We start from the raw sequence: 143371 nt of genomic DNA, 5'->3' as shown, positions 1-143371 counted from the left end.
GGCTTGTACCAGACCTTCGTAGTCCATCCTAGAGGAGGGATCGGCTCATCCTCTTGAACGATGTCCTCCTCCTCATCATCAGATAATGCAACAACCTCCACTTCTTCGGGTTCTTCTTCTTCAGGCTCTTTCTGGAATGGCTCAGGCGTAGGTACAGGTGTTGGCGAATCAACTTCTTGTTTCTGGGGTTCCTCCTCCTCATGTGGCTCCATGGACAAGCCATAGGGTGGGTAGTAGCCTCCGGTGCTGATGCGAGTGGTCTTATTGGCACGAGGCATCTACAAAATTAGATTTAGTCATATTGGAAGCAATAATTTTCATAACAGAGTAAGGCAAAAGAAGCATAAAATTTATCAAATAACAAGGGTGAGATAGAAAGCATGAAGTAAGTGAAGCAAAAGAAGCTAAAACGACCATTGCTAACTAGGCTTGTGTCCTACAGTCAACACGGCTCTGATACCAATATGTTACACCCGATTTTAAAGATAAAATGAGATGCATAATCTTATGTGCGCCCAGAGATTAGTCACACATATAAGCCGACAAATTATAAATAGTATCATCACAAGTGTTTATTACATCATGAATAATAAGACATAGTCTTTATATAAATATAGTGGAAGTATAAAGAAAAATTCTCTCACAGAAGCTTCATATCATAGGGACATCAACTGGTTGACCACAAGTCTAGTAATCCTCAGGAAAGTCGTCATTACCATAGCCATCTGTTACCCATCCAGGATTTTTATCCAAATAATGAAAATAAACAAGCGTAAGTACATGTCATACTTAGCAAGTGTAACATGGGGTTCATGAGGCTCAAAAGGCTCGACACAGGTTTAACAGCGTTCAGCTTTTAGTTCTCACAATTTTAGCATAAGAGTAGCAATAAGTTGTTTCGATCCCAAAGTAAAACACATGATCAAAGTAAACATGAATAATGAATAACATAAACAGATAATTCTTAGTGATCGTCTACTCCATAAGGGTTCCAAAGCCGCTCGTGACCGTGAGCATGGCTGATATACCAGTTTTACACTCTGCAGAAGTTGTACACTTTCACTGTGAGTCGTGATACCCATATGCTTGGGTCAATTACTCACAAAACACTTCCAAGGTGAGCAGGTAGAGGTCACTATGAAGCCTTTCAAAGGTTCATCTAATAAGTTAGGGCCATTAGATTCACTCGGCAAATAGATATAGGAACCACCTATCGAATGGCACAATTCCATCATGGATATACACATAAGAGTAGAGGCTGTCCTATACCTGATTCGTCAAGCCATTCTTATGCCAATAAAGGTAACCTCTAACAAGCTAGAAAAGGTCCTCATACTGAGCTAAAGCCAGAGCCATGTAGCCCTCATACCTGTACTATAAGTCCCGGATGATCACTAATAAATAAGTCCTTAGGGAGAGGAATCTAGAGCATTTAGAAAGTAGCCAAACACTCCAGCCACATGTTTCCAAGTTGCTAAAACATCATCTTTTAACGTTTATTGCATATACCATTAGTCAAGTTACAAGATCATGGTTTAATTGAGCACTAGCAAAGCTACCTAATGCATATCCCATAGGAGACAAGGTATAAGTTTAATTCTAGGGAATCCCTATCAAGGTGACATATGCAACATGAATTAAATGTATTAAAGTTGATAGGAAACAAGGATAATCCCATGCTATACTTGCCTTGAACAAAGTGTTCCTGCTGTCCTTGCTCGTCAAAGTAGTACTCTTGTTCACCCGCGAATTGCTCACCGTCTATACTCGATAATCACAGCAACATACAAGTATCCAGAAGCAATCATGCATAGAAAACAAAAGCTATAGATTAGAACAGTACACCAATCAGCATAAAATCAACATAGAAAGTTTGTAAAATAAATCTACGTCTCACTACGAACACACAGACGCGAATATCACAAAAATCGGAGCTAAAACGAAGAAATTATGAATTAAACAAGATTTACTTTAGTAAAATAATAGATTAAATCTAACATCGAATTTTAAAAGTTGAAAACATACTTAACAGTAGTATGAACATGTAGATTATGGAATTATAAACCTAACGCAAGTTGAACGGACCAAATCGGAGTTAAAATAAAGATTTTATGGCCTATAGAAGGTAGTGGCAATTCTGTAAATAAAGGAAACTTGGTTTTCGAAGTTAAAATAATCTAAATCTGATTTAAAACCGAACCAGGAACTACGGCCACAATTTGAAGAAAAAAGACAGGGGCTCTTTAACAAAAGTTTAGGGATGGCGGGTTAAGATCTAATTAATTGTAAGGGCCTTTTTGCAAATTTCACACGAAGGGGTATCTTAAGATCTAGACCGTCGGATCGGAATCGGACGGCTCAGAACAAATCTGGAAGGGATGTGAGATGCCGACAAGGTCTACGGTGAGCTCCACGGCGATACCATGGCCAGAGATAGGTGGCGCTCTGGGATTACAGTCTATAACCAAGAAATAACAAACCAAGAACACCGGAAGCTAGAGGTGAGCAAGGCGAACTCGTCTAGGTAGCTTACCAAGGCGCGGAGCGGACGAGAGTAGCGCGGTGCTCGGCGAGGCAGTAGAGATGATGATGGTGCTAGGGTTAGCGTGGCTCGGCATGATGCGAGGGCAGCTGCGGCTCCAAAGCTCAAGATAGGCGCGGCACGATGTGGGCATCCAATTCTTATAGCCAAAAGCGGCTTGAAGCGCAATGCAAGGAGAGCGGTAGGGGCGACACGGACTCCCAGCGATAGCAGTGTCCGACATGGACACAATTGCGAGGAAGACAATGACAAGTGGGACCGGTTGGTCAACGACTCAGCATAGCAAAAATAGATCGGCATGGGCGCGCTGCTGGGCCGAGCAAAGCGAGGCCACGGGGAAGAGGAGAGCAGGCCACGCGGGCAAAGGGGGCAGGGCTACGCTGACTGTGGAACTGGGCCGGTGCCTGGCCAACGGTTCGGAAGCAAGGGAGGGGAAATGAAATCCTTTTCCTTTTTCTAAACTAATTTCTAACCAAGTTTTGAATGCATATTCCAATCAATTTCAAATCTGACTTCAAACCACACAATACAAAATAATATGCAGCAGCATGAATGCATATACATGTATGTAGACCTATATTTGATTCTAATTTTAACAACGTTATTATTTTCCTAAATTTAAATGCTCACAAAATGCATAATTAAATCATTTTCTCCTATTTTAAAATCATGCAAATTTTAGGGTGTTACAACATCCACTAAATTATTGTTTTTAATCAAAGGCAAAGTCAAAACCAAAAGATCAACACAAAAGATCCAAAATCCAAAAAGAGAAAAACTCTCCCCCTTTCTAATCTCACAAAATCACCCATGTGAATATGCAATGTGTAAAACTCTCTCCCCTTTGAAAATGGATTCATCAAGAACACAAAATAGAGAAAAAAGTTGTTCTTTTTTAGTTTATCATTTTTTATAATGAGCATCATAAATAATTCACATATGAGTATAATATCATCCAAGCCATTCTAGAAAATAGTTGCACCTCATATCCATACATATACAATGTAGTTCAAGCACAACCAGAAATCAAATGCTATTAAAAATTTATTACATGGCATGATCTCCCTTCCTTTAGCTACCTCAATACTTGAAAACATTGAACTTATTTCTGCACTTCATTGGTGCTTGAAAATTTGATTTATTCATGATTGCAACAAAATATAAATTGCAAGGAATTATATGCACCATCAGCCTTATTTTTCAACCAAGTCAAGCCTATGTCACTTTTGGACAATCACAAGCTTAAGAACAAGATTTCGGTCATACACAACTTCTTCCAAGTTCATATCAAAGTGCAATGATAAGCAGTCTCATGAAGAAGTGCGACAATGCATATTTCTTTGATCTTTCACATATTTCTTTTTTTGCATTTACCATCGATACTCATTTAGCAATTTTTAAAGCAAAATCAAAGTAACTAAGAAAGTTCAACCATGACAAGATTTAATTCAAGTTTTCATTCCATTTAAATAGTCATGATAAAAAACTACACCACACATGCAAGATATGGAGTTGCAATTATCTTGTAGCATAAACATGGCCTCAAATATCATATATGTATCATGTATAATGCTCATTACTTTTCAAAGTTTTCTGATTTTTTTCCTTGTAACAAAGAACCGCACAAAAGAAAACAAAGAAAAGTGTTTTTAAGAACACAAGCTCCCCCACAAAATGACTATTGTCCCAAAGAGCGAAGAAAATCCTCCCATAAGAAAAGAAAGGAAATTTTCACCAAAAATACATATCCTCCCCCCTCAAGTGAATAACCAATGAAATCAAGAGAGACATGATGAGATACATATGTGTTTGAGTTATCATGGCATATTCAATTAAGCACAAGCATGGATCATGACCAAGGCATATAAAGCATGATATATGATATAACATGATCAAACATGATAGGCGATACATATGAGCATACATGAAAAAGCATCTCAACTCATACCACAAATAGATATATATGTAATTGTAAAGGACATCACTCTTATGGATACTAAGTAGTTGATAACTAAAGCATACTAAGTAGTTGATAAGGACATCACTCTTATGGATGCACATGAAACTCCTTTCGTGGTTATGCAAGGGACACTTACTAGGGCCTGGGCATGATAACTAAATCTCTAGATGACCTCATTCCTAAACAATCCTTTTCATAAATTTGAGAATAGATTACTACCTAATGATTACTATACTTAGAAACATTGGAGATGATCAAGAAATGCTCAGAGAGAAATGAGGTGGAGAAGGTTAGCATGGATGGGCGTCCAATCCAAGATGGATGCCCATTCCATATCAAGTTTGAATCCATCTTGAACTTCAAGAGCAACAACCCACACTAAAATCGTCACCCAAATCACATGCATACTTTGTTTTTGACATTCTATATGTGACGAAAGGTAAAGAGATAAGATTTCCAATGGCACTAGTTCCACCTTAAAATTCATTCAGAGTCAACAGAAATCATCAAAACAAGTGGACAAACAGAATTTGTCATAGTGCTACATCACTGTATTTTAGGTCGTTAGGCCTTGTATCATGTCAGAGTCAATTAGGGACGGGTCTAGGGGTCCTTGGCCGCCCTAATAGTAGTGCTCAAGTTAGGATTTAGGTTTTGCTTAGATTTATCTGTCTTGAACAGTTTTTTTCGTATATTGGTTTGTGAGACCCCGATCGTGAGCTTATTCAGATTAGTAGTATTTTTTAGATTATGTCTTTCTTAATATTGCTTATGTTCATGATTCACATATAGGGATTTGACCATGTGGTGAGATCAACTGAGTAGTACATGGTTCATAACTAGAGGAGATGTAATGTTGCTATTGCATGGTTCATGTCTTTGTAATTGGAAACCAAATCATGAGTGTCAAGTCTCCACTAAATTCAGAGTTAGCTTGACCTAACAGAATATTGGGCATCCCTTGTTCCTATGGTAGTCTAATCTAGAATGAGAGTAAGGATTCATTTATAACCATGATAGCTGAAAGCATATAAGGAGGCATATGGGTCGCAAGATGAATTAGAAAACATGGTGAACATAACTCTCTCAAGTATCAAGTATGTGTTACATCGTCGCTACCGAGTACATACCACTGCTGCCTCCTAGCCACCGTGCTCGACCACTGTAGGCCTGCCACCTCCTAGCTACTATGTCCCAGGCATAGCGGATCTATGGCGCCACCAGCGCACCACCCCCCAACCACGGTCGTTGGCCCATCGCCTCCGTTGTGCCCTCACTGCAAAGGTTCGGCACTCGCTCACTTGTGATACAGATGGGGTTAGCTCAGGGAAGAAAGAAAAATGGGAGAATAACTCTATTGGTGGGGCCCAAATGTCAGTCTCTAAGGGATATGTTGGGTATCAAAGTTTAATGGACCAAACTATCTTTGTGTGGGTCCAGATTTGTCAGTGACACAACTATAACTGGGAACAGACGGAATGGCAGTGAGGGAAACAAAAAATTCATTTGATGGCAGTGAAGGGAAAAGTAAAATTTGGATGCCTTTTAGGGAAGTCCTATAATTTTTAGTGGCATTAAGAGAATTGGCTCATCAAAGATCCAACGTCCCTCATGTCTCTTCCTCCTCCAAGCAATTGTTCATCTTCCTCCTTACATTCCAATGTTTCTTCTTAGTTTCTTCTCCCACGCCCCCACCTACCACCCACCTCCTCTAGGCCTAGTGGTGTCCCCACCACTGGGTCTGCGAGCCACTATCCCCCACCACGCTAATCACCATCCCCCACTAATCAAGTGGCCACTTGAAAGCTCTAGTTTGGTTTTGGTGAATTGATGAAACCCTAAGTGCTAACCTAGTTTATCAAAGTGATTATAAGATAGGTAGCACTACTCCAAGTGATTAAGCATGTGAAGATCATGACATGATAATGGTGATGGCATGGTGATGATCAAATGCTTGGACTTGAAAAAGGAGAAAGAAAAACAAAAAGCTCAAGGCAAAGGTGAAATTGATAGGAGCTTTTTGGTTTAGTGATCGAGACACTTAGAGAGTATGATCACATTTAGGATCTATAGTCGTACTATTAAGACAGGTGAAACTCATATCGAAATACAGTTATCAAAGTGCCACTAGATGCTCTAACTCATTGCATATGCATTTAGGATCTAGTGGAAAGCTAACACCCTTGAAAATGGTTGTGAAAATATGCTAACACACGTGCACAAGGTAATACACTTGGTGGTTAGCACATTTAAACAAGGGTGGAGAAGTTGGTGAATCGAAGGAGGAGTCTTTCACTGTCAAACAGTGACCAGACGCTGGTCACGTGGTGACTAGACTCTGGGGAGCAGCGTTCGGTCAATTATAAAAGAAGATGATACTCTCGACCTATGACCAGATGCAGGCGATCGGACTCTGGCTGAACAGTGTTCAGCGTTCGGTCATGCTGATGTAGCGGTGCATAGAGAAGACCGTAAGTGACCAGACGCTGGGTGAGTTCGGTTGGGCGTGACCAAACACGTCTGGTCGTGACTGGAACCTTACTAAAACTAACCGAACGTTGGAGTCCTGTGTCCGGTCCTACACTATAGAACGTTCGGTCACAACTTAAGTGTACTGATGACCATTGAGATCGGGTGATCAATGTTTGAAGTAGAGGCCATGTGGAGTGCATCGTGCGACCGAACGTTGGGGTCCTGCGTCCGATCGATCTGACCGGTGCGTCTGGTCACCCTGACTTTTTAGAGAACAAAGAGCCAACGGCTCTATTCATGGGGGCTCTCTATTTAAGCCCCATGGCTGGCTCAAGCTCACCCTCTTGGCCATTTGCATTGACATTGTAACCTTGTGAGCTTAGCCAAAGCCCTGCCACTCATCTCCATCATTGATTCATCATCTTTGTGAGATTGGGAGAGAATCCAAGTGTATTGCTTGAGTGATTGCATCTAGAGGCACTTGGTGTTCGTGTTTCACTGCTAGATTCACTTGTTGCTCTTGGTGGTTGCCACCACCTAGATGGCTTGGTGCAGTAGAGGAGGATTGGCATGAGTTGGTGATTATTCATGGCCATCTCTGGTGATTATGAGGGGACTTGTGCCTTCCCCAGTGGAGCACCGAAAGGTAACCCTAGTGGATTGCTTGTGTCATTGAGTTACCTCACTTGTGGGTAGGTTCTTGTAGTGTCCAATAGTATGGACGAGGTTCGTGCAACACCTCTTAGCCACTGAACCACCAAGTGTTGGTCGACACAATGGGGACGTAGCATGTTGGCAAGCATGTGAACCTCGGAAGAAAATTGGTTGTCTCTTGCCCTTCGGTATTCTCCTGGTGATCGAGTTAGTATTCATCTTGTGATTGGTTTACTCCTCTACACAGCGGTAAATCACCTTACTTACTCATTTACATACCCACAAACTAGTTGTAGCAAGCTCTTTAGTATAGCAAGTGTGAGAGCCCTTAGTGAGTAGTGACTTAGTAAATTGTGTGTCTAGTGATCATAGTAACTAGAATTGTTGAATAGGTGACTTACAACCCTTGTAGAGCTAGAGCAAGTTTGCTTTTCGCTATTTGTCATACTAATCAAATTGCTCTAGTTGGTTTGTAGATTTTAAATAATCTATTCACCCCCCCTCTAGCCATATTAGGACCTTTCAAGTGGTATCGGAGCTGTGGTCACTGTTTGATTGAAGGCTTAACTACCTCGGTGTCAAATTATGGCTCAAGTTGTGTTCAACCATGTGGGAGGCAAACCACCATTCTTTGATGGCACATGCTATGATTATTGGAAGAAAAAGATGAAGATGTATCTTGGTTCAATCAATGATCAAGTATGAGATGTGACCGAGAATGACTATGCTATCATTGATCCCAACAATCTCACCAACCAAGACAAGACCAACAAGCAATGCAATATAATGTCTCTCAACACCATATACAATGCCATTGATTCCAAGGTGTTCGAGCAAATCAAGTATTGTGAGAGAGCTAATGAGGTGTGGAAGAGATTGGAGGAAACATATGAGGGCACACCGACGGTGAAGAGTGCCAAGTTGTATATTCTCAAGGACAAGTTGACAAGCTTCAAGATGAAGGAAGATGAGAGCATTCTGGAGATGTTCCATCGATTACAAGTGATTGTCAATCACTTGAAGGCTTTGGGAGAGAAGATCAATGAATATGATGTCTCTTAATGGTTCTTGATGTGTTTACCTCCAAGATTTGAGATGTTGAGATGGCTTATCATAAGAGGAGGATTGAAGGAGATGACCCCTAACCAAGTACTAGGTGATGTCATGACACAAGAGACATACCATGTGGAAAGGAAAGGGGTTGACAAGGATGACAAGAAGGAAGACGAAGACAAGAAGAAGAAGAGTGTAGCATTCAAGGCTAGCTCATCATCCAAGAACAAGGGCAAGTCCAAGAAAGAATCAAGTGATGATGAGGATCTTAGTGATATTGATGATGAGGCCATGGCTCTATTTGTGCGCAAGATGGGAAAATTCTTAAAGAAAAAGGGCTATGGTGTAAGAAAGAGAAGAGATCACATCAAAAGCAAAGAATATATGAGAAGATGTTATAATTGCAAGAGCCCCAATCATGTTGTAGTGGATTATCCCTATAATAGTGACAATGATGAGGATAAGAAGAAGACGCACAAGAAGGAGAAGAAGATGACTTTCCAAAAGAAGAAGAAGAAGGGTGGAGGCCATGTGATCACTTGGGATAGTGATGGCTCTTTAGATAGTGATGACTCTAGTGATGATGTTAAGAAATCTATCAAGAAAGCACTAGCAAGCATCGCCATCAATAACAAGCCCTCCATCTTTGACACTCCATCGACATGTCTCATGGCAAAGCCTACCAAGGTAAAATATAATGTGAGAGATAATGATGAATGTGAAAGTGATGCTTGTAGGAGTGATGATAATGATGAGGAGTACACTAAGGAGGAGCTCATGGACATGTGTGAGCAAGTGCACACTTGCTTTGAGATGAAGAGAAAGGAGTGCAAAGAATTGAACAAGAAAGTCAAATTTCTTGAGCAATCCAATGATGAGCTAAGTGCCACTCATGAGAGGCTAATAGAAGCCCATGAGAAGCTTGTCAAAGCTCGTGCTAAGCTTGAAAAGGCTCACTCCTCTCTCATTGAGCATGTCAAAATGGAGGAAGCCAAGAAGGAGCAAGTAATTGTGACTTGTGATGTAGGACTAACATGTGATATTATTGATAAATCTTTTTATAAGCCCATTGTAGTTGCTCCCACTAACCCTTCTTGTATCAGTTCTACTTCAACTTCACCTTTGAGTGATGGTTTCACTTGTGATGCCTCACTAATGGTAGAAAATGAGACCCTCAAGAAGGAGGTGAATGAGCTCACTCGTGCCTTAGGCAATGCCTATGGTGGAGATGTCTGCTTACTAAAGTGCTTGGGTAGCCAAAGGTTTTCTCTCAACAAAGAGGAATTAGGCTATACCCCTAAGAAAGGTAAGGCAGCCTTTGTCACTCCTAAAGTTAGCTTTGTGAAGGGCAATGGTCGGTTTTGCAATAGATGCAAGCAAGTTGGGCATATAGAGTAATATTGCAAGACTAACAAGAATAAGCAACCTAATGTATCCTCAATTAGATTTGATTCTTATTATATGCTTGTTAAGGGTGCCAATGGTGTGAAGGCTAAGTTCATTGGTACACCAATTGTGGGCCCAAAGAAGAAGGCCATTTGGGTACCAAAGATCTTGGTAACTAACCTTCAAGGGCCCAAGCAAGTTTGGGTACCTAAAAAGAATTGATCTTTTTTTATAGGTTAATTATAAAGCCAGAGGAAGGCATTGGGTGCTTGATAGTGGATACACACAACACATGACCGGTAATCCAAGAATGTTCAATTCAATCAATGAAAATAAGAGCAATAGGATTGATAGTATCACATTTAGTGACAATGGCAAAGGCAAGGTCAAAGGTCTTGGTAAGTTTGCTATATCCAATGACTTAAGCATTTCCAATGTGATACTAGTAGAGAGCTTGAACTTCAACCTATTATCGGTAGCTCAATTATGTGATCTTAGTTTTAAGTGCATATTTGGTGTGGATGATGTAGAGATCATAAGTGTAGATGGCTCTAACTTGATATTCAAAGGATTTAGATATGAAAATCTATACTTGGTTGATTTCAATGCTAGAGAAGCTCAATTGTCAATATATTTGCTCACTAAGTCTAGCATGGGTTGATTATGGCATAAAAGGCTTGGTCATGTTGGAATGAAACAATTGAACAAGTTGATCAAGCATGACTTAGTTAGAGGCTTGAAAGATGTCATATTTGAGAAGGATAAGCTATGTAGTGCATGTCAAGCTAGAAAACAAATTGGTAACAAACATCCTAACACTACAAGATTTTCGGTCTACTGCAACGCCGAAGAATTGCAACGTAGAAAATTTGGTTGCCAGAGATTGTTGTATTACAACCATTCTAAAAAATGGTAGCGATACATGCCTTTAATACAACGGTTTTCAAGATGTTGCAAAGCTCTGTTGCATTTGGTGGACGATATTGCAATGGTGAAAAATGGTTGCAGTAGACTTGATTTTGGTTGCAATTGTGTGGTAGTACTGCAACTACATTTACGTTAGTTGCATTTGGTTTTGACTATTGCTACGGTTTTTTTGTGTTGCATAAAATTTGACAAGCGTTGCAAATGCTAGATACTTAATGCAACGAGAACTCTTGGAGGCGAAGCAAAAGTGGGGGTCAATTGCAACCTTTTTTGGCAGTTGCAATATACTTTGATATTGTTGCAAGTGCTAAATTTTATTGCAACGAAATCTATGGGGTCGAAGCGAAAATTGTGTTCAAGTGCAATGCTTATTTTTGGTTGCAATATACTTTGATAATTGCAACGAATTTAAAACTTAAAAAAAAGTATGGAAAGAAAAGAATTGGGGACGCATATATTAAAATTAAAAAGTGCTCCCCACAGGATTCGAACCATGGAGCTCTGGTTCAGATAAAACCTTCTACACCACTGCGCTATGTAGGTGTGTTCGTTGTAACTCAGGTTTTAATTTATTTGATATGATTGAAGACCTTATGAGTTATAAAACGCCCCAACCCTGGCCCCATCTTGGCATCTCCGTCCTTATGCCTGGTTTCTGAAACTTTCTGTTAAGTAGTAGTTGCTGTTAAGTACTTGATGTTAAGTATGCGTGGATGTTAATTAGTACTTGAAGTTGTACCGGGGTGGTTGGTCACTTTGTTAGCGATAGTAAATGCCTGACCGTGCACCATCGGTCACATGGTGACCACGCTAATGAACCTTTCCTTGTCCAAACATTTGCCGACCGGTGATTACTCTTGGGCAATCGTGATTTTTATTTCAAAACTTTCCACTTACCTCTTTATTTCAAATACTTAAAACATTTATCTCAAGAGGTATTCATTAGCATAACGAACATTAAGGTTCCATGCAACGGTTCAAACTTAACCATGTCATTAGTTCAAAAGAAAAAATAATAAAGTGCGACATATGCATATGAAGGACAATTGACCCTTCCCACCAAACAGTGCAACAAAAAAATTGTCTTCAAGCAAAGAAATCATCTTCTATATTTTCTTCCATGACTGGTGCAATAACCCCATCATCAATGTAGGTGTCATCGTCGTCAGAATCATCATCACCAATATAGTCATCAACAGGTTCGGGAATTGCTTCGCTACGCACTTGATTAATAATGGCGGCAGAACCAGTTGTGCCTGCCCTATCTTGTCTTGACCAGTTTAAGAATTCCTGACCTTGGCCTGATTCATTCATTTCTTGGATTCCCACATCAAGTGCATCGGCGTCATTTCCTGTGTCTGGCATGGAAAACAAATTTCTTGGTCTCACCAAAACAACAGTAGACCATCTCGGCTTGTTCACGATAGGGACATAAAACACCGGTTCAGCGTTTGAAGCAAGAATGTAAGGTTCATCTGAATATCTGAACATGGAAGTAGCAATGTCGATAATACCAAATTTGTCCCTAGTGTACCCTCTGCTTCTGCTGGTACTGGTAGCCGGCACATCATACCAATCACACTGAAATAATATAACTTCTTTTTCTTGTGGGAATTCCAGTGAGATTATATTTCTAATGACTCCATACCAGGTCATGTTGCCTGTACTATCGTCACCCTTCACAAGGACACCAGAATTTTGTGTCACGAGACTTTTCTCTATGGCAGCTGTCCGAAATAGCCAATTATTGATGTGCACTCTATTCAACACACGAGCTCGAGGGTCAGGTCCTTGAGAAAGGGCATGCATCAGTTTACTTGCTTCCCCTTTCTCATATAGTTTTGCTATCTGCAATTTAAAAATCAAGTTAGACATCTACCGGTTAATTACTACGTCGGTCTGACCATAAAGTTGAATTTAAAAATATAAAATAATACTACATACCTCGATTTCAAACCATCTTACAAAATGCTCCTTGTGTCGTTTTTTAATGTTAATTGAACTATCCCTTGTTAGTTGTGTCTTATGCTCCCTACATCAGAGTGCACCAAATTATTAGTTGATGCCACAAACAAGCAGATAAAAGATAAATTTAGTGGTAAAAATTGCGACTTACTCTACCCATTTCCTGGCTTCATCACAATTAGTAATTATGTAGTGCCTCATCTTTTGAAGTTCAACTTTCTCCAAATTCTTAAGCTTATTTCCTCTCCTCTTGTAATCAATTTCACTAAATATGCTTAGACCACTTGGAGGCTCATTCACAACTGTATTTTCATGACGATCAGCTCGACTCAGCTTGGTGTCGACGTCGAAGAATCGAGAGCAAAATGTAAGACACTCCTCAGCTATGTATGCCTCGGCTATTGATCCTTCTGGTTGTGCCTTGTTCCTGACATATCCTTTAGCAGTACGTAGATACCTCTCTACTGGATACATCCATCTATAACACACGGGCCCTCCTAGTTTAGCCTCTTCAACTAGATGGACCGGTAAATGAATCATTATGTCAAAAAACGCAGGCGGGAAAACCATCTCAAGCTGACAAAGAGTCTCTTTAATTGAACTGTCTAGTTTGTCAAGATCTGCTGGCACCAACTCATTTGAACAAAGTGCACTGAAGAACCTACTGAGCTCAATCAATGGCCTGGCAACATCTTCTGGCAAAATCCTTCTAATGACTAAGGGCAATAGTTTTTGTAGAATAATATGGTAGTCATGAGTTTTGAGTCCAGACACCTTACATGTTTTATCGTCAACACATCTCTTTAAATTGGAGCAGAACCCATCAGGCATCTTCACTCCTTGAAGAAATTGGCATAAAATCCTCTTGTCATCCTTGTCTAGAGAGTACAACACTGCTGGCAAGGTGTACGTGTCATCATCAATCACAGGATGCTGATCTTGCCTGATCCCAAGATGTTCCATGTCAAGGCGGGCATTCTCGCTGTCCTTACATTTCCCTTCAATTTCAAGCAAAGTCCCTAATATGCTCTCGCATATGTTTTTCTCAATATGCATCACGTCCAAATTATGCCTTATGAGCAAAGAAGACCAGTAGGGGAGCTCAAAAAAAATACTCTTCTTCCTCCAATTGTGCCATCTTGCGTCTTCATCACGCTTCCTCTTTTTTGATATGTCCTTTCCAAATCCCGTTGGATGAAAAGTTGCATATTGGTCTAATACATCTTGACCAGACAGTGGAACTGGAGCCTCTCTGGTTTCCTCTTCATTGTTGAAGCTCATCTTGTTCATGCGCCATGGATGGTCTAAGGGCAAAAACCGACGATGTCCCATGTAGCAGAACTTCTTCCCATGTTTCAACCACAAATAATCTGTATCCTTGTGACAGTAAGGACATGCAAATTTTCCTTTTGTGCTCCAACCAGAAAGCATCGCATATGCAGGGAAGTCATTGATTGTCCAAAGTAGCATAGCACGGAGTGTAAAGTTTTCCTTTGCCTTTACATCCCTACAATTAACACCAGTATTCCACAGCGCCTTCAACTCATCAATGAGGGGCCTCAAGTAAACATCAATATTCATTCCAGGAGTTTTCTTGCCAGGTATCAACATCGACATGATCCAATAAGATTGTTTCTCATACAACCAAGGAGGCAAATTGTAAGGTATTAGGATAACAGGCCAACAACTGTAAGTAACATTTTGCATACCAAATGGGTTGAAGCCATCAGAAGCAAGACCCAGTCGAACGTTACGAGCTTCTTTAAATCGTGGAAACATATTGTCCACGTGCTTCCATGCCCTGGAGTCAGCAGGATGACGTAGTTTGCCATCATCTATTCTTCCTTCCTCATGCCAATGCATTTCTGATGACGTGCTCTCTGACATGTACAATCTGCGTAGCCGAGGTGTGAGAGGGAAGTACCGAAGGATTTTGACTGGGACACGACGACGTTTCTTATCATGACCATCGTTCACATGGCCATCACCACGGTCATCTGTTTTCCACCTAGATGCTTTACATTTGGGGCATATATCCAGCTTCTCATATTCCTTCCAAAATAACACACAATGATTCTCACATGCATCTATCTTGATATAGTCCAAGCCTAGATCGCGAACCACCCTTTGCACTTTCTCCATTGTGTTTGGGACACAATGACCTTTAGGGAGAAACTTTGAGATCAGAAAGAGTACCCCCTCCAATGCTTTGTTACTTATCCCATACATGCACTTAACCTGGAAAAGTTCCACAATAAAAGATATCTTTGTACCATCTTCGCAACCTGGATATAATTCCTTTTTTGCCTCCTGTAGTAACTTGAAGAAGACCTTGGCTTGCTCGTTCGGCTCATCTTCATCACCGATCTCTCCTCGTATTTCACCTCTGATTAGGGATTTAATCAAATTACTGGCCTCATCATCTTCACTCAGTGCGCCGCCTTCTTCATTGTCTACTCCAGAATCATGTGGTGCACCTTCATCATCGTTCTGTACTTGTACATCTGCTGCTGCTGGGTCGTCATTGTGTACTTGTACATCACTAGGTCCTGCATCTTCATTGTGAAAAACCACATCAGCTGAACCTTCCCCTTCCATTATAAAACTTTCAGCAAACCCTGTTGAAAGGACATGAATCTGAAGCACAGCCCGTGTTCTGTGTGACATGCATAGACATTTACGGCACGGACATGCTGCAGTTCCACCCCTTGAAGTGCCACTATATGTCCTGTCCAAAAACTGCATGAATTTGTTCTGCCACTCGGTTGAAGAACGAGGCAAGCGCATCCAACTCCTATCATCGCCTGACATCTGCGTGATGAAGATGAACGATGATCACCAATTTAGCCAGCGTATTTACATACATAATTGAACTATATATGTGCAGCCCATAGTGATCTCGTACCTTTCGCCGCGAGGACGGCTTGTCTGATTGATCGATCGACGTGGAAATCAGGGCAGAAATCAGCTATACTCTACCTAAATTAATCACATTACAGCACAATTAGCGAGCTATATGGTAATACAAATTAGACATCGGAGGCTGCGAGCTTTTGATTCTCATACCTTCAAAACTGATTCTGTGATCCACGGGTTGCACCTCTATGGAGGTCCGAAGGGCAGTGGAGCGGAGGTCGGAAGAGTCCAGATGCCGAGCAGTGGCGGCGGTCGCCCTCACCCCCGTGCGCAGCGCCCCCTGAGGATCGCGACTCGCAGCGCCCCCTGAATCACCCTCGTGCGCAGCGCCCCCTGAGGATCCCCTGAAGAAGCGAGTCAGGCAGGGACGGACGGGGTGGGCTGTGGGCAAGCGGCCATGCCATGCGTCCGAGCCGCACGTATACCTGAAGTATTCTCCTATGTACTGCGGACCGTCCGTGGAGTTCAGAGGACCGTCCGCTACAAGTGGCGGACCGTCCAGATCGTTTGGCGGACCATCCGGTGGGTTGGTAGGCAGCGCATCAGAAAATGACAGAATTAACGGCGGACCGTCCACGACCTGTGGAGGACCGTCCGCGCGTGTCGGGCGGAAGTGGACCCGCCCGGGACCGAGCCTTATCTGGATGGAGTCAACATCCCTCCCTCCCTTCCAACCACGTGATATTTTTGCATTTTGGTCCCTTTTTAAAACATCTTTTAGAAAAAGACCCTGACCAAAACTTTTGCTGAAAATAGTCCGTTTTTAGGCGTCTTAGAACATGACACCGAGCTCTTGGCACCATCCGAGAGGTCGGCGTGCGATCAGATGACGCCGAGGCTCGGCGCGGCCCAACTCAACGCCGAGGTTCGGTCAGAACCCCACCACACGCATCACGATTCATGAGATCGGAGAAGCATGCATGCAGCTCGATCGGCATAAGATGGATATATAAAATTTTAAATTTGTCAATGCCCAAGTCATGGTAAAATTCTAGTCTCTAAGTCATAGCAAAAATTCAGACTTAGCCATTTTTGCATATGTCTGTCCCACGGTAAAAATCAAATTTGACAATATCCAAGCCATGGTAAAAATCCAGGCTTAACAAATTTTAGCATGTCCATCTCATGGTAAATTTAGGGACTTAGCCAAAATTTTATATATATATATCCATCTCACGGTAAATTTTTATATATACTATCACTTATTTGTAATGAAGTCAAATGTGGGTGCAACTTAACTTCATCATGCCACTCAATATGCTACACTTTATGGGTTTATCTACCAATTTATCAATGCATATCGTTTATACTCAATTCCATGCCCTACATATATACCATTCACGTGGTTCACTTATGCAGAAATCCTTCCCACACTTGGCATGAGTGAGAATTAGGGAGAACAAAAGAAACTTATATTACTTTGGAAGTTTGAGTCATCTGGGACTGAGTGGCACCAAGAAAGCAATGTTGGCTTCCAGCAGCGTTTCATAGAAGTTTGGGTGTCTACTCTTGGCGGACGGTCCGTGACGAAAAACTCTCGCGCCCTTTTATTTCGTGACTTCCTCATCTACCACGTCGCCGCCTTTTATTTCGCGACTTCCCGTTTCCTCCCCCCACGCCGCCCCCTTTTATTTCGCGACTTCCTCATCTACCACGTCGCCGCCTCCACACGGTTAGGGTTTTTGGATTCCACCAAAGAGAAGTCGAACATGACGACAACTCCAACGAGTGGAACACCTCCGTCCTCGACGTCGATGCGCACACCTGCAGGAGCGGGGATGCCAACAACTCCAGCGGCGGCGGCGGCGGCGGCGGCGACGCCGGCAAGTTCATCCAGACCCAACGCCACCATGTCCCTTTTTGGGGCAACACGTTCGTCCGGGATGCCAACAACTCCGGCAGCGGCGCCGGCAAGTTCATACAGACCCAACGCCACCATGTCCCTTTTTGGGGCAACACGTTCATCCGGGTCGACAGCAGCACTTGGTGATCAACAAGAGAGCTCCCTGCCAATCAATGAGACCAATGATAGGTAACACATATTTTTGGATTCAACATCTCGGGTTTAGAGTTTTAGATATATAATCTTGAAAATGTTCTGGGAAAAATGTAGCCTAAGAGCATCGACGCTGCAGGGACATGCAGGAAGCAGTGCGCCATGGGGATAATGTAGATCGAATGCCTGGGATTAATGATATGTAGGGATTAATGAGTTTGGTCTCTGTCCATACACATAGTATACATATTTCTAATTTAGAATGGGACTGTAAGCATTTCCTATCAATTAAGCTAAGAAGAACAAGTGTGCAATATTTAGTGTTTCCTAGTATAAATATTTTTTTGGTTTACTTTAATTTCAGTCATGGGGGTGCACATATAGTTCAAATAAGTGGCACTAAGTTTTAATTACTTTCTCTGTCTGTACACATACTATATGTACACTGGTTTCCTTTTAAGTATATTGTTGTATCATCACTAGTGCTTAAGTTTGATACTATTGTAATATTTGGCAGCTCGGATCAAACATGGACTCTCTATTTCACTTGCGAGGGATTGCCGGGGGGGCAAGAGTCTTCTACTATTAGAATCACTAGGGCTGATCTCACCCTGAGTAACTTGCTTGCAATGAAATTACAATTGGGGTATAGAGTAAGGGACTATTTGTACTACAAGAGGAGATGTGGTAATGCAGCAACATTACACGAAATCGAAGAAGAAGTCAATGCAGATGCTATGATAGCATGTAATGAGGAGGAAAGACAGGTCAGACTATTGCTGTCCAACGAACAAAAAATAGACCAGAATGTGAACATAACACCCTTGAAAGTACCTGGAAGGAGACCCATTAGGGAAGAGAATATAGATGAAGATGAGGAGTCAATTGATGCTTACAAGGAATGGTTGCACGTCATGCATAAGGAAAACCGATTCACGGGTAAGTGTTATGTTGGACTCCTATATATTTCAAAATTGTTGTATTATTTTATATTGGAGAAGCCTTTGTACTAATATTAGCTTGGCTGACCCAGATTTGAAAGATATCGACAGGGATGACACCACCAAAACTTACAAAGAATGGTTAAGGGTGCAAGGACAACTGAATGATATTAGTAATATAACATCTGTCCCTACATGTCTATTGTTAATATTCCTTCACAAACATATCATATCTTACACAAGTGACCAATATTTTCTGCAGTGGCATATGTGGACAGTAATCATCATACAGATGTAGTACTTTCAAGTGAAGATAGCAACCCCACACCGCCAGTAAACAGACCATCTCATGCTCGGCGTTTCATTCCACAGGGAGAGGGAACTAGTAAGTAATGAATATTTTCAATTTATTGTGAGGTTCAGTTAATTTTAAACTATGTCAATAGTTTTTTAAGTGTTTTGCTTTGTATATAATTGTTTTTCATGGACAAGACTCCAAAAAGAGGAAGCCAAGAGGTAACTTGAAAGGATGGACAGCAACAAACAAGAGAACCAGGGAGGCGTCTCAGAAGCTTAGCATCCAGTTCTCTAGGCTTGGAGGACCTGTAGGTTCAAACAAACGAATATTTGTTGATGAAATAACACTGTTCACGAGGAAAAGAGCACCTCTCATCGGAGTAAGAACATGGAGAGATATCCATGTGGATGTCAAAATTGCAATAGCAAACGATGTGCTGGTAAGCTTCTGTTATCCATGTGGATGTCAAAATTTCAATACCAAATTATTGTTTAAGAAGTAATTTATTTAGGCTTTACCTTGAGCAGGCTAAGTGGGACCTTGAGGATAACGAGGCGAACAGAATCAAGATATGGACGGTGGCTAATGACCGTTACAAAGGATGGCGATCTACATTTAGTGCTACCTACAAGGCGTACACCACCTATGAAGAGAGAATGAGACATAGGCCAGAAGAATTAGACATTGTTGAGTGGCACTATCTGGTGTCGTATTTTGGCACCGAAGAATTCCAGGTTTGTTCCCAATTTTTAAAAAAACTTGCCAATTCCACTTCTGACGTCAAGGTTTATGTTTTGCGCACTGCTGATTTTATAAAAATCAAATCATTGCTGGTTCTGTGTAGAGGATTAGCAATAAGAATTCTCAGAATCGGCACAATCGACAGATACACCATGTTACAGGATCAAAGGGTTTTTCTCAATTGAGCTATGAGAAGGTAAAAAATTCTGTCACAAGGTTTTCCTTCAGGCATTTTTTTATGGTTTGTGCTTCTGCCTCCGAATGACAATGACATGATATTGTTATAACCTATATAGTCTTTGTATTTGATAGAGATATTTAGCCCACTGCCCACTACAAAAAAATATATTTTGCATCCTTGTATACAGAAAGCTGAAAAGTACTAAAACTAATGTGTGCCAACAAAAAGAAGAACTTGGATTCCTGTTCTTTTTCAATAGCAATAAATATTTCTGTTATCTTCTGTTTTTAAATTCGTGGTGGATATCTTCCTGATCTTTACAGTTTATAAAAGCTTCTACATTTCACTAGATTATGAAATATGGCTAATTTTTTTACATTCTTGCCTAATTAGAGGGACCAACTAACTGGTGAAGAGCCAAATGATATGGAGCTTTTTATGATGACCCACCAACAAAATGGACAATGGACAAGCGAGGAATCTAGGGAAGTCTATGTGAGTATTAAACAGTTTTTACAACCCTTATTAAGTGATGCAACTGTCCTCGCTTAGAATTAAAGTTTTAATTAACTAAATGTCTTTGCTTTGTTAGGACAATGCAACCAGGAAGATTATGGAGCTGGAGTCAAGGCCTGACGCAAATGTCGTCTCAGACTTGGAGCAGAACCAGATTTTCCAATCAACCTACAAGGAAACGAGAAAAATCAAATCAAACAAGATGCATGCTAATGGTTACCTTGCAAGGTACCCAACTAGAAAGGAGCTACTATCGGAGGACTACCAGCGCAAACTGCAACAGGAGGAAGCCCTCATTGAATCGTTTGGACGGCTGCAAGATAGACTAGAAGCTCAAGAAGTTGAAAGGGAAGCCGAGAGGCAAGAACATAGGCGTCAGCTTGAACAGATGAACAAGGAAAGGGAGGCTGATAGAGAAGCACTTAGGCAAGCTATGTTAATGTTGCAAGCAGCCCAACAACAAGCTTCAGTACAAAAGGTAATATTAACAACATCTATGTTCTCATAGTTTATTGAACTGAAAATCATGATCTTGAACCCAATTCGAAATGCAGGCTAGCACAATTGTGGAGCCAACTGAAAATGTTGCTGCTGCTGCAACAATTGAGGGGACACAAAATGTAACAACTACAATGGGAGAACACATGATGCATAGTCAGCAGGTAGTTTGATGATAATTGAAGAATGTTTAATTGTAACATGCATGTCATATTCTTGTCAAGGGGTGTAATTTTTACCACCAACCATTTATTTTCAGGTTACCCAAGAAACCAGCCAGCCAGAACAACAACCCCCTTCTTCCGCAGCTGAAGAACGTCTCACTAGAGGGCGCATGACTAGAAGTAATTTGGCAGCGAATTCGGGTGCTGTTTATACTACAGCAAAGCAACTGAAGGAAACTGCGGCTAGGAAAAGATCTGCATTGTCCAAAAAGAATACACAGGTACTATGTGAAACCTTTTATCTCTCTTTGCATTAAAAAGGAACATATAGTCCTTTTGGAGAAGTACATAGCTATTCTTTTGTTCTGCTCCTAAATATGGTCCAGGCTTAGTTTCCTCTTGCTGATTAGAAATATATATGGATGTGTTTGTGCTCATAAAATGTCTTGGGAGGCAGCTGCATGTATGTTTATATTTGCTTTACGCTTCAAAGTTCATGGTTGATAGTACTGCAGCTCACAGAACTCTAGTACTGCAGCTCGTGTTTTGCTTCAGTGTTCAATTAGCTTTGCCACCACTAGTCTCAGTTTAACTAATGCATGTCAATGATTTTTTCAGGAGGAATCTTGAGTTTGAGAAGGAGCATGCGAATGGTGGGATGATGGCCAACATACATATCAAGGGAACCTTCGCTGCTACAGTAGACATTAGTCTTTTGATTCGAATGAGTTCAAACAGTTGTCTGTGCTTAACATATTATTATGTGTTAAGCTATCTACTTGTGTTCTCATTTAGTTTGACACTCGGTGTGTTTTGTTAAAGATTTTGTATGAATAAATTATATTTCGTTTTAATGGATGTCGATGCTTCCTTCATTATGTATTTGTCGTTTTGCGATTATTAATTTAAGCTACCAAACAAAGTGTCGCAACATGAATTATTAATATATTAATCTGGCGTTGCAATATATGATGGCACATATAACAATCACATTTAGTCGTGGCAATAGGTACGATAATCGTGGCAATAGAGAAACTATCTCTTGCAACTACAAAAAGATGACGGTGGCAATAGAGGAATCTACCTATAGCAACCAGATAGTTAGTAACGTGGCAATAGATGACCTGTCTGTAGCAACCAACCTAAGTAACGTGGCAATAGCCTATGCCATCTATAGCAACCATTCAGAAACATGACCTCTCTATAGCAACCAACCTGAAGAGATGTTGCAATAACCTAAGCCACCTATAGCAACCATTTAGGCGACGTGGCAATAGAGAACCTCTATTGCAATGCTTTCTCTGCGTAGCAACAACCACGATTGCAACACCTGTGTTGCGTTGCGCTTGCATTGTGTTGCTACACGACCAGCGTGTCGCAATACGTATCGCTAGCAACGCCTAGTTCGTTGCAATTGATACTATTACCACACCCATAGTGGTTGCAATTGCTTTTGTTACAACACTCACCAGGTGTTGCAAAAGCGTCAAAAGTGTTGCAATAGAGGGGCTGTGTGTCGCAACTAAAATGTAACCCATTGCATTATGCTATTGCTACCCTTACAAGTGCAACGACATTTAACCAAAAAAAATTGGTAGCAAAATTACTATGGCTACCATTTTTGGGTCTTTTGCTACACTTTTTTGGCGTTGCAGTAGACCGAAAATCTTGTAGTGTAAGAAGAGCATAATGAGCACATCTAAGGCATTTGGGTTAGTGCACATGGACTTGTTTGGACTAACCACATATACTAGCATTAGTGGAAACAAATACAGATTTGTGATTGTGGATGATTTCACTAGATACATATGAGTGTTCTTTCTTGTTAACAAGAGTGATGTGTTTGCAACCTTCAAGACATTCATCAAGAGAATTCATAATGAGTTTGAAACAACCATCATGAAAGTGAGAAGTGACAATGGAAGTGAGTTCAAGAACACAAGAGTGGATGATTTGTGTGATAAATTTGGAATTAGGCATCAATTTTTGGCCAAGTATACTCCACAATCAAATGACCTAGTTGAAAGAAAGAATAGAACTTTGATTGACATGGCAAGATCAATGTTGAGTGAGTACAATGTGAGTCATTTATTTTGGGCCGAAGCAATCAACACGGCTTGCTACTATAGCAACCGACTTTATTGTCACCCCATAATGGAGAAGACTCCTTATGAGCTATTGAATGGAAGAAAGTCCAACATAGCATACTTTCGGGTTTTTGGTTGTAAATGCTACATATTGAAGAAAGGCACTAGATTGAGCAAGTTTGAAAAGAAATGTGATAAAGGTTTCTTGCTTGGTTACTCCACTACTAGCAAGGCATATATAGTTTGGAATTTGGCTAGTGGTACTCTTGAGGAGGTTCATGATGTGAAATTTGATGAAATAAATGGTTTCCAAGAGGAAGATGAGAATCTAGATAATGTGAGAGGCACTCAATTAGTCAATGCAATGAAGAACATGGACATTGGTGATATAAGACCTAGAGAGGTGATTGATGTTGAAGATGACAAGAATCAAGTGCTCTCTAATTCAAATGTACAAGCTAGTGATTCTCAAGATCAAAGTCAAGCAAGTGCTAGTGTTGACAAAGTGCAAGATCAACAATAAGTGGCTAGTTCATCATCTCAACCAAATGATTGCAAGCAATCAAGTGCAAGTGCTCCAACCAACCAATGTTGCAAGAGATTATCCATTGGACACTATAATTGGTGATATTTTTAGAGGTGTACAAACAAGATCTAAATTGGCATCATTTTGTGAACATTTCTCATTTGTATCATCCATTGAACCTAAGAAGATAGATGAAGCTTTGAAGGATGTTGATTAGGTCAATGCTATGCATGAAGAGCTAAACAACTTCAAGAGAAATCAAGTATATGAGTTAGTTGAGAGGCCTATGGATCATAATATAATTGAAACCAAGTGGGTCTTTTAGAACAAGCAAGATCAAGATGGGATAGTAATAAGGAACAAAGTAAGACTAGTGGCTCAATGTTACACTCAAGTTAAAGGTCTTGACTTTGGAGAAACATATGCTCCGATTGCTAGATTGGAAGCAATTAAGATCTTGTTAGCCTATGCTTGTGCCCACAACATCAAATTATACTAAATGGATGTGAAGAGTGCATTTCTCAATGGGTACATTAATGAGCTTGTGTATGTTGAGCAACCTCCCGGTTTTGAAGATGACAAGAAGCCCAACCATGTGTACAAGTTGAGAAAGGCTTTGTATGGATTGAAACAAGCACCAAGAGCATGGTATAAGAGATTAAGGGATTTCCTACTCTCTAAGGGATTCAAGATGGGAAAGGTTGACACCACATTCTTCACCAAGAAGCTTGGAAATGACTTGTTTGTATTACAAATCTATGTTGACGATATCATATTTGGGTCAACAAATCAATATTTTTGTGAGGATTTTGGCAAGATGATGGCAAGTGAATTTGATATGTCCATGATTGGAAAGCTTAGTTACTTCCTTGGTCTTCAAATCAAGCAAATAAAGAATGGCATATTTGTGAGTCAATGCAAGTACATCAAAGACATGCTCAATAAGTTTGACATGAGTGATAGCAAAGCCATTAGCACACCAATTGGGACAAATGGCAATTTGGATAGTGATGCAAGTGGCAATATGGTGGATCAAAAATTGTATCGGTCTATAATTGGAAGCCTACTCTATGTGACCGCATCAAGGCCGGATGTGATGTTTAATGTATGAACATGTGCTAGATTTCAAGCCTCACCAAAAGAAAGTCATTTGAAGGCAATAAAGAGAATATTGAGGTACTTGAAGCATACACAAAATATTGGATTATGGTATCCCAAAGGAGCAAAGTTTGAGCTAGTTAGTTACTCCGACTCAGATTATGCGTGATGCAAGGTTGAAAGGAAGAGCACCTCAGGCACATATCAATTGTTGGGAAGATCACTTGTATCATGGTCATCAAAGAAGCAAAATAGTGTTGCATTATCAACCGCCGAAGCCGAATACATATCCGCCGGTAGTTGTTGTGCACAAATACTTTGGATGAAGGCCACTTTGAGTGACTTTAGAATCAAGTTCAAGAAAGTGCCAATGCTATGTGCTAATGAGAGTGCAATCAAGTTAACCAACAATCTGGTTCAATATGCAAGAACAAAGCACATTGATGTCCGCCACCATTTCATAAGGGATCACCAATAAAAAGGGGACATTTGCATTGAGAGTATAGGCACCAAAGATCAACTTGTCAATATCTTCACCAAGCCACTTGATGAGAAGAGGTTTTGCAAGCTAAGGAATGAATTGAACATATTGGACTTCTCAAATATGTGTTGATGCACCCCCATTATATGACACACCTCTCCTTCTAGCAATCCAAGGTAAAAGTTGATTGGCATGGCATACATCCTTGCTAAGGACATGTTTAGTACATCTAGTCATTCCTATCATGTTCTAGGCTCATTCATGAAAATCAAATGAATTTGATGCTTGTATGGTACCACTAATGCTTCTATGCTTAATTTGGTCTAGTGGTAGCATATGACATGTTTGTGGACTTGTAAACCTAGTGTTTGATCTAGAAAATGTGCTCTAAGTGTTTAACTCAACATGGTACAAGATAACCCTTATTTGGAGGTGTGAAGAAGCTTGTCCTTGGATCAAACCGAGTTAAATATCTTTTTGCAAATGATCTAGATTGAACCAAATTGAGAAAATGATCCTCACTTCACATGGTTTCACTCCAACCTATCTAAAATTTGAGCTCGCCTTTTGTGCTAATTGTTGACAAAGAGGGAGAGAAATTCACAAAGATAGTAAGATAGGGGGAGCAAACAAATGAAATGACATTGTAAGGGGATCAATCAAAATTGTACACAAGTTGGGGGAGCAAGCTCATAAACTTGTATGTTGCATTTGAATGTGCATTTCATATATTTGCTTGGATAGCATAAGTTTTAAATTTCAATATCTATGCTTGTGTGGTGTATGCTAGTTGTAGGTTTGAATGATGAAATGAAAAACTAGCATGCATAGGTTAAGTAACTAGACTTATGTGTATTTTATGAAAACTAGACCCTTGCTTCTAATGTTGATCTCATGGGGTATTCTAGTTTTTGTGTATGTCTAGTTACTAATGGTGCTAAGGATGGTATATTGGTGCACTCCGATTGGTATCACGCTTCAAAGGTCCATCTCTTATACCTTAGCATCATTTGGTAGATGTTGTCTCCTATATTTCCTATCTAAGCATATGTGCAAGCTACAATCCAAACCCTTAGCACATATGTAGGGGGAGCAATTGCTATCATTTGAAGCTCATGAAACTTGTCCATATCCTTTTACACATGGTAAATATGCTTTGGCAAGCAACATGGATTTAATTAAATTTCAATTCATATCTTTGTGAAAGGGTTGTCATCAATTACTAAAAAAGGAGAGATTGAAAGCTCTAGTTTGGTTTTAGTGAATTGATGAAATCCTAAGTGCTAACCTAGTTTATCAAAGTGATTATGAGATAGGTAGCACTACTCCAAGTGATTAAGCATGTGAAGATCATGACATGATGATGGTGATGGCATGGTGATGATCAAATGCTTGGACTTGAAAAAGGAGAAAGAAAAACAAAAAGTTCAAGGCAAAGGTGAAATTGATAGGAGCTTTTTGGTTTAGTGATCGAGACACTTAGAGAGTGTGATCACATTTAGGATCGATAGCCATACTATTAAGAGGGGTAAAACTCATATCGAAATACGATTATCAAAGTGCCACTAGATGCTCTAACTCATTGCATATGCATTTAGGATCTAGTGGAAAGCTAACACCCTTGAAAATATTTGTGAAAATATGCTAACACATGTGCACAAGGTGATACACTTGGTGGTTAGCACATTTGAGTAAGGGTGGAGAAGTTGGTGAATCGAAGGAGGTGTTTTTCACTGTCAAACAGTGACTAGACGTTGGTCACGTGGTGACCGGACTCTAGGGAGCAGCGTCCGGTCAATTATAAAAGAAGATGGTACTCTCGACCTATGATCAGACGCAGGTGACCGGACTCTAGATGAACATTGTTCAACATCCGGTCGTGCTGACATGGCGGCGCACAGAGAAGACCGTGAGTGACCGGATGTTGGGTGAGTCCGGTCGGGCGTGACCGGACGCGTCCGGTCGTGACTGGAACCTTACTAGAACTGACCAAACACTAGAGTCCTGTGTCTGGTCCTACACTATAGAGCATCCGGTCACAACTTAAGTGTACTGATGACCATTGAGATCGGGCGATCAGCGTTTGAAGTTGGGGCCATGTGGCGTGCATCACGCGACCGAACGCTGGGGTTCTGTGTCCGGTCGATCTGACCAGTGCGTCCGGTCACCCTGACTTTTCAGAGAACAGAGAGCCAACGGCTCTATTCGTGGGGGCTCTCTATTTAAGCCCCATGGCTGGCTCAAGCTCACTCTCTTGGCCATTTGCATTAACATAGTAATCTTGTGAGCTTAGCCAAAGCCCTCCCACTCATCTCCATCATTGATTCATCATCTTTGTGAGATTGGGAGAGAATCCAAGTGCAGTGCTTGAGTGATTGCATTTAGAGGCACTTGGTGTTCGTGTTTCGCTACCGGATTTGCTTGTTGCTCTTGGTGGTTGCCACCACCTAGACGGCTTGGTGCAGCGGAGGAGGATTGGCACGAGTTGGTGATTGTTCATGGCCATCTCCAATGATTGTGAGGGGACTTGTGCCTTCTCCGGCGGAGCGCCGAAAGGTAACCCTAGTGGATTGCTCGTGTCATTAAGTTACCTCACTTGTGGGTAGGTTCTTGTGGTGTCCAATAGTGTGGACGAGGTTCGTGCAACACCTCTTAGCCGCTGAACCACCAAGTGTTGGTCGACACAAGGGGGACGTAGTGTGTTGGCAAGCACGTGAACCTCGGGAGAAAATTGGTTGTCTCTTGCCTTTTGGTATCCTTCCAGTGATCGAGTTAGTATTTATCTTGTGATTGGTTCACTCCTCTACGCGGTAGTATAATCACCTTACTTACTCATTTACATACCCACAAACTAGTTGTAGCAAGCTCTTTAGTGTAGCTAGAATTGAGAGCTTGCTTTGTAGCTTAAGTCCATCTAGTGGAGCTCTTTAGTGTAGCAAGTGTGAGAGCTCTTAGTGAGTAGTGACTTAGTAAATTGTGTGTCTAGTGATTATAGTAACTAGAATTGTTGGATAGGTGGCTTGCAACCCTTGTAGAGCTAGAGCAAGTTTGCTTTTCGCTATTTGTCATACTAATCAAATTGCTCTAGTTGGTTTGTAGATTTTAAATAAGCTATTCACCCCCTCTCTAGCCATATTAGGACCTTTCACCACTGTTGCCCCCGCCCTGACCCTTCCCATCCAAATGTCCTCCACCACCCATAGCCGATGGCTCTCGCCGCCTCACCGCCCCACCCTTGAGCCACCGCCACCGCCAAACCTGTCTACCACCCCCAGTCCGTTTCTAAGCCCATAGACATGAAGCCCCCTTCCCTAGCAACATCCTCCCCTAAGTCCGGCCAATTAGTGCTGCAAGTGTTGGCACGTCGCCTGACATTGGTGCTAATTTCAGGTATCTGAACTACAGGAGATGTGTGGTAGAAAAGGCATATGATGGTTGGCTTGATCTTCATGTAGGTCGATGATAGTGTCAAAGTTGTCTTACTCATATCCTCATACATTTGCGACTTTGCGTCTAATCCTCTAGTTTAGGAACTAACTCTCACGGGGCACATATATAATCCAAGAAACACTAGCCTCGGAGCCTCGGACTGATAAACATGGACCACATTAGAGCAAGGTCTACAATAGAGCCAGGTGCTTGGCTATAAGTTAAAGTTATAAGTGTCAAGTTATACAATAATTGTCTGCTATTTGTCTATAAAAAAGTTTCTCTTTCCTATTGCTCCTAACAACACTTGCTATTTAGGCCCACTATTACCTATGATTCCATGTGCAGCTTGATGCTTGCATGAGAGTCGAGCTCTCTTCTCTCTTCTCTCTTCTCTCATCCACATCAGCATTAGCTTGGCTATAAGACCATTATTGTACTTGCTCTTAGGCTCATTGGCATGCTTGATTTGGGCCTCAAACTCTGGCAATGTTCAAATGAAAGTCGTAGATATTTTTGAGCTCAACGGTTTAGACACCAAACTCACCCCAATCAAATTAAGTCCAGATGAAAATTTATGACCTCCGAAAGGTCCGCTGCTCCTGTTGGACTCTAGCCCAAGTTGATATGGGCTGCTCAAGCTTGTCTTCTTCAACCTTGCTTCTAGCATCATCTTTTTGTGGCCTATGTTCATGTCGATCAGGTCAATTTGCCTACAATTCTCTCAGGTTTGATTTTCGTAATGGGCCTTGCACCAATCTCCAAACTTTCTGCCATTTTCCTGCTAATAATGTACAAATAGTCAAAAAATGAAACCAAAGCGGAAAACAATATGATTGTTGCATATAATCAATAACATTAGTATGAAATTTGCTCAATTATTTAAAGAATTAGGGGTATAAATGTGTGCATAGAGAAAATTTTCTCTTTCTCCCGGAGTGAAAAGAATCTTCCCTTGCGCTTGAGCCATATCATGCCTGCATCCATGGATATGAAATTATAAGCATAGAACAAACCAATTAAGCCATCTATAGCATCAATGCCTCATCCAGAGATGGTGCACAACCTGATCCTGGAGGTCACGGAGTGTTTGGAGATTCACAGTCTGCATCAGCAATAAACGAGTTCAGCCGAAAGATGAGAAAGAAAATATGAGCGGCTATTACACACTCGCCAACAACGGCAGAGTCACGGGGTCGTGGCCATCAGAAGTTCAGAACCACCATCCAGAAGCTGAGAATCGCGAGAGTCTCAAAGCCAACGTTTTTGTATATGCGTACAGGGCAACGTTTGTTCAAGTTTCCACTGCAGCACTGTTATAGCTACAGCTACAGACTTGCGGTTATTTATTTATTTCTATATATGCAGCATATTTTTTTAGAGAACAGATAGAAAGAGATTAACGAACCTATATAATAAGAAAGAGTCAACGAGATTGTTAATTTTGATCGTGACCGTTGGTGAGTTTGGTCAATGGTGACCTAGTTTGTGTTGACAGTTTCATGTTCAATTGTCAATATTATTCATTTGTCGGAGGAAGAAGACGTAAAGAACTGATTGGTCAATGGTCATATCATTTTATTTTTCTAGCAGCAAACGGTCATCGTCTAGACCAATCCACGACGTGCTGCCATGGTCAATGTTGTGGACTTGTTTGCGTCCTTCGATAAAGATAGCTGCATGCTGTTAAATCGTCATTGATCATCATCAACCAATGATTCATAATCCAAGCAAGTCATCTGATCCGGCCTTCCTCTTTTTCATGCATCTCGTCAATGTGATGCAGTACTTGTTTTGGTGACGTTCGACTGGCTCTATTATTGACTTGTTGTGAAGATGTAAGGAAATTCTATTGGGGAGTACTACCTTCTCCCGTTTTCGCCGATGGGGAATATGGTCATTTTGTTTTGTCCTCAATCAATCTCCATCGTTTCCAACGGTCTAACCTGCCGAGCATCATTGAAAACCACTACTCCCTCCATCCAAAAAAAGATACACATCTCGTTTACTGAGGAGTCAAACTCTTTTAGGTTTGACCAAATATATACACAAAAATACTAATATTCAAGATGTGTAACAAGTATTAATATATAGATCGTAGAATGTACTTTTATAATAGACTTGTTTGAAGATACAAATATTAATATCATTTTCTATATAGATAGTCAAACTTAAAAGAGTTTGACTCTCGAGAAGCGGTATGTGTGTTTATTTTTGGACGGAGGGAGTACATGCTATGTATATGCAACTGAAAAGTAAAAAACATCTTGTGATCCTAACATTTTTTCTTTCCAAATAATTTTTTTGTTATAGAGCATTTTTTATGATGGAAGTATGTCACAAGTTTTTTTCACTTTGAAATATTTTTTCTTCGGATGTTCCATCGGAGAAACCAATTTATTCCATTGAAAACGAAATTGTTCTATAGCGGGGACAACAAAATTCCTCTATGAAGAGAGAAAAGTTCCACAGTCATTGGAATAATGGGATGTGACGTACATGACTAGTTCCCATTGTATAAGCAACATATAATAGTGGCCCTAGCACGACCACCTTGTCAAGAAAATATGTGGCTACATGTTTGTTGGGAAATTAAATGTGTGAGCCTATGGTTTCATTTGCATTAAATATTATATGACACATCAGCAAATTTGATGACTTGACAGGTTAATTATGAAGAGAGAGAGATAGAGTTTTATCTAGATGGAACCTATTGTCACAGTTATCAACACAAAAGGTGATATGACAGTCTTGGTAACAACGCCATGAAACTCACCACTGGACTGACCTATAGCAATAGGTATATTTTTACAATACTTACTCGCTGGTGTATCTTCGGAACAATATGTTTGAAGCTAGAACTATTCACATTACCTAAAAATGTGCTCCTTCTGTTGAGAAGTTCATCAATAATTTGTCATGGGAAGTTCAATGTCTTTGTTAAGAAGTGTTCGAATCAATCAGTTCAAAGTTTGAGTTGAAATTTTAAATTTTCAACATTAATTGAATTCTTCCATGTCATTGCAAATTGTGTTCTGGTGCATGGCTATTTGAGCTTGTTTTTTTCATAAGGGAAGTTTGGGGAATTTATAAATAGATCTAATTTTGTTTGGAATGACCAGTGGATAATTTGTTTCGCGCTTTTTCTTCAATTAGAGTGGTAATTTCTAGACCTTATATTGTTGAGCTATGTTTTATTGGCGAGATGGGCAAGGGCTGATGGTCATGGTGATTACGCGCCATACACACTTATGTGTTAGTAGTAGACTGTTTGAGGAACTAGGAAGGTATGGTGTGAAATTATCAAGAGCCAGTATATAGATGTAATTCGTCAGAGACTGAGAGCACATATAACACTGCCTACATTGGAAAATACACCAAAGACTGGTTCAACTGCTGTTGCGTCTAGTTTCATTTCATATGGATGTGCTATTTTGTCAATTCTCTGAAAACAGAATGTTTTACAATAATCGATCAGTAACACAGAACGTCTCTCACCCACTTTATTTGTTGGTCCTCCAAGCAGCACTCGTGTTCATCTTCTCCACCTCGTCTATTCCCTTTTTCTCTGCTGATCTCCCGCGGCAATATAGCACTGAGTCATCACTACTACCATCCTTTGTTTCGATCACCATCAGCAAATACCAAATAGTCAGCAACAAGTTGAAAGAAGGTTTAGGAGATTTTGCTAACTTCTGTGGGATGTTGTTCCGACTTCCCAGGGGTAACACACATATTATATTATTTCACTACTTTATTTAAAAAGCAATACGCAAAGACATCTTTCTTGGCTTTTTAAACAGCCCACGAAAGCCAGGTTTTGGAAGGCAAAACTTCAGCACTTTTTTTTTGAACCAGTGTTTTTATTGATATAGTATAAAATACAAGCAGGGGAAGCATTTTCATATAACAGACCCGGAGAAAATCCATGGCCTTATCCTAGCCACAAACTCAAACTCACCTTTGCTCAGAAACATGCAAAAGAGCAAAGAACTGAAACACATGTTGGACGAGCATTTATTAACAGAAACAGACACCAAAACGGGATGTAATTATAACGACTAAGGCTTTGTTTGGATGCCATGTATTTACCTCAACCCACGTGGTTTTGTGTGAAATTTAAACTAAATTCCACAACAAGCCACTCCAACACATATAGATTGAGGTGAATATATGGGTATCCAAACAAGATCTAAGTTGATATGGTTCCTCTGTCTCTCTCTCACACCCTTTCCTTATCTTTGCGGGGGAGGACAACCACCTCCTGGTGGTTTGCTCGGAGGGTTAGGTGATTCACAATCTGCAATAGCATGGAAAAAATCAATCATAAAACTGAAACAAAAGAAGAAGAAAACGGCTAAGTTGCATGCTAGTTGGAAGCGTTGGGAACTGTGAGGCTCTCACAGGCAGAAACGGCTCTGGCGACGGTGACTGCGCCGATGGCCATTAAAGCAGCCAGCCAGAAACAGAGACGGGTGACAAATTGAGCTGCTTCGGTCCTCGGTGTCATGGTTTGGGACGTGCTTCACTTCCCTCTTGCTCACAAACAGAGACCTTGCTTCAGTGTTGAATTGGTGTAGTTGCAGCTTTGGTGCTATTTATAGCTAGTAGTATAAGAGAAGGGAACAAATTATGAGCCAACAAGAATTTATTTTAAACTTGATGCTGATCAAGTTCAAGCAAAGTGTTTACCTTTTACTGCTCACGGTCAAACTAATGTATGTGCAGTGGTTTGTGCCTTTGTGGTGTACTGTTTTTTTCTCTGCGACGAAAGAAGAATTATATTAGATAATAGCATGGTACACCAACACCTTACAAGCACTCTGGAATACACTACATATATCCTGATTTTCATCTAAATTGTCTCTACGCCGTGAAAAACTTCAGATCTCAAAACCAAACATATTTGACGCTTCGCATGGATGACCATACATGCAAACACTCGGCAACAAGCCTGAGAACATATGCCCAATGAACGGCAGCCAACATCCCTGCAGGCGGAGTTGAGAAACTTATTCTTTCTTGTGTCTTCCATGTTCTTTTTTCTGCCACAGAAGAATGAGGAAGACTGATCTGAAACTTATTCTCTCTAGTCATTCATCGTGGCTAGATCTAACCACAACAAAACGGAGAAGAGACCGAAGAAAAATATTCCATGGCAGCGACATCATCTCCGCCTTGATGTCGCCGTTCGGAAAGAAAAATCTCCATGTCATCATGCCGAGGAAGATGTTGACGCCGTTGTTGTCGCCCTCATCTTCAACAGAGCCGCTATGGAGAAAACAAATCCACCCTAGCTCATCGGCATCGCTGGAGAGGAGAAGGAGAAGATAAATCCACAATACCAAGAAACTAAACATGGAGAGACCCTAACTTTAACGACTCGATTTACTTAAAAAACTTATTAAAAACGATGGATTTTTAGTCCCTCCGGCCTTCAGTGGTATGCCTTATGGAGAAGAGAGGGGACCAGCATGATGGAAGCGGGCGAGTCGCGTGACTTGCCCAGCGGTGCCTTTGTGGTGTACTAGTTGCCTAGTGTATTACAGTACCGGCCTGGTTGACTGCTCCACTTCTGGTAAAGAATGGGGATCTTTCCTCGCCGTGCTGCCTTGCTCGCTGCACAATATACAGTAGTAATACACACCTAGCAATTTTTCAAACCGGAGGATCTCACAGTCATAGGTTGGGCCAATATGGATTTTGGAGTATAGGCTTCTTGAACAAATGCATTGTTTACATTTTGATAAGAAAATTATAAAAAGCATACATATAGAATCATATTATTGCTAGAGTACCGTTAAATCCTTCACCATCAAATAGGAACTGCTCATAGAGCAGGCGGTTAAGCCCCAAGGGTGGGAGCTGGCCAGCCAGGGTTCGATCCCTAGTTCATACAATCGCCTCCAAAGAAGGCCGGACCAAGTAGCCCTTTTCCAAAAAAAGAAAAAGATCCCCCACGATCAAATGCTTTCATGTTACTTGCACTAACAAATGAGATAAAGATGTCCTTTAGCTGCCTACCCTGGGTATGCAGGATACTTCTAACACAACTAGGACAACTGCAGGTAACTACTTGGCTGCTGGTGCTTGTCGGACCTACAATACTCTTAGGATGATGATGATGTTAAGATGTTGTGACCATTTAGGCTCATTATAGGATACACTTAGGACAATAACTTTTGTTCATCTTAGTCTCAGTCATGCACATAATTCAATTGTAATATTCATTCATCTTCCCACCTGTACGGTCATAATGGTATGAACTATATTTTTCGATTTCACATCAAAACTTGATTATATCCTAATTGTTCATACTTCATAAAGACTCATGTAGTAGTGATGACTGGCTATACAAACGAAATGTTGCAAACATCACACTTTTAAGTTTTTTTTGTAACAGTACAACACAGTGGTACCCGTTGCAATGCACGGGCACAATCCCTAGTTATTTAAATAAAACAGAAGCAAACACCAAAATAATGAATAAGCTTGGTTCGGTTCCTCTGTCTCCTTCACTCGCACATGTAGAGAGAAGTAAGCCTGGCCTTTCCTTATCTTTGTGGTGGAGGACAAGTTCCTTTTGGTGTTGTCCCCGGACGATTTGGCGATTCACAATCTGCAATAGCAGACACAAATTCAGTCCTAGTAAACCTGAAACAGAAGAGAAAATGGAAAAATTGCATGCTTGTTGAAAGCATAGGGATTTGTGAGGCTCTCACAGCTGGAATCAGCTCTGGCGACGGTGATGGCCATCAAAGCAGCCAGCCAGAAGCAGAGAAGGGTGAGGAAGCGAGCTACTCCGGTTCTCAGCGTCATGGTTTGGCGCGTGCTTCCCTCTTTGCTCACAAGCAGAGACCTTGCTTTGCTTCAGTGTTGAATTGAATTGGTGTAGTTGCAGCTTTGGTGCTATTTGTAGCTGTAATTAAGAGAAGGGAAGAAATTATGAGCCATGCAACTTTTCAAACCGGAGGATTTGACTTGTTTTATTCATCGGTTTATTCAGGACCTCATAGGTTGGGCCCATATGAATTTTGGAGTATAAGTTTCTTGGATAAATGTATTGTTTATTTTTTGGTAAGAAAAATAAAAACATGCAGAGATAGAATTATATGATACATGATGAGGGCTATAATACAATCTTTTATGCACATATTAAGTTGAAATTCTTGTGCTTAATATACACTTTATTCAAAACCCTTTTAGTAAAAATAAGGATTGGTAGGTTGTTTGAACTTCTTGTCGTTTGCTTGATGTTGGAGAAAATTCATGCGCTTATCGTATAAGATAAGATTTGGACAAACCTTAATTAACAAGTAGAAACATCAATAATTATTACATTAGTTTTCTTATAACATACATTATTCAGCTTAGAAATGTATAAGTTATTTCTCATCCCAGATGTGGGGAGAAGTTAAAGAAAATTATGGAATTGACTAATGGGACAAAGAGCAATATTGTCAATTTTGACAAACATAAAATGGTCATGATGTCATCAATGACATCAGGCAAGTCAGTTTATCAAATATCTCAGCTTATGAAAGCATGCCACTCAGCCACTCCACATACACGTCAAATGAAAGTGTACAATGAACTGTACTCTTAAAATCCTCGAAGAAAAACCTGTACTTCTAATTCTAACGTACATAAAACAGAATACATATTCATATTTGAATCATACAAAGGGCCGAAAAGTTGGGGTGCCACCCACACATTCCATCGCTCACACATTCACAGAAGATATCATCTCCGCGTGGGAGGGCACCATCCTCCAAAAGGACGTCCTGGTGGGTTTGGGGACTCGCAGTCTGCAACAGTGACAAAAAAAATGTATAAAATGAGAACACAAATATCTCGGAATCATAACCATAGGGATTAGAATTAGGGAGGTCAAGAGGCCTCTCACACGCAGCAACAGCAACAGAGCCGATGGCCATCAGAAAAGCCATAGAGATGCAGAGGACGGTAAAAAAGTGAAGGGTTCCGGACATAATGCTCATGGTTTGAACTGTATTCCTGCTTAAAACTTAAAAGGCAACCTTTATTCAGTGCCAAACTGGTAACTCACCTAATTTATAGATGTTTTTTTTCCCTAAAGATAAACGTTGATGTAGGTTGTTGAACATATGACTGATCAACAAGCCATCTCAACTTGATGGTGATATATGGTATGCTGGTGCTGACTATTTAGCACTCGCTGGATCGGTGGTCAAGCTTGTGGACTGGTTCTGTGCGAGAATTCAGAGAGAGACCTGGTCTTTGTAGAACCTATGCGTGCACGTTTTAGCCATACTTTCTATTGATCTTTGTAGCACTAGGTGCAACTGTGTGATCTGATCTGGATTTTGAAAATAACACCATGATGTGCATGTCAATTTAATCCTCATTTTCTACTTCATCTAAAAGGTAATGTTTACGTTGATGGAATAATCAGAAAGTATCACATAATGCAAGATTAATTCACTAATTTCTTTGCCCATTCAGTAATAGTATGATTGAATTTTTAAGTTAATAAAAAAATCCAGTCCCACATAAACATTTGTGACAACATTCTATATATGCATTTATCTACAGAAGGTTTATAAAGGGTCACTATTTACACCACCTATAACATGATTTGCATTGACAAGCCTTGAACTTCTAGAGTCCAGAAGCTATCCATGTTTACGAGCACAAATTTATGATACCTCCTTGCTGCTCCCCTTCTCTCTGAGCTTTGAGGAAATGGCAAGGTGTGGAAGAGGGTATTAATAACGAGAGATAAGCAGTGACAGTGAGGTATACAGACAATTTAGATCTCTTCTTCAGAACGTGTATTTTTCCCCATAAGGTTATAAATAACTTGTAAAGAATAACTTCGTATGTTCTTACAATCAAAATTCTATTTGTCACAGAGAAAATCACTGCAGCCGCTGAGAACCAGGCATGATGCTGCCTGACTTGCAGGATCTGCAATGTTTGTAACATCAAAATCCAACGGTACAACTTATGTTTGCACAAGACAAGGATGTACAGTCCCTTATTGGGATCTATTTTCTTTATTTTTTTCTCGAACATCTATTTTCTTTACTTATAAACCATTATGTTATATAAACCACAAAAGATTGATATTAACTCAATCTGCGATTCGTGCTATTGAACGAAAACAACTGTCTACACAAACTAATTTGTGCTGTATATATATTGGTTCCTACATACTAATATGCAGGTTGGTTGATCAGTAAATTAAAAGTTTAAAACTGAGAACTCCTGCACAATCTACAGATCAAGATATCATCCCGTGAATTACTTTTTGCCTTAGTGTTCAAGGGAATAAAACACCCCCAGCAGCAGCTTGGATCTACCAGTGCAGATCATGTGCAGACTACAACAAACCTTATGTGGTCTGTGGGTAATAGAGGCAGTTCTAGGTACAACAAATTTTGTCTGGCATTAAACACAAAGTATTGAGAGAAGAAAAAACAAAAAAAAGAGCTCAGTGTACTAATGTCTAGTACACGCCACCACGGGGGAGATACAATTCGCGCCCTATTTCACTGAGCGTTTTTATTTATTTATTTTTATTTTTTTACGGCTGTGCATCTCACTCTCGGAGAAGATCTTTTCACTGCATATTTGTTCGTCCGTGCACGCAGGGTCAACGGCTGGGCTCGGTGGCCTCTTTTTTGTGTGCACTGAGGCATCTTTCGCAGCTGACAGCCGTGTATCTGCCCGTGGAGGCGATAGAGCGGGACGGATTTCGCTTAATAAACTCGTCTGTTTCTAATTAATTCGCCCGTATGGTACTAATCAAACGTACCAGGGGCGGAACCAGCAATTAGGTTAGGGTTTGGGAGCTCGGTTTCGCACAGCATGCAAGGGAAGAGGAGGAGTGGGAATACCTGGTGCTCGTCGCCGGCGAAGAGACCGACGAAGGGCCTCGGCAACTGGCGTAGGGCGGCGGCCGCGGCCGCGGCGGGCGGCGAGCGCCGAGCGGCGCAGAGAGAGAGAGAGAGAGAGCGCACGCGTCGTGAAGGGTTTTTCTTTTTTGTCTTTTTTTTATTTGAGAAACGCACGCGTCGTGAAGGGAAAGGATGCGGCGGGCGGCTGTAGCCCAGTCCGGACTTGTTCGGCCCAAGGGAGCGCACCCGCACGGGCCTTCTGGCCCGTTCGTCGTTCATTTCTGTTGCAATTTCCTTTTTGTTCTTATTTTTTATTTTTTCTTTTCTATTTTTTATTCTTCTTGATTTTATATTTATCTTCCCAAGGGAGACTAGGCTGGTGGAAACATTGTTCATGTGTTTTTTTATAACAACATTGTTCATGTGTTGCAGTGCTGTGTACAACTTGGGTGGCTATCCGGAGCTCCTTCGGTCTACTTTATAAGTATGTGTTTGGTTCTAAGACCAGATGGGATGGGTTCGACCCAACCCTGTTTCTATGGATAGGTTGGACCTATTTTTTTTTGTTTGGTTAGGTGGTCAGGTGCATCCTAGATTTTTTGTTTGGTTGAAGTACTGGGTTGAGAATGATTGAGCATCTGACAAGCAAGTCCTGCTTGTAATGATTGACCATCTGACAAGCAAGGCCCACTTGGCATTCTCTGGTACTTTCTTCTTCCTTCCCCTCTTCTCTCTCCTCTAGTTTCCGCAGCGGCAGGCGACACGGCGAACCAGCGTGCTGGTCAGCAGCCGTACAGGGAGTAGGCAGCATAGTGACCACGCGTCCGTCACTGTTGGTGATGTAAGTTCCCTAGAATGACATGTCGCGGGCACGGGTCGTGTTGAGATGTGCCCGCTCCCTGCACAATGCCAGAAGTTTGATCTTGGGTTGTACTTTCTGGCCCGTAGTGGTTGGCGGCGATATGGGCTTCCGTTAGGAGCCGCGCCTGAGGGGTCGGGCGAGACGGAGCCCCCGACCCAGAGGCCGGGTGAGGCGGAGCCCCCAACCCAGAGGTCGGGCGAGGCGGAGCCCGCCCCCAGCGTTCGGGCAATTCGGAGCCCGCAGCCTCGGAGTCGGGCGAGGCGAAGCCCGTGGCCTCGGGGCCAGGCGAGGCGAAGCCCACGGCCTCGGGATCGGGCGAGACAGAGCCCGCCCCCAGGGGTCGGGCGAGGCGGAGCCTGCGCACCTGGAGGTCGGTTGGAGTTGTAGTCGCGCTCTTGACTGCTCGGATGAATCGATGTTGATGGCCATTAGCTCCTCCTCTTCTGGTACCCTAGTATTGGTCCCCGACATGCAGCAACGGCGATAGAGCCAATGGCCATCAGAAACACCATAGAGAAGCACAGGACAGTGAGAAAGTGAAGGGTTTCTGACCTAATGCTCATGATATTCAGTGCCGAACTGGTAGCTTGCCTAATTTATACAGATGTTTTTTTCCTTCTTGAGATAATCGTTGATGTAGGTTGGTGAACATATGACTGATCAACAAGGCAGCTAAACTTGATGGGGATATATGGTATGCTGGTGCTGACTATTTAGTACTCGCTTGATCGGTGATCAAGCTTGGCGTGCTTCCATGGACACTGCACCGCGCAGTCGAGCAAGCATTCAAGCTTGTGGGCTAGTTCTGTGCAAGAATTCAGATAGAGACCTGGTCTTTTTAGAACCTATATGCATGCACATTTTAGCCATATTTTTTATTGATCTTTGTAGAACTAGGTGCAATTGTGTGATCTGATCTGAATTTAGATAATAATACCATGATGTGCATGTAAATTTAATCCACATTTTCTACTTCATCTAAAAGGTTAATATTTACGTTGATAGAATACTCAGAAAGTTATCACGTAATGCAAGATTAATTCACTAATTTCTTTGCTCAATTCAGTACCAGTCTGACTGAAATTTTCAGTTAAAAAAATCCAGTCCCACATAAACATTTGTTACAGCATTCTATATATGCGTTTATATGCAGCAGATTTATAAAGGCTCATCATTTACACCACCTATAGCATGCTTTGCATCGACAAGCCTTTAACTTCAAGAGTGCTTTGACAATCTATTTCAGAACCTATCCATGTTTACGAGCACAAATTTATGATACCTCCTTGGTGCTCCCCATCTCCCTGAGCTATGAGGAAATGGCAAGGTGTGGGAAGAGGTATTAATAACGAGAGAGGGCATGGACCCAGTTCAGACTATAGAGAAATAAGCAGTGAGGTATATAAACAATTTAAATCTCTTCTTCAGACTTTGTATTTTCCCCTCATGAGATTATAAATAACTTGTAAAGAATAACTTTTTCAATTCTTACAATCTAAATTCTATTTGGTCACAGAGAAAAACACTGCAGCCACTGAGAACCAGGCATGGTGCTACCTAACTTGCGGGGTCTGCAACGTTTGTAACATCAAAGTCCAGCGGTACAACCAATGTTTGCACAAGACAAGGATGTATTCATTTTCTTTATTTATAAACGACTATGTTATATATACCACAAAAGATTAATACTAACTCAATCTGCGATTCACGATATTGGACGAAAACAACTGTCTACATGAACTAACTTCTGCTGTATATATATTGGTTCCTACATACTAATATACAGGTTGGTTGATCAGCAGCTCTACAGTAAACTAAAATTGAGAGCTCCTGCACAATCTACGGATCAAGATATCATCCCATTAATTATCATTTTTCCTTAGTGTTCTAGGGATAAAACATCCCTAGACCCTGAGGGGTCTAAAGCACTTTACAGTGCAGCATCATAATCACTACATGTTCTTCACCCAAAAAAAGTTCATATTTATCTCTTCCAGAAAGCAACAAAGAATCATAGCTCCTCAGCTGATCACTACTACTGACTCTAGCCATGGCAATTAAGTAGACACAGTTCACCCCACCAGCAGCAGCTTGGAGCTAACAGTGCTCTTCTTCAGGTACCCAGCTACAGATGCATCTCAGACATCAGGACGCACCATTCCTCAAGCCAAGCTTCAGTGGGTGGTCCTATCAGATGATTTTCTTCTACTGAGAGTCTGAGATGGTCTGCGCTCATATGCATATGTATAGTCGCCCAAAAATAGGCTACATAACTAGGGCACACCGCATCGGTATATATCTCGTGTCTAGGGGACTGCGCTGTACCAATGGGAAAGGATGCCAGCCTCCTGCACACCCATGACTAGATAGCTCCCGCCCATCTACCGTACCGACGTGATAAGCTGGTGCGTCTGTTTTTCTAGTATTGTTGGAGAAAGCATATCGGCAATAGTCATCTTTAATAATAAAAAAAACTAAAAATCCCTTGCAGCGCATACCGCATTCAAAACTTATAGCATGAAGTTTTTTTTTAAAAAAAACAATTAGTTAGTAAATCACAATAATACTCAAACTAATTCAAATGTTTGTGGTAAACTAATTGTTCCATAATCTATCTCACATTCTCATCAATAAGATGGATCTGGACACAAAATTATGATTCATACGAGGTAAATAAAGTGAAAGATAGATTTTTTTTTTTGTTCTTCCACACTTACCCTTTACTGAAGTTCTGTTTTCCCTGGAAGCCACATCACCAGCTCTTCCAGAAAAGAAAAACAGAGAACACAAATGAATCGACGATCATGTTTTTCCTCAATGATTAAAAGGGAATGGATAGCGGACGGCTACTATAGTATTTCCAGTACTGCAGATTGCAGGACGACTTTAGTGACCAGTTTGGCAGCCCCTGCACCAAAGCTGGCTAGAATTTTTTGCAGACAAGACAATCAGCAATGCAATGCAATGCAATGATATGGGTGCAGCTGACTGAAGTGGTATTTTTCATTGTTATCAATTGTAATAGATTTTGAAAAAGATCGATGAACATACAGAAAGCTAAATGTACAGAACTACATTATGGCAAAAATGCAGATCATGTGCAGACTACAACAACCTTTATGTGGTATGTAGGTAACAGAGGCAGTTCTAGGTGCATCTTGGATTTTAAATATCGCATTTGAATAAACACAAAAGTATTGAGAAAAAGCAAAAAAAAAAAAAAAAGCTCGGTGTGCCAATGCCTAGCACACGCCACCACGGGGAGATACAATCGCGCCCTATTTCACTGGGCGCTTATTTTATTTTATTTATATTTCTTTTACGGCTGTGCATCTCACTCTCTGAGAAGATCTTTTTCACTGCATATTGTTCGTCCGTGCCCGCACACACATTCGTTGTGGTGCAAGGGGTCAACGGCTGGGCTCGGTGGCCTCTTTTATTTTGTGCACTGAGGCATCTTTCGCAGCTGACAGCCGTGTATCTGCCCGCGGAGGCAATGGAGCGGGCCGGATTTCGCTTAATAAACTCGTCTATTCCTAATTAATTCGCCCGTATGGTACTAATCAAACGCACCAGCGGTGGAACCGTGGAACCAGCAATTTGGTTAGAGTTTGGGAGGTCGGTTTCGCGGAAGGGAAGAGAAGGAGTGCGAATACCTGGTCCTCGTCGCCGGCGAAGAGACCAACGAAGGGCCCCGGCAACTGGCGTAGGGCAGCGGCGGCGGCGGGGACGGGTGGCGGGCGATGGGCGGCGCAGAGAAAGAAGGGAGAGAGGGCGCACGCGTCGTGAGGTGAAAGGATGCGACGGGCGGCTGTAGCCCAGTCCGGACTTGTTCGGCCCAAGGGAGCGCACCCGCACGGGCCTTCTGGGCCGTTCGTCGCTCATTTCTGTTGCAATTTCCTTTTTTCCTCATTTCTTTTTTTCTCTTTCTTTATTTATTGTTTATTATTCTTCTTGATTTTATAGTTATCCTCCCCACGGGAGAGTAGGCTAGTGGAACATTAGTTTTTGTCCCCGAAGTGAAAGGGACTATATTAAAACTTGACACAGTACCTCCCCATATTACATACGAAAAAATCTAAAATTAAAAGGGTACAATAGTCTATCCGGATTTTTCCTTCCCTAATGGTTTTTTCGATGAGCACAGCCTCGTTGAACACTAAAGCCAGAGTGCAATTCTTATGTCGAATCCAATGATCACCCCAAAACATTGAACATGCCGCAAGATCCAACGTTCTGTAACCAATCCAAAACGTATCTGAATCAATGAAAGAACATCGACAGTTGCATTGTTGGGTATAGCATAGGATGCAGAATCATTATCTTCAAACTTTGATTTCCTCTCCGCGGCTATCGATGATGAGATCGATGACCTGGAGTAATTTTTCATGTTGAGAGTGCCCAGGAACACCCCTTCCCTTGCTGATAATAGCCACAAATTGGTCGTCTGTTGATGAAATCGACGCCTGTAATGGCGATCTCGTCGTGACAATCACCGAAGTCATCACGATAACAAGATCCCGACCGAAAATCATCTGATCTAAAATCCCGACCGAAGTCATCACGCTAGTAAATTTATTTGGACTAAATCCTGAGCAAACTAGATATGAAAACTACGAAAAAAAGAGATGGGTCCCCCTTCTTATCACTGGTGGATCACCTGATAGGAAGAAGGAGAGGGACCCTAGGCGAAGGCAACAGTGGAACAATAGTTTTAAACTAGCAAATATATAACCAGTTGGGTCATTATCTAAAAACTGCTTATGCACCTCCGATCCAGTTTATAAAAAGTAGCTCTCTTAAATTTCACTTTAATTATTTATTTATGTTATATTATATTATTTATAATTATTAACTTATAATTATTGAATAATGAATTTGATTATAAATCTTAAAAATATCAAATTTGTATTATAATAGTTAAAAATGTTAGCCTAATTATTGGAATCATGATATGTGTACACACCTTATAAACTAGATCGGAGTGAGTATAATGAGTGCAAGGTGCTAATAAGGATTAATCGTGTATGAACAATTGGTTGGAGAATAGCTCACCTTAAATATGTAATTATTATGTGGTTAAAAAAGGTGAAAGACGAGCGATATGTAGTGACAGCACACGGCCTCGGACAATCAGGCCATAGCATGAGTAGGCCAACCACAAGGTCCTAGGGGCGCCAGATTAACCTAGGGCAGTCCATTGCTATTGCACCGGTAATACCTCTGCACTCCATGCAGTCAATATTTAGAACCAATATTCTCGCCAAGGGCGTTAACTTTGAAGGAGGGTGTTAGCCCTAAAGCAGAAGACAATGTAATATCCTGGCCTGTTAGTATTCTGGTTTCAACCTGTCGTGGCCCATGTGTCGTGTTTTTGTAGAATGAATCTCATTTGGGTTGTTTAAATAGTTTCAGGCTAATTTATAATCCATTTCATTTCAATGTAGTACTTTTAAGTTAACCATTTTACATTAGGTGACAAGAAAAGTACAAGAGAGGTGCTATGCGTATGTCACCCTATGGTTACGTGAGATGGATCATAAGCAATTTTACAGCACTTTTGGAGTTTGGACGCATTGGTGTTTAGAGTTCTCATTAGCCCTCGGATTGTCTTGCGATTTGTGCTTTCAATGAGACTTCCCTTATGACATGTGTGAAGTAGGGTTTTGGGATTTAGTCTAAAATAACTGGATTTTGGTGAAATTCATCTTTCTCAATAAAACCTCAAACAACATCATAACGATCTAAAATTTCGGCCCAATTCAAATTTTTAGGCTAGTCAAGTCTAGACTTCAAATAAACCCATAAGTTCTTCCTTGTATTAAAAAAATATAATTCATTTGGTTCCTCTTGTGTCTTTTCATCAAATTTTGATAAAAAAAATCAGCTAAATATTAGCTAAATTCGAACAACATCACATAGATGGTAGTCCCTTTGTGTTCCAAATTATAAGTTATTATGACTTTTCTAGATACATCATTTTTACTATGTATCTAGAAACGATAATGCTTCAACGCGGATGTCCGTCCATCAAGATGTTGCGCGCCACACTCCGCCTCGCCGCTTTCCGCCTGCGCTGCTCGCTCCCGCCTACGACGCGTGCCTTGCCCACGACACTTGCTCCCTCCCGTCACTTGCCCCGCCCGTCACGCGCCCGGCCAGCGCAGATTCGACCCGCGCGTCACGTGGCCTGGCCGCCGCGGCCATCCCTTGCCGTGCCCCTATCTTGCATGCGCTGCCTCTACTCTCCCCATCTCTCGCTCTCTATCTCGTGTCCGCTGACAACAGAGCGTCTCCCCGGCCACTTCCCCAACCCCCAAAGTCACTGGGATGCCTCGCCACAGCCGCCCCTGCCGAGCCAAGGGCACCAACGAGCGCGGCGGGATGCTAGTGGTGCTCACGCGCCGCCACTCGCCGCCGGCTCCCACCTTGACGGTCGAAATCAACCGGCCCAGGCCTCTCCCTCCCCTATGTTGCAAATGTATAGGTATGTTGTAATTGTTTCATAAGGATGTTGCAAAAGTAGATCGAGAATGTTGCACATATTACATATGTTGCAAGTGTTTTAGAGGCATGTTGCAAGCATTTGTCCAAAATATTTTATCTGTTCTAGACGTATGTTACAAGCGTTTTGATGTGGATGTTGCAAATGTTTTATACATATGTTACAATAGCATGTTCCAAATATTTAATCTATTTCAATCTTATGTTGCAGCAAGTTTTTTATGTTGCAAGTTGCAAGTGTTTTATCTGGATGTTGTATATGTTTCACATATATGTTGCAAGTGTATGTTCCAGATGTTTCACCTGTTTCAGACGTATGTCGCATTCAAGTGTTTCATGTTGTTCGGAGAGTCAGGTGGCGCAGGGAACAATGGTGGGTCGAATTGAGGCAGACGGGGTGGACTGTGCGTGCGAGGCGAGTAGTCCGGACACGCGGGCATAGCGACGGGGGCGGGATGCGCACGGGGCGGGGCCAATTAGCAGACGGGGGCAGGCTGCGCAGGCGTCCGAACGCGTACGTCCTGTCCGGATGTCCAAACACTAGCCATATCGATCTAGAAAAGCTAAAACGACTTACAAGTTAGAATAGATGAAACAGTACAAGATACGGTTAATATTATCACAGGATACATATAGTCGATTGAATGTTTCCAATCTAAAAAAGTCCAAATACTACCTCTATCTACAGCCTACACGGAGGATACGTCACTCGCTGGCAACTTTGATGAAGGTATCTTCCAGCGTTGCATCAGATAGGCCCCAGGCAGCGATGTTCAGCCAGCTCTTGGCATTCTCCATGGCCTCAAACACCTCACTAATCCTCAGCCCCTGCTTCGGCATCTCAAACTTCTGCGTCCCAGAGATGCGGTGCACTCTGTTCGCCACAGGGCACAGGGACCGGACGAGCTGCTCCACCGCCTCCTCTTCGCCCGCCGCAGTTGTTATGGTGAGCACATATGTGCCTCCATACTTGGCTTTCAGCTGGAAGAATGTCATGAAGTGGTGGACATCTTTTAGCAAGTTGGTAGTAGATCAGTACAGAACTACAGACTTGTTACATGGATAAGACCTACCTCTTTGGAGTTTCCAATGCACTGCAGGCTCCCGTTTACCATGATTCCTATCCTGTCGCATAGAGCTTCAGCCTCTTCCATCGAATGCGCTGAAAGTTGAAGGCACAATCATGTTGTCAAAGTTCAAGATGGCAGCTAATTAAAAAAATACTATCATTAGGGAAGCTGAGAATGGAGTGGTGTCTGAAAATACAGGTGGAATATAGTACTTGTCAGAATTATGGCCCTGTTCTCTTTGGCAGACATCACAGCATTCCACAGTGCTCTCCTTGACGCTGGGTCCAATCCGGAACTTGGTTCGTCCATGTAAACAACCTACAAAATGCACTCCACATTGATTTTTACATGGGCGAACTGTACAAGAAAGACACATCACAGCATTCCACATTGATTTGCCGCAAACACAACTCTTTCTGATAATTGTACAAGAAATGAACTCTATTCCAGAATTATGGTCAGGTATGTAAATACAAGCAAGCACCTTAGGATCACCAATTAGAGATATAGCAACACTGAGACGACGCTTCATGCCACCACTGTATTTTGCCACACGCTTATCAGAAATACCGTCATCAAATAGCCTTACACTTTTCAGAGAATGTTCCACAGCCTGGAGGAGAGAAACAGTACTTTGATTTAATTGACACACAGCACATAATGGTCAATGTGATTGATGTTATTGAAACAAGAATACAAAATAAGATAGGTGACTCTTAAGTTTTGGAAAGGTCTTTTAAAGGTCCAGGGTGATTTCTGCAATGTTTTTTTTCCTCAAAAAAGATTTTCTGCAATGTAGGAGTTTCAAAATAAGAGATAGCTCACAAACTAGATTATGGGAAAAATACTTGGATAGGCTATACACACCTAAAAGAGAATTTTTCTAGCATGTATAATATTGTTTATTACCTACATGCTAATGTTGGGAATGTATTGAATTCAATGCCTCTTACTATCTCTTTTCGAAGAGATTTAATTGGTGAAAAATTATTGACTGGCATAATCTAGTATCTAGAATAGGCATTACTCAACTTTTTGACGTGAGGGATATTTTTAACTGGGGCCTACATAATCATGGTCAATTTTTAGTACGTCGATGTACCAATTTCTGATAAATCACAGCACTCCCTCTACCAACAAATTCATTTGAAAAGATCTTCTTTTGGTACTTTTAGTGATGTGTAATTTTAACACGATAACTTAGCCAACAGGAATTGAACTGGTAGCCAAAGGTGTTGTTTCTGGAATTGCAATAAAACAATTAAACACCTAGTTTTTACTGTCAGTATGTGTATGTTAAAACAATTTGGAACATTGTTCATATAGCTATTACGTACTGGTGCGGGTCAGCAACAAAGCAATCGTAAATATACAGGTCACATAGAATTTAGGGAGTTAGGGTGGCAAATGGAACTTATCAGTTTCATGGAAAGAATGCCAAAAATAAACCAGTAAAAGTTAACTTGTGGCCAGACATTACCACATCTAATGCTCCACCCCTCAAATTCTTAAGTCTGCCATAAAACATCAAATGCTCTTGACCTGTCAGTGTTTCCCATAGCAAGCTGCATGGAGATTATCAACGAAAAAGGGTAGCGATCACAAGCAAACAAATTGCCCACCTTAAACTTTGCAAGAAAATTGGTTCAGAATTATAGAGTCACTTTTTTTGTAACAGAAGCTTAGTGAGAAACAGGAAGTTAACTGTCGGTGCAGAATGTGACCAACTTAATAAATATATTTGTAGTTTTGCTGTACGTTGTGATCGGAGGTAGCCTAGCACTCAATGACACGGGATTTATACTGGTTCAGGTAACGTACCCTACGTCCAGTGTGGGTCGATCGGTGACTTTATTTCTGAGCCCAGGTGCTCGAAGTCTGTAGTGGGGTAACAAACGAGAAGGAGAAAGGAAGAGGTGTACAAGAGGTTCGATTGGCTTCGACCGGAAGGGTTGCGGTCGGAACTAGGTGGTCCTGCAGTTCGGAGTGTTGATGTCGATCTAGTGAGTCTGAGCTTGAAGAAGTCGATCTCCCCTCGTTGGAGGGAGCGCATCCCCTTTTATAGATGAAGGGGATGGCTTTACAGGTGAGAGGGAGAGAGTACGGATGTTTCTAAGCCTTGCTGCCTATGGTGATGGAAACTGGATAATGGTTGACGCCCCCCAATACTCTTGATGTCGCTGTAGGATGTCAGATGTGCACGGGAGGTCGAGCTATCTTCTTCAGGAAGGATGACGCCGGTACCTGCAAAATACTTCTTGATGCCTAGTGGCATGTGAGGAGCCGCGCTATATTCACCCGGTATGGAATATCCTGGAGCTCATACTGCGATCGATGTCCAGAGACACGTGGGGGGCTTACCATATGGGAGTTTCTAGCGGCCCCTACAATACTTTGTGGCTGCAGAGCACTGTCTCGCAGGGTATGGTCCCTGGTGCCGTGGTTTGACTTGCGAGCCCCGTCTTGCCTTCCTTCGTACGCCTTCTGGTTCTTTCCGAGCGGGCGTCCCGGTCGGATGGTCCCCAGTCGGTTCCGGCGCGCCAGTCGAAGAATAGCGATGAGCAGGGCTTTCTATGAACCCTGGTCGGAGACACGGGATCGAAGTTGGAGGTGGTCCTCAGGCCAGGCTTTCCGAGTGGAGGCCGTGTGAAGGCGGCCGGGGCCTGACGCTAGCGCTCCGATCGGAGAGGCCATTCGGAGTTGGCCTGAGCCTAAGCTAGTGCTCCGGTCGAAAAGATGGGCCGAAGGCGGCCAGGGCCTGAAGCGAGTGCTCCGGTCTGTTGAGTTCAGACTCTTGGGCCGGTCCAGAAGAAGAAAAGGCCGTCCTTCTGGGCCGAACCTTGGCATGGAAGCCGGTCCCCGAGGGACCCCGGGTTTATGAACCCGACAGGAGCCCCCGAGCCCCCGGGCGATTCGGACAGAATCGTCTGGGGGGTTTTTGTCTTGCCGGTGAGTGCGTGCGAGCGCACCCACGGGTGTAGCCCCCGAGCCCTAGACGGTTCGGGCCGAACCGGCTGGGGGTGTTGTCTCAGCAGGTGTGTATGCGTGTGTTTAGTTTGAGATGGAATTTTGTTTAACCATGGCGTCGTTGTGCAGCCGAGGTGTTTTTAAGCGCGGGGATTGGATTGAGACAGAACTTAATGATCCTGGCGTCGGTGCGTGCCGGGGATCGGGCGAGGAAGTTTTTAGTTTTGAAACAAGCCCTGGCGTCGGTGCACGTCGTGAACGGAAATAACTTGGCTTTGGATGCAACAGAGTTCGATCTTTAGCGTCGGTGCGCGCCGTGGGATCGGGTAAGGCGGAGTTGCGAGTAGTCCTAGGCATCGGTGCTCGCCGTGGACTGAGAGAGTTAGTTTAGTTAGTTCAGGAAGCCGTTACGTGAGTTTAGTAGTCGCGGTCCCAGGAGCCATAGCCGGATGTCGCCAATCCTATCGACGCGAGTTTAGGAGTCACGGTCCCAGGAGCCGTAGCCGGATGTCGTCGATCCTGTCGACGCGAGTTTAGGAGTCGCGGTCCCAAGAGCCGTAGCCGGATGTCGCCGATCCTGTCGATGCGAGTTCGGGGTCGCGGTCCCAGGGTTTCTTTGGAGCGCAGTGAAGCCGTCTGAAGCCATTACGAAGACATTATTAGTTTAGTTAAAGATCGGACGAGGCGGTGCTCGCGGGTCCAGGCGTCGGTGCGCGCCGGGAACCGAGCGAGTCGTAGTCGTGGATCTAGCGAGTTCGAGGTCGCCGTCCTTGGCATTTTTCTTGAGCCCCCGAGCCCTGTCGGACCTTCATAGGGGTCGATGTGAGTTTATGTGCGTTTACCCCATCCTCAGTTCCTCACAACCAGAGGGGCTGAGTTTCATCTCCTGTCCCGATCGCTCGGGCTCGAAAGACTAGCTCAGTGAGTTGTTAACGGGTGTGATCGAGTGGAATTCGGGTCCATCGTTCGTGACGGGGTCGGCATAGCCCTCTTGTGACATTCCACTACTCCTTTACCTGCAACCCGACAGATGCCTAGGTCGTTCCGGAGACCGAGCCTGGGTGGCCTTTCGGCCTCCCCTCGATGGAGATTATGTGGGCTTGGCGAGAGGTTCAGGATCGAACGAGAAGGTTGAGATGACCCAGTCTGCCAAACCGGACGAGGGCCGCACGGGGCTCATCTGTGGTTTTCTCTCCTGGCTCCGTTTCGGTTGCTCATATCGAATGACACAACCGCCGCTTCGTGACGCAATCACGGAACCTTTTGATGCATTTCGCTGCATGTGCGATGCTTAGTTCCCGAGCCCCCAGGCGGTTCATGCCCTAACCGTCCGGGGGGTTTAGGCGTATGGTATGAAATGCGCGTATGGATGTATGAAATGATTATAAAGAAATAGAGGGGTTTTTACAGTGTTTACCTTTGATAGTTTTGAGTGACAGGGCTTGGAGAGCTTCAGTCGGAAATGTCCGACTAGGACCCACGCTCGTCGTTCGTGACAGAGTCGGCGTGGCCCACATGGGGCGTCCCTTCGCTTCCTACCTGTGTCCCGGTGCTTATCCTGAGTGAATCAATTGACTTAGGAGGCCGGTTGATCTCTCTTGATGGAGATCTCGCTGTTGGATCTCTCCAGGTCTGGCCATGGCGACTGGAGTGACGAGGTTTGAAGAGCTCCAGTCGGAGACGTCCATCCGAGACCTGCGCTTGTCAATCGTGGGTTAGCCTTTGTGTGAACTGTTTTCCGTATTAACGAACACATGCTTACCTTGGCGACCTGAGAGACAGGGTTCAGAGAGCTCCAGTCATCCGACCGGAACCTTTATCTCAGGTGCTTATCCTGGGTGAATCAATCGACTCAGGAAGCCAGTTGATTTATCCCGGCGGAGATTTCACTGTTGGGTCTCTCTAGGTCTGGCCTGGGGAGACGAGGAGTTGTCCGCATGCGGTGGCGCTTCGGTTTTTGTGCCTGACGTGCGGTAGTGGTTGGTCGTGCGGTAGTGGTGGGCCATGTCCTGGTCACGTCCCGCCTGATCAGGAGCCGCTTCGTCACACTGGACACGTCCCGTCGGTCAGGGGGCGTCCCATCTGCATTAAATGGAAAAAAAGAGAGAAACTCTCGCTCTATCGTTCTACCTTCCCCGATTGGCGCGCCCTTCCCTAACCGTTGTCCCTTTCCTTTTAAGTAGGAGCAGGGAGAGGTTTTTGCTCCGTTCTTTTGCCTGTTCTTCTTCTTCTGTCGCCCTCTAGCTATTCTTGCCGTGAGCGTCCCTGAGAGTCACGGTGGTCTCTAGGAAAGAGAAGGCAGAGGGTGAGAGCGGAAGAGAAGAACTTACTGATTCTTTTTGCAATCCGGGGTGAGGATGTCGGACTGGAAGTCATCCACCGTGAGGAAGTCAGTGCTGGAGGCCTTCGTCTAGAAGGGGTTTCTACCACCGCAGGAGGTGGCGCACTGGAGGGTCCCCGGAAAGGAGGAGTCCCGCAACCTCTTCCCGATGAGGTGGTTTCATTCCTTACCTTCCATGAGCGTGGTTTGGGATACCCCGCGCACTGGTTCCTGCACGGGCTTCTCAACGAGTGGGGCCTAGAGCTGTAGCATCTCAATCCGATGGTGGTGCTACACCTCGCTGGTTACGTTACTGTCTGCAAGGCTTTTCTTGGGATGGAGCCACACATGGATTTCTTCCGGCAGCTCTTCTCCCTGAGAGCCTTGACGGCGGGGGACTCGGCTGAGATCGTGCTGGTGGGAGGATTCGCCCTGCTGAGGAAGCTAGGCATGGGAGACTCGTATCCTGGGTACCTCCCCTACGACTCCAATCGATGGTGGCATGGGGAGTGGTTCTACATCAGGAATCCGGTGGCGGTGCCATTCCTGGTGTTCACCGGCAGGAGGCCGGAGAAAAAAAAAAGTTAGTCGTGGGGCTGCACCAAGAAGGAGAAGCACAAGGTGGGAGTCATCGAGGTGGAGCTCTGGAAGCTCATGAAGAGCGGTCTCAATGGGGTGTGGGTGTTTCACTCCCTGTACCGCCGCCAGGTCATGCCATTGGCAGAGAGGGTGCGGCCGATGTGGATGTACGATGGCCTTTTGGACCCGGACCATACATCGTCGGAGGATCTACCGGACGATGAGGTCTGGAGTCGCATTGGCTGGGTGCTGCAGTTGAGGCCGAAGGAGAGGGTCGAAGGGAGGCCCATACCTTTCAACTCTTCGATCGTGTCCTGCCTGGTTCGTTCCCTTCTCTAATCTGCGCATTTTTCTCTACTTTTCTCATTTCTTGATTGGGGGTCGTATATTCTGTAGGGGCTCGGAAAGTACAAGTCCTAGCCACACCTTCCCAAGGGACCAGAGGGCTAGGCCTAGCAAGCCGCTCAGAAGGAGGCGGCAGACACCCAGAAGAAGAAAAGAATTGAGGAGGTTCGACGGAAGGAAGAGAAGAAGAAGGAGGTCGCCCGGCGCATAAGGGCCGGGGAACATAGGAGCGACGTCGAGTCGGAACTCGCGTCGGAGGATCCTCCTATGGATTTGGATGACATGGTCTTCTCCGACGAGGAGGAGAGTCAGGAGGTCGTAGTGACCTCGGTGGATCGTTGCGGCCCTGCGGCGACGTCCGCTGGTGGTGAGCAGGAGGCCATGCGGCGTGCGGCGGTTCCTACGTCGAGGAAGCGCGCAGCGAGTGCGGACGTTGTTGGTGAGCGAGCGGTGAAGCGGCCGCGGTCACCGCGCCCTTTGGCAGCGTCGCCGGTTCCGTCGTCATCTGTGGCGGGCGCGGCTGAGCGAGCCGAGCGGTCCGAGGAGCGGACGGGAGCTCATGCGGTGACGGAACCGGTGCCAACGACAGACTTGCAGCCGAAAGAGGCCTTGCCTGTCACGGCTATAGTCGAGCAGTCCGGGCGGTCTAAGGGGCATACTAACGCCCGGTCGATACGCGACTTGTAGTCGGAGGACGCCCCGTCCGCTGCTCTAGTCGGGGAGTCCTGTGCCGGAGGTCGCAGCGACTCGTAGGGCGGGCAGGAGCCGGTCGAGATGACTCCGACTCCATTCGAAGCGAGGGGGCGTGGGTCACAGCCTAGGAGCGGTCCTCGGCCCGTAGGTCCATGGTCGCCGGAGCCTGCCTTCCGGGTCATGCCACTCGCCACCCGGTATGTTTCCTTTAGTTGCTTCTTTGATTCTTGCTGGTCGAGTCTTTTTGGAGTGTGGCTTACCCGCGATTTTTGTTAGTGGACGGGGGATGTCGGGGTTGAGCATCGCCCTGACCCCCATGCAGGAGGTTTGGAGGTCCACACTGCAGCGTGTGGCGACGAGCGAAGGTGGCAGCGGGGTGGTGGCAACAAGGCCTTCCTTCCTGGGGGCGTTGCCCCACGGGGGGGCTGCTGATAAGGCAGCAGCGGCGGTGGCGGTGTTGGCGGCGATCCCGGTGCCGATGGCGGAGGTGACACTCGCGGCCCCTTCTTCGGCGGTCGCGGTGGAGGAGACAAGGGAGAGCGAACTCCCTATCTCGCCGGGTGGAGGGCTGCACGACCTATCCTTGCCGTCGGAGCTGAAGGCGCCAGAGGGAAGTGTGGCCGGGATGGAGTTGGGACGCCCAGCGGCGTCCCATGCGAACGTGGTGGTGGAAATCCCATCTGACGACGAGGCAGATACCGTGGCGGAACCGGTGGTGTCGCCGCGGGAGCTGGTGGTGGTCCGGTCGGAGGCTGGGCCCTCCGGCGGTTCATCGGAGGGTGACCTGGAGTGGCCCTTCCCCAAGGACCCGTCGAAGGCAAGGTTCATCCTTCGAGATTCCCGGGAGCGCCAGCTCTGGGACATTCTCGGGGGGCAAGGGCATGCCGCGGTGTTCGAACTCACCAAGCTATCTGCGAAGCTTGATAGTACTCGGAAGCAGGCTCAGTTTGCCTGGTAGCTGGTTGAGGTCGACCTACAGCTCGCCACGGAGGTGAGTTTCTGGTACTTATCCTTGCCCTTTGAATCTTTTCATCGGTTGTTTTTAGCATTCTTGTTCTTCATAGGAAATAAGGAAGGTGTCGTCCCGCAAGTCATACTTCCTCCGGACGGAAGACGCCCGGACGGCCGAGCTAGAGTACCGGGCGGAGTCCGCTTGCCATGAGTCCCAAGTTCGGACGGCCGAGGTGGCCGCGGCGCGAGCGGAGGGGCAGCGTGCGGCGGAGCGGGCGACTGCTACCGAGTAAGGGCTCGAGGCGGTGAAGGCCCACCATGAGGAGATCGAGGCGGGGTTGCGGATGTCCCTGGCCAATACTGAGGCGGCGCTTCAAGAGGCCTTGGCAGCCCTTGAGCCAGAGTGGGCCACCCTGGAGAGGGCATAGAAGGCCCTAGAGGCGGAGCAGAGGGTCTGGTCAGAGGCGGATCAGGAAGTGCTCGCGCTCCGGAGCCAGGTGATGGGGATGGAAGACGCGGGTGCCCGGCTGCGTGAGCAGGTGGCCCAGCAGGCAGAGAATTTCTTCACCCTTGAGGCCTCTCGCATCGGTGCGTACCCTTTTGTTTTCTCGCGGCGTTGATTTTTCCCTCAGCCTGTTTGTGAGTTTGTCGCCCTTCCTCCAGAGCTAGGTGAAAGGGTGAAGGCGCTGGAGCGAGACCTAGAGACGTCCAAGGCGAGCCTCAGCCGGAACGCCGAGGAGCTGGCCAAGTCCCATGAAGAGCGACGTGCTCTCGAAGGGGATCTCGACCAGATCCACAACGTTGCCCGGCTCATCGTCTCGAAAATCTTCGGGTCGGCGCCAAGTACCAGAGCGCATGCGGTCCAGCTGGCGGAGGTCCCGGACACGGTCAAGGGCCTCATCAGGAGCGGGCTGTTTTATGGAGCATCGGGGGTGCTGACCTCGGTGGCGACGCACCACCCGAACCTAGACTTCGACGCTATCTGCAATGGGTATGCTGAAGGTCTGAGCATGGAGGATATCCAATCCATCGGGGTGAGCTTGCTGCCGCACACGCGGTCAGTGTCAAAGCAAGTCTCCACTGAGTGGGTGATGGACGTCCGTCGTCAAGACATGGCCCGAAGCATGCGTGGAGAGAATGCTTCCGAGCCTACGGATAGCCTGGAGCCTGGTTTGGGGGGAAATGTTGCCTCGGCCTCGGTCGAGCCGAACGTCGTGTCGCCAGGGGGTGAGCAGCCTACGCCTTCGTCGGTCGCGCCGCCAGCAGATGCCGCCGGATCGGTTTAATAGCTTGCAAAATATAATTTAGTTAGTAAACATAAAAAGTTTTAAGTTCATGGGGGAGCCCCCATGTAAGACGTTCGTGGTGTGTTTTAATGACTGCAATCGGTTTTTGTTCTTATGATGGAGTTGCTCCGTTCGGGGAAGCTTGTTCCCTTTCGTTCCTTAGTTTTCCCTTAGCATAATTTTGTTTTAAATTTCTTTCTCTCTCGTACCTACCCGTTTGTTCTATAGGCTGCAACTTTGCGAGCCCGGGACATGGCCCGCGAGGCTTGGCCGGTCGTAACCATAGGAAAAGGTGGGGTGCAATCAGTCGGAATGTTTCAAAGCAAAGCTACGTAAGGTAAAACAAATGAACGAACTGCCCTTTTATTTAGGTAGGAAGGAGTTTCTCCATACGAAAGTAAAAGAGTACTTAAGGTAAAAACAAAAACAGAGGGGTAGTAGAGCCCCCTAGTGGAGCCCCCAAGCGCCCCGAGCCGAAAAGTTTTCGGGTCGGGGTGCTCTTATAGGAGCGTTCGCTAAGTAAAGGTAAGACTGAAACTTAGGAAAAGAGAAAAAAGACATAGCTGTTCCAAGGTCGTCGGAGAGAGCGTCGTCGTTGTCGTCCTTCAGTTGGTAGGCTTCCGGTCGGATCACTTCAGTCGTCTGGATCCTTGTCCGCTGCGCCCCCTTCTTCGGTCACCGCCTCCTCGCCTTTTTCCTCCTTTGGCCTGCCAGCCTACCTCAGCAGGCGCTTGAGGAGCTGGCAGTCCTTGTAGAGATGGTTGATGGGATAGTTGTGGTTGGTGCACGGGCTCTCCATGAGCTCGTGAAAGTGGCCCGAAGGGTCCTGCTGGGGCTGAGTGCCCGCGTAATCTGCCGCGGTGGCCAACGTGGAGTTGGCCGATCAGCGGTGATCTTTTCTGTTCTTCTTTCCTCTCTAGTCGAGGGGCCCTCATCTTGATCCTGGCGCTTGGCCTTACCTTTGTCGCGGCCCCCGTCGAAGCGCGGCGGAAAAGGCGCTTGCTGGGGGTGTTGGACAAAGGTCCGTGGTTCCAGGCTATCAGGGCTGGGACTTCGGCCAACACTGCGCGCGTCTTGGTTTGGCCCGAGCCGCGCGTAGATAGGCGGTCGGCACGGGGTGGTCATCAAGTCAAGACGAGGTGCGGTTGCGGCTTCTTGTGCCGCAATCGGTGGTTGTGGCAATGACAGGGTGTAGTGCCCCATCTATTGCGTCCCTGTTCCCCAGACGGGGAGCGAGGTCGTGAGTCGGTGTCGCGATACGGAGCACTCCACTTGTTGAACGGTGGCGGTCTCCAATAGTGCCTGGAGGTTCTGGTGGATTGCTCGTCCACGAGGGTCGTTCGGCTCAGGCAGGTCACGTAGGAGCATTGCCACGGCGGCAACATTCTGACAGGCCTGAGCGAACTGTGGGGGGTCGGTCCCCCGAACTGAAGTGTTGTGCTAGGGCTGACGGGCGTGACCCTGAGCGCCGCTCGCCGGTCTATGCGCACGGGGCGCAGTGTGGTGCGCCGAGCGCATTGGTGCAGTTGGTGGCTCATGCGGCCACTGTCATCGTAGATCCTCCCCATGCTCACGTGTGAGCTCGAGGGTCTCCACGTGGGGGCCCGGCGGGACGTAGGTCCGGAAGGACTCCGTTACCCCTTGCGGCTGTTCCGGGGCATCCGCCGCAGCGTACTCCCGGGACCGACGGTGGCTAGGCGCCACATCGCCGATGCTGGAGCCGTCATTCCCGACGTCGTCATCCATGATGTTGAGGAAACGGGTGGGAGCATAGCTCGCCATCCCCACGAACTCAGACATGAGAGGGTGTGGCGCTAGCACCTTTTGGAGTCCCCTGGCATATGCATCCGCGGAAGACGCGAGGCCATAGGGGAACCAGCCGTATGGCGGCTGCGACGGGGACAACGGTAACCCACCGGGTATTTGGCGGAAGATAGAGCGTAGTGAGTAAATAACATCATGTATATTACTCACAGCGGGGTTTGAGCAGAGAGTTTGCTCGAAATGAAGTGCAGATGCCGCGCCGTCGAAGTCGCGCATCCCGGAGTCGATGGAGGACGTCCCTCCGACTGGTGCTAGGTCGCGAGCCTCCTCGCGGAGGTGGAGTACGCCGAGCCGGTCGGCGACGAAGTTCAGGCTCCCGAAGCGAAAGGCCTGGGATGGCTCGAAGACGGGTGGAACCCGCATCCCGGCGGGCGAGAGTGCGGGGCACTCCAGCGAGCCGAAATGAATCGTATCGCCCAAACCCGCCACGGCGGGGATGGCGGAGAAATGGGCCATCCAATTACCAAAAAAGTGTTGAACATACAGCGTCCTCCCCACGGACGGTGCCAACTGTCGGTGCAGAATGTGACCAACTTAGTAAATATTTGTAGTTTTGCTGTACGTTGTGATTGGAGGTGGCCTAGCACTCAATGACACGAGATTTATACTGGTTCAGACAACGTGCCCAACATCCAGTGTGGGTCGTTTGGTGACTTTATTCCCAAGCCCAGGTGCTCGAAGTCTGTAGTGGGGTTACAAATGAGAAGGAGAAAGGAAGGGGTGTACAAGAGGTTCGGTTGGCTCTGACCGGAAGGGTTGCGGTTGGAACTAGGTGGTCCTGCAGTTGGGAGTGTTGATGTCGATCTAGTGAGTCTGAGCTTGAAGAAGTTGATCTCCCCTCGTTGAAGGGAGCGCATCCCCTTTTATAGATGAAGGGGATGGCTTTACAGGTGAGAGGGAGAGAGTACGGATGTTTCTAAGCCTTGTTGCCTACGGTGATGGAAACTGGATAATGGTTGACGCCCCCTAATACTATTGATGTCGTTGTAGGATATCAGATATGCACGGGAGGTCGAGCTATCTTCTTCAGGAAGGATGACACCGGTACCTGCAAAATACTTCTTGATGCCTAGTGGCATGTGAGGAGCCGCGTTATGTTCACCTAGTATGGCAAATCCTGGAGCCCATACTATGATCGATGTCTAGAGACACGTGGGGGGGCTTACCATATGGGAGTTTCTAGCGGCCCCTACAATACTTTGTGGCTGCAGAGCACTGTCTCGCAGGGTATGGTCCCTGGTGCCGTGGTTTGACTTGCGAGCCCCGTCTTGCCTTCCTTCGTACGCCTTCTGGTTCTTTTCGAGCAGGCGTCCCCGGTCGGATGGTCCCTAGTCGGTTCTGGCGCGCCAGTCGGAGAATAGCGATGAGCAGGGTTTTCTATGAACCCTGGTCGAAGACACGGGGTCGAAGTCAGAGGTGGTCCTCGGGCCAGGCTTTCCGATTGGAGGCCATGTGAAGGCAGCCAGGGCCTGACGCTAGCGCTCCGATCAGAGAGGCCGTTCGGAGTTGGCCTGAGCCTGAGCTAGTGCTCCGGTCGGAAAGATGGGCCGAAGGCGGCCAGGGCCTGAAGCGAGTGCTCCGGTCTGTTGAGTTCAGACTCTTGGGTCGGTCCAGAAGAAGAAAAGGTCGTCCTTCTGGGCCGAGCCTTGGCATGGAAGCCGGTCCCCAAGGGACCCCGGGTTTATGAACCCGACATTAACATTACTCAAATTGTGGACAAACACCAATTACTGTATAGATTTTGTTCATGTCCAATCGTATGTCCATTCCATCAATCTAAGCTGTGCCAGATGTAGGTTTAGTAAATCCTGTCAGCTGTTGTCAGATTAAGAGTTAATCAAATTTGATAGTGTGATGTAGCAATGAAAAATAAATTATATATGTTGATCGATGAACTATTGAACAATAGCTAGTCTTCCGGAATAAAGAGGAAATCAGGAACTTCTAAACATGATGTTTCCTGATTTAAACAATTGGGTATAGCAACACTCCTAAATTGGTGACATTTCCTGGGAAAGAGAAACCACAGTGTGAAATATCCTGTATACATTACTGATTTATGCATCTAAGACTGTTTATATTTACCATGCTAATGAGAGAGGTTTTTCCAGTGGGAAAAAGTCCATTTTGGCCCTTCAACTATGGCTGCAGTTTGTTTCTAGCCCTCTAACTCAAAAACTAGACACGCGCAGTCCCTTAACTCTCAAAACCATTTAAAATTGGCCCTCGCACCCATTCGACCGTGGTTTCGGCCTAGTCAAACCCGCCACGACCACGGTTTCGGCCCAGTCCTCATCCCTTCGTGACTGCCGCGCGGTCAACGAGCGAGAGCAGAGAGGGAAGGAGAGAGAGAGAGCACGCGTAGGGCAGAGCGGAGGGGGCAGAGGGCACTGGGGTGCCGCCGATGGTCCTGGGGCCTCGACGGAGCAGGCTCCGGTGTGAGCTGGGCGGCAACGGCGCTCGGCATGGAGGCGGCGGCTCACAGCGGCCCAAGGCGGCGTCCGTCTTGGCGCGACGACGGCTTCAGTCGCTGCGGCGCAGCAAGCGAGGGCGGCTACGAGCGGGCACGGCATCCCTACGGCCTCGTCGCGTAGGGCTCCGTGGCCCGTGCGGCTCGGCAAAGCAGAGCGGAGTCGGGTGAGCGGCCTCCTGCAGTGCTCAACTCCAATGCGATGGCGAGCAGTGGCTAGCCTGTTCTACGACGGCTGTGGCGAGCGCGGCTCCGACGGCTTCTTCGAAGGGTCGTGGACCAAGGTGGCCTTTGGGTCCGGCAGTGCTCAGCCGATTCGGGCTGGCGGGAGGTCGGTGGCGGTCTCCGACGAGCCGAGGCAAAGCTCTGATGCGGGGCTGGCCACGGCAGCAGACTGAGGGCAGCGGCGGTTGCCCGAGGTGGAGGCCAAGAGAGGAGGGGCGCTCCGCCGTTCCTTGCTCACGTACGGGCACACCAAGACGTAGCCGCGCAGGTGGTGTGGACCCCGGCCTCGGTGTCTCGGTGCTGACCTACGCGCCCTCCAGTGCCGCGTGGTAGGCCTCCTACGCGACGGCGCAGCAGCTCCTCTGGCGCATCGTCGGCCCCGCGCACCCCACCGGTCGCCATTGACGGTGGATGGCCGAGCTCTCCCCACCGCTCACTCCCCTCTCCCTCTCCCTCTGTAAATGGCGCAGGGCCTTGTGCGCTCACCCCACAACAACCTCCACGCTCCCAGTGCTCTCCCTTCCGCTCTCCGTGGACGGTCTAGTCATCTACCGCCTCCATTGCCGGCACACCCTCCGCAGCCGCTGTTCACCGGAGAAGGAGAGGGAGAGAGGGCCCCGGAGGAGGAGATCCACGCAGCCCTGCGCCAGATCCGCACCGCCCTTGCACGGAGACGGCAGCGTCGGAGGAGAGCCGTGCCCTGCTTCGCGCCACCCCTGCCCGTGCCCGGTTCCGCTGCAGCAGCAGCCGCTGGGCGCGCGAGGGCCCTCACCGCCGCTTGCCGGTGACGGCCCCGCGCGGTTGCCCGCCACCGTCGGGGTGGGGAAGGGGTGCGGATCCCGCCTAGAGGAGGTGGCGCCCCGCGCCGCCGGCCCGCCTGCCGCTCCTGCGCTGGAGGGAGAGAAAGAGGAAGAAGAGCGAGGGAGGCGTGGGGCTCTCTCTCTCTCTGCCCCGTCCGCTCCGCCCTACGCGTGCGCGCTCTCTCTCTCTCTCTCTCTCTCTCTCCTTCCCTCTCTGCTCTTGCTCGTTGACCGCGCGTTGACAGCGCGCAGGTTTGACTGGGCCAAAACCATGGTTGAATGGGCGCGAGGGCCAATTTTAAATGGTTTTAAGAGTTAAGGGACTGCACGTGTCTAGTTTTCGAGTTAGAGGGCTAGAAACAAACTGCAGCCATAGTTGGAGGGCCAAAAATGAAAGCGCCATTTGGACCAAGAATTCCAAAACACCGCCCACGTTGCATAGAAAGTGATAACCCTGTGACAGGAATTTTCTCTGCATTTCCATCTTTTCCATGGTACACTTTCTTAAGATTGTCGCATATTACTGAATAACTGCTATCCGATTTTTGTAAGAGTTGTTCAACTATTTCTCTCTGAAAACAGAAAAAGGGGAAAGCAATATTATTGTGCAAAGAATTTGGTAAGACAATATTCATGCAGGAGTAATTCCAAATAATATTCTTATCTCAACTTGCTGTGTCACATTATCTGCAACATCCAAGTTTGGTGGGATGGGTTGTGGTTGGGTCGATATAGTGTTCAGAATATCAAGTTAGCACACAGCTACTTTATTCTATTATTCAGATTTAATCAAGCAGAACATAAAAGCGTACAAAAATATAATTGTATAAGCATAAGGGTAATGGTGATAGATAGTATGGATGTACACCTCTCTCAAAACATCATTCCTGTCTGTTTCAACTGAGGATAGGAATTCTTGAAGCTGAATAGTCTGCATCTGACAAGTGTGAGAGCTCCAATCTGTGCTTGAGTGACAAGCTGATACTATTTTTCTAATTCCGTTTCGGAGGGTACCAAATTCATCCAAAAAGAATGTTAACAAAAGGAATGTGGCCCACTCGACTGCCATTATGATGATAATGTCTATCATTCCATTCTTGTGATCACTCAAGTCTTCCCAGTGTATTCCAGAAAAGTCTGTACGATACAAAGGCGATGGAGGTGGAGAGAACTCGTATATTATGCGGTACAAAGAAAATGGCGAGAAGAACTCCATAAGTGTAGTCCAGCTTCCTGAAGCGCAGAAAAAAAAAGATATTTTTTCTTAGAAGTAATAGTAGGGGGGTATAAGATATATCACAACAGACTTAGCCATAATGTAGGAAGTAGTTTGGGCACAGACTTGACATGGACATATCTTCAAAAATAGGCCTGAATAAATATTCTCCTAAATTGGCAGACCCAACTGTGAAGAGATATCCAGTCACTGCACGAAACAGTTACATATAATGATAGTTGATAATTTGCTGGAACCATCTGAAGAAACAGAAATGCAAACACTCGAGTAGAAGCATACCACTAGCAGTTCTGACTTTTGAAAAGTATGTTGCCATAAGAAAAGCAAATGAAATTTGCAAGTTTATGTAGGCGAAGTAAACCACAAATTGCACCCTGTAGTCACTCAATCTAAATAACTTTATGCCTGGCAACAGAAAGACAAGTATTATTTCCAAAGCAAAGTAATTCACATTATTTGAAATGCACAAGTGGTCCTAATGTGTGATTTCAACATATTCTAAATATTTTTTTCACCATATCAAAAGTAGCTATTATTAGAAGAAAACAAAAAAAAACTAAAACTAGTGTACTATTTTTTTTAGAATTACACAGTGCAACGTAGACACCCATACTATTAACCATTTGTGCAACCCTAACAATTCTAAAATGTACACTTTTATTTGGAATATTAACGCAGTGCATCTGTCAAATTGTGAAATGAATCGTCTTACCAAAAAGAGAGCAAAAAAACACCAAGAAGAGCATATACAGTAGCGATAGAAGAAGAAAATAACAGTATGATATAATCCAGTATGCCATATCTCCTAGGCCATGCATCTTCATTATAGTTCTTAGCTTCTGTTCCTTCTCATAGACTAAATTGCTCAGGATGACCTGCAATAGCAGCAAGTTTACATCTGATTATGCAACTAATGTCTATATCAGGAAAGAAAAGAAGTTCCAATCTACTACATGCTGTTCAGTCTACGGTAAAGGAGATCATACAGGGAAAAGAAGCATTATCATCCATACAAAAACCAATTTCCCTACTAAGAAAGATATATCAATAGGCAATTCTTGTTGAGCAACTCTAGGCATGTCTTTAATAAACTCAAACTGCATCTTAGTACCACTGCCCCTCAATTGAAGGTATGCATTTGAGACCTGCATAGGAGCACCATAAAATAAGTAAAACAATGCATAAACATTTAAATAATTTTTTCAACACGAAAACATTTAGTAACACAAAATTTTGACTTTCAAAGAACATTCAAAATTGTAAGAGTTTTTTTTAAAAGAGGGGTGTGGTGACAGATAGCAGAAGCTATCAAATAGAAAGCAAGGAAGTTTTAAACTAGTACATCTTAATTCATGAAATTTATATATTGGTGAGCTGAGTGTTGGGGGGCAAAACGATAGTATGTTGTGGCAAGTATGCTTCACTTGGAGAATTATACTTTTCATTCAAAAGAAATAATTACCAGATTCAGTAACCGTGGAACTCGAAGCAAGATTGGTGAAAATGAAAGTGAAGATAACGACAATGACAATTGAGTAGCACCCTTGTATGTTGAGTTGTATGAGACAATCAAGTTAAACTTGTTGAGGTCTGAGCTTGTGAGGTCATATGCTGTAAACAGAACAATATAAAGTTGATTAGAGTTGTCAATTAGGGGGGAAAGGAAATGATCAAGGAGAAGAATGGTAAAACCTGAAGCAATTTGATTGGCTTGCTTATCCTCTTTGTAATAAACTCTATATGATTCACTGTTAATGACTGATGAATCCTCTCGCCAGAGAAATAATCCTTCAATACATTCCGCATCTGATCCAGGCCAGTTTTTCAGATAATAATAGCTGTTAGGGTTCATCTTATTTCACAATGACTTAACCTAGTCATATTTCAGAAAAGGTACTCTGTCTGATCATGTGTCAACCAAATCGTCGAATATTTGTGGAAAAAATATCTGGTAAATTCCATTCTAAAAATAGTAATAATAATAATAATGCACTAAATGTTACTCCTAGGCACCTGTTTTCCTTTTCCTTTTTTTGTGAAAAATAGTTTTATTTTCCTTAAAAAATCAGAACAGAATTGCATATTTACCAGTAGATTTGTGCCAAGCTCAACTCTGTAAACACTAAATCATCTTCTGTACATAGCTCCTGGGCAGCCGTTAAGAACCTCACCTTTGGTGAAATTGCTGCGACCTTCTTGGACCGGAAAAGAAAGTGTCACGTTCTGAGTGCAGCTGCTCTGAAGAAAAACACGGTGGTTGCGGTGGTCAAAATCAGAACCGAGTTCCTCAGCGCCATTAGAGATAAAGCGCATTGCATCTGTACCCTGAAAATGTTTCGCGGGAAGTTAGATCAATGGCTCAATTCAACAAGCGCGCAGCAGAGCATCACACAAAGCTCAATTTAGGGAACCAACCAGTGCGAAATCAGCAATGGTGGAGATGTCGGCTGCAAAATTCAACTCATCGTGCTTGGGTAACGTGTTACTCATGACACCTACAAGAATCAGAAATCTGAAATTCCATTCCAAACCTGCAACAGCATTTTACTGCGAAAATTCAAGATGTGCGAGCATACTTTCTGCGAATGACCGGTTGGCACCAGTGACAAGGAACGTCGCGGCGGGGGGTTTCGCCCTTGTGATGGAAGCGCCCGTGAGATTGGTCGACGTCGAGGAACCGATGCCCATGTCGTCCGGTGCCGGCGGCAGCTGCAGCACCGGCGGCCATTTCGGCGCGGTCGGCAGGGGGCATTCGGTTGGGCAAACGAGCCCTCCTACCGTGTCCGCGCTGGAGCTGTTGGTGCTAGCGGTGCAGTAGCCGCAGTCGGTCCGGGGCCTGTGCGCCGCCGAACTGGCGTAGTAAGCTATCGCCACGATCATCTGAACCCCTCCGAGCAGCAGGCATATGAGGAGCGGGAAGCAGATGAGGCAGCAATTCGACCTGTGGTTGCGCCTCTGCAGATTGACAGTGTACGTAGAACATGTCAGGGTTCATCAGCGAAAAGCAATAGATTTGCTTGCAGCGCGGCGGAACGAGAATTGGGGGGGGGGGGGGGGGGGGGGGGGGGGGGGGCGGGGGTCGGAGCTGCGTTCTTCAGTTCCTCGGAATTCACAGGCAGAGGCAAACCTATAAAAAATCCTACCAAAAAGGAGTCCAGTAATACGAAGAGAGATTTGAATGATCAGGAGATGAGGACGCATCACCTGGATCACGAGATTCTTCCTGAAGAGTGCGTTGGTCTGCGCGAGGCAGTTGGCACCCATCGCTGCTCGGCTCCTCGCCTTGGAGAGAAGTGGAGAGCTCGAGGAGAAGAGAAGACTCTGCTGCTACACTGGACTGGGAGCAGGCGTGGCCAAGGCACGCACCAGCAGTGCAGCACTACGGGCCCGATTGGCACGGCTAGCGAAAAAAACAGCTCTTGCTCTGACTCATATGGAAAAGCAGCTTTTTCTGGCTCTGACTTATTTTATACGAAAACGTTTAACAAAACGGTTTTTTCTAGCTTTTTAGAATGTATATAAGATGTCAATTGTCCAAAATACCCTTATATTTCTTTTTTTCTCTTTTCTTTTTCTTTTTCTCTTCATTTTCCTTTTCTTTTTCTTTCCTTTTTTCTTTCTCTTTTCTTCTCCCCTTCTTTTCTTTTCCCCTCCTCTCTCCTTATCCGATCGGCATCTCTTTCCTTCTCTCACTCTCTCTCGGGCGCCGTCTAGGCCATCACCCGCGCCCCCACCTCCGGTCCTCTGCCCTCCACCTTCGGCCCCGCACCCCCACCTCCCGCCGGTGGACGCTGCCGATGCTGCGCCCCGCCCGCCGCCGTGGTCTCCACCGGCGCATCAGGCGCGTCACGCCGCCGCCGGTGCTCCACCCGCCGTCGATCCGCCCCAAGCCCGCCGCCGTGGTCTCCGTCGGCGCATCAGGCGCGTCACGCTGCCGCCGATGCTCCACCCGCCACCAGGTTAGCCCTGCACCCGTGCCGCTCGGTCCCGAGGACAGCGATGGAATTGGACACGTTTGGATGGGGATGAGCCGTGATAAGCCACTATTTTTGGCTTCTCACGCGGGGAGGAATGCACTCACCGCGTTTTGCGGGGCTTCTGCCGGCTTCTGGTCGCGAGCCATCTCGAGGAGCCACCGTTTGGCACGGCTTCATCAAAAGCCGCTCGAGAAGCTGCTCGATGAGCCGTGCCAAAGGGGGGCTACATAAGCTGTGGCCTTCCACGTGCAAAAGACGGTTTTGCCCACAACGGATCATCAACTCTGCAATCTGCATTTAGAGCATCCTTCCTTTGCTTCGAAGAAAGGTCAATTTCGAGAAACAGCATCAGGATATCACAGTGCCCAGCAAGGATGCGGTAGCATTAATTCTATAGGGGTGGGTGGATTTGGCTATTGTGCATGGTCAGAATTAGTAGGGTGCTATGCTCAACATCAATGTTTGGAAATCCCATGAAAAAAACGGACTTGCTACCGTCCGTATGTCCGTCTAGGGCGCTAGTGTTCGGACGCTACTGCGTAGGTAAGAGAGTTCGCGTCCACCTAGTTTCGCACGCCCTACCATGTGGACCCCACGCTGCTTCCCTCCCCACCATCACGCTCGCTCTGTTTCGCCCGATGACTATTGGGCCTGCACGTGAGAAACCCACATGGGTCCCAGTCACCTGCCCTGGCTGCAGAGGCGTCTACCAGCCCTAGGCCCCTACACGGTAACCCACGGCGGCGCCCCAACAGCAGCGAAGGCGTCTGCAGCAGGTGGATCTCATTACAACATGTGCAACATCCCGATCTACTGTTGCAACATCTAGATGAAAACACTTGCAACATACGTCTGAAACAATTAAAACACTTGCAACATACGTCTGAAACACCTGAAAATACTTGAAATCCATTGCAAAAACGTATGCAACATCCAAATGAAATACTTACAACATACGTATGAAACACCTGAAACACTTGAATCATACGCTTGCAACATGCATGTTATGCAACATCCAGATATACTTCTGCAACATCTAGATGAAACACTTAAAACATATGTTTGAAACACATGAAACATATGCTTGCAACATGAAACAAACGCTTGCAACATGCATATATAGTCATTGCAACATACGCAATATCCAGATGAAACACTTGAACACATACATCTGAAACACCTAAAATAAGACATCACCGACGGCCGCGGACTACCTTGTGGGGAATTGCGGTAGCCAACAAGCGCTGGAGTGCAGTGGCGAGCAAGGATGGCGGGAGGCGGGAGGCTCGGGGCGGTGGAGAGAGGAAGGATGGGCGCCAAGTAGGCGCTCAAGCGCGCCGTAGCGGTCATCGTGGAACACGCTGGAATCCGCGGTGGCGCGGGCTCGACGAAGAGTGGTGGCGCCCCGATGAGCGGCTCCCTCGGTGGAGGCAGTAGCGGTGGTCAGGCGGGTGTGGCCTCCCGCGGCGAGGCACCCCCCGCTGCTGGAGGAAGTCGTGGCGGGCTGGTGACGTGCCCGCGGCGAGGCGCCCCCACACTAGAGAACATCGCGGCGAGTGGCCTTGCACTGGAGAAGGCGAGCGGCGGGCAACGCGGTGGAATCTACCGCGATGGTCGATGGCGTGGTGTGGCAGTGAAGAATGCCGCGACAGGCGAGCGAGGAGGATTGGGGAATCGGCGTCCAGTAGTTGCTTTTTATATAGAGAAGCGCGGGCCTGTTGGGCCCATCTGTTGTACGGCCCTGGAAAGCCGTCGTCCGGATGGCCAGACGCCCTACAAGGAGCATTTCCAAAAAAGAAGAAGATATGGTATTTATTGAAATGGGTTTTAACAATTGAGTTTGCGATGGATATGGCCCATCACCATTTTAAGTAAAATGTGCACCTTTTAGGTGGGTTGTTCTCGTAACCTATTTGATGCACCGGACTAATCGCTAGTCATCTAAACTGTAGTCCTAGTAATAGATTGACTAAAGTTTAGTTCAACTCCAACTAATTGTTAGTTTACTAGTTACAAAAATAGTTAAACCGAACTAAAAACTAACATAAATATGGAAATATGTAAATACCCTTCCACCTAGCTACCCTTTCCTATCTTAGTGTAGCCTATTCACCTAAAGTTTAGATGGTATCATATATCACCGGCCCCGTTTGGGAGAGCTCCGCTTCCTGATTCTTCAGCTCTGCTCTTTGATTCTCTGATAGAGTGATTCCACTGGATTCTTAGGAGGGAGCAGGTTGGGGAGCTTATGAGAATTGAGTCTCTGCTGATCCCCACCTACTGATCCCCACCAGAATATAAATGGAGAAGTGATTCTACGTTGATGCTTACCTGAATCAGTTGGCATTTTGAGCTAGCTGGTTGGGAGTGATTCTCTTTGGAGAAGCTGAAGCTGGAGCTCTCACAAACGGTCCCTAACTAAACTTTAAGTGACTAAACCTTAGTCCAACTAAACTTTTTTCCTCCTAAATTTGCAATGCATTTGCCTCGTTCTGTACTAATTTCGGTGGTTCTTTTATGTGTGCACGCGGTGTACACTTCTGTTTTGTGGTCTAGTGATGGGAACAAAGTATGAATGTCGAAATGTGGCAAAAAGGTGTAACTTTATACGAAATGGGCCAGGTTTTATCACAATTTCTATATAACATATAGATATATTCAAGTATATGTGCATTCCTGATTTAAAAAAAAAAAACAATATGCATCCCAGATCCAGTGGTGTAGATAGAGAAAACAAAAACCTGTCCATCCTTAACTGCAGGAAGCCCAAAAAACTAAGAAATCCTTAATCACAGCAGGAGATCAAAACGACCCAATATATCAGGGATACACACTATATAATTCTGAAGTTGTCACATGCTACAGATGTAAGGAAAAACAATCTTCAGTTGGCGTCGCAAAAACAAAAACAAAAAACAATCTTCAGTTGGGTTGCGGAAGCGTATCCGCAAGTGCTGCACACGCGCTTTTGGTGGCGATCCCGTGGCAGGAACAGCGTTGCGTCATTGCCCTCTTCGCTCTGCAACAACGAACAAAGCAACCGAATGTGTCCAAGCACAGGGGGGCTGGTGGCCGACTGGCCGGCGCACGCGTTGCCAAACAAATCCTGCAAGGATCTCAGAGAGATCCCGGCCGGCTCCACGCAGCGCAGCGATCGATCTCCTTAGCAAGCGACCTTGATGAAGACGTCCTCCAGCGTGGTGTCGACCAGGCCCCAGGCGGCGATGTTCAGCGAGCGCTTGGCCTGCTCCATGGCGCGGAAGACCTCGGCGATCTTCACCCCCTGCTTGAGCAGCTCGAACTTCTGCGTCCCGGCGATGTGGTACGTCCTCTTGGCGGCGGGGCAGATGGACCGGACCAGGCGCTCCACCGCCTCGTCCTCGCCCGCCGCCGCCGTCACCGTGAACACGAACGTGCCTCCGTACTTGGCCTTCAGCTGGGAGAAGAAACATGCGTGCAATGGCTTTAGCACCGTAGGCCAGAGGTCGTTTCTGAAAAGCAACAGAGTTAGCTGGCCGGCACGAGTGTGTACCTCTTTGGAGGATCCGGTGCACCGGAGACGTCCATAGGCGGCTATTCCTATCCGGTCGCATAGAGCCTCAGCCTCTTCCATGGAATGCGCTGGAAGTTGAAGAAGACATTCCATGGTTTCAAGCTCAGTGAAAATGTTGTGATTACTAGCAGATATAAAACTATGAAAGTGGGTTAGCTAGTGTCTGAAAAATACAAGTGCAGAAAATTAATCTTACTTGTGAGGATTATGGCTTTGTCCTTCTTGGCAAACTTCAAAGCGTTCCATAAGGCACTCCTTGATGCTGGATCCAATCCTGTACTTGGTTCGTCCAAGTAAACCACCTACAAATTAAAATGCCCCAAATAATATATAACCTTTAATCAATTGGGTAAATTGCATACTGTTCTGTCTCCAAAAGAAATGCTGTCTATTTCACTGATCATGGAAAACTGCACAGGACAAGTTTAACCTTAGGGTCGCCGATTAGGGATATAGCAACGCTGAGACGACGTTTCATGCCACCGCTGTATTGTGAAACCAGAGTGTCAGCAACACCACCCTCAAATATCTGTAGTGCCTTTAGAGATTGTTCTGCAGCCTGGAGAAAAGAAATAGAAAGCTTTGAGCTATTGACTACTTCCTTGTTGTTACTCCCTGCGTTTCAAATTATAAAACGTTTTGGCTTTTCTAGATACATTGTTTTCTATTATGTATCTAGACATAGTGCATATCTAAGTGCATAGCAAAAGTTGTGTATCTAGAAAAGCTAAGACGTTCTATAATTTAGAATGGAGGGAGTACCTGCTACGCCAGGACATTAGTTTGGTTTCCATCCAGAATATGAGAACTTCTTCTATCTCTTTTCATTCAGATAAAGAGAGAGCAATTTGAACTTCCATTTATAAACTATGGATATATGATGAAGTTACAAATATGCATATGTATGACAGCAACCTTGCATTTTGAATTTGGAGTTTTCAAATTGAGGGTCAGCTCAAGACAGATCACTGACTCATTAATAGGGTCATCACACAAGATATTCTTAGGCTGCATTACCAGCGGCTTTTGAACAAACTATAATTTGTGTCTATGGTAACCCTTTTTTGATAAAGGAAGAATTTATTAATAATTTTTAAGATGATTACATCGATGTTTCCAAAATCCTCTATGATAAAGTTATCCGTGATGGTTTCTAAACTCTCAATGATTCCTTAGTCATCCTAATCTCTTGGAGGATCCGGAAGAAACGCAATGCTCTGGTGTTTAGAGGACAATTGCATTAGTCGGTGCAATTGGACAAAGATATTGAAGAGGTCAGGATGCAGGATGCAGGTTGCTGATTGCAAGCCACGTTAATCTGTTTGTCAGTTGTATAGCGGTTTTGGGAGAGGTAGTTTCAAGTGTAGCTTGAGCCCTTGTGTGGTTTGGGTCTGTTTTTCTTTCTTTCTCTTTCTCTTTCTCTCTTTGTTTTATGCTTCCTAGGCACTTCACATGCTGGTATGTATCATATCTATTTTGTATTGTACTTCTATGGGTCGCATCTCCTCCTCTTAATGGAATACGTGCATAGCACGTTCTCGAAAATATAAAAATGGCATACATATTTAGTCAAATAAAGTTGGTAATACATGGGAACTATTTGCATGGTGTTTCAGCTTGGAAATGGAAGTATATCTGCATACAGGTAGTACCTCAATTAATGCAGCACCGTTCAATCTTTTTAGTCTGCCATAGAACATCAAATGCTCACGGCCAGTCAGTGTTTCCCATAGTAAGCTGCATGGAGAATATAAAAAGTAGTGATCACAAGTCAAAAACATTCCACATTAGACCATATTATCGTAAGACAATATATAGTTTGAATCTTGTAAGGGATTTTCTAACATTTTGAAAAGAAGAAGAAGAAGAATAGTGTGTGAAGAGCTGCAATTACTTGAATTGTGGACAAACACCTATTCTTGTATAAATCTCGCTCATGTCCATTCGTATGTCCAGTCCATCAATATAAGCCGTGCCAGATGTAGGTTTAGTAAATCCAGTCAGCTGTTGTTAGGTTAACAAAATTTGGTAATGTGAAGTAGCAATAAAAAAATAACTTCTATTTAACAAGCTACTTCTCAAGGTCAATAAAAGGCTCAACAAATACATACCATGCTAATGAGAGAGGTTTTTCCGGCACCATTTGAACCAAGAAGTCCAAAACATTGTCCGCGTTGGATAGAAAGTGAGAAGCCTTTGACAGCAACTACCTCTGCATTTCCATCTTTTGGAGGGTACACTTTCCTAACGTTATCGATTATGACTGAATAATTGGTATCTGGTTGTTGCAAGAATCTATCAACTATCTCTCTCTGAAAAGAAAGTGGGAAAGCTGCATCATAATGTAACAGATTTAGTGAAGAAAAGACATTATGCAAGAGTAATTTCAGACAATACCATCAGTACCTAAATTTAGTTTAAATAATATCACACTATGTACAACGTCCAAGTTTGGTTTTGTGTATCTGTTGGGGAGGGGAGTCAATGTTAAAAGATCAAGTTAAGCATAACATAAAATTCATATTGTTATGTGTCTAGAACTACTAGAGGGATTAAAATAACCATTCATGCTCTTGTCGTGTTTTTATTGATAGATTGTATTTCTTTATATATGACGAATTACTTGACACCAATGCAAATAATGAAATGGATTAATATACTCTCAAAATACCATATGACGAAAGAGGGAAAAAAAACTTCCAAAATCTAATACCTAGATGACTTATGGGCACACAACTGCATCTCTTATGGACTTGGGTTAACACTTAACAGTATCTGCAATCCCTCTCCTAAGCCCTATGGTTAACAAAACATAACACATACAGATAGAAATATTTGGGTTGCACCTCTCTCAAAATATTTGTCTTGTCAATTTCAATTGAAGCTTCAAATTCTTGAGGTTGTGTGGATAGCTTCTGAAGGGTCTGATAGCTCCCGTCGGGGCGAGAAGCTGTCAACAACTTTCTAATTCCATTTCGGAGGCAACCAAATTCATCCAAATATAATGTCAAGAAAAGAAATATAGGCCACTCAAGTATCATTACGATCAGGAGGACTAAAATTCCATTTTTTGGTTTACTCAAGTCTCCCAAGTGTACACCGGAGAAGTCTGAAAAAAATCCCTCTGATGGAGGTGGAGAGAGCTCATAGAGTATGCGGTACAAAGAAATCGGTGGGAACAACTCCATCAACGTAATCAAGCTTCCTGAAGCATAAGAAGAAATAGAAGTTTCTGAAACTTAGCAATAATAAGAGCATATACAAGACGAAAGTTGGGCACAGACTTGAGACAGAGGTGTCTTCGACAAAAGGCCTGAACAAATATTCTCCTATAAAGACAGACCCAATAACATAGAGATGTCCTGTTACTGCACAAAACATATCCATGTAATAACTAACAAGAGTAGATACATTGCTCCTGCAACCATCTTTTGAACAAAAAATATGAAATACTCAAGTAGAAACATACCATTAGCAGTTGTGGTATTAGAAAAGTATGTTGTTATAAGGAAAGCAAATGAAATTTGCAAATTCATGTAGATAAAATAGATTAGGAATTGTAGCATGTAGCTATTCACTGCAAATAACTTTATACCTGCAAGAAAAATGATTTCCCATGATTAAAAGTGCACATAAGGTTCCTGATGTGGGCTTTGGAAGGTACACTAATTAAAATTTGTAGAAATAATAAAGTAGTCATTATTAACGAGAGAAATAAAAGGAAAATTAAGTCAGTGTAGTATTTTATTAATTTTGTGCAACCACAACCACCTTAAAAGTCATGCTAATTTTATTTAGAGTAAAATACACCGGGGTCCATTAACTTTTGTAGGGGTCTCATATAGGTCCATCAACTTTGAAACTGTATTTTTGGGTCCCTGAACTTTTAAAACGGTTCACTGCATATCCATACATATTTATTTAACCTTAAATCCAACGTATATTTGCAGAAAACCCCCTACCTTTCTTTATCTTCTACGCGCTCACACCCTTCCTCCTCAACGCACCTAGGAAGTGAACAATGGCGCACGCTAGTAGGTGAGCACACGCGGCCGAGTGCGGCGTGAGCACGTGAAGCCGAGCCAGCCACCGTGGCGAGAGCGCCGCAGCGAAGCACGCTCTGGCGCTCACCCTCCTGTGATTGTGATGCCCGTGGCGACAACAGTGTTCCGCCAGGCGCGGCGGCTAGTCAGCTATAAGCGGCGCAACCTGCAGCAGTCCAAGCACGACGCATAGTTGTGCATCTGGTTGCCGGCCGAGACCCCACCGACATTCGCTGGTTGGCGTTGGTCACGTACTGCCGGGCGAGGTAATCTGTCATGGACACGGACACCACGTTGTACAGCTCGTGCGCGTTGCCGCGAGGGTGCCAGGTCCCGGATGGCCGCCTGTGGTGCCAGATCCATACCCCTCGGATCGCAGGGGCGCCAGGTCCCGGATAGCCGCCAGCGTCTCCTCGCCGTTGGCCATCACCTGCTCCATGTACGGGACCACGTCGTTGCCAATGTTGCGTGTTGCTCGTTCTTGGTGGCCTACGGGACGATGGTGATGGCGCACATGTGGACGTTGGGCGTGGGCACTTGGGGGACCTTGTAGTCTGGCGGGATGAACCGGACGATGGTGAGGCAGACGCCCGGGTGCTCCACCATAGGATGCGCGTAGGCGAGCCCCTCGCGGTCGTCAGGCCCGCCAAAGATGAAGAGCAGCGTCACGTGGTGCACGCTCGCCATGTGCCCGCGTTGCTGAGGCTGCGGCCCACGAGGATGCCCACCGAGCCAACAAGAGTCGTTGAAACCCCGGAGGGACGCATTGATGGGCTCGATCCCGACGGCCACCGTCTGCTGCTTGTTGGAGACGCTCATTTCACGAGACACCGGAGCAGCAGGTCGGGGTGTCGCTCTGCGCGTTCGCCTTCACTTCCGCCAGGATCACCGTTGCCAAGGGCCTCGTTGCGTTGCGATGAGGCACTGGGTGGCACAGTTTGCGCATGCTGGCGAACATGATGGCATGGACGATAGTCACGTTCCAGCTTTGATGTGTGGGTTCACGTCCTACGTGCCAGGGAACTTTGCTAGCCATGCGGAACCAGAGAGGAGGCCATGGGGGAGGAGAGAGCCACTGCAGCCGCAGAGGAGAAAGGCGGCGGCGGCAGCGACCGAAGGCGAGCAACAATCGAGGCCAAGCCTCGCACAGGAGCCGAGCACTAATAAGAAGCTGGGTCATGAGCCGGGTACTAATAAGAGAAGCTTGTAGCCGACCAGCCGCGGTGCCTGGCTGTTGTCGCCACGGGCATCATGAGCACAGGAGGGTGAGCGCCACAGCGTGCTCCCGCTGCGGCTCCCTCGCCACGCTAGACGGCTCGACTTCGCATGCTCGTGTCGCACTCGGCCGCGTGTGCTCACCTACTGGCATGCGCCATTCTTCACTCCCTTGGTGCGTTGACCGTTGAGCAGGAAGGGTGAGTGTGTAGAAGACAAAGAAAGATAGGAAGTTTTCTGCAAATATACATTGGATTTAAGGTTAAACAAAGAGGTATGGACCTGTAATGAACTGGAAACCACTTTAAAGGCTCAAGGACCAAAAAATGCAGTTTTAAAATTAATGAACCTAGATGACACCCCCACGAAAGTTAATGGACCTTCGGTGCATTTTACTCTTTTATTTATTGTGCTATAAGGAGCCCTTCTCATAAAACTGTGAGTGGTATATATCATCTTACCAACAATGGCGCCAAATGTAACCAGTAAGAAGATATAAAGTGATGATATAAGAAGGAAGTAGCAATAGGATATAGTCCAATATGCCATATCACCTAAACCGTGCATCTTCATCATAGCCCTTAGCTTCTCTTGTTTCTCATACACTAAACTGCTCAGGATGACCTGCAATATTAGTATGTCATTTTTAGAGAAATATATTGGTTTGTTAGTTTTCCTCTTTTTGTATTGCCCCTGTATAAGGTACTTTGTTCATATTCAAAGTATACATATATGTATTCGGAGTGGAGTTCTCATGAATACGCAAGTGGTATTTTATAACATAAAATTAGAGTAAAACGATCTAGAGTTGGGTTATTATCTCTCCTTTAGTCGGTCCTCTTTCCACCACATACACTTCATGTGATCCGCCACTAGCCCACCACATGTTCGTTCTCTAAGCACATCATTGGTGCTCAATGCTCATCCAAACTGACTTGTCTACTCCACTGCCACCAATCCTCATCCTCCTTAATACACCCATTACACAACTATTGGGTGTTCAACAAGTAGTGTCTACCTGGCCTCGATCTCTTTTTACCAATTATGCTCTACATTAGGTTAGATCTGCATCTAGTTGGAAGGGGCATGGGATCGGAAGGCCAATTGCCTAGGCTACAATAGCAGAGGTAGCACGAGCAACAAGAAGAACGGCGCCAGTGACACTAGTGTGGGAGGGGGAGATGTGAGAAGTGGAGATGGAAGTAGCTGGGCTTGGACTATAGTAGGTGGGGGCATAGGTTGGCTTGGCCTACTTTACATGTCATTTTGTTGACTTGTAGGTGATACAAGTATGTTCCAGTCAAAATCAGACCATGTTAGTAGAATAGGGTTTAGAAACCAGCTGTAGGATTATTTATGGCGATGTGGACATGGACCGCTGAGGGAGAGTAAATTGAGTCATGGTTTTGCTGTGTTGGCCTACTGATAGAGGGCGCTAGAATGCCCTTATTTCACATACTCCGTGTCTTTGTCCATTTCAACTTGTAAGTCATTTTACTTTTGTCATAAGTCAAACTTTTTGTAACTTTGACTAAGTTTATATTCACATATACAATTTCAAATAAACACACTATCAAAATACATTTCATGGTGTTCTAATGAATCTTGTTTAATGTTGTAGATATATGTGTGTTTCTCTATAAATTTGGTTAAAGTTAGAGAAATTTGACGTAGGATAAAGCTAAAATAACTTACAATTTGGAATGCATTATTTTGGGATAGTAGCATATTTCTCCAAGTAATTATAGTCACTTTATATGTTACAAAAGAAAAGGGTTTCAACTTTCATTAGTTTATAGTAAAAAAAAAGATCATACCGGGAAAAGGAACATTATAATCTGTATAAAAAACAGCTTCCCAACTATAAAAGACATATCAGGAGCCTTAATAGGGTGACCATCTCTAGGCATGTCTTTAACAAACCCAAATCGCATCTTAGTATCGTTACCCCTCAACTGAAGGTATGCATTTGAGGCCTGCACAATATCTAGAAACTCCGTAAGACGACAAAATGATAAACAAAAAAAGGCAATGCACTAACAACTGATGTTTTGGACTTCGGATTATTTTTTATGGCATGTACAAATGACCTACTAAGGCCTTGTTTGGATGTACGGTTTCACCTCAATACACATGTGTCTCAATCCACTCCAGCACATGTGGATTGATGTGAATCCGACTACATCCAAACAAGGTCTAAAGGGTTGGGGAAATAGTAGTATTATTTTGTAGTAGGGGATGTATAACCTGGTATTCTCTTTCGATTTAAGAAATGAGCATTACCAGATTCAATAAGCGCGCAACCCGAAGCATGTTTGATTTTTCAGGATTGTATTGGACAATCATGTTATAGTGCTTGAGGTCTGAGCTTGTGAGATCATATGCTGTAAACAGAAGAATATATGTTATGTAGCCAATTAGAGTCTAGAGATATCAATTACAAGCAGAAAAGGAATAGATAGTGGGATGGTAAAACCTGAAACAATCTCTATCCTTTCCGTGGTCTTGCTTTCCCTGAAGCCTTTATACAATTCATTGTTCATGACTACTGAATTCTCTCGCCATTCAAACAATGCTTGAGTACATCTTGCTTCTGTTCAGTTTTTTCAGTTAACAATAGCAGTTAGGGTCGATCTAATAATAATTTCACCAGGTCTTTCCAAAGTCTAATTTGTATCTTATAGGAGTATTCTTATTAGCTTCCTATTATAAACAATTATGTGTAACACAATGAGATGTGCAGGTCATTTATGAAACAAAAAGAAATCGTTTCTTTACATGTGGAGCAAATAAATCATGCATGACAAATAGTAATCATGCTTGGATGAAAAATCATGCATGACAAAGAACCGGAGGACATATTCTAACCCATGCAATAATTATGCCATCCACCAAACAAGCCAAACTTGTATAATTAATTAACATCTCTCGGGTCGCATTACTCAAGATAATATAATAGAAATTACAAAGTATTACTCCCTCCTTTAACCTAAATGTCCTAGTCATATATTTAATTAAAAAAGGATGTAGTAATATATATTTTGTAATTTCTGTTGTGTACCATCTTAAGCATATGTAGGACATGCTAATTGATTCAGTAAACTAATTAGCACTATTGATTTGAGCTATCGGTTCCCATAGTGCTTATAATTTTTATTTTCATAAAAAGTTTACACAAATAGTTGAAAATTAAAATACTTAAGTTATTATTTGCTTTCTCTAGCTACGTATATAGCCCAGTAACATATCTCACCTTTATTGACCATTTTTGGACCGTGCTGGACCAGGAAAGAAAGTGTTGATTTTGGAGTGCATTTGCTCTGAAGAAAATAAAGGGCCGCCGTATCAAAGGCGGCTTCATAAGTATTAGTGCCAAAACCTGTTCCATCAGTTGCCTGCAAAAGTTCCATCAGAAGTTTTGTCAGTAATTAGGATGGCGTTTGCTTTAAGCGTGAGACTCTCACTAGTCGTCGTTCTTAATTATTCCTCTAGCTAGATTCGGAGAGACACCCGCCCCCATAAATTGATGATATGCACTAGTCCCTCCTGATGTCTTTTTCTTTCATCTGTGTATCCTCATCTTCCTCCTTGGCATTCCAACGGCCGAGCTCGGCAACGGGTGCGGGCTAGCGGCCTTAGTCTCATCTCTAGCATGGGCAGGTGACCCAACGAGCTTGGCCCCGACGCAAGCTCTGCCCCACCGCAGTTAGGAGGGTTTTGGGGCGCTAATAAGGCGGGGCGGTGGTAGAGATGACAGTGGATGGATGGCAACGATATAGATGGGGGCAGGGATAGAGGTCGAAGGTATGGAAGAGGAAGAAGAAGGTGAAAGATGATGAAATCCAGACCTCATCCGATGGTTGTTTAACGTATGAAAAATAGTGATGTATTCTCCTATTCCTATCTGAATAATCACGTCCACTCAACTAGACATACATCCCCTCAACTAAACCTTCGATAGACCATCCGTCCATCCCATTTGAGAAAACTTTTCCCCAATCTAAACATAACCTAGACTGACAGAACTGTCGAGCACCACACAATGACACAATTAATGCACAATTAATACAGAATGGGAATCCAATGCAACGAACCAGCGCATAATCAGCCAAGCCGGAAATGTCAGTCGTCAAGTTCGGCGAGGCGTGTGGCGGGAACATGTTGCCCGTGAGACCTGCAAGACGAGATCAAAGAGGTAGCGTCATCAGGTCTAGGGCTCACTGCTGCAGTGACCAATTAAGGCATCGTTCGGTTATCCAGGAACGATGCCCTGAAATGATTCCCAGCTGGAATGGTTGACTAATTTGTATAACCTAAATCAGCTGGAATGGTTACTAGGTCCATTCCACCGTAACCGAACGAGGCCTAAAGGAATTCTGAACAAGAAGCCCCTGCACTGCACTGGTGATATATACATACGTACTTTGTGCGAATGACTTGTTGCCGCCGGTGACGAGGAACTTGGCCGGCGCCGTGCACGACTCCGGGCTCACGCACGGCGGCGGTTTATTGTCCATTTCCACCAGGGCGGAGAAGTTAAGGGCATCCCCCTTGTTGCCGGGAAGCAGCAGCACGACGGGCCATCGCTGCGCCACCGGCAGCGGGCAGGACTGGGAGCAAGAGAGGCCCCCGACGGCGTCCTCGCTGAGCCGCACGCCGGTGCGGCCGTCGCAGCCCTTGCAATCGGGCTTGTCGCCGCCCAGGTTCTTGAACAGGTTGTCCATGAACGTCTGTAGCCCGCCGAGCAGGACGCAGACGAGCACCGGGAACAGGATGAGGCGGCAGTTGGCCTTGCAAGCGCGCCTCTGCATGCATACCCGAAGGCGGTTATTGTTGACAGGCAACGTACGTTAATTGTTGGAATAATCCAGAACGATGCAGAAGAAGGAGGAAGAAAAGGCAATCGAGATCCATTATCGATCAGAAAGAACGGAAGAAGGTAATTAAAGGATGGATATGGAATGAGCAAGATGACAGGATATATACGTGGATCGCGAGGTTTTTCCTGAAGAGCGCATCGGCCTGGGATTGGAAGTCCGCCGCCCCCATCGTCGTCGACCTCGCCGCCATCATGCAATTCAAGGAGCGTAGAGAGAGAGAGAGCCCGATCGAGGCAGGCCGCCGGCGAGAGTGCGTACGCTACACTGCTGCAGTTATTAGGAAGTTAACAATCCAACGGACGGGCGCGTAGAATCGAAGAAAGATGGTCCTGGCCTTGGAGCCCGCGGCAGATGCTCCTGCCCCGCCACGCGCACGCTCAACCGTTTCCGGCGCCGCCAAGAGTGGCAGGCGCTCGATCGTGTCGTGGACCCGGCCGTGGAATCCGCTTGCTCGCGCCTGCCACGGCCCACAGTGCGCGCAGGCGCGGGGAGCTCCAAAACTCCACTGAGCGCATTTAGCGAGGTTTTGCAAAAGTCCAGGCTGCTCAAATCTGTGTCGCATTCATCGCCTAAACTGAACCAATTTCATTCAAGTCTTACAAACAAGCTCAGTGGACTGCCATATATAGTGATTCATAGATATGTTCTGGATCTGCATGACTGCATCTCCCTCATGCTCATACACGAGTTACCACACCAGTTTCAGTTCAGAGAATTCAAACAGCGCATACCGCATATATATGCACCACACCAGGGTCGGATCAGTCATCAGGTCACAGTGGACATGTCACTCTGCTTGGCACTCTGACGAAGACGTCTTCCAGCGTCGTATCAGCCAGGCCCCAGGCAAGGATGTGCAGGCTGCTCTTCGCCTGCTCCATGGCCCCGAAAACCACGGAGATCTTCATACCCTGCTTCGGCAGCTCGAACTTCTGCGTTCCCGAGACGCGGTACACCCTGTTGGCCGCGGGCGAGATGGACTGGACCAGCCTCTCGATCTCCTCCTCCTCCTCGCCGGTCGGAGTTGTTACTGTCAGCACACATGAGCCTCCGTACCTGCAGTCTTTCAGCTGGAAACACAATCAAGAAATAGGATGGCCATGTCAGAATTCCGGATCACTGGCTGATACTGTCTGAAAAATTGATCGATCAAGTGTGTAGTGTACCTCTTTGGAGCTCCCAATGCACTGCAAGCTACCATTTTGCGATGATTCCAATCCGGTCGCACAAAACATCAGCCTCTTCCATCGAGTGCGCTGAAAATAGAAAGATTCAAGCAATGTTTTCACCATCTGATTGTCAATCTCATGATGACAGGTGAAGTCAAATACTGTACTTGTGAGAATTATTGTCCTATCCTGTTTCGCAGACTTCAAAGCCTTCCACAAGTTTTTCCTTGATGATGGATCCAAACCAGAGCTTGGTTCATCCATATAAACAACCTATAAAAGCACTCCACAAACATATTTATTTATTTATTTATACTTATATGTGCACGAATATCAGGTGTTCCTTAAATCATGATTTCAGTTGATCAATAAAAAATACCTTAGGATCACCAATTAGAGAGATAGCAACACTGAGACGACGTTTCATACCACCACTGTACTTTCCGACGAGTTTATCAGGAACACCACCGGCAAGCAAGTGCATACTTCTCAAAGATTGTTCAATGGCCTGGAAGTAAGCGATCATCCTATGATGCTTTTAGTAGATTCAACTGTGCAATGATTTGGTTTATTTTGCAACCAGATAAATTTTTATTGGATTGATCAGCTTGAATGATTTGTACAAGAGTAGTAGAGCACATAAACAACAGATGATTCTTGCCTGGAAATAACCCTACAGACTACAGTGACTAGTATTTTAATTCCATTCATCTACTCTTGATAGTACTTCAAGTGATCAATATTGACAGAAACAGAAACATCAAAATAACCCAGCACAATATTAGAGCAGTCAGGTCAAACAATACCTCAGCTAATGCTGCACCCTTTAATCTCTTAAGCCTGCCATAGAACAACAAATGCTCGCGACCAGTCAGGTTTTCCCATAGCAAGCTGCATCAGGTCATCCAGGAAAGAGGAAAGTCATCACAAGTTCGCAACTAAATAAGCTAACCTGAAAAACTGGTTCAGAAACATCTGAGTGAGACAGAGTAGTTTACTCATCCTGTGGACAAACACCAATTCCTGTATATATTTGGTCCATGTCGAAGCATATGTCCATCCCTTCAATGTATGCGGTGCCAGCGGTAGGTTTACAAAATCCGGTCAGCTGTTGACAGGTTAAGAGTACTCAAAACATGATAATCAGTATAACCGATGGATATTTGCAAAAGCTAAAATATATATAGGAGGCAAACTCTGGAGTTCAGTTTTATTACTACACGAGCACCCAAACTTTTTTTCTTAGATTTTTTAAGGAACACATAATTGCAGTCATTAACCACCTTCTCTAAATAGAGAGAATGACCTATACTTACATACCATAACCTATTGTATCCAAATCTATATTTGAACTTACCATGTTAATAAGAGTGGTCTTTCCCGCACCATTTGGACCAAGAACGCCAAAACACTGACCACGTGACATAGAAATGGATATCCCTCTAACTGCAATTTTATCTGCATTTCCATCTTTTCCAACGGTACACTTTCTCAAGATTGTCGCATATGACTGAATAGCTTCTCCGAGATTCTTTTGATATCTGTTCAACTGTCTCTCTCTGAAAAGAAAGGTGAAAATGATAAATTGATATGCACTACTTCACAAGTGACTTTGAATATAGATTAATCCGATTCTATATTTCAAGATCGATCTGGTATTTTAATATATTTTTTCATTTCTCCTATATTTCAGGTGAGGTGGCTGATTTAAGATGGTTTCAGGCACACTATTTGTACAACCAACTAGTACAAATAAATTATTATTTTGTAATTTGTTATTTGCCTCTGTATCATAATATATCAATTTTTTGTCCTTGTCTGGCTATAGAAACAATTATAAATTATTAATTGTCTTTATGCCAACAAAGATCAGATTTTGTTGAGTTTTTGGTTTTGTCTAAAGGGCTTTTTATTTTTAGAACCAAAAATTGCAAATTATGCCTATATAAATTGTAACGAACTAAAGTTGCAATTTCAGTATAAAATATATGCAATAGCAGAAAATACTAGAACTAATTAAAATACCAGGTGTGTTAAAAAAATGGGACTTGCTAAAATTCTAGAAATCATTAAAATACCAGCGTGTTAAAAAATATGGGACTTGCTAAAATTCAAGAATTTTAGCAAGTCCTATTTTTTTAACACATCTGGTATTTTAATGAGTTCTAGTATTTTCTGCTTCCTAAAGTTACTTTAATAACCACTAACATGAAAATAATGTTAGGTGTAACTTTTTAGGTAGTACATTGTTGAGTTCAAACTCCTCATTAATTATCTCAACAGACACCTGAAGCTCTTTCTAAAAAAACAAAGAAAAAAAAGACTCCTGGAGCTGTATGTAACTGATTGGAGTGTACCCAAGAATAGAGCAGAGCACACCTCTCTGATGACATCTGTTCTCTCCATTTCAACGGAAGCTCTGAACTCCTGAAGTTGTATGTTCTGCTGCTGAGCAGTTTCAACATGGTTCCCATTTATGCGGGAGCGAACAAATACTGCTGCTTTTCTCATTCCGTCTTTGAAGGAATGAAAACGATCCAAATATAATGTAAATAAAAGGAATACGAACCATTCTAGTACCATAATGATAAGTACACCTGCCAATCCATTTTCTGGATTAGTCATATCAGTCCATTGAATCCCCGAGGAGGCCATATAATTTCCATGCCGTTCAAATCGTGAGAATTCATAGACAATGCGGTATAAGGAAAATGCAGGTAAAAGTTCCATAAGTGTGATCCAGCTTCCTTGAAATGAGAAAACACAAAATTTCCAAGCAACTTATTAGAAATAACGAAAAAAGCTTACATAAAAAAGAAGATCACTAACATCGTACATATCGACTTCATTAAGATATAGCTACTGAACTTTGTACATACTTGAGAAGCTAGCATCTTCAACATAGGATCTGAATATAAATTGTGACAAAAGGCCAGACACAAATATGTACAAATATCCTGTCACTGCATGAAGAGATGCCAGATAATCAGTAGTTCAGTACAGAACAACAGATACTCCACATTATCTGATAAAATGGATATAATGCACACATTAACAGAAGCGTACCGGTAGCTGTCCTCACACTAGAGAAGTATGTTGTCATAAGAAATGCAAATGAAATTTGCAAATTCATGTAAGCAAAACAGAATACAAACTGCACGCCATAGTTGTTCTGGCGGAAGAATGTTAAACCTGAACATAGAAATTGAAGTATCATTAGGTTTGCTTCCAATTATAATAGTACCATGAGGCTTCTTTCCCTTTCATTAAAATTAGCATAAAAAGTAAAATAATTTCGTATAAAGAAAAGCCAAGATCTAACTGCAATTATATTGGTGCTTGCATCAATTCCCTCATGATATCAGAACCACTATAAGTTCATCTTATGTTTCATTTTGATTATTATAAAGTACATTCCTAGTATTAAAAGTAATGTATCTTACCAAGGGCAGAACCAAATAGCATGAAGGACAGCACATAATGCAGCGACAATAGTAGAAAATAGCAATAGGATATAGTCCAATACGGTAAATCTCCAAGACCATGCATCTTCATCATTATCCTTAGCTTATTTTGTCTCTCATATACAAGGTTTGTCAAAATTACCTGCGGAACCAACTAACCGGTTCACGAGATATGAAAATATTAACAATGTAACCACATTTATATGCTTCTTATAGTGACACCAAAACATATCAGATCATCCAATTCATATTGGCTATACAAAAAGAATCTATACAAAGGCATGTCATACCGGAAAAAGAAGCTCCATAGTCCACACAAAAGGTAGCTGCCCTATATATGGACCCAGATCAAACCGGTCATTGTGTACAGCTGGTATAGCTGCTCTAGGCATGTCTTTAACAAATTCAAATGACATCTTGAGACCATTATCCCTTAAATAAAGGTATGCATTTGAGGCCTGAAAATTGGAACTCTATAAAGTGTAAAACAATGATGAAAGGGTGCCACAAATAGTTTGACAACAAAGAGAGTAGTAGTGCATGAACGAAGTCACTATAAAAGAAAATGAAGAATGACATGCATATGGGAATGAACAAAATGTTTAAAGAACAGAGGGGTTCCAATGAAAGAAACTAAAGAGAAGTTTTGCAAAGAGATATACTATTATTTATCTGAACTAGGAAAAGCGATACCATATTAGCTAATCGTGGGACTTGATCCGAATTAGCTTTTTGCACTGGACCTGCTGGATTATTAAGCACAGGGACAGATTGTTCTGATTCATCATAAAAACCATAGTTTGTGGAGTTGTATGAGATGATCAGGTTGAAGTTGCCCTGATCAGAACTTAAGAAATCATATGCTGCGTCCAGTGGCGGATCCAGTGGGTGGTCTGGGTGGTCGACCGACCACCCTGTGGCCCACCCGTCAGTCAAACATAATAGAAAAAATGAAAAAAAAAACAAGTTGTCCTGTTCATAGTACGTGAGTGCGGCGTCCGTTCGACGTTCGTAGTACGTGAGTGCGGCGTAAATGCGCGCTCGTGCTCGATGGGCCGGCCCAGCTCGCAGGGGGAGTTGGATCGGCAGACGTCGAACTGTCCAGGGAGGCCGGGACTCGGCAGGGAGTCGGATCGCCAGACTCCGCTCGCGGCCGCGGAGCGTTCTCGCCGCGAGCCTGTCGCGGACGCCGCCATTGCCCTTCGGCCTTCGTGGATCGGCATTGCGACACCAGGCAGCCGATCGGCGATCAGGTGACAGGTGATCCTCGTTCCTCCCCGTCCATCTCCAGTTCTCCAGTCTCCATCCTTCCTCAGTTCCAGGCGTCCGTTCATTAGTTTTGCTAATTGGTGAGTTTTTTTTTAAATTTTCAGAACTCTTGAATAGTTGAATTATGAAGAGAAATGGAGACATTCGATCGCTTTTTCAGAATGCAGCAAAGAAGGCGGCTGCTGTTGCTTTGAACCCTGACCCACCTCCGGCTCCGGATCAAAGTATTGTGGAAGAGCACAATCAAGAAGAAGATAGAGTACAAGTTGAAGAAATTGCAGATCCTTTGCCCTCGCCCCCGCTAGCATCACCGCCACCCCCCGCATCAAAGCCGCCAGTGTATGACATCAATCGCCTTCCATATGATCCAGGTGAAAGGCTACCCATTGAAAATTATCATGTTAATGATCAAGATGCAATCCGTAGAGCATATATTACTAAAGGTGCTTGCAAACTTTATATACATGATTTTCCATACCGAAATTGGAGGTCTACCTCGTCGATTCAGTATATAATGGTTGTATAATTATGAGTGGCTTGAATATAGTGTCAAGAAGGATTCTGCATTTTGCTTCATATGCTACTTGTTCAAGAAGAGCAGTGGGTCAAATACTTTTGTGGTTGATGGATAGAATAATTGGAATATAGGAAACACAACACTTCTTAAATATTGTGGTTCTAGGGCACATAAAGCAGCTCAAGAGAGGTACATTGGTTTTATTAATCCCAAGGTTGCAATTGATTATCACATTGACAAGTGGAGTGAGGAGGAGCTTCGTCTTTACAAGAAAAGATTGACATATTCACTTAGATGTATCAAGTTTCTTTTGCATCAAGGATTGGCATTCCGTGGACATGATGAAAGTGAAGAGTCTAGCAATAGAGGCAACTTCATTGAACTTTTGAAGTTTCTTACAGGAAATAGTGAAGAAGTGAACAAGTATGTCTTGAACAATGCACCAGGTAATTGCACTTTGACTAGCCCAAACATACAAAAGGAAATTATTCATTGTTGTGCCATAGAAACCAGAAAGAAAATAATTAGGGAACTTGGTGATGAGCCCTATGCAATTCTAGCTGATGAGTCTAGTGATATATCACATAAAGAACAACTAGCTCTTTGCTTACGTTATGTTGATAAACTTGGAAGGCCATGTGAGCACTTCATTGGAGTTGTTCATGTAGATGATACTACCTCTTTGTCACTTAAGAAAGCAATTGAAGGTTTACTTGTTATTAATGGATTGAGTCTGCAGCAGATTAGAGGCCAAGGTTACGACGGGGCTAGCAATATGAAAGGAGAAATTAAAGGGCTCAAAACTTTAATCATGAAAGAACTCTGTTCGTCTAAACGGTCGTTTAGCCCGTTTAAACACCATGTAAACGCTACACGGTGGTGCGCCGTTTCCGTTTAATCACCCGTTTACCCCGTTTAATTGGCCGTTTAGCCCGTTTAATGTGACGTTTTGCCCGAATAATGGCTAAATGATAAGTGACCGACTGTTTACCGTTTAGCGTTTAGGAAAACACTGTGAAAGAATCATCTTCTGCTTATTATATTCATTGCTTTGCACATCAACTCCAACTAGTTCTTGTCACTGCTGCCAAAGGAAATACTGACTGCAAGACTTTTTTTGATCAAGTATCTATCTTGTTGAACATTGTTGGGGTTTCTTGCAAGCGTCACGATATGCTTCAAAATGCAATGCTTGAGAATGTTAAGAAAGCACTAGAGTGTGGTGAGCTTGAAACAGGGAGGGGATTAAATCAAGAGATTTGCCTAGGCCTGGTGACACTCGGTGGGGCTCTCATTACAAAACGATATGTAGCATCATCACTATATATTCCTCAATCCATGATGTGCTCATTGAACTTGGTGCTGATATTGCATATAAGGAAGATTGGACAAAGATACATTTTGTGCTTGGAGCATTTGAAACCTTTGAGTTTGTTTTTTTTGTGCACTTAATGTATGTTATTCTTGGATACACAAATGAGTTATCCGAGTGCTTACAGAGAAGGGATCAAGATATTCTTAATGCAATCTCACTTGTTAATGTGGCAAAGAGCAGAATGCAGGAGTTGAGGTCTGATGGTTGGGATAATTTTCTTCAGAAGGTCACTTCTTTTTGTATTAAACATGGTGTTGAAGTTCCTGCTATGGATGATGCTTATATGCCTTATGGAAAATCAGCGCGGTATGTCCATGCCCGAAACCAAACAAATGATGACAATTTCAGAAGAGAAGTATACATTGGTGTTATTGATCAAATTAGTCAAGAGCTTGATAATCGACTTGATGAGATCAATATGGAGCTACTCTCTTGTATGGCAGCCTTCAGTCCTTTCAACTCCTTTGCTTCTTTTGATGCACGGAAGGTATATAGATTGGCTGAATTTTATCCTAAGGACTTCTTCAACAATGATTTGTTAAAACTTGAATTGCAACTTGATAATTATATTGATGACATGCGACAACATGCTAGCTTCCAAGGTCTAGACAACATTGTTGATCTCTCAGTTAAGCTTATTGAAACAAAGAGGCACAAAGTGTATGATATGGTGTACTTGCTTCTCAAATTGATATTGCTTTTACCGGTGGCAACTGCGAGTGTTGAAAGGGTATTTGCTGCATTGGTTATAGTGAAAACAAAGACTAGGAATAGGATAGGTGATACTGTTTTGGATGATTGTCTAGTCATATTTATTGAGCGGGATATTTTCTTACAAGTTGATGAAGATGATATAATTGAGACATTCATGTCATTGAGAAAGCGGCGGATAAACAAGTAATATTGTAAGTCTCTCCTGTTGCTATATTTTGAAGTATTTGTATTTCATTTGAACAATTTATATCAAGATTTGGCGTCGTTCGTAGCTTAATATTTGAATTTAAATCTTATTATGTTATTTAATGTAATCGGTTTTAATGAATTATAATATGGTTTTACCGAATTGTAAATGGTTTACCGAATTGTATTAGAATTTTTTTTGCGGTGCATACCCAGAGGTAAAATCCTAGGTCTACCACTGGCTGCGTCACGTAGATGAACCACATATTAGATGCCAATGAGCAGTAGTTAGAATAACTGATTGACAGCACAAAGATTCAAAATATGACCTGCAGCAATTGCGTCGATCTTATGGTTATTATTCCCTTGGTAATAACCTCCATATAATTCATCATTAATTAGCCTTGAACTGTCACGCCAGAGCACTAATCCTTCTGTGCATTGTACATCTACTCCAAGAGTTCCGGTAAGCATGAGTAATAGGCAAAATGTAGTAACATTGCTAAATAGTAAGACAGGAGAATTGCTTGTGGATTTATTTATTTTTTTTGCCATGTGCTAAAAGACCGTACTAATCCCAAATATCTTTACCAGTGTCAGCAACAGCTGAAGCCATTGGCACTGCAACCTTTTATTTAGTTGAACCGAAATTTTTATCGTCAGTGGGATAATAGTTACCTTGACTCACGGTACGATTGCCATGTTGAACTGGATAAGAAAGTGTCAAGTTAGGGAAGCACTTGTTCTGAAGAAAAGATCCTCCATAATCTTCCTGCAGATATTCAAACATCACAAAATGCCCTGCCAATAAGGATCATACACAGAGAACTCAAAGAATGAAGCAGCCTACCAGAACAAAATCAGACAACGCAGAAACATCTGCCGACAAGTTCACTGAAGAACTATGAGCAGGGAAAATGTTATCCATCACACCTGCAAGGAGAAAAATGCTATTTCAGAAACCACTCACAGAAAGCTAGCACTGCACTGCACTCTGTCAGAATGAACAATTGGACAGCAAAAAAGACTTACTTTCTACAAAAGAGTGGTTGCCGCCAGTGACAAGGAATGTTGCCGCACAAGACCCATTGACCGTGCACGACGCATCTGGGAGATCAGTGAACAGGAAGAGCCCGTCTTGAACCGCCCGGTACTTGAGAAATGGGATCTTGAGGACAGGGGGCTCTTTGGGCGCGCGAGGCAACGGGCACTCGTCTGGGCATTCTATGCCTCCCATCGCGTTCTCGTCTACGCTGACATTGCTGCAGCTGCAGTCGAGATGGGTAGCAGGACTCGCAGCTCCCTCTCCCTGCGACGACGATGCGTGGTTGATGGCGATCTGTAGGCCGCCGATGACGGAGCAGAGGAGCAGCGGGAACGAGATCAGACAGCAGTTCGTCTTGCAGGCGCGCCTCTGCGGATTGGGAGCGAAATAAACGAGTCGAAATTTAGTGTCATGATGAGTGGTCTTGGTGTATTGTTCATGGAACCGCAGATTGAAAAAGAGTCGAAATTCAAAGTAGCGTCAGTGCAGGGAATTGTCATCTAAGGTGACTGGTGAGAGCAAGATTGAACCTTGGTATGTTATTCATGCATTTGTCGTAAAATAAGAGAACATTCTCTTCGCATTGTCTCTTATCCTAAATATAAGTCATTTTTAGGACATTGGCATGATCTCGAATACGACATTTAACATGCAACTTGTATAAATACATACTCCCTCTGTTCCAAATTATAATTCGTTTGACTTTTTTTGACCCTAAGTTTGACCACTCGTCTTATTCAAAAAATTTGTGCAAACATAGTAAAAAATTAAAGTCATTATTGAAGAACTTTTGTTAATAAAGCAAGCCACAACAAAAGAAGTGATATTTTGCACGAATTTTTGAATAAGATGAGTGGTCAAACTTGGGGCCAAAAAAATCAAACGAATTATAATTTGGAATGGAGTTAGTACTATAGATCAAGTTGTATTGTATAATATGAAAGGATTTTCCATACGTGATTAATCTAGCAACGTCAATCATGTGTTATCAACCTACGTAACATTTTATATATTGATAATCCCAGTTAAGAAGTTTGATGGGTGAACAATGTCGGTTTACCAAACTTTTTCTTTATTACGGAGCAGTGCAACACGTACATGTTGGCACACCAGATGTGCCAAACTGATTTTTAGGTGGCAACTTTAGTTATTAGCCACCAATGAGTGCAAAATATCAGGACCATTGAAATTCGACCTCCAAACAGAAATGGACACACGAATTTTTTGAACTCCTATAATATACTGCTTGATCGATCAATCCTCTTCAGTCTTTCACCAGCCAAGCCCAATGGCGGCGGGCACGGCGCGGCCAGGCCGGGCGGGCGCGATGAGGTTGCCGGCGGGGTCGTAGTTGATGACGCCGGAGAAGTCGGGGAGCTGGCACTTGCCGCCCATGAGGATGCCCTTCTGCCAGACGCACGGCGACGCCTCCCCGCCGCCGGGCTGCACCTGGTGCATGGCCGCGATGACCGGCTCTGTCCGCCGCCGGCTCACGCTGGCCAGGGCGCGCCGTAGCCGCCCAGCTGGCCCCGGCGACGAGTGCGACGCGCACAGCGCCAGCGCCAGCGCGCACACGGCCAGGAAAGCTGCCGCGGCGGCCACCGCGGGGCCGAGGTGGCTGCCTGGCCCTGACGCCGCTGGCAGCGCGGCGGCGATCGCGTGGAGCGCGAGGTGGCGCGGCATGCTTGCTTTAATTTCTGGAGTGGAATCCCAGAAGTGTTTTCTCTGACTCTGAGCTGAGCGGTCACTCGGTCAGGTGTGGTGTGCTGGCTCCTTAGATGGTGAATGGCTGAATCCTGCGGCGTTGGAGCGCGCTGGATTTTATGAATTTATAGCGGCAAGCCACCGAAGCCAGATTTGCCGTGCTTTTTCGTGCGTGGAGTAGTTTGCTTGCTCTGCCTGTGAAAGAGCTGCATGGAGCTGGTGGTGGAGCCAAGACTGGAGAGTGGTTTGCTAGCTCTGCATGTTCCAACTTGCCCAGCCATTGACTCTTGAGTGCTAACTGAACCATTCTGTTTCGAACCTTTCCAAAATTCAGCTATTTTAAAGTAATAGTTTGAAGCTTTAAAAGGCCAAAAAAATTTGACTGCAGCTTCTAACAGACATATTGCTCAAATCAGTATTTATTATGTTTTTGTTTGTGATATGTAAGGATGGAAAATATCTCAGTTTGGGTCACTTTACCTGACGAGATAAAACAATATGTTGCCAATTATGCTACTACTCCCTCTGGCCCAAAAACAATGCAATTTTCTTAAGTTTGACTTATTTTATAGAAAAAAATATATCAATATTTATGTCTCCAAATAGTTTTACTATGAAAATATATTTCATAATCAATATAACGATACGTATTTGATTAATACTTTTTTCCCCTATACAGGTGGTCAAAGTTAAAATTGTTTCTCTCTTCCGGAATTGAGAATTGCTTTTTTTTTCTTTTTACAATCTCTATTGGCGAGGCATCAGCCTTTTATTCCGTCTTCCAATCAAGAAACAAAGCAACTCAATCCCCCACCCCCACCCCGCACCCCGCACCCCTCAACCCCAACACACAAACACACACAAAAACTGACACAATAATTGCGTGCATTGTTTTCTAAGAGTATTATGATCAGTAATTTTAGATGTTTCTGGTCCTGATTTCTACTGCCACACAGATATCATGGCTCAGGTTTTGTTCTGAGTCAACACTCTCTCCTTCAAGATCCTGAGGGCTTCTCCAATCCCATCCTGTGCACAATATAACAAAGTGAAAAGTAGTAAGTTTTCAATCTTTTTTTGAAAATAATAAGCATTGGTCTATATGGCTATGCCCTTGATACAATGATTGTAGAGTTCCATCGAGACAACGCACCTCAAAAGAAAGCCTATCAGCAATTCTGGCCGCCTGAGTTTTGATTTCCGGTGATAAAGCTGATCTGATAGCTCCAACTAGCACATCGGCAGCATTGTGGATGCTCAAGGCATCATCATTATCTGGGACTAGATTTTGTCTTTGTAGGGGTTCAGGCGCCACTCCTAACCAATGTAGCCTCTCTGCCCAGTAAAATTGGTCCAGCAGGAAAGGACATGTTACCTGCATGAAAAGAATTAGTACAATGGGTCCATCCCAAAGCAGGTAGCTATATCATTAAATGGTCAAGAAAATGCAGAATCTTGAAGATGACGTATTTGTTTGAATCAGCATCAGAACTTCAATTTTTTGTTATAGAATTACTAGGCTTGATGCTTCTTACACATCCAAGTATCACAAGTTTAGTAAAGGACAAGAAAAGAGCAGCAGAAAGACAGCCTCAAACATGATGAAGCTATAGAAAGTGCTGTCACCTGAGGGATTCCAGCAAGTAATGCTGCAGCTGTAGATCCACTGTTATCAAAGCAGTAAAAACATAAAATCGTTTGCGGAAGTACCAGTATCATGCAAGATTATGAATCAGACACTTGCCAATGAGAGAAAAATTGAGTGCTCTCTTACCTGCCAGCATGGTGAATAGCAGCTGCACATCTAGGAAAAAGCCAACTGTACGGTATTGATCTGAAAATTGTAATATTACTCACAACCAATTCCACATGGCAGGACAAGCATATAACATCAATCTAGTACTCACCCTAAAAAGCAGAAAAGACGGCCATTAAAAAGGAGAGTGCTGTCACCACCAAGAGAAGGTGACTCCACGCCTCTTGATTCATTTTCTGATGAAGCAATGGATTGGATTGCAGAATCCAATGGCTTGTATCCAGATGAAAAAAGGATGAATCTATAGTCTGATGACTCTATGGCAGCCTTAAGCACCATTAAAAATGCTTTTGGATTTCTAAGAAAGCCCATTCTGTACCAGATTGGTCATAAAAGAAAATATGTAAGAAAAAAAAATCTAGGAAATTTCTAAGAAGATTTGGAATGACAAGAGGAAAAAAAAAACTCCTAAAAACATAGAACATAGATATGTAAAATGAAGCTAGACCTAGAACGTAGAATGTTTTGCAAAGTGCAAAGCCATGTCCATAACTTTCTACTAACAGCTACATTTAGAGCAAAATAAGGCAATGAGAGCTGATCAACTTAGGTTCTATGATCTACATACTCTGATATACACTACTTAAAAAGATTAGTTGGTGGTGGTGGTGGTTAGTTCTAAAGTTCTACTATGCCTTAACTCCGAGGACTTTTGTGCATTGATTTGTTCATGCGTATGTGTATGCTCAGTGAATCCTTTGTGCACAGCTGTACTGAATTTCTTTGAGGTTATGGATTAATGATAGGTCAGAAAATCTATGTAGCTTCAAGGTTAAAAAATAATATTTGTGAACGATGAATAGCTCGATGAGTAGAGACATAATTTCAATATTTGTTGGAGATCCATTGCAATGCACAAGCACCAGGATAGAAAGAGTAAAAATAACAATGCGAGTAATATTGGATGAGAAACACACCTACCAATGGAACTTAATCCTACAAATATAGGTCTTGATGAATAAGCATTCCTTGTGAGGAAGTGTTCCAGGGAAAAATGGTTTGCACACAACATACCGCCAGATGAAGAATTGGTATTTCCAGACAACTCCATGCATTTGTCACAAGAAAATTGCCAAGCCATAGGAAGAAACCAAAAGCCACAGGCATGAGCATTGAATGGCCAATATCCTACCATGATGTTATGTAAAGTATAGGCACATGAAATTTGAAGAAATATAAACATCTAAAATGATTTTAAAAAGATGTGGGGGCACCAGAGCTCACCTGGGCACTCCACAATTTCTTTGCTGAAACCATACCTGGAAAAACAAAACTAATAATCATTTATCCAGTATAAACTAATACAAGGGTGGTTTATCATTGTACAATTAAGTACCATCAATCAATCACAATATTTCATTTCCTAAGTTTCCCGTTGTCAAAGCACTAGCTCACAGAATATAGAATATGAAGGTGTATTAACTTGATTGTTCTCATATAAGGCATAGGCTTCATATATTAAAGGCATGATACTAACAGTAATAAAGGTGACTCCTCTCGCACATGCCACAAAGGAAGATTGGTTATTGGATCCTGCAGTTATCAGAAAACCTGACCTCAGTAATGTTCCAACAGCTTAAACAGAACTGCAAACATACAAACAAAAACAATTATAGATAATACCCACTGTGAAAGGAATAGGGCTAAGATTCAGACAATCATTTCTCCATGATCCCCAACTTTCCGTGAAGAGTGCCCACATCCAGTCGATAATGTCAGTCCAGCAGACCTACCATTACTTTACAACATTAATGTAGCATTTTCCCCCCTCAATGCTTAAGAGGCATACAACATTTCTCATACATTTCAGATGCTAACATATGAGAATCTGCAATGTCTGTGTCACAGAGGTAGAGATAGAATAAAAATCACATAGCATAAGTATGGTGTATGGCACTATGGCAAACCTGATAATTACATAGAATGGTAAAAGTGTTCAGCCTCAAGGATCTAACAGATATCCCAACTGCTCTACAGGGCTTGGTGTCTACAGAATGAAGTGCTCTATTGTTTCCTCTTATATAATAATAATAATGGGCACTGTGTGAAATACATAAAATGGTAATAGTCATGAGACTATGTCTCTAGAAGACGACCCAATTTATCTGCACACCATGTGATAAGTTAAATAGAGTAGCAACTTAAAAAGATTTGTTTGCCAATCCGAAACTGATAAATCCAATGACAAAGAAGATTTGAGAGAGAAAACATTGTTATGAGGCATTATTCTGTACCGTGTTTGCAGGAGCTTCTTGGAAGTACTTGTACAGTAGAGGAAAATTTTGTTTAAATTGACGTTCAAATGATGTAGGAGCACTGAAAAAAAAACAAGTGCTAGAATATTAAATTATTGAAAATGAAGCATAAACACACTAAAATTACTGATACATATCTAATAGAGTAATACTGTAGAAGATTAGATAACCCCCTAATGAAATAATTTAAAATGCATATGTGAAATCGAAATCAATATAGCCCAAGTACCTATATGGAACAAAATAGGGAGCAGCAATGACACACTTTACTTGGAATAGTTCTGCGAGGTGCCAACCTTCCTAAATCATGAGATGACCCATATTATGATAGCATAAAAAGCATTTTGTTGCTGAATTAGGTTATTAGAAATGATTCTGATTTCCTAAATATAGAACTGATTGGTTAAAAATATCGTGGATATGTCCTCTGTCATGTGTGATAAAATCCATGATTTCAATTTTCAGTATGTGTTGTGAATCAGGGTTTTCATGTCATTACCACCACTTTTAATAACTGAACAGAATATTTTGAAGAAAATAATAAAACCAAGTTCTAACTTATACATGAACAAAGATATTACTTAGTTACTTACCAAAGCAAAGAAATTGATCACAATAAAATCCCCACTGATGCTTGGATCGTTTCCAAAAACTTCTTCAAAAGAAGACACGCATTCTTTCCTGTGCTCCATCTGAATGGCTTTTTTCCGCATTGAAAAGGACTCACGCTCATGATTTGATTGAATAGAATCGCCTAAGAAAGATAGTTGCATGAATAATCGTTTTTTCCAGGAAATAACTGGACCACATGTGATTCAATTAGCCTCCTGGCAGTGGCACTTACTTGAGATATTCTCTACCTGTTCGGCAGCGAGGACAGGCGGGCTTGACACAGGCATGTATCTGACATTGCTGGCCGCTAGATGTGCTGACAAACTCTGCACCAAGTTCATTACATTATGGCACATGAAGTAAACCTGAGTATGAAAACTGTTCCCCTTTAGCAAGCCTTCTTACCCGGTGCGCGGAATGAGTGATGAACACCACAGCATACTCCTGATGGCCACGCGCGAAAGCTGCAGCAAGCGCCTACAGAACGAATACGGATGGAATCAAATTGAAAGCACAGCCCTCCAAACTAAATCGAGTCCATGAGCTTAATCCCGATGTATCCTGACGGCTCAGTAACAGGTGGAGCAAAAGGAAGCAAAATCGTCTCCAGAAGTCAGCTGCGAGAGGGGGAGGTGAAGGAAGAGAAGCATACTGCGATGGGGAAGACGTCGCCTTGAGTGCCGAAGGCCATGAAGACGGCGCGAGGCCGGCGGCCGCCGCCGGCGCGGCCTGCCATCGTCGCCTCGCGAATTTGGGGGTCTCGTACGTGCCTCGCCGGCGGGCTGACGCGGATAGGCCGCAGGCGAGCGCTGTCTGTGGGCTACTGATGGGCCGGTTCACCTTTCAGCCGAATTTGATTTTTTTTCATTAAATAAAAAACCCAACCAAAAACCTTAATTGGCCTTTTGCTGAGCCGTGTGCAAAACTGCAAATGCTTGAGTGAAATATAGAAGGTGAAAAAAAATCACGCATTACACAATAACAACAATCTTTACTACTGCTGCGAAAAATACAAGGAGTCATTGCCCTTAAACAATAGACATGCACTATTCTATTTTCCTTCCACGCCTATAGACATGCACTATTCTATTTTCCTTCCACGCCTATAGGTGGACTAGGCGGCTAGGCGCACATCTCCCACCTCTCCTTACACTCCCTTCTCTCGCAACTATGAGAGATTTTGCTAACATGAGAAGCTCAAAGCAAATAAGTACCATATTAATCAGAGAGAAATGAAAACATATTGAGCGTATGTGTTGATAGATTACTTACTGTTGCCTTGACACAAAAATATAAAACCAAAATACCCCTACGTACATTGTTCTATTTCCCATTATTTATGGAATGAATTCAACAACCTTTACAGCACTTCACAACACAAGCATTTGTGTGTTCTACATCGTTTCACTTCCCAAAGTATGTAAACTTGGTGAAATTGCCTCAAGTGAAATTATAAACAATATTAAAGAATACTTTAAGAATTTATAATGAATTGTTCTTATAGTTTTTTGAATATCAAAGGTAAAACGAGTATGATGGCAAAAAATATATTCCATCCATTTTAATTATAAGATGCTTTGGCTTTTTTAAATACATAACTTTTGTTATGCACTTAGATAAATATTTTGTCAGTCCGCAAAACATAAACTAAACACACCTTATACAAGACAAGAGAAGACAAAAAAATATTCTTGGGTAAATCTTGGAAATTCATCAAATAATTTATATCGGGTTGAAGGAGCCAATTTTTTGTGTAAGGGACTAAGTACACATACAGAAATTGAAATTTATCTGCAGGATAGTGAAATGGAATTCTTAAAGTAGAAAGTGTGGCTTGTTCGGTTAATCATCCTCTGTGGTCTGCAGAGATTAGAGGTATTTGGTGATTAAGTCACTTGCCCATGCGGGCCATGCATGTCTCCACGATGGTTTGAAAAATATATCAAGCGGCCAGAAAGAACAAACAAACAACATCATCGTCTAACACGCGCATCGCTAAAAACCCACAGATTCGATCGGCGATCGCCCGTGGAAGCAGCGTGCACACCACACATGTTGGAACTCGAACGTGGAGTGGAGAGACAGAACAGAGTACGGGACGCGGCGTGGGCACGTCCATTTCGTCTGCTGGATGCCAGCTCTTCTAGGAATCGACGGGAATTGTGGACTCCTTCTTGCCCCGCCAATTGGCGTCCTTCCCTCCCTCCCTCTGCGCCATTGCAAAGAAACAAGACATCTCGCTCCGGAAGTTACTCGCGACATTTTTGTTGCCCTTGCTGCTGCGTGCATTGGTGGCTCGGTGCCTGCCCTGCCGGTGTCACAGTTGGCAATCAATTAGAAGCGGCCATTGAAGCTCGAAGCTCGCACACAGCCAGCTGCGGCCATCATCGTCGTCTTGCTCGCGCCGTGCTTCGTTAGCATCCAGTAGCCCTGCCGCTTCATTTTCAAGATGAATGACCTCTTCACGTCGGCCTCGTTCAAGAAGTACGCCGACCTGAAGCATCAGGTGGTGCTGGACGACCTGGAGTCCGGCGGAGGCGGCATCGAGGCGGAGGCGGCCGCGTGCCTGGACCGGTTCTTCGAGGACGTGGAGGGCGTGAAGGAGGACCTGCGCGGGCTGGAGGCGCTGCACCGGCGGCTGCAGTCGGCGCACGAGGAGAGCAAGACCGCGCACGACGCCCGCGCCGTCAAGGCCCTCCGCGCCCGCATGGACGCCGACGTCGACCAGGTGCTCCGCCGCGCCAAGGCCGTGAAGGCCAGGCTGGAGGCGCTCGACCGCGCCAACGCCGCCAGCCGCAGGCTCCCCGGCTGCGGGCCGGGGTCCTCCACCGACCGCACCCGCACCTCCGTCGTCACCGGGCTCGGCAAGAAGCTCAAGGACCTCATGGACGACTTCCAGGTAGGTAGCCGGCTCGCTCTTTTCCTCGGTCACGGCGAGTCGTGGATCTAAAGCGGCGACGCGCGTGTCTCTGAACTGAAACTGAGTGCAGGGCCTGCGGACGCGGATGGCGGCGGAGTACATGGAGACGGTGGCGCGGCGGTACTACACGGTGACGGGGGAGGAGGCGGCGGAGGGGACGGTGGAGGCGCTGATCGCGTCGGGGCAAAGCGAGACGTTCCTGCAGAAGGCGATTCAAGAGCAGGCGGCCGCGGCGGCGGGGCGCGGGCAGGTGCTGGACACGGTGTCGGAGATCCAGGAGCGGCACGACGCGGTGGTGGAGCTGGAGCGCAGCCTGAGGGAGCTGCACCAGGTGTTCCTGGACATGGCGGCGCTGGTGGAGGCGCAGGGCCACCAGCTGAACGACATCGAGAGCCACGTGGCGCGGGCCAGCTCCTTCGTGCTCCGCGGCGCCGTCGAGCTCGAGGCCGCAAGGGAGTACCAGAGGAGCGGGCGCAAGTGGGCGTGCGTCGCCGTCGTCGCCGGCGCTGTGCTTGTGGGCGTCGTCGTGCTTCCCGTCCTCGTCAACCTCCACCTCCTCAGCTTGAGACGGTAGATCGTCGGCGTTTCGCGGGCATCCGCCGTCGATCGATTTCCTCTTCGTCTTGTGCTACCGTAGAACTTGGATTGCGGTGGAGATTGCTGATCGTTCTAGCTAGAGAAACAGTGTTGGTTACATTGGAATTGTTGCTTGTTTATTATTCGTTTGAGCCGGCATAGTGGTACCGACGTGGCAAAAAAAAAAATGCCTGAGGGCCTGTTTGGAATAGAGGTTTCTCATAGGAATTTCACAGGAAAGCGATTCCTTTAGTTGGCTGACGTCACAAGCTGTTTGGATCAAAGGAATGAATCCTACCGTTTCGGAGGAAAGGCGGAGTGGCCTTCACAAAACACGGGAACCAGAACATCTACTCCAACTCAAATTTTTCGTGGAAGCCCGAGGCAAACGCTTGCGACAGAGATGAGCACCTGCCTTTTCAGTGGCCCCCACGTAATGCATTTGGTCCATGAGCCGTGAGATTCTTCTAGGCTGCTTCATTTTTTTTCCAATAAATTCATGGACCATACGATTAGTAGTGTTTAGTCTGTGTCATTTCAAGGTTAGAAGATACTTTGACATTCATTTCCAATTCAATATTTACTTTCCCGTTCCTGCATTCCAAACACCTCTCTTATGAAACTCCTGTATTTTTCCAATCCTCTGTTTTACTCCTACCATACCTTTCTATTCCTGTGTTTTCTTCCTTTCCTACGTTTCTCAATCCTGTGTTCCAAACAGGCCCTGAAACTGAAAGACGCGCCTTTCTAGCTCCATGTCCGCACGTCGGCGAGGAACGTTCGTGGCCTGCCGAGTGCCGAGTGCCGAGTGCCCAGGCACCAGACACGAACACGATCGTGCAGTGCAAGTGCAACCAGTGGCGAGGTAACGACATGCTTGCCGCTACTACTTGTACGTTGAGAATTCGAGCCGTGCCCGTACAACGATCTGAGAGCTCAGATGCTTTGGCATTTCGATGCTACATAGATGATGTAATCGGCAGCAAATTTGGACGGCGCGGTAAAGTAAACAAGCATTGTTCGTCATCCGCTGAACGGAAAGGGTCAAACGCCTTTTTTTTCTATGGATTACTTTTGTTTAATGAAACGTGTGTTACAAGAAGAGAAGTCATGTTGAATACAAAGAATAACAATTTATTATTAGTTTTATACATCAAAGCACCAGTGGTCTAGTGGTAGAATAGTACCCTGCCACGGTACAGACCCGGGTTCGATTCCCGGCTGGTGCATCTGTTGCGTTTTTTTTTGTGCGCACTGGATTTTTGGACGGACACCGATATTGCGCGACGGCACATGTGCTGCATGCGCCCCGCGCCCCGCGCCCCGACAAAGCCTGCAGTCTACTGCATGCCGCATGCGCCCGCGACAAGCCTGCTGCTCATCGCTTGTGGTCAAGGAGGCACGGAAATCTAAAAACAAAAAAGTTTATTTAAATTGCTATAACTATTGAATGATATATATGTTTTTAATTCAATTTGCACCGAAATATTTTACGTGATGAGCCGAATAAAACTAGACCCCACTTACCTATGTTTCGAAGAATTTTATTTTAGTAACAATTTATGTGTAAAAATGTGCTATGAGATTTTTAATGAGTTGTTACCACGGAATACTAAACTTGCTACTCCAAATATATACTAAAGTTTTTACATGGTATGTGCATTGATTCTTACCATGAAAATATAATAAATTTGTTATATAATATTTACATAAGGGCACTAACCCATAAAAAAGTAACGGACCAAAAACAAAATAGTTTACAACCTAGAGGGGTAAATTATTAAAATAAACATTGCATAAGCTACCAAGGCGGGCAAGTTAATATACAACACGTTACAATAAAAAGTTAGGAAAACATGACTTGCTGCCAATTGGGGACATTTATTAAAAAAAATAGGGATAACGATACAAAACAAGACCAGCTGCAACCTGGGGAGCAAATTATTAAAACAAGCATTGTATAAGCTGCCAAGTAGAGGGGCAAGTTATTATAAAACCCATTATATAAGCCGAGAAACATGACTGCCGACAATTGGAAAGACATTTATTAAAAAGACAAGAGTAGTAGCGACCCAAAATAAGACAAGATGCACCCTGAGGAGCAAACTATTAGAAGAAGCATTGCATAAGGTGCTAACTTAGAGGGTAAGTTATTATACAACTAACATGTTAGATTTAGGAAGCATTCAAACCTAAAAGAGAGACTGAAAACTAAAACTTAAAAAACATTAAAAAAAACTTGACTAAAAACTAAAACTAAAAAACATTGAAAAAATCATTTAACTAAAAATAAAAGTGAAAGTGTATTCAAGCCCTAATCGTGGGTTTTTGTGATAATGACAACGCAATTAGAGAACTAATGAGATTTATCAAGATGACAAGCAGGGAATTCATGTTCAAGGATGCTACACGAAATGGAGGAGCCCCCAATTATAAATGTAGATGGCTTCAAACTCAAAGAAGGTTTAAATTCTTTTATATTTTGAATTTGAGTATAGGAAAAGCCGTACTATAAAGAGGGACACAATGCTTAAGCTAATATGTGCTACCAAGTGCTCAAACATACACATGCATCCTCAGATTCACAGCCAAGACAGTCTATACTTCACTCTTACCCTTGCTGTCTTACGTGGTGCGGCACTGCTGCACTTGTAGAGAGGCACTGTCGCGCCTTAAGTGATCGTTGGGGTTGAGGGGGGTATTTGTACCCATCTTCATCCTCCCAAACGTCTCTCTTTCTGGCTCCTGCTCATTCTAGATGGTTCAAAACAGAAAAGGATCTCTATATCTCTCCCTTCATTGTTGACCTCGAGCCCCCAAGAAAATCCATTGATTTCTCCATCAATCCTTAAGGGAAAAGAGTCCAAAACTCGATTAGAGAGCAACTCCATTGATTCCCCAACTCGAAAGAGCACTTGGTTCACGTTTTTGGCCGATGATTGTGTTTGTTACTCTTGGAGCTTGGATCCTAGCCGGCTAGAGCGTTGCCCGTGGAGCTTGCCAACTTGTATGGCAGCTCCGGAAGGTTTGTAACCATCTCTTGAAGTTAGTAAACTCATCCCTCATTTCAAGAGTTAAGCCTCTTGATTTAAGAACGATGAATGGTTGAAAAGCCCTAAGCCTTAGTGGCTAACCTCAACAACGTGGAGGTAGGCAAGCCTTGGTGGCGAGCTGAACCACGGGATAAATCATTGTGTCATTTGTGCTTGATTTATATTACTTGTATAACATATTGTGATTGAGGTGATTTCTAGGTTTTCTAGTCGAATCTACTTGTGTGTGGTGTTACTATCACTTATAGCTCTTGATCTATGATTGTCATACCTGCAATAAGCTAGGAAATTTCTCCGATCTAAGTTTTCGTTCACTAATTTTGAACTGTGACTCGAAGTTGTCTGCAGGTGCGGCAGTGCCACTGTTCTGGGCCGACAGTGCCGCCCTTCATAGCGGCAGTGCCGCATGGTGAATTTGATAAAAGTTTGAGTATTTGTTTTGACAGGCCTATTCACCCTCCTCTAGGCCAACCAGAGATCTAAAAAAGAAACAATGAAAAAATGAAATAATGAAACTGAAACAAGTATACCAAATGAAAAAAAAAATAGAAACTAAAATAACCGGATAAATATTAATGAAACTAAAATTACCAGATACTTAAAACTAATATTGACAACTACAAAATAAAACTGAAATAATCAAAAGCTAAAAATTAAAGTAGACACAACGAAAAAAAAAATTACCAAAAATAAAGTTTCCATGTTCTTGTTAACGCTAGTTAAAACAGTGAGCTAAAATAGCTTGCCAAGTATGAAAAACAGAGAGCATACTGCCTATCTCCGTTGACTAACGAAGATTACCTTGTGGCTTTATGCCTTTATCCGTTCACCGGGTCCAAAGCAACAAGCGAGGAGGAAGGCTGCTGCTGTCGTGCGTACCGATCACCAGAGCTGCGCAGGCGAGCAGTGCAGTGGCTGGGCAAAGCGGACGCCTGTGGCAGGGACGTACGTACGTAGCTTAAAATTTTGAGACTTTTCCCTGCGTGCCATTATAAAAGATCGTAATTTTTTATGTCTTTTTGAAAAAATTCATCGGTCTTTAGCGCCACTACTTTAACTTTTTCGTGTCCTTCATGCCACTTCCGTCAGTTTGGACACTAACGCCGTCAAACTGCATGGGTAAAAAGACGAAAATTTCCTTAAGTTCAAATATGTTATTAATTTTTTTGAGCATCTTAACGACTTCAAATGAAAAAACTCAAAACTAGAAAGTTGTAGATCTCGTCAAGATCTATAATTTTCATATAAAAATTATTTTCATTTAATTCCGCAAAAAATATGATTTGATATGATTAATATATCTTAGAAAAATCATATTATTTTTTTTTGCAAAATTAAATGAAAAAAAATATGAAAATTATAGATCTCGACGAGATCTACAACTTTCTAGTTTTGAGTTTTTTTCATTTGAAGTCGTTAAGATGCTCAAAAAAAAATTAATAACATATTTGAACTTAAGGACATTTTCGTCTTTTCACACCTGTAGTTTGACGGCGTTAGAGCCCAAACTGAAGGAAGTGGCATGGATGACACGAAAAAGTTGGAGTAGTGGCGCTGAAAACCGTTAAATTTTTTTAAGACACACAGGAGATTACGATCTTTTATAATGGCACGCAGATAAAAGTCTCTAAAATTTTCCGCAGCGCTGAGGCAGGCCATCGGTCCATGAAAGCTTTCTTTTTATTTTTGTATTGGGGCTGCCGTTACTGCCTGTGCATGTGCATGCGAGGACCACCAGGCCTTTGGCGACAGGTGCGTTTTTGGACGTGCAAGAATCTGAACTCATGCTTTCGTCGTGTACGGTCGATTTTAGTACAGTATTTCCGTTTATTATTAGTGCCTAGCTCGCACGTGTTCACCTCATCTGATAGTAGCTAAAATTTCGTTACTCTCGTAACAGAGATTCTTGCTTCTCCAGAGCTTCAGTAAAGTGCATATTTTGTAAACCTGAGTTTGCAGCATAGATACAAAAGAAAAGCTTATAAAAATCATTAGTCTTCACTCTTCAGCATTAGTTGATGGTGTGGTATAGAAATTAAGCATAATAACTATCTAACTATAAGTAGGAATTAGTAAAAAAAAGTGTGACGGTAAATGGTGCTAACAACATGCTACAGCAAATTTTGTGGCTAGGTCTCGTTTTTTGAACCTAAGATCTGTTTTCACACACGTGTTTTACTGGGTTAAGACCGAATTTAGCCTGGTTCGCGAAATTGTTTTTGTGTTTTTTTATTGGGCTGTATTAGAACCATTACAGAAAGTTTTTTTTTGGGTCAAACAAAGGTGCAGTGCCGCCGCAGAATCACAACCAAGAAGCCGCAATATATATATATATATATATATATATATATATATATATATATATATATATATATATATATATATATATATATATATATATATAGAACTACTACTCTGTAGCTGGCTACAAAATAACTTATTCTGTAGCCACTTTGAGTTACGATAATTACTATATTAATTTACGAGATTATAGTAACTCCTTACTAAGTGGTTTAATATAACGTTATGGTAAATATCCCCATGTGTTATAGTAACCCAACTATCGTAAATATGTATTGACATTATGGTAAATTAGTATATAAAATTATAGTAAATGGAGGTGGCTATAGAATAACTTATTTTGTAGCCGGCTACTGAATAGCCTCTCCCTATATATATATATATATATATATATATATATATATATATATATATATATATATATATATATATATATATATATATATAATGTCTCAATTCAATTTCACAGGTGGGTCATGGGCGGTCGCAAGATTCATCCTCGTCATAGGGTGTTTGGCGTAATTCTCGCAGCCCACGATAGGTAATCCAATTAAATATAAGCAATATCTAACGAGGTCTAAATTTAAGTTATGGAGTAATTCTATAGTTTTAGAGCATTGTTTTAAATATATGCAAATAAATATTATTGCTTATAACTATTTTGCCCATAAAAAGTGGTATTCTATTTTATTGGGCTTGGACATGTTAGGGTTTTTCTCCTGTTGCAACACCAAGTCACCGACTATATTTTCTAGTTTTTTGAAATAAAAATATACCGATCCTTGTTTGGTTCCTTGATCACGATGGAAGCCGTCCCTTTTTCCCTTTGAACCAAATGCACTCTTTTTCCTTCGGGCCAAATCAAGAAAACAAATTCCCCGTGGGGCCGCAAATCCGTTAGGCTTCGTTTGGAAGCCGCGAACCGCGTGGATACCCCGGCCTTTTCCCTGGGCGAGAAGCCCCGCCTGGAACTCAGCCACGGGGCAGATTCCCCTGCATTTGGAAGCCCACGCGGAGGGGGATCTCAGCCCGAGCCCTGTCTTTTCCCCGGGTCGGCTCCTCCCGCACGCCTAGGTCCGGGCGGCTTTTCCCCCAGCAAGGCGACGCGCGCGACGAAAGCACCCCGCCGTCGCAAGCTGTCTTCGTCCCGACACTGCCTCCGCCGTCGCCGTCCTCAGCCCATCGACGCTGTGCTCGCCCCGCCGCGGTCAACTCCGTCCTCGCTTCCTGCCGCTGCCGCCATCCTCGAGCCCCGCCGTCGCCGTCACCGTCACCGTCACCGTCACCGTCACCTCGCCGTCGCCTCCATGGCCTTCCTCACCTCATCTCCGCTGCCTCTCCCTCGACATGCGACTGCCGCGGTCCCCCTCGCCGTCAACACGTGACCGCCGCCACCTCCATCTCAGCATCAATATCCATCCAGGTCAGCTCCAACATCCAGATCTAATGTATGGTGTGCAGTGTGCTGCTTCTTGATTCCTTGCATGCGAAATTCTACCTAGGCTGGTACATTCAGAAGTTATAAGTTTATTCGGTTTTGTTGGAACTAGCTAGTTCTGGGGTTTTGATCTAGGGCTGTTGGATGTTGGTGTCAGATTAAGAGATTCTTACACTGCCGGAAGTTACTATTACAGCGCCGTAGTAATTAGCTAACTTACTTTGTTTCGTTTCATATGCCTAACAGTTTTTAGTAACATTATTCTTAGTCTAGCTGTTAATTCAGTAGCTTGTAAGAATAATAATTCTGTTGGCAGATTGGAAACGATCAATAATAAGCTAGGAGTAGACTGCATTTCATCTCATTCATATTTTTGTAGATGAAATAATAAAAACAAATTGTAGCCGCTAGATCTACCAAGGATACACAAAGTCAACTCACCAAAAGATTGAGAGGGCATCATTCTTTACTTTGATCAAATTCAGCCATGGTACTTTCTCCCAAAATACATTATTTTTATGAAAAATACATGTTGTCTCTGGTGGAAAGATTGACGGTAGGAAGCTCTGTAATGCTGATGTTAGTGACACGATTGAATAATCGATTATTTTAAAAAAGGATGTACAGAGTGTGCACGCTGCTAAATATTTTTCAGTGTGCAAGCTGCTAAATTTCTGAGAATATAATAGTGGTATGAAGAGTTATGTGTTCCTGATTTTTTTTAGTATAATTTTGTTTCCAAGGATGTATGTCCCTTGCTCTCCAAAGAACCACTGGGAGTCGGAACTCCAACCTTGGTGAACTTGTGCATGATGTCCTAGTGCCCAACTCGCACTTTAGGTTGCTGGGTATCTTTCTTCCATACATGGTGCATCATCCATGGATTGATCCGTCTGACAGACTGAGTGTATATATCTACAAAAGTGCAAATGCATATGTTCTATTAATCTATATAATATAAATATAAATGGCTCCTCTTCTTTCTTGCTAGCTAGCTAAGAAACATGTTTTTTTATTGTCGAGGATGCTTTCATCGATGTGCAAAGAATACCTTGGTGGTATATGATGTCAATATGGCTTCTTGTTTTGTTTACTTGCTCAGATCTCCGCATTAACAGGACATATTAATTTAACAATGATTGATCACTATTCATTTTCAGCTTAATTAATAATATTATTTTTGTCTTGCGTGTTTAGTGTGATAGATTATACATGATAGATTAGTGAAAAGTGTGTAATACAAACATGTCTCCACCTCGCATTCAGCTATCTATGTAAGCAAAGGCATTGATACATTGATGTTCTGGACTCCTGGTAGCCAGTGGATCATGTATATAAAGGATGAATCGAGTTAAATAACCAAGCTAGAGTCTGTGCATCATGGTTAACTCCCTTGTGCTATCATCTGAAAAATTACCCTGAACAATGGCATTGTGTTGTAAAGATTTCATCATAATATGGTCCAAGTTCTGATATATCTAATTGCACTGCCTGGTTCAAGTTCTCTTTAACATTTTTTCTGTGTTCTGATATTGGATTGACATTTGTTGAATATCACATATGTGTAGACTGTCAATTTGCATGCCTTCCACTAACAATTTCTTACTAGTTTGCAGCATGCAGCATACCACAAGGTCATGAGCATATTGGCATTTGAAACTGGAGGTCCTAAAGACATGTGCAGTTGTTGAGAATAATTTGCAAATTTGTTTGTATAATATTAAAGTTTGTGCTACCTACTTAAGTTAGCATTGAATTAGGAACAAAGGTGCACATATTGGCTGAGATGATACTCATCAGTTTCTCAAGAAGATATTTAACAGTTATGGACGTTTGAGTCTCACACAATGTATGAAGTTTGATTAAGGAAATATATTTTAATTGTTATTTTTTAATCCTTTGTTTTTTGTTTTCAGAATATTTTTTGAGCTGTGTTTTTAGTGTTTATTTGGAGTTTGGGAACATTGTGCATGTGCAATTTATAGATATACAAGTTTGTACGTTCATCCTGGTTACTTCGGCCTGGCTTTCAAATGGCGACAGGGAAGGGGGAGCGGCTCCCGGGGATACGACCAGCCGCTTAAATCCCCGTCGAGGGTTTGCTACCCCGGGCAAATCTGGCCCGCGTCCCCAAACTAAGCCTTACGGTTCCGGGGGCGCGTCGTCACCAAGTTCCAATCAAAGCGCAACCTGCGCATATATATATATATATAGAGATGGATGGAATCCAACTCTTCTGGTCTGATCTAAGGATGGCAACGAGGATGTACCTGCCGGGTATCGTCGGAACGTTCTCTTTCCCGCTATGGAGAATTCATCCCGTCCCCGTTCCCGTTAACTGTTTCGGGTATAAATTCTTGTCCATCCCCATACCCGTCGGGCATCGGTCGGGTAACAGATAACCGACGGGTACTGCATAACCGATAAACAAGGACACTTAGGGTCGCAGCTTTGCAATCGGAGACGTTTCTTCTTCACCCGGGTACAAATGTCGGAGTCTCGAAGATGCCGAGGACAAGGAGCGAGGTTGCGAGGAGGACGAGCAAAGGTGACAGAGAGACCGAACTGAGGAAGCGAGGGGCACGAGCGCTCGTGAGGCAGACGTGCTTGTGCTGCTGGCGGAGATGGTGAGAAAAATTGAACTAGTGTTCCTAGAACACACAAACTATATACATGATTGTTCAGATTTGAGCCAAAATACATATATTGAGCTTCTTTGGGCTTAATACTCGCATGACAGCTCAAATAGTCGGGTTTCCCAACGGATAACGGGGACGGGTAAACAGGGAACGTTTCCGTACCCGCTATACCCGTCGGGGATGGATTCTTGCTCATTTAGATACCCGTGGGTAAAGATATGATCTCATCTCCGTCCCCAAATGGATCAAATACCCGTCGGGTATCGAGGCCGGTTGCCATCTTTAGTCTGATCTACAAAATCGAGTCAAAGACAAGGAAAACGATCGATCCACCAGCTGACCACCATGCCGGAATCCGAAGTGGCGCCGGCGCCGCCACGACCGTCCAAAAGGTCTCGGCACGCTCAAGAGGCGCGGGCGCCGGTGGTGCCGCCGTTTCTACCCAACGAAGTGATCTTCGAACACATTCTGGCGCGCGTCCCGGCCGCTGCCATCGTTCGCTTCCGGGCGCGGGCGGTCTGCCGAGAGTGTGCGTCGCGCTCACCTCCGATCACTTCGTCCGGGCGCACCAAGCCGTCAGAGCCGCTGCTGTCCAGCCGCCGCCGGAGATCGTTTTCTTCACGCCCACCGCCGCAGGCTCTACCACCAGTCCACCACGTCTTTCTACTCCTCAGTGCTTACGTCAACCGCACAGCGGAACGGCTCGTCAGCCCGTGAGCTCATGACCGTGGACGTGGACGACATGCGCGCCCTGTCTGTGCGCGCCGACGACCTGGTCATGTCTGGCACCAAGCCCTGCCGCGGGCTCACCCTCCTCTTCCAGCCCAGCGTGTCCGCGTACCACGTCTGCAACCTCTCCACGGGAGAGCACATCTCCCTACCCCCCTGCCCATGGGCTAGGAGAGTGATCCCTCACGGTCCCTACGTGCTCTCGAGCACCGGGCTCGGCTTCGACCCGGCGGCCAACGAGCACAAGGTGGTCAGGCTCTTCGAGGACCGGAACAAGCTGCCGCACTGCGAGGTGTACGGCCTAAAGTCCGACGGATGGCGCCCCTGCGCTGGACAAGTGCCGCCGCACGCTCCCAAGGGTCTCTGTAGCCGGCCCCCGGTGTTTGTGGACGGGTATTTCTACTTGCACATGTACTGGCACATGAACACTGCGATGAACTTTGATGACCCGAAAGCCAACTTGTTCGGAACGCCGGAGCCCACCATCCTGTCGCTCTCCGTGGATACCGAGCAGTTCGGGTGGATACACCCGCCGGAAGAACGGGCGCGCTACGCCTTCCATCTCGCCGACCTCGACGGCTTTCTGTGCGCCGTGGTGGACACTCGCCTCACCGTGGGACAGTACGAGCTCTGGACTTTGACGGCTGCCGGCTCGACGACGTCGCCGTGGTCGTTGCGCTGCCGCATCAGCTTGGCGAGCCTGCCCCAGCCGATGAGGGACGCCTTGCACGCTGGGTTCCGCATGCTCCCGCTCGGCTCCTCGCCCGGAGGAGAGATCCTTCTCGCCACGAGCCGCCACGAGGTGTACGCCTACCACCCTGAGAGCAACCGTGTTCACAGGGCGTTCTCCACGAACGACTTCATAGACGCCCTGACGCGCGAGTCGGAGCTGCTCCTCACCCCGTCTGCCGCCGCCCTGGGGCCGGTGATGATGTGGGCAGGCTGAAGATGAAGCCCGGCAACCGTATTGTTGCCAGGCAAGGAGGACGAGGACCTACGGACTGTCGTAGAGACGATGTCACTGTTATGGTCATGCGGATGTTCTGCTTTCATCAGCGTGCCTCCCTGGAGTCTAAGAGGCACGCGGCGCACACGAGCGACGTCGCAAGGAGCACCGCGCAGATGGTGAAGCCGTAGGCGGCAGAGGAGCTCGAGGTGGCGCCGGCCATGGCTCTTATGTGGGAGGAGGGGAGGAGCGCGCGGGAGTGCGGGGGAGGGAGGGAGAGAGGAGGCGCCGCTCGGCTAAGGAGGGAGAGTGAGAGGAAGAGAGATGGCAGTGCTGAACCCTAAATTCATGTATATATATATGAAGACGGCTATCGGGCCTCGCCTAGGCTTGTTGGGCCTCGGCTTTTTCAGAAGCGGGCCTTATAGTGTGCCCATCTTCGAAAATGGATTTATGAAGGTGGGTACCTTAAAACGATCGCCTCCGGAAATAGGCCATTTTTTTAGACGGTTGTCTTAAGGTGTCTGCCTCCATAAAATCATTTTTGGAGATGAGCATTTCTTGACCGTCTCCGTAAATAAAAATAACCGCCTTTATTAATCGGCCAGCAATTTTCGAGGTGGCTGGATTTTTTTTACCGTCTCGGTTAATAAAATGACACCGTCTTGCAAAATCATTTGTGTAAGAGCATCTCCAAGAGTTTGCTATCTTAACTTGGCATCCATATAATTTTGGCAAACAAGAAAAAATAGCCTCTAACAGTTTGGCAAAACAACTTGGCATCAATAGCAACTTGGTAAATCTTCCCTCCGCGCGCGCAAATATACGCGCGCGTATACGGCTTGGCATCCGGGGCTCTTCGTTTCTTAGCGGGGCTCTTCGTTCGCTTAGCGGGTCTCTTCGTTTTGTTAACGAGTTTTTTTATTTTACCAAGTCAAAAATACCAAACTCTTAGAGATGGATTATTTTTTTACTTGGCATATAATTTTAGGAGTTGGCAAATCACAAGATTTGCCAAGTAAAATTTGACAAACTCTTGGAGATGCTCTAATAGTGCAATACGCCCTAACATCTAGGGATGCAAGTAGGCTAGGCCACAAACTTACGTATAGATTTAGGTTGCCGCTTAATTAAGCGGCTCATAAAATTAAACCTATATACGAGTTTAGGGGCTAGCTCTTTTATATGATCCTAGTGACATTTTTTAGTTTTATTTTGAATAATTCATTATTTTATAATATTGATGCAGGCCTTCTCACATTGCTTTGTTACATACATGTACCGTATGTACGTGCATATTTGTTTATCTGTAGACTTGGATTTGCTTGAACCGTAGCCAACTGCAAGGAACCCTATCTATTGGACAAAACTTTATATTAACCACACCTCATCACTTCATCGGTACGTATATGTATGTTTCCTTGTGCATGGACGATGGATCAATGAATCAGTGAACAAACTATATGTTGTTTATTACTAATTTCTCTTTTTTCCCTTCGCTCACGGCCCAAACGAGCCAGCTCGAGCCAGTTACCGAGCCGAGTCGAGCTAGACTTTTGGCTTGTTTCCTTGTGCATGGACGATGGATCAATGAATCAGTGAACAAACTATATGTTGTTTATTACTAATTTCTTTTTTTTCCCTTCTGGCTCGCGGGTCAAACAAGCCAGCTCGAGCCAGTTACCGAGCCAAGTCGAGCTAGACTTTTGGCTCGTTAGCATAACGAGCCGAGCCGAGCCGAGCCAGCTTGTTATCCTACCGAGCCAAGCCGAGTTGGCTCGATATCCAGCCCTACCTAGGAAGCACATTAAACCCTACCGGGCTACCTAAAAACTCTCCTCAAAAACTCAAACCGCATAATGCTCGCCCCCGACAATAGATTGGAATTAAATCGTTTCTCTTAATGCAAAATGTAAATAAAAGGCATATCTCGATGTAGCTCTACACTTCAGAGACTAGCATAATAATGATTAATAAACGAGAGAATAATCTAACCTACCGAGCAAGCTCATGGTTTTTTTGAGACAATGTGCACTATGATCCAGCTCCTCCTCGTCAAGTTCGGGTGAAGTTGCTTCCGCAGACGTGTCTTCTACCTCAGTTGCTTCTGCTTCCACGCGATGGGTATCGCCGGCCGGCAAGAAGTACCACACGGGGCTCGACACGCCTCCGGTCGACACCACTGGCCACCGGCCGGAGGCTCCGGTTGCCATGCTGTAGACCACAGCCTCGCAGTCTCCCCCGCGCAGGCCGTCCCAGTAGTAAACGCTGTTGTCGCTCACACCCTCGCCGCGCACCACCGCTGCGTCGTTCAAGCCGACGAACAGAGCGTTACCTCGCAGATCCTTCGCCTCGACCACGCTCCAGCACGGGCTGCGTGGCCAGTTCCCGGGATCGAACCTCAGAACGAAGACGTCGCCTTCAAAGATGTGGATCCACCGCCGGACTCCTCCTGCCGGCGCGGCGACGGTCGCGTTGCCAGCGCCGGTGGGCCGCCTCCATACCTGGTAGAGCACGCCGTCGCAGAGCACCAGGTTCTTGGCTTCCGTGAACTTGGAGATCGTGTCGTACGGTGAAGGGAAGACAGCGGCGCCGCGGGGCAGTTTCGGCAGTGGGCCCACCTCCATGGGTGGCACTCGTCGGCGGCGGCAGGAGCGGCGGCAGCGGCGGCGGCTGAGGTGGAGCACGTGCACCTGGCCGTCCTTCGCCAGGCAGTATACCTTGCCGTCGTCGTCGCTGTACGCCACGTCGACTCACGACGTCCCTGTCCATGAGCAGGCCCGTGTCGTCGATGTGCGACCGGCCGTCGGACGCCCTCTGCACGGCGACCCTGTTGGGCCGGCACAGGCTCACCGCGATGAAGTCGAGCGGCGTGGGGGCTCGGCCAGAAGACGATCTTGGGCGCCGGCTCGTGCGTGGGCTCGTAAAGCTCCGGGCCCAGCGAGATCTCCTGGCCCGTGAACGTGTTGAACAGCAGGGGCCCCGCGCGTCACCTGTCGCGCGAGGCGCCAACGCAGCGGCAGCCCACGGCGCCGATCCCAGTCGGCCGGTGCAGGTCGCCGTGTAGGAGCCTGGCCCAACGCTATAGATGGCCATCTGGCACGGGCACTACGGACCGGCCTAGGCACGGCATTAAGAAGCACGGCCCGGCCCACTCCAATCGTGCCCGTGCCTGGCACGGCCCGGTTGTAGTGTCGTGCCTGGGCCGCAATGTTGGCCCGCAGTACCGGCCCAGGCACAGCATGGTTAAAGGCGAGGCACGGCTGCCTCCGAGCCGTTGATGTCCCTTCTCCGCACCTATCCACTGTTGGATTTGCCCGTTGGAAGGGAGGGGCATATAACCGGCCTCGCCTCTGTCGCCCCGTATCCACCCAAACCCTAATTCATTTTTCACCGACGCTCTCTGTCGATGTTTTACCACCGATAGCCTGCCATGGGGGTACCCGGGACAGTATGTTCGGGCTCCGGCGTGTGCTGAACTCGACGGTTAACGCAAGAGATAGTCGATTTATCCTAGTTCAGGCCCTCGATCGCGGATCGAGTAATAACCCTACGTCCAGTCGGCGTTAGCCTTTGCGTTGGATTGATTGTCAAGTGTTGTGTTGTACAATTGTTGTTCTCTTCGTCCAGGAGCCCTGCCCTCCTTTATATAGTCAGGAGGCCAGAGTCCTAGTCGGTTTATAATGAGAGTTACTAGTAGGATTACTGAATAGTACTACTACTAGGATTACAAGGGAAGAATTCTAGTTAGACTAGATCTTCTCTCTCCTTTATGGGGTATCCTGTGGGTCCCGTATCGACAAGTCCCCGAGCACTTCATGGTTGAGCTCTGAAAGTCTCGTTTTGCTCTTTCAGGTCTTGATGAGTAGTAACAAACGTCACCCGAGTGCTTTCTGGAGTAAAATCTTGTAGCGCTTCTTGGGACCTTCGAGTGGTGAGTGCTTTTTTGAAGAAAAAGTGTGTCCATCTGGTTGTAGCCCTCGAGCCTCTTGCTATTTGAAGAAAAAGGATCTTGTCTTGAAGTTGCTCTGTTTGTTCGTTGAAGTTTTATCAAAAAGAACTCGAATATGGCTCGTTCCGGGTTCTTTTTGTCGTAATGTCTTGAAGTGGTCTGCGTTGAGAAAGTCTTTTGGTGACGTGCGCTTTTTCGAAGAAAAAGTGCACTCACTGAGTGTAGCCCCCGAGCCTCTTGCTATTTGGAACAAAAAGTTGGAGGGTCTTGAATCTTTATGTTGTTTGAAAATTTATGTTCTGAAGTAGTTCCTGAGAGTTGGGTTATGTCATCATTTGAGTAGTTTTGCGGCAACTTTTCGAAGCAGCCCTTTAGTCTTGGATTAAACCATCATCCGAGTAGTTTCGCAGCATGCAGCCTCCGAGCGTATATCCTTGTTGTTTTGTTCAGGAAGAACTCGAATGCGAGGTCTTGGCGTATTCTTTGATAGTCTGTTGTTGTCAGAGGTAGTTGTATGGTGGTGGTTGAGTGTAAATGCCTTTTGTTTACGGGTTGTACTGTGCTGGTATATTCTTCTGAATATGCCCGTCTTCGAGTACTGTTCCCTCTCGCCTGAGTCATCCATTATTGAGTCCTGTTTTTTCACTGTGTCCTTTGTTAGGTTTATTTCGTTAGTACTCCTAGTCCATGTGCGCCGCTCCTTTGATCTATAAATACTGTCCCGGAGTGCTTGTTTTCATCCATTGGACATTCTGTTTAAACCTTCGTGGTCATGAACATGGTAGTTTGTGAAGTAGAGCAGCCCCTGGGCATATTTTGTAGTTCCTTTGCGTCTTGTCGTAGTTGAAGGAAGTCTTGTGATAGGGATTAGAGGTAGGCTAATCCCGCGACAGCATTGTGCCAGGATGTACGTGGCGGTAGTTGGAGGAAGTCTTGTGATGTGGGCTTCGTTCCTTCATCTGGCAGTTCTGGATTGATCCTCATCGCCTGTCTTGAGACTGTCCGGTGCAGATCAACACCATATCTAGCATCACATCGGTCTTGGGTAGACAGATGCCCGCCGGCCTTCTCTGCTCCATGTTGCCCTGCCGTGCTGCCGATTTCCGCCTTGGATGCACTGCGTCCGTCCTTTGAAGAAAACAGTGTAGCTGATGGTGGTTTGTCCTTTCGAGTAGCAATTTGGGACACGTAGTCGTTCCAGAGCCTAGCCGTGTCCGTGTTCCTCTTTGCTACTTTGCTTTTCGTGGTACCAAGTTCGTTGGGTCTTGTAAGATTTGTAATCTTCTATTTTTGAAGTCGCTTGTAATGGAACGAATCTTGTCTTCTGAGTTGTCTTTTACTTTTCTGCTGTGATCCCTGTTCGTTCATGAGATTACCGAGTTCTTTCTTAAATAATCGGGTTCCTTTGTTCCTTGTGAGGTAGCCCTTTCTTTCTTCTTGGTTCGACGAGTTGTTCTTGTAGCGATCTGATAGCCCTACCATGGTGTTGGACGGATAAGTCTGAAATCTGCCCGTTGATTTGTACCGTTGTGTGGATTTGTGCCCTCCGTCGTTTTAGCTGCGTCGGTAAATGGACCGTTGCGTTCTCACACTGTGTTTTAACGGGCCTTGTGGGCCGTTTTTTATTACTGAAAAATCTATTTAAAGATCTTTTATCTTCCTTTCCCTTGCTGCCCAGCTCTTGCCTTTAAACCCTAGCTTTCAGAAATCCGCCGCCGTCATCGTCGCTGTCACCCGAGCACCATCATCCTAGCTTCATCTTCCCTAGTGCCTTTTTACTTTTGCTAGTTCATGGGAAAGAAGAAAACCGTAAGCAAGTCCTAGGCGACCTTCGTGGACGAGGAGTTATCCCTTTCTTTGATCGAAAACCAGGAGTTCATGGCCATGAGGGCTGCTCAGAAGGTTTGGCTGGCTCCAACAACAAGCGAAGACCAGCTGCGCGAGCTCGTCAGCGACGGCTTGATCCAAAGCAAAGTCATCGCTGAATGGAGAGTTCTAGGCGAGCATCGGGTTCCAGCTCCAGGTCCTGGTGAGATTGTCCTCTTCGTTTCCTTTGTCCGCGCCGAACTTTGCCTTCCTGCTTCCGCCTTCCTTCATCAGTTTCTTGATTATTTCAGGGTTAGTCTGAACCATCTAACCCCTAATGCCATTCTCCATCTTTCTGTTTTCGTTCATCTTTGTGAAGCTTTCCTTGGAATCCCTCCTTCTCTATCTCTTTTTTGCTTTTTCTTTCGTCTGAAACCTCAACCCCGCCGTGAAGAAACCAGCGTTCTTGGCGGTTGCGGGATTCAGTTTCGCCAGGGTCTCAAGATTAAGTTTTTTAACTATGACCTGGTCGATTCTATAAAAGATTGGCGTGCCGAGTGGTTTTACGCTGCCAATTTGATCCCTTCCCTTGTCGTCCACTCTGGATCTGGTCCTGTGGTGAATGACCGATGGGACAAGAAACTTGAGTCACCTGCTGAGATTCAAGTGATCCAGCCACTCCTTGATAGGATTAGTATGCTGAAACATCAGGGTTTGACCGGCTTTGGTATTGTTTCAAGCTTTCTTCGTCGCCGGGTTCAGCCTTTGAAAGAGCGGGAGCACCTTGGCTTCGAGTATTCTAGGGCCGAGGATCCTTCACGCATGGTCCCAGCTCTTGAGCTGACCGGTGAGGAGGTACTCGAGCGTCTCCAGAAGATGCTGAAAGGAGTGAGCGTCATTCCTCCTGCTGTCTCCGAGTTCTCAACCAACAACCCGCCCCCAGCTGTGAGTTGTCTATCCCTTTGTTTGAGTACTTTATGTACTCTTGCTGCATCCGTTTTTACTTAGCTTTTCTTTGTCTCGGTGTTTTATCCTTTTTCGTAGGAGCTTGGGCGGAACTTTGTCGACCCGATCCCTCTTGATGTTCTCCCCGCCGTGGCGGAGACTGGGGATAAACTTGCTGGAACTTCTGCAACTAGTAAGTCCCAAACCTCTACAGCCCTTCCTGGGGTTTCTTCCGGATTTGTTGATGTATATGAAGAATATGTTCCTCGTCTAGTCCCTCGCGGTCCTCGTAGTGTCCCAAAGAGGGGGCGAACAGATGGGTCTTCATCTGGCCTGCCTGTCTCCAAGAAGCCTCGCAAACCAAGTACTCCCTTAGGTACTCTAGTTGTTGCTAGCATGCTCTTAGGTGAGCACATTTAATACTCTTTGTTCCTTTGTTTTCCTGTTTCTCTCTTGAACCGAGTACTTTTTATTCTTTTTTTCAGCAGGTGCTCTGGTTTCCTTGGCTGAGGGAGATGAGGATGATGAAGCACCCCTCATCATGCGGCGGTGAGTTGTTTTTTATATTCCTATTGCATTGAATTTTTCTTCTTTATCTTGACTTTTAGTCTTGAACTTTTTGAAGTAATCGAACGTCGGGTGTGAGTTCTTCTGAGGCTCCCGCGCCGACTTCTTCTGAAGCTCCGGTGCCGAGTTCTTTGGTAGCCTCGGTACCGATCTCTACTGCTCCTCTAGTGCATAGTTCTTCCACGGCTCCAGCCCCGGCTTCTTCCACAGCTCCGTTGTCGGCTATCCCGCTCCCGTCGTCGGGTGGCGGGGACGTTTTTGCCGTCGTGGTTCCCCCTGCGAGACCTTCTTTTGGCTTCACGAAGAAGAAAGTGGTTGGGTGAGTAGATTCTGGCTTTATCTTTTTGGCTTCTATCTTCCTTCTTCTGGTTCTCATCGGTGCTTCCTTTTATCAATTTTTAGTGTTTCGTCTTCTCTCGTTTCTTCATCGACTTCTTCTCTGCCTTCCGCCGTGCCAACGAGTTTTGAGCCTCAGGACTCACAACATACTGTTGATGAAGTTGCTACGGGGGCCTTAGAGCTACCTGGCGAAGTTGCGGACTTGGCCACTCCGGAGGTGACTGTGGCCGTCGCGCCGGGTCCTTCTAAGGGTTTGGCTCTGGCTTCCCTGGAGGTTGCTTTGGTTGTTCCTTCTTCGCCCCAGCCGGCCTCTCCTTCCCCTTCTCTTGCTTCCAGTGGTCCCTCTTTTTCTGGTGACGTGGTGCAACAGTTTGATGCCACTCATCGGTTATCGGAGCTAACCGCAGCCTGGGGGAGCTTGTCGACCCTCGTGACTTCTTTTGGTGAAAAGCTCCAGGTAAGTTTTACTGCCACTCCTCTTTTGCATGCTCATTTTTCTTCTGTCCTTATGCCTTGTTTCCTCTTTGTCTCTTTTTGCTCAGTCTTTCTCTCGTGATCATTCTAGCTTCTTTTTCTCATCTGAAAATGAGAGAAAGTTGTCTTCTAAGGTGAACGCTCTGAAAGCCAATCTCGACCTCCTCTGGGCTGAGTTGGAGACAGAGCATCAAATGTACCAAAAGGAGGAGAGGACCCTTCGTGCCCGGGTAGTAGAGACAGAGAAGTAGAGGGATGCTGTGGTGGAATCTGCAAAGAAAGAATGCAAAGGTGCCGTGGGTTTTGCTTGTTTCTTCTTGTATTGACTCCTTTTTTCGCTGACTTGTTTTTCGGTGTCTTGTCTAGTTCTCCGAGCTGAAAAGCAGAAGCTCTTGGAGAGTATCGATGAAATGAAGGCTCTTGTCCGCTCTAGTCATAACAAGGCTGAGGAGGTAATTACTTATGCTGAGGAAGAACTCGCCCTTGCTAAGCTGATTAGGCGTGGAGCTGACAGAGATCTTGTGTAGGCCCAAAAAACTATTGAAGGCTTGTCCGGGAAGCTGGCGACGGCTACTAAAAATTGGAACATTTTGTGGAAATCTTTCCGTTCAGTAGCTGATGTTCTCCGGACTCCAGCGGATGACGGGCAATCTTGGGCTCAGTTCATTCCTCGGATTTTGGCTCGTTTTCAAGAGTTCGCGAAGAAGTGCGCTCAAGTATGTACCAAGAATGTGCTGGCCCAGGTCCGGGTTCTTGCTCCAGAGGCGCCTCTGTCCAAGATAGCGGAGGAAGCTAATAGTCAAGAATACCTTGACGCCGTTGAGAGGATGGAGCCTGAAGTCGAAGATTTAGCCAGTAGGGTTGTAGACAGTCTTAATATTGATATTTCCCTTCCTGATGACAATGCCTGATCCAATTGACCAGCCTCTTGTAATATTACACTCCTCCTTAAATGAAGATTCTTTATTTTCGTTGATGTATTCTTTGCCTGGGTGTGGTCGGAGTTACTTGACTTGCTGAGTACTTTGTCCCGTTTTTGTCTCTGCTCCGCAAATAACTCTGTGCGTTATCCTGATGAAACCCCTCGATTTGTCGAGTACTTTTCTTTTCTTCCTCTTTTGTGATCCGTCGAGTGCTTTGTCCATGCTATGACTTGTTAGATGTAAATCTTTGTGTTGACAACCTTTCGTCCGCGCTATGTAAAAATGACTCGGCATAGAATGTTGCCTTGATGAACTTCGGCATCCGAATACTTTCTTGAGTGGCGCTTGTGCTTTTCTGAGGAAAAAGTATTCCTATCTGGATGTAGCCCCCGAGCCTCTTGCTTTTCGGAACGAAGAGCTGGAGGGTCTTTTGAAGCTCAATTTCGGTCGACTAGTTTTAGGTGTTAGCTTTTAGCTATCCTCATCGGTGTGCTCAAGCGTCTTTTCAGCTATTTTGCTCTCCGTCGGGATGCTTAGGCATGTTTTTCGCCATTTTGCTTTTTATTTCGGGTGTTAGCTTTTAGCCACCCTCATCGGCAGGCTCAAGCGTCTTTTCAGCTATTTTGCTCTCGGCTGGGATGCTCAGGCATGTTTTCAGCCATTTTGTTTTTTGTTTCGGGTGTTAGCTTTTAGCTACCCTCATCGGCGGGCTCAAGCGTGTTTTCAGCTATTTTGCTCTCAGCCAGGCTGCTTAGGCATGTTTTCAGCTATTTTGCTTTTTATTTCGGGTGTTAGCTTTTAGCTACCCTCATCGGCGGGCTCAAGCGTGTTTTCAGCTATTTTGCTCTCGGCCGGGATGCTCAGGCATGTTTTCAGCCATTTTGCTTTTTGTTTCGGGTGTTAGCTTTTAGCTATCCTCATCGGCGGGCTCAAGCATGTTTTCAGCTATTTTGCTCTCGGCCGGGATGCTCAGGCATGTTTTCAGCCATTTTGCTTTTTGTTTTGTGAAAACAACTCGTTGAAAGTCATGACAAGACATGCTATGGATGAATATCATCTTTATTGATCATGAATATAAACTAATACATATGTTGTCGAAGAATATTTGTCCTTTGTCGATTGTGAACGTTGGTCCCTTGTGGCTTGCATATCTATTTTTCTTGGGTTGTTTTTACGCGTAGAATCTTCTTAGCTGGCTGATGTGCCATGTATTGCTGACTTCTCTTCCATCTTCGGTTATTAACTTGTATGTGCCTAGTCCGGTGACTTTTGTGACAATGAACGGACCTTCCCATAGACTGAGCAGCTTATGTGGTCCGTTAGTCTTTTGTATCCTTCTTAGCACTAAGTCTCTGACTTGTAATGATCGAGGATGGGTACTCTTGTTGTAGTGTCATCTTAAACCTTGTAGGTATCTGGCTGATTGGAGGGTAGCGTTTATTCTGACTTCTTCTGAGCTGTCAAGTTCTAATCTTCTTGTGTGTTCTGCTTCTCCTTCATCGTATTGTTCTATCTTTGGTGATGTCCAGATCAAGTCGGCAGGCAGTACGGCCTCTGACCCGTAAACTAGGAAGAAGGGTGAATAGCCTGTTGCTCTGCTTATTTGGGTTCGTAGGCCCTATACTACTTTCGGTAATTCTTCAATCCATTTGGACCCATAGTCCACTAGTTCTTCGTATAACCTTGGTTTTAATCTGGCTAGTATGAGTCCATTAGCCCTTTCTACTTGTCCGTTGGCTTCTGGATGTGCAACAGACGCATAGTCTATACTGAAACCACAGCCTTGTACCCAGCTTTTGAATTCTGTAGCTGTGAAGGAGGAGCCTAGATCTGTGATGATTCGATTGGGCATGTCGAAGCGGTGCGTAATGTCTTGGATGAACTCGACTGCTTTGGTTGCACTGTACTTCGTGAGTGGTTGGTATTCAATCCACTTGGTGAACTTGTCGATTGCTACAAAGATGTACTTGAAGCCGCCTTTTGCTTTCTTCAGGGGTCCTACTTGATCCAGCCCCCAGTAGGAAAAAGGCCAAGCGGGTGGGATGCATATAAGATTGTGAGCTGGTACATGGGCTTGTCTTGCAAACATTTGGCAACCTTTGCATTTTCTAACAAGCTCTTCTGCGTCTTTCAAAGCGGTTGGCCAGTAGAATCCGGTGCGAAATGCTTTGCCAACCAGTGTCCTTGAGGCGGCATGATTTCCACAGCAACCTGAGTGTATTTCATCTAGGATCTCTTTGCCTTCTTCAAATGAGACACATTTTAGGAGTACTCCTGATGATAGTCTATCTCCTACTAGAACGTAGTTTTTGCTTCTGTGAACAACTTGGGTGGCTTCTGCTTTATCTGCTGGCAATTTATTTTCTTTGATATAGTCGATGAAAACTTGGCTCCATGAAGTGTTGATTACCAAGATCTGAACGCCTTTAGCCTGAATTTCATAGGTTGTTTCACCGGGTTGTTTGACAGAGGGAACTGATAGCTCTTCTATGAATACGCCAGGTGGAACCTTCACTCTGTCTGATCCGAGCTTGGCAAGGACATCTGCTGCAATGTTGGAATCGCGCAGGACGTGTAAAATTTCTAATCCTTGGAAATGTTTTTCAAGTTTCCGTATTTCAGCACAGTAAGCACCCATGTTTTCTTTGGTGCAATCCCAATCTTTGTTGACTTGGTTGATGACTACTGCTGAATCGCCGTATACGAGTAATCTTTTTATTCCGAGGGTAATTGCCACTCGTAGCTCGTGGATGAGGGCTTCATATTTTGCTTCGTTATTTGTAGCTTGCCATAATATCTGAAGGACGTACTTGAGTTGTTTTCCTTCTGGAGAAATGAGGAGGACGCCTGCACCGGCTCCGCCTAGTTTGAGTGACCCATCAAAGTACATCTTCCAGTGGTCAAGGATTGTATCTGATAAAGGCTGTTGAATCTCTGTCCACTCGGCCACAAAATCGGCAAGGGCTTGAGATTTGATTGCTTTCCGTGGGGTGAAATTGATGTTAAGAGCTCCGAGTTTGACTGCCCACTTTGATATGCGTCCCGTCGCATCTCTATTGTGTAAGATGTCTCTGAGCGGGAAGTCTATCACCACTGTGATCTGGTGGCTTTCAAAATAGTGGCGAAGCTTGCGTGAAGTGATCAATAGGGCGTAGAGTAGTTTTTGTACATGCAGGTACCGTATTTTTGATTTAGATAATACTTCGCTGATGTAGTATACGGGTCGTTGTACTTTATACACGCGTTCTTCTTCTTCTCTTTCTACGACTATTGTCGTGCTGACCACAGCAGTAGTCACCGCAATGTATAACATCATGTCTTTGTCTTTCCTTGGGGGTGTGAGAATTGGTGAGGATGTGAGGTATGCCTTAAGTTTCTTGAAGGCTTCATTGGCCTCCTTTGTCCACTCAAACTTGTCTATCTTCTTTAGTAGTTTAAAGAAAGGTAACCCCTTTTCGCCGAGTCTTGATATGAAACGGTTGAGGGCCGCCATGCATCCTGTTAGTTTCTGCACATCTTTGATACTTCTAGGTGGGCCCATTTCTGTTATAGCTCAAATTTGCTTGGTACTGGCTTCAATCCCGCGCTGACTGACCAAAAATCCGAGTAGTTGTCCTGAAGAAACTCCGAATACACATTTATTTGGGTTCAACTTCCATCTCCATCTCTTCAAGTTTTCGAATGTTTGCTTTAAATCTTCAATCATAGTGTCTGGGTTCTTCGTTTTCACCACTACATCATCCATGTATGCCTCCACATTTTCACTGATTTGATCCCCAAGGCAAGTTTGGATAGCTCTTTGGTATGTGGCGTCGACGTTCTTTAGTCCAAACGACATGGTCTTGTAACAGTAAGCACCGAACAAAGTAATGAAAGATGTCTTGCTCTGGTCTTGTTCTTTTAATGCGATCTGGTGATACCCTGAATAGCAATCGAGAAAGGATAATAGTGCAGACCCTACTGTTGAGTCGACTATCTGGTCAATGCGTGGTAGCCCGAACGGATCTTTTGGGCAATATTTGTTGAGATCTGTGTAGTCGACGCACATACACCACTCATCTGTGTTCTTCTTCTGCACAAGGACCGGGTTTGCTAGCCAGTCTGAATGAAGGATTTCTCTGATGAATCCGGCTGCCATTAGTTTTGTGATTTCCTTTTTAATCGCTGCCTTTTTGTCGGGTGAGAATCGTCGTAGCCGTTGCTTTATAGGCTTGGAGCTTTCATTAACATCAATTCTGTGCTCAGTCAACTCTCTTGGGACACCTGGCATGTCGGCCGGCTTCCAAGCGAAGATATCTTTGTTGTCCCGAAGAAAGTTGGTGAGCGCGAGTTACTATTTTGCCGAGAGGTGAGCACTGATAGTTGCTGTCTTGGAGGTATCGCCAGTACCTAGGTCGATCTGCTTGACGTCGGCTTCTTTTGGTGGCGTGATGATGCTGGGCTTTTTTGTCGGTATTTCTAATTCTTCTTGGCTTATCTCTGCAGCAATTGTGGCTATTTCTTTTCTACTTTGGTCATCTTGTGCTCTGGCTGCAATCTGGATTGCTTGAACATCGCAGTCAAAGGCGTGTTTCAAGTTACTTCGAAGGGAAAGTACTCCATTAGGTCCTGGCATCTTGAGCAGCAAATACGGGTAATGCGGTATCGCCATGAATTTTGCTAGTGCCGGTCGTCCAAGAATCGCGTGGAATGATGACTCAAAGTCCGCCACCTCAAATTTGATGAATTCCGTACGGTAGTTTGAGGGTGTTCCAAAAGTGACTGGTAGAGTAATTTGTCCGAGCGGCATGGCTGCTTTGCCAGGCACTATTCCATAAAAAAGTGTGCTTGTTGGTGTGATCATCCCGGCGAGTTGTAGTCCCATCTTCCTTAGTGTTTCCGAAAAGATGATGTTGAGTCTGGCTCCCCCGTCGATTAATACTTTGGTGACAGTCATACCAGCAATAGTTGGATCTAGAACCAGTGGATAATAGCCTGCGTTTCCCACGCTAGTCCATTGGTCTTCTCTAGTAAATTGGATAGGATGCTGTGATCAATTGAGATATCTTGGTGTAGCCGGTTCTGCTGTCATGATAGTCCGTAGTGCTAGTTTTTCTTGATGTTTACTTCTGCAATCTGGAGCCCCTGAGAAGATCATTGCTACCGTTCCCCTGGGTTTTTGGAATCCTTTGTCCTCGTGGTTGTCTTCGTCTTTTTTCTAATTGTCCTCTTTGGTGTTCTCCTTACTATCTTTTCTTGTGTATCGATCATTGAAAGTGTAACAATTTCCGATGGCGTGCCTCCCATTAGGGTGCAATGGGCAACGTATGTTTTCAATGTCATCATATCTTCTGGGTTTGGAAAACTTCTTTGATTTGTCGGCCATTACCACGGTATTGTCTGGTCTACGTTTTCTTTCTTGATGTCTGCTATTTCGATGATTTAGCTTGTCCGGGTTGTCCTGGTTGCTTCTATCCGAAAACCTCTCTCATGTTTTTTCTTCTACAGTAATCATCTTTTCCACTGTTCACCTGAATTCTTCATTGTTTCTCGGATTTTCTTTGCAGAAATCTTGAAATTGCCACCTAGCCATGATTCCGTGAGAGAAAGCTTCAATTACTTCTTGTTTGGTGATGTCATGCACTTGAGCCCGTAGTTCGCCGAATCATCGATAGTAATTTCTGAGACTTTCGCCTCCCTTTTGCTTGAGTCCTTTCAGTTCTGCATGAGTGATTGGGTGTGTAATGATTCCTGCAAATTTTTTACAAAAAGCTCTTTGCAAGTCCTCCCAATTTCTGATAGATCCTGGATTTAACTTGTCGAACCATTGGAGGGGCATAGTTTCTAGTGCCATGGGAAAGAACAGGGTTTTGATATCGTCGTCTCCTCCAGCTAGTTCAATTGATTGTGAATATATTCTGAGCCATTTCCTTGGTTCGGTTTTGCCATCATACTTAGAGTGGTTAGACGGTTTGAATTTGTGAGGTAATCGTACTGATGCCAACCTGTTCGCGAAACAGGGGAACCTATCGTGCGTTCCGACTTCTTTGAATTCGGATTCGGCACCTTCTTCTGGCCAAGTGTTATTTTGATGGGAATAAGTCTGCAAGGCTGTCTGGGTAGGCACTCTACTCCTGGTCTTCCTTGGTTGTTCAAATTGGTGGCCTTGATTATGTTCCTTCCTACTTTCTCTGTTATGGCTTCCACCTGGCCCAAGTCTTTCGAAAGCGGACTTCCTTTGATTTTGATCTTCTTGCCTGCGGGTTGTTGATCTAGCGGGTAGTCTCGATCGGGCTCTCTCTTCATGCGTTCTTAGGATCGTCGACCGAAGCAAGTCCTGGGGCTGTTCGTACTTCTCTCCGTGATGTGAAGTTGCCCTGAGTTCTTCTAATGCTTCTCGAATCTTATCGTAAGGCGTATTCACCGTGCGTCTTTCTTCGGCTTCTTGTTGTGATTTTCTTTTGTCGTATTCAGCCAAATCTGACTCGTATCTGATCTAGGCTTCTCTGTGCTGCCTAGCGCGGTGTTGGTGCCCTTGCTTCAATTTGTTTTTCCTTTCTCTAGCCTATCTCTGACTCTCGGTTTCTCCATCATAGCCCTAGGCAAAGGGTGATATGTTGGATTCTGATTCATCTGATGACCTGACATCGGGTGCTTCTGGGGGGTTTAATGGTGACCGAGGATGTCGAACCATGAGTACTTCCTGTGCGTGAGCCGTTCTGTTATTGGTGTTAGTTTTCATACTATCAGAGTTGCTGATGACTTCAGTAGACGCCTCGATGTCGCAGATTGAGTCTCCTTCTTGGTAAGGTAGAATAGCTGTTGTTGTTGTGCCGACTAGTTGGGTTCCGCTATCTTCAGAAACGAAACCTGGCCAGTGGATGATACAGTCTTGCGATGTTATCGTTAGCACGAGACTCTCCTAGGCTCCTATCAGTGGTATCCCAAGCATTGGATTGAAAGACCTTTCAAACTATCCCTAATAGGATTTTGCCGTGTTGTCGAGCCCAAATGGAAAAGAACTCGACTTTTTGAAAGAACTCTGAGGGTAATCCAAGTTGTTTTGGGTTGTGCTCTGGAATCCTGCCAAAAAAGAACTTGGTTTCTTGAAAGCACTCGAATAAGACTTCACCTTGGACACAGAGCTTGAATTCGAGTCAGATGCGCGTAGCCACGAAATCTTATTCGAATCGGATATTATGAGCTGCGTGAATCTTCTGGTGAGCTGATCCGTCGTAGTTGTCGAAATAGGAAATTCTTCATGATGATCCGGATCTTTGAGGAGATGGTTTTGAAGCTTGCCGTAGTTGTCCGCCTCGCAGATCCATGAGCCAAAGATGAAAGTTGATCCCATTAGGAAGATCATGTTATCGAGGTCCATCGAGCTCTCAGATGCAAAGTCATCGAAAGCCCCTACCTGGCGCGCTAGCTGTCGATGTTTTACCACCGATAGCCTACCACGGGGGTACCTAGGACAGTATGTTCGAGCTCCAGCGTGTGCTGAACTCAACGATTAACGCAAGAGACAGTCGATTTATCCTGTTTCAGGCCCTTGATCGTGGATTGAGTAATAACCCTACGTCCAGTCGGCGTTAACCTTTGCGTTGGATTGATTGTCAAGTGTTGTGTTGTACAATTGTTGTTCTCTTCGTCCAGGAGCCCTACCCTCCTTTATATAGTCAGGAGGCCAGAGTCCTAGTCGGTTTATAATGGGAGTTACTAGTAGGATTACTGAATAGTACTACTACTAGGATTACAAGGGAAGAATTCTAGTTAGATTAGATCTTCTCTTTTCTTTGTGGGGTATCCTATGGGTCCCGTATCGACACTCTCTCTCTTATGTCGCTCTCCTCTACGACTGTGATGCAACGACGGCGACTCTCCTCTCCTCTCTCGCCTCTGACCTCCTCTCTTCTTCTCACCCTCCGATGGCCTCTTGAGCCACCGCTGGCCGGCACTGGCACATGACACGGCCATGTATACCCCTCTTCTTGATCTCGCTTCATCGTTGTAGCCTCGTCCTACTAGTCATCTCCGTGTCGGAAGTCGTCACCGTCGTCGACCTTACCGGATCCATGCTTCGTCTATGTCGCTAGCGATTCTGGTGCTCCGGTTGTGAAGGTACGACTAACCCTAACCCTAACCCTTGCTCTAACCCTAACCCTAGATCTGTACTAACTCTTTGTTTTTCTGAAGTCGTTGAGAAACCGGGGCGCCAACGCGTAACGATGGTGGGATCCAATGATGACACGGTTGAGGTCGGTACCAACCAAGAGAGGCGGTTGTGCAGGTTGGCCGGAGATGATGACGAGGATGACCTACGCGAGGACACCAAGGAGCTGTTCGGCCCTAGCGTTCAAGCTCCCATCGATGTCGGCGATGATCAAGAAGGCAGGGCAGCAAACGTTGGGGAAGGGGACAGGGACGAGAATAGCGCCAAGCGGTCACGTCCCTCTACCTCGGCAGTGTGGCTGGATTTTAAGAAGCTCTTCAAAAAAGTGAATGGTAAGAAAGTCAGGTATGGAGCTAAGTGCATCCATTGCTCTAAGGAATACTCTGCGCTCTCTAGTGGTGGCACTGGTCACCTCACCTAGCATAGGGATAAATGCCCTAGGAGGCGTGAAAAAACTCACATGTCTCAGTCACAGATCTCTTTTAATCCTGATGGTAGTATACATAATTGGGAGTACTGTCCTATTGTTGTTTGTACTCAATTGATTCGATTGCTTGCTAGGCTTGATGTTCCTGTCTCTTTGGGAGAATCTAATGCATTTGAAGAGTACATTAAGACTGCTCATAATAAAAAATATGTTCTAGTCTCTAGGCAAATCACCACTAGTGACATGCTGAAATACTTCACTGATTGCAAGGCTAAGCTTGTTGAGACTGTTAGTTCTACTAGTGTTAATTGTGTGTGTCTAACCTCTGATATTTGGTCTGGTAATGCCAAAGAGGACTAACTTAGTGTTGTTGCTCACTACATAAACTCTAATTGGTAACTAGAGAAGAGAGTGCTTGGTCTTAGGCTTATTGATTGTTCACACAATGGACAAAACATTGCTGATCGTGTTGCATCTGTGCTTGCTAATTATGGTTTGACTGAAAAAGTGTTTGTTGTTACTTTGGACAATGCATCATCTAATGTATCAGCCATGCGTAAACTTAGACATGTGTTGTCTAAATATCTTGGTATTAAGGTTGTAGATGATCCTATTGAATCACAATCAGATAATATATCATCTCTTACTACAGTTAATTCAATGTTTTTACATCAGCATCGTGCATGTCATATTATCAATCTGATTGTTAAGGAGGCCCTTGAGGCTCTTAAGGATTTGATTGAAATATTTAGAACTATAATATCATTTTTAAACTCATCTAACTAGAGAATTATTGTATATAAAAGTTACTGCATTGCCACTGATGTTAGGCCTAGAAAGTTTTAGCTGGACATGGAAGTTAGGTGGAATTCTACATATCTAATGCTTAAGCATTTGTTTCCTCATAAGGTCACATTCACTACTTTCATGCATGCTTAATATCCAAGGGATGAAGGTGATCAGTTGCTTTTAATTGATGACCATTGGGCTATGGCAGAAAAAATGCTTAAATTTCTTGAACTGTTTTATGATTCTACAGTTGCATTGTTTGGTGTGTACTATCCTACATCTCCACTTATGATTCATTATCTTGTTAAGATTGCTATACACCTCAAGAATTATGCTAATGATAGTCACATCAGACCTGTAGTTCAACCTATGATAGATAAATATAATAAATACTAGAGGGACATACCTTTGTTTTATTCTTTTGCATTCATCCTAAACCCTAGAGTTAAAATGAAAGATTTCAATAGAGTACTTAGGAGGTTGGGTAACCTTACTAGTATAGATTATACTACATATCAGTTGCGCACTAGAGCTCGACTTACTGATATTTACAATAAGTATGAGGAGAAATATAGAGCTGTTAGGTTGAGGAGGATTGTCCCTCCTAACCTATCTGGTAAAAAAAGGTCTGCTTGGAATGAAATTTATGATGATGATGATGTTTGTGGTTCTGCTGGTGGTATGCATCTTCTAGCTGCTACTCTAAGCATGGCTAGAGATACCTCTGCAACTGCCCTGCTGCAGGCTGCAAGTTCTTCAACTTCTAATGCTTCTGAACTTATTTTTTACTTAGACTATGACACTATGAACCGGTTAGATGATAATTTTAACATCTTGAACTAGTGGCATCAGCACAAACTCACATATCCAGTGCTATCAATCATGGCTAAAGATGTTTTAACTGTTTCTATGTCCACCATATCTTTAGAATCCACTTTTAGTATGACTGATAGGATCATCGAGGACCGGCGGAGGAAGCTAAAGCCCGAAATGGTGGAGATGTTGACCTGCATCAAAGATTGAGAGGCTGCAGAAATAAGGCTGCTCCACATGGTGGAGGACAAGGAGCTTGAAGAAGCATTTAAAGAACTTTATCTTGATTAGTTATTATTTATGTAATGGGACTGTAATATTATGGACTGTACTTTGATGTAAGGACAATAAACTTTATAATTAGAGCTGGGCTGTACTCTTTTTTCATATCTAGGGTTTCTCACAAGGATGAGTTTTATCTAGATAGATTTTTAATGAGGCAGCCACTGCACTAAAGCTCCCTATAAACTATTATTTTGTTATCTCTGCCTGTGTTTGTGTTGTGGAATACAAGTTATGTGCTGTTTATTGTAAGTTTGATCTCAATTCAATAAATAAAGTGACATATCTGCTTGTCTATCTCAATTCTGTTGAAGTCCTGTGCTCATTCTGAGTCAATTGAGGGGTTAGGCACTTTAGTGCCCATGCCGTCACGAGCACTGTAGTGCCGCCGTGCTCGGTGGCACGGCATGGCATGCTTAAGCACTTATAGTGCCGTGCCTGAGCCATTACTTCGCCACGACGGCACTAACAGGCACGACATGGCTAACCTACCGTGCCGCGTAGTGCCGTGCCTAGCTGTGTCTTGCCTGGCTATGCACGGTGCCGGTGCCAGGCCGGGTGGCCCGTTTGGCTAAGTATACCCAACGCCGCTCGTGGTGGAAGCAGGCCGCGAGCGACACGGGATGGCCCGCGGCGTCGTCGGTGGGGAGCACGGTGAGGGGCCATGAGAGCAGCGACCGGAGCGCGGAGCGCCATGCGTCGCGTAGGAGGCGTACTCCCTGAGCGCGCAGCGTGCAACGATCATGGAGACGAGGCCGGCGTCGAGGTCCGCCCACGGTCGGAAGGGAGCTGAGGCGGCTTCGGCAGGCATGTTGACGCTGCCGCTCATCCGATTTTGGTGTAGAGAGTTGTTGAAGGAGACGTTGGCGTCTAAGGTACGTGCGTGCATATATACATCACACGTGCACGTAGAGCTGACGGGTCTCCTTGGTGCTCGATCTGTAATCGACTCGTTTCGTGTACTACTAGAGCTACCCTTTATTATGTATTTGTACGGACAAAATTGTATATTTGGGACTCTAATAGTCGCGCTTCGTAGTTTTAGAACTCCAATCGTTGACTTCGTAAAAATAACACTCAAAACATTGGACTCTTGATTTTTATGACATCATGTGTATTTTCTTTCTTTTTTATCTTTATACATGTATTTGCCAAGACCGCTCCTTCTGTTCCTATCGTACGTACATCCGTACTTGATGGTCGAGACTGCTGCCTGGGCAGGCTTCCTGGCCGCCGCCGTCCTTGCTGCCTGGGCTGCTTGGCTCGCCCACTACTACAGAAAATGCTTTTTAGGGACGGCTCGTAACCCTTTGTAGAGGCGGTTTGGCCAGCCGCCCCTACCCAACCGTTTCTACAAATCAAGTATTTGTAGGGGCGGTTCCCAGGCCGCTCCTACAAATCGATTTGTAGGGGCAACTCGTGTTACCAAATATACAATTTTGTCTGTACAAATACATAATAAAGATTATATTTATATCATATCGGGAGGACAAGGACTTACAGGCACCACATGCGAATTAGATTCACCTCCATTGCTCCCAGGCGAAAGCATGTCTGCATGTCATTGAAGTCAAAGATAATTTTTCCAACTGAGCTTCCAAATATGCCGGTGGGGAAGTATGCTTGTATGAGGTCTATGCTCGTTGGGAGAATACGCAAGTACCAATCATGGAACATTCTCATTCCAAGTGGTAGGCATTGGATGTTCCGGTTTGGTAGGAAGGGCTTGCCTCTTTTATATGTTTTCGGGCAATCCTTTGACCATTTGATGGCATCAACATTTGGATACTGTTTTGCAATTTGGTGGAGTTTGCTAGTGACGGCCTCCTCAGAACCCTGAGATGGGACTTTTTTAACTTGGTTCTCAGGTTTGAACTGGTCATGGGAATACCACTTGGATACGGATGACACGTCTTTCATCGAAACATAAACTAGCCTTATGGTGATTGGATGCTTCTTTCGAAGTTCCCATTCTAACACGTCCTCATCTTCTTGTGCATCACCTTCTTCAGGAGGCACTCATTGTTCATGTATCGGCTGTGCTTGTTGAGAAGACTATGGCATCTCATCATGCACTTGCTCAATACGAGCTGGAGAAGGTTGTGGCATCTCATCAGGCACATGCTCGCAAGGAGGCAGAGAAGAATATGGTATCTCAAGAATGTGGTGGTCACGAGACGATGAAAATATCTCCCCGACCTCAACAACTCGCTCCAAATTTGGGAGAGGGGGAGGCGGCGAAGAAACAGTCAATATAATCTTTCGTTTGTGCTAGAGGATGAACTGCTCCATAATGTCTCCGAGTAACACCAGCCCCTTAGAAGTTGCGTAGTCTATCCTCCACTGCATGAACTCGGGCTTTACGGTATGCACCTCGACCCTAGTGTAGTCTGGTGATATCTTATTATTGCGGTGTAAGCCATCGGGAGGATGTGCCACACCCGTTGCCACCTCCATCACAGTGTTCGACAAATCAAAGGAGAGGAGAGGAGAGGGGAGATTTGGCAAAAAAAAAGCAACAACTGCTTAACAAACATAGAGAGGAAAATGTGTAAAAAAAGCAGTTGCTGCTTCCCAAACATAAAGGATAGGAAAAATAGCAAAAAAAACAGTTGACTGCTGCTACATGGTTGGAAGACCCCTGCAGATCAAAATATGGTAACTTAGATATAGTAGTAGTCGTAGATAGAGTAGTAGAAGTGAGCCACTTAGTAGTATAGGGAAGTGAGTAGAGTAGCAGCCAGCAGCTAAGGAAGAGAGTAGAGTAGCAGCCAGCTAGTAGGAGTAGGAGTAGCTAGCAGTAGCAAGTAGAGTAGTAGTAGTTCAATAGAGTAGTAGTAGCAGCAGGCTTGGCCGAGCAGCCTTGCTGCTGCTACGCACACACTAGAGAGAGAGAGGTACAGATGGAGATAGCTACTAAAAAATAAAACTGAAATTGACAAGCAAACATAAACTAAAACTAAAATTGATAACATAGCTACCAGACTCTAAAAGCTGAAATAGCAATTAATAAATAAATAAAACTATTTGAAAAATACTGACTACAACTGGTACTAAACTACTCTGTTCCTATCAACACACATGCATGCAAACTGCTACAACCAATATAGCTTAGGCAAGTGAAATCAACTAATAAATAAATAAAACTATTTGCAACCTAAAAAGATGACCAAAATTCGTGCAAATGACAAAGTTCAGAACCTAAGCTAACTGTATTTGCTTGCTGCCACCACCGAACAAAGGAGGAACAAGCTGAATGGCTCAACTACTTACCACTTAACTGCTAACTTTGATATATGTTATGCACAAAACTACATCTTTTTCAGCAAACATACTACGATTTTCACAAATCCCAAAACAAATTAAGTTCATTAAACTGAGCACTAAAACATGTTCAAATTAGTAAATGACTTTATAATCAGTAAATAGATATCCAGTAAGATGAAAGATGATATGCAGGGAGAAGTAGATCAAAACAACATGACAATATGTTTTGCCAGACATTTTTAGTATGCCGGGAATGTCACTAAAACTGAAAACACAACTGCGGCAACCTAACAGACTGAGGATGAATGTTCAAAATTTCAGGTGCTACTTGCTAATGCTATTTATGAGCGCACGTACTCACAATACCTAAGGTTTAGAGTGTTTCTGGCTCATGGTTCGGTTCGGTTTGTGCGATGGGAAAACACAGCAGTCCGTTAGATCAGAAGAGACAAACTTGGTAAATTGTTTCTTTCCAGGGATTTTGATATAGGGAATCAGTTTACTTTATTAAAGTTGGCAATTTGGTGTTCTTTTAAGTCACTCCTTTTCGGCTTGCGCCACAGTTTGTGAACAAGCGTACACGATGGCCCAGAATCTGGATCCCAACAGTGAAGGTAGAGGGGTTCTTCAGTTCAAGATAGGTTTGGCATCTGTAATTAAGGTATGCTTACTTTCACTGTAAACATGACTAGACATACTTGTTATTTTTGTTTCTGCTCAGTTTTCTTCTCAGTGAATTATTTCTAAGTTTCCCATGTTCTAATCATGGCATTCCACAGCAAAAACTTGCTAAAAAGGACGGGGCTCCGATAGACCGACAGAATGACATTCAAGTCCTGTGGAACTTTTATCTTGAATACAAGAGTCGTCGTCGGGTTGATGATATGCAACGTGAGTAGGTGTTATGACGGGCATCTCCTACAGCAGGCAAAGGCCCTCTAGCGGCTAAATTGCCGCTCACAGGGGAGGGCCCATGGCAGGCGCATCCAGGAGTCCATCTATTATTAGTTATTATTATTATTATTAGGGAGTTATTTCTATTTTTAGGTAAAGGGATATAAATAGCTTGTAAGACTTTCAGATGAGATTAAGCAGAAACATATTATTGTTTCCGGCTTCCTGAAGGGAGCCGGGAGAAACCCTAGCCTCCTTCTCTCACCTTCCTTCCGTGAACAGTACCGCCGCACTGTAGCGACGGTACTGTAGCGCCGCCGTCCTCTGCCTTCCGCCGCCTGCGCAGCCACGGCGCCTCCGCGCCGACTTCCTCGCTCGCTCAAGCCTCGACTCCCCTCCTCCCACTCATACAACCTGAGATCGGTTCCTGGTAGGACTAGGGTTCCTATCACCTTGGTATCAGGGAATTCCAGGACGATGTCCACGACTCCGCAGTCCACCGGCGCCCTCATCCCGCCGGTTCCCACCGTTCCGCTGCCGGCCGCATCCTCCGAAATCTCGCAGTCATCCGGCACCGCCCTCACCCTGGAGGGTTTGGCCGGTGTGGTCGACCAATTCGGCACCAACATGGATCAGATCAGCCGCAACGTGGACGTCCTCAGCCGCAACATGGCCGCCATGCAGCAATCTTTGGCGAGCCTTCTTCCGCCCCCCCCTCCGCCCACCTCGCAGCCGCCACCACCACCGCCCGCGCCTACTACGTTCCCGCCAACGAGCTTCTCCTTCGGCATACCCCAGGGCAGCTCGGGGGTTCCCCTGCATCAGATGCGGTGGCCGGCCTCCCCGTCGCCCATCCCGTCATGGGCGCTGATGGGTACGAGGCCGCCAATCTACACGTCGGCCACCACCATCACGCCATCTGCCGGGACTGCCCCTGTCGTGCCTCCAGCCCCGAGTGCCGGTACCTTCTACGGCGGCACCGACGGAACGCTGCTGTACGGCGGCGCCCCTACCCCCTCGGCAGCGGGGGTCAGCGGCCTCCCGGAGGACAGCGCGCCCGGCAGCGTCCATGCCGGCACGCACAGCGCGCCCAGCGGCGTCCACGCGGGCGCCCATGCCCCACCGCGCTTCTACAAGCTGGAGTTTGCTACTTATGACGGCGCCGCCGACCCGCTAAACTGGCTCAACCAGTGCGAGCAGTTCTTTCGGGGGCAGCGCACCCTCGCCTCAGATCGCACGTGGCTGGCTTCCTACCACCTCCGTGGCGGGGCTCAGACATGGTACTACGCGCTTGAACAAGACGAGGGCATGCCTACATGGGAGCGGTTCCGCGAGCTGTGCCAGCTCCGCTTCGGGCCTCCGACGCAGGGCACACGTTTGGCGGAGCTTGCTCGGCTGCCCTTCTCCTCTTCTGTCCAGGACTACTCGGAGCGCTACAACGCCATCCTCTGCCACGAGCGCGACCTCAACGCCCGCCAGAAGGCTCAGCTGTACGTGGGCGGCCTTCCCGAGCACATCAGGGTCGACGTGGAGATGCACCACCCGCCGGACCTACAGACGGCGATGTACTACGCGCGTGCCTACGAGCGGCGCACGGCGGCCTTCCTCCCTGCTCTACAGCAGCTGCAGCAGCAGCAGCGGACCGGCCGTGGCCCTCGGCCCGCGGCGGCGGCGACTTCTGCCTCTGCCCCGGTCCAGCCGGCTGCCACTGCCGCCCCCGGGCAGCCACGTACTTTTCGACGCCTCACGCCGGCGGAGCAGGTGGAACGGCGTCGACAAGGCCTCTGCTTCAACTGTGACGAGCCATATGTTCGTGGCCATATCTGTAAGCGCCTCTTCTACCTCGAGACCACCGACTACATCGTCGACGAGCAGGGGGTCGCGGCTGGGGAGGAGGGTCACCCAGCCGACCGTCCGGAGGAGCCGGCCGACCCAGAGGCCCCCGCAGCCACCTCCCTGGTGGTTTCTCTCCATGCGGTGGCCGGCATTCGTCCACCGAACGCCATGCTGTTGCCGATCACCTGCAAGAACGAGCGCTTCCTGGCCCTCCTCGACACCGGCTCCACGCACAACTTTGTCCAGGGAGCTGCCATGCGCCACCTCGGTCTCTCTCCCTCTGGGGGCGAGCATCTTCGGGTCACCGTCGCCAACGGTGATCGCTTGGCTTGCGAGGGGATCGCACACGACGTGCCCATCCGCATTGAGGACGAGGACTTCGCCATCACATGCGTCGGCCTCAACTTGGGCGCCTTCGACTTCATCATCGGCTTCGACTTCCTCCGGGCGCTGGGGCCGATCCTTTGGGACTGCACGGCGCTCACTTTGGCGTTCTGGCGCGACGGCCGCCGGATCACGTGGCAAGGCGTGGGGGGGCCGATGGCGCTCGCCCAACAGCAGCTAGCCGCGGTCGCCACCGCCCCCGGGATGCCCTTGCTGGACAGCCTTCTTCAGCAGCACCACGCCATCTTCGACGAGCCGACGGGGCTCCCACCGGCGCGGCCGTACGACCACCGCATTTACCTCTTGCCTGGCACGGCCCCGGTGGCGGTGCGGCCGTACCGTTATCCTCAGCTTCAGAAAGACGAGCTGGAGCGGCAGTGCGCTGAGATGCTCGCCCAAGGCATCATCCGCCCCAGCACGTCACCGTTCTCCGCTCCGGTCCTCCTTGTTCGCAAGGCGGACAAGTCCTGGAGGTTCTGCATCGACTACCGCGCCCTCAACGCGAAGACCTCCAAGGACAAGTTTCCCATCCCAGTGGTGGATGAGCTTCTGGACGAGCTTCACGGTGCCCGCTTCTTCACGAAGTTGGACTTGCGCTCTGGCTACCATCAGGTGCGGATGCACCCGGACGACATCAGCAAGACGGCCTTCCGCACACACCAGGGGCATTATGAGTTCTTGGTGATGCCCTTCGGACTCTCCAACGCCCCGGCTACCTTCCAAGCGCTGATGAACGACGTCCTCAGGCCGTTTCTTCGAAGGTTTGTGCTGGTGTTTTTTGATGATATTCTGATCTACAGCTCCTCTTGGGCGGAGCACCTACAGCACATCGGCCTCGTCCTCACCGCCCTCCGCGCCCACCGCCTCCACCTCAAGCGTTCCAAGTGTTCGTTTGGGGCCTCTTCGGTGGCCTACCTCGGGCACGTCATCTCCGCGGCGGGCGTTGCCATGGACGCCGACAAGATCGCAGCGGTGGCTGCGTGGCCACCTCCACGTTCCGCTCGGGCCTTGCGAGGCTTCCTCGGGCTCGCCGGCTACTACCGGAAGTTCATCCAGGACTTTGGTGTCATCGCAGCCCCACTAACGCGTCTCTTGCGCCGAGACGCGTTCGAGTGGGACGCCGACGCCGAGGCGGCCTTCCAGGCGCTCAAGGGCGCGCTCACCACGGGCCCCGTGCTCCAGATGCCCGATTTCGACAAGGTCTTCATCGTCGACTGCGACGCGTCCGGCGCGGGGTTCGGCGCCGTCCTTCATCAGGGCGCGGGACCCCTCGCTTTCTTCAGCAGGCCGTTCGCCGCTCGCCATCTCAAGCTGGCCGCCTACGAGCGTGAGCTCATCGGGTTGGTGCAGGCTGTGCGGCATTGGAGGCCCTACCTTTGGGGCCGTCACTTCGTGGTGCGCACGGACCACTACAGCCTCAAGTACTTATTGGACCAGCGACTCTCTACGGTACCTCAGCACCAGTGGGTCAGCAAGCTCTTCGGTTTTGACTTCGCTGTCGAGTTCCGCCCGGGTCGCTTCAACACCGTGGCGGACGCCTTGTCCCGCCGCGACGCCGACATGGCCCCAGAGGCCTCCTGCACGGCTGCAGCAGGGGCTGCGCTCTCCGGGCCGACCTTCGTCTACTTCGACCATGTCCGCCGCGCCTCGGTTACAGCTCCGGATGCCGTCCAGCTGCGTGCCCGCTTGCGCGCGGGCGACCTGGCCACCCCATGGCGCGAGGACGGTGACCTCCTGCTGCACGGCTCCCGCGTGTTCATCCCCGACATCGCTGACCTCCGGCACCAGGCTATTCAGCTCGCGCATGGTGCTGGACACGAGGGGATCCAGAAGACTCTTCACCGTCTCCGCGCTGATTTTTTTATCCCCGGTGATCGTTCCTTGGTGCAGGACTGGGTGCGCACATGTGTGACGTGCCAGCGCAACAAGACGGAGGCCCTTCAGCCGGCCGGCCTCCTGCAGCCCCTTGAGGTGCCGTCTCAGGTGTGGGCAGACATTTCTATGGATTTCATCGAGGGGCTGCCCAAGGTTGGTGGCAAGTCGGTCATCCTCACCGTCGTCGACCGCTTCTCCAAGTACGCGCATTTTATTGCGCTCGGCCACCCCTACACTGCGGCGTCGGTCGCTCGCGCCTTCTTTGACGGCGTCGTCCGGTTGCATGGGTTCCCCCGGTCTATCGTCAGTGACAGGGACCCCGTGTTTACCGGCCACGTGTGGCGTGACCTCTTTCAGCGAGCGGGCGTGACTCTACGGATGAGCACAGCCTTCCATCCTCAGACGGACGGCCAGTCGGAGGTGGTTAACAAAGTGATTGCTATGTATCTGCGCTGTGTTACAGGTGACCGGCCGCGCGCTTGGGTGGACTGGCTCTCTTGGGCGGAGTATTGCTATAATACTTCCTTCCATACCGCCCTTCGCGCGACTCCTTTCGAGGTCGTGTATGGCCGTTCCCCGCCCCCGATCGTTCCCTACAAGCCCGGGACAGCCAACACCGAAACAGCCAACACCCTTCTCCGCAGCCGCGACGAAATGCTCGCGGAGGTCCGTCAGCGGCTCCTCCAAGCACAGCAGCTGTCCAAGAAGTACTACGACGCCAATCACAGGGATGTTGAGTTCGAGGTGGGCGCGTGGGTCTGGCTGCGTCTTCTCCACCGCACCACGCAGTCCCTGGACCCGCGCGCCAAACGCAAGCTGGGGCCACGATGGGCCGGTCCGTTTCGCGTTCTCGAACGCATCGGCCGCGTCGCTTATCGTCTACAACTTCCAGAGGGCGCCCGCATCCACGACGTCTTCCATGTGGGTCTTCTGAAGCAGCACCGCGGCGACCCTCCGACTGCACTCGGCGATCTTCCACCGACGCTCGATGGCCGTGTGCTTCCTGCACCCGAGCGTGTGCTGCGGGCGCAGCAACGTCGCGGCGCCTGGAAGCTCTTGGTCAAGTGGCATGGCCTCTCCGACGACGACGCCACCTGGGAGACTCTTGACGCCTTCCGCGACGACTTCCCCGATTTCCAGCTCGAGGACGAGCTGTTTTCGCAGGCGGGGAGAGATGTTATGACGGGCATCTCCTACAGCAGGCAAAGGCCCTCTAGCGGCTAAATTGCCGCTCACAGGGGAGGGCCCATGGCAGGCGCATCCAGGAGTCCATCTATTATTAGTTATTATTATTATTATTAGGGAGTTATTTCTATTTTTAGGTAAAGGGATATAAATAGCTTGTAAGACTTTCAGATGAGATTAAGCAGAAACATATTATTGTTTCCGGCTTCCTGAAGGGAGCCGGGAGAAACCCTAGCCTCCTTCTCTCACCTTCCTTCCGTGAACAGTACCGCCGCACTGTAGCGACGGTACTGTAGCGCCGCCGTCCTCTGCCTTCCGCCGCCTGCGCAGCCACGGCGCCTCCGCGCCGACTTCCTCGCTCGCTCAAGCCTCGACTCCCCTCCTCCCACTCATACAACCTGAGATCGGTTCCTGGTAGGACTAGGGTTCCTATCAGTAGGAGAGACTGAGGGAGTCAGGAACCTTTAGTACAGAGTATGACCTCTCTTCTGTAAAAAAATTCATGATGTATTTTGTCTTATGGGTTTCCCTAGTGGGTTGGTCTCAAAATTCTTTGCGACTCTGATCAGTTTTTGCCTGATAAAACTTCTAGTTCTAGGTTAGCATACTTCTACTGAAAGTGAGGAATACATCCATTTCTGTTTTACTAGTCATCAGCAACCATTAATTTGATCTTTTGTAAATAGTATTTTTCAAGTTCACTTTGCTCCAGAAGGTTTTGCCTGCATACGTTCTGTTTACTGGATGTGCCCAGAAACGACATTTGTGTCATCAGTCTTTATATAATGTAATGAACTTGTGGTAATCCTAGAATTGACAGGGATAGATACATGACACTGTTTGTTGCTTGTTTATTCTCTGTGAATTCATTTTTCATGCGCACTCAGTAGTCAGTAGCTCATTTGCCTTCTTATTGTTGAACAACTAAGCTATGTGGTGCTGCTATATTATGTACCACATCTTTTAGAACTTTGCTCTTTGAAGTTGATACTATGCTATAACATCCTTCTCTCTTTGGGTTTTCCATCAACAAGAAATGGGATCCGGGTGATCTAAGTCTAATCTGTTCCACTGGAGTGGAATGTAATTTGTGGTGCTAAAACCAAGTCTAGTTGTTTAAACATGATATATGCTTACTGAGCATTTGTTGTATTCCCCAGTTGTTAAGAACTTATGCCATACAACATTGTTCCCCTTGATGCACCATCTTCAGTGGCAAATATTATTGGGTTTTTCCCTGAGGTATGAATATGTACTTTTGGTTTTGAAACACCAATATTGATTATAAATTTGTGCTGTACTATGCTTTTAATTTTTAAATGTAATATTGCCATGGACTTTAGAAGTCCTTTGAATCAATTACAAACTCTATAAGCTGTCATTTTCATATGGCATATTTACATAGAGACATCACTGGTCAAATTTACAATCTTTTACTTCAAGTTCACTTGGTCGCACTTATTTTTTTTACTTGAGGTGTTAAAATAATCATACATCATGCCATTCCTATAGTTCAGTTTCCTTTTCTCATTGATGGAGCAATAAAATGTTTTTTGGGATTTATATGTTGTTATGAAGAGCAGAAATTTAGGTGGTAAAAGGTCCAGAGTTGTCTATGCTGGTACTCAAAGACTCAAGAGCTCTTTCATTATTTTGTTATAGCTTAACAAATAAAAGAAATATCTTTGTGTTGATGAGAACTATTCCATGCAACTGTATTAGGTCAGGGCTGCAACAGCAGCAATTCAGAACTGTGAAGACCTGCCACGATTCCCTTTTGATACACCCCAGCTAAGACAAAAAGACATTTTCGACCTTTTGCAATATGTTTTTGGCTTCCAGGTACATATACATACTTTTCAACAGTTTGATATTAGATCTTCTAAATGTTTTGTATGGTTTATATTTTATACTGCATATTGCCATATGGAGCAGTTAAAATTGTTGCTTGTTCTGAGTCATCTATTTTATCCTGTATGTTTTTATAGATTTAGCTAATACTATTATGGAAGAATTTTGTGTCCAAATCTCGCATATTGCCAATAATACCTCTAATTTGCTTAGACTTTGGAACTGTCAAATGATTAGACCACTAACTGGCTTTGCAGTTGACATCTTCCATTTATCTGTTGAGAAGCCACCTTTGAGTCTTGGCTCTCTTAAGACACTGTGTTACTCTGTTATCTTTGGTATGGAAATGGACAGTTTGATTTTGTGATTGAGTAAGTGGTGGCTTGGACATTTTGAACATTTTTCATAAACTAAAACTAGTGCCATGATTTTGCCGTAGAATCTTTTTCAAAAGTTTGAATGCTTGGCCTGTTGACTATTGTACTATATGGCTTAATGCTAATCAGGAAACTTTTATGGTTAGTGCAGAAAGTAATTAATGGAGCAACAGACACCGGAGCACATCTAAGTTAGGAAGATGCACATGTAGCTAGTGATCTCACAAGCAGAATTATAAGAAACTAGGCATAATTATTCCAGTAATAATTCTCATAAGTAGAATGAGAACAAAATAACAGAAAGGGCACCATTAAGTTGACATTGCAGAGGCATTCTATAGGACTCGAGAAAAGCAACAATCACAAGGGCATTTCCACTTGCACTGGAACCAAACACCACACTGAATTTGCTTTTAAGTAAATAAATAAACTATCATCGAGCCAACAAGGTTGATTAACACAAAAGCAAAATTAACTCAAGGTGGATCCGAATTACCTATCAGGTGTAGGGGAAGCTGTGGAGGAGCGCGGACGCCGGTGGAGGTGCGCGGACACCGGAGAGCACGGGAAGGAGTGTGGACGCCGGTGGAGGTGCGCGGAGGCCGCCCGCCGTTGGAGGTGTGGACGCTAGGGAAGGAGTGCGGATGTCGGAGAGCTCGGGCACCGTGGCCCCTCGCCGCGGAAGGGAGCACGGACGCCGACGCACCTGGGCCACGGGAGGGCGGGGAGCAGGCCCGCGGCACCTCAAGGTCGGAAACCCTAGTGCTGCCAGCCGAGGGCTCTAAAACCTTAGCCGCCGTGGAGATGGGGTGCACGGGTGCAGAGAGGGCGTGTGGGAGTCATGAGAGAGGTCCGGGGGTGCGGAGAGGGGGCGCGGGCGTCGGGAGAGGTCCGAGAGGTGGCGGCGGGGGGAAGAAGAGAGCGCCGTGGAGATGGACAGCCTAACGGCGTCGGGAGGAAGAAGAGAGCGCCCAACATATTTTCACCCATGC

General features: G+C 45.2%; 5 protein-coding genes, 3 long non-coding RNA genes, 1 other non-coding gene and 4 pseudogenes across 10 annotated transcripts; 5 read left to right on the top strand and 8 right to left on the bottom strand.

The window, feature by feature from the left end:
* Positions 1 to 12713: 12713 nt before the first annotated feature.
* Positions 12714 to 13416, bottom strand: LOC136471450 (uncharacterized). The gene is made up of 3 exons (XR_010762041.1): positions 13111 to 13416; positions 12939 to 13026; positions 12714 to 12842 (listed from the first exon to the last, which is right to left on the bottom strand). It is a non-coding gene; the product is annotated as an uncharacterized lncRNA (long non-coding RNA).
* A 4396-nt stretch (positions 13417 to 17812) lies between these two features.
* On the top strand, positions 17813 to 21902 carry LOC136468785 (uncharacterized). Its single transcript, XM_066467227.1, has 11 exons — positions 17813 to 17907; positions 18524 to 18810; positions 19075 to 19197; positions 19305 to 19549; positions 19638 to 19844; positions 19955 to 20047; positions 20426 to 20527; positions 20625 to 21026; positions 21103 to 21210; positions 21306 to 21491; positions 21829 to 21902. Exons 1-11 carry the CDS (start codon positions 17813 to 17815, stop codon positions 21838 to 21840), a joined length of 1860 nt encoding a protein of 619 aa, XP_066323324.1. The 3' UTR covers positions 21841 to 21902.
* Positions 21903 to 40614: 18712 nt separating this feature from the next.
* On the bottom strand, positions 40615 to 43355 carry LOC136471449 (uncharacterized). Its single transcript, XR_010762040.1, has 3 exons — positions 43231 to 43355; positions 42292 to 42335; positions 40615 to 40878 (listed from the first exon to the last, which is right to left on the bottom strand). It is a non-coding gene; the product is annotated as an uncharacterized lncRNA (long non-coding RNA).
* Positions 43356 to 46783: 3428 nt separating this feature from the next.
* Positions 46784 to 66213, bottom strand: LOC136471448 (ABC transporter A family member 8-like; annotated as a pseudogene).
* Positions 66214 to 69564: 3351 nt separating this feature from the next.
* On the bottom strand, positions 69565 to 80780 carry LOC136476075 (ABC transporter A family member 8-like). The gene is made up of 17 exons (XM_066473753.1): positions 80620 to 80780; positions 80057 to 80438; positions 79728 to 79807; positions 78887 to 79028; positions 78110 to 78226; positions 77917 to 78017; positions 76095 to 76257; positions 73845 to 73970; positions 73660 to 73743; positions 73222 to 73580; positions 72487 to 72687; positions 72270 to 72379; positions 72028 to 72112; positions 70806 to 70934; positions 70572 to 70677; positions 70355 to 70443; positions 69565 to 70258 (listed from the first exon to the last, which is right to left on the bottom strand). Exons 1-17 carry the CDS (start codon positions 80704 to 80706, stop codon positions 69986 to 69988), a joined length of 2634 nt encoding a protein of 877 aa, XP_066329850.1. The 5' UTR covers positions 80707 to 80780; the 3' UTR covers positions 69565 to 69985.
* Positions 80781 to 81281: 501 nt separating this feature from the next.
* On the bottom strand, positions 81282 to 99661 carry LOC136468783 (ABC transporter A family member 10-like; annotated as a pseudogene).
* Positions 91525 to 91935, bottom strand: LOC136475340 (uncharacterized). Its single transcript, XM_066472875.1, has one exon. The coding sequence runs from the start codon at positions 91933 to 91935 to the stop codon at positions 91525 to 91527; it is 411 nt and encodes a 136-aa protein (XP_066328972.1).
* Positions 92816 to 97465, bottom strand: LOC136476077 (sterol 3-beta-glucosyltransferase UGT80B1-like). 2 transcript variants are annotated; one of them, XM_066473754.1, is made up of 15 exons: positions 97292 to 97465; positions 97045 to 97116; positions 96872 to 96965; positions 96621 to 96781; positions 96257 to 96327; positions 96007 to 96088; positions 95400 to 95501; positions 95250 to 95305; positions 94997 to 95031; positions 94690 to 94900; positions 93864 to 94085; positions 93731 to 93790; positions 93583 to 93622; positions 93110 to 93331; positions 92816 to 92985 (listed from the first exon to the last, which is right to left on the bottom strand). In XM_066473754.1, exons 1-15 carry the CDS (start codon positions 97373 to 97375, stop codon positions 92923 to 92925), a joined length of 1575 nt encoding a protein of 524 aa, XP_066329851.1. In that variant the 5' UTR covers positions 97376 to 97465; the 3' UTR covers positions 92816 to 92922. The 2 variants fall into 2 exon arrangements, with proteins under 2 accessions (XP_066329851.1, XP_066329852.1); XM_066473755.1 differs by lacking the exon at positions 93864 to 94085.
* LOC136468782 (syntaxin-125-like) lies at positions 99660 to 100684 on the top strand. The gene has a single exon (XM_066467226.1). It carries the CDS (start codon positions 99660 to 99662, stop codon positions 100131 to 100133), a length of 474 nt encoding a protein of 157 aa, XP_066323323.1. The 3' UTR covers positions 100134 to 100684.
* A 609-nt stretch (positions 100685 to 101293) lies between these two features.
* Positions 101294 to 101364, top strand: TRNAG-GCC (transfer RNA glycine (anticodon GCC)). The gene has a single exon. It is a non-coding gene; the product is annotated as a tRNA-Gly (tRNA).
* An 8547-nt stretch (positions 101365 to 109911) lies between these two features.
* On the top strand, positions 109912 to 111241 carry LOC136468781 (uncharacterized; annotated as a pseudogene).
* A 106-nt stretch (positions 111242 to 111347) lies between these two features.
* On the bottom strand, positions 111348 to 114485 carry LOC136468780 (uncharacterized; annotated as a pseudogene).
* Positions 114486 to 134540: 20055 nt separating this feature from the next.
* LOC136471446 (uncharacterized) lies at positions 134541 to 141144 on the top strand. The gene is made up of 3 exons (XR_010762039.1): positions 134541 to 134638; positions 134757 to 134876; positions 140591 to 141144. It is a non-coding gene; the product is annotated as an uncharacterized lncRNA (long non-coding RNA).
* Positions 141145 to 143371: the final 2227 nt, after the last annotated feature.

The sequence above is a fragment of the Miscanthus floridulus genome, chromosome 8 (assembly GCF_019320115.1).
Source record: "Miscanthus floridulus cultivar M001 chromosome 8, ASM1932011v1, whole genome shotgun sequence".
Classification (NCBI taxonomy): Eukaryota; Viridiplantae; Streptophyta; class Magnoliopsida; order Poales; family Poaceae; genus Miscanthus; species Miscanthus floridulus.
This window is presented reverse-complemented; position numbering and strand designations above follow the sequence as displayed.

Excerpts from the sequence above, each read along its gene's own strand:
- LOC136468785 (XM_066467227.1), top strand. The coding sequence starts at position 17,813 with ATGTCCCTTTTTGGGGCAACACGTTCATCCGGGTCGACAGCAGCACTT. Across the intron at positions 19,198-19,304 it reads TCCACAGGGAGAGGGAACTA|ACTCCAAAAAGAGGAAGCCA; the intron begins GTAAGTAATGAA and ends TTCATGGACAAG. Across the intron at positions 19,845-19,954 it reads TTGGCACCGAAGAATTCCAG|AGGATTAGCAATAAGAATTC; the intron begins GTTTGTTCCCAA and ends GGTTCTGTGTAG.
- LOC136476075 (XM_066473753.1), bottom strand. The coding sequence starts at position 80,706 with ATGATGGCGGCGAGGTCGACGACGATGGGGGCGGCGGACTTCCAATCC. Across the intron at positions 72,380-72,486 it reads AAACCTCTCTCATTAGCATG|CTGACTGGATTTACTAAACC; the intron begins GTATGTATTTGT and ends ACCTAACAACAG. Across the intron at positions 70,259-70,354 it reads GCACCGGATCCTCCAAAGAG|CTGAAGGCCAAGTACGGAGG; the intron begins GTACACACTCGT and ends TTCTTCTCCCAG.
- LOC136475340 (XM_066472875.1), bottom strand. The coding sequence starts at position 91,935 with ATGCCGCGCCACCTCGCGCTCCACGCGATCGCCGCCGCGCTGCCAGCG.
- LOC136476077 (XM_066473754.1), bottom strand. The coding sequence starts at position 97,375 with ATGGCAGGCCGCGCCGGCGGCGGCCGCCGGCCTCGCGCCGTCTTCATG. Across the intron at positions 96,782-96,871 it reads ACAGGTAGAGAATATCTCAA|GCGATTCTATTCAATCAAAT; the intron begins GTAAGTGCCACT and ends TATCTTTCTTAG. Across the intron at positions 95,502-96,006 it reads AAGAAGCTCCTGCAAACACG|GTCTGCTGGACTGACATTAT; the intron begins GTACAGAATAAT and ends AAGTAATGGTAG.
- LOC136468782 (XM_066467226.1), top strand. The coding sequence starts at position 99,660 with ATGGAGACGGTGGCGCGGCGGTACTACACGGTGACGGGGGAGGAGGCG.